The sequence below is a fragment of the Thunnus maccoyii genome, chromosome 10, assembly GCF_910596095.1.
Source record: "Thunnus maccoyii chromosome 10, fThuMac1.1, whole genome shotgun sequence".
In the NCBI taxonomy this organism is placed as follows: domain Eukaryota; kingdom Metazoa; phylum Chordata; class Actinopteri; order Scombriformes; family Scombridae; genus Thunnus; species Thunnus maccoyii.
In genome coordinates, this window is record NC_056542.1 from 9,844,225 (window position 1) to 9,952,312 (window position 108,088).

The 108,088-nt window shown below is 39.2% G+C and overlaps 6 protein-coding genes, 3 long non-coding RNA genes and 1 pseudogene across 15 annotated transcripts; 5 read left to right on the plus strand and 5 right to left on the minus strand.

Moving 5' to 3' along the window:
* The first annotated feature begins 4,423 nt into the window (after positions 1-4,423).
* LOC121905411 lies at positions 4,424-5,204 on the plus strand (annotated as a pseudogene).
* Positions 5,205-13,163: 7,959 nt separating this feature from the next.
* On the plus strand, positions 13,164-14,770 carry LOC121906041 (free fatty acid receptor 2-like). Its single transcript, XM_042424698.1, has 2 exons — positions 13,164-13,217; positions 13,829-14,770. Exon 2 carries the CDS (start codon positions 13,836-13,838, stop codon positions 14,745-14,747), a length of 912 nt encoding a protein of 303 aa, XP_042280632.1. The 5' UTR covers positions 13,164-13,217; positions 13,829-13,835; the 3' UTR covers positions 14,748-14,770.
* A 323-nt stretch (positions 14,771-15,093) lies between these two features.
* Positions 15,094-19,163, minus strand: lim2.5 (lens intrinsic membrane protein 2.5). The gene is made up of 5 exons (XM_042424700.1): positions 19,086-19,163; positions 17,296-17,508; positions 15,856-16,005; positions 15,491-15,625; positions 15,094-15,155 (listed from the first exon to the last, which is right to left on the minus strand). The coding sequence occupies exons 2-5, from the start codon at positions 17,471-17,473 to the stop codon at positions 15,094-15,096; spliced, it is 525 nt and encodes a 174-aa protein (XP_042280634.1). The 5' UTR covers positions 17,474-17,508; positions 19,086-19,163.
* A 1,256-nt stretch (positions 19,164-20,419) lies between these two features.
* Positions 20,420-31,618, minus strand: vsig10l (V-set and immunoglobulin domain containing 10 like). Of its 5 annotated transcripts, XM_042422689.1 has the most exons (16): positions 31,345-31,618; positions 29,122-29,445; positions 28,351-28,623; positions 27,965-28,228; positions 27,429-27,671; positions 27,011-27,289; positions 26,320-26,412; positions 25,696-25,920; positions 25,461-25,580; positions 25,296-25,336; positions 25,013-25,099; positions 24,910-24,923; positions 24,021-24,161; positions 23,821-23,861; positions 21,664-21,879; positions 20,608-20,633 (listed from the first exon to the last, which is right to left on the minus strand). In XM_042422689.1, exons 1-16 carry the CDS (start codon positions 31,472-31,474, stop codon positions 20,623-20,625), a joined length of 2,502 nt encoding a protein of 833 aa, XP_042278623.1. In that variant the 5' UTR covers positions 31,475-31,618; the 3' UTR covers positions 20,608-20,622. The 5 variants fall into 5 exon arrangements, with proteins under 5 accessions (XP_042278627.1, XP_042278623.1, XP_042278624.1 ...); XM_042422690.1 differs by lacking the exons at positions 20,608-20,633; positions 31,345-31,618 and adding an exon at positions 29,686-29,951 and having other exon boundaries at positions 21,390-21,879; XM_042422693.1 differs by lacking the exons at positions 21,664-21,879; positions 24,021-24,161 and having other exon boundaries at positions 20,420-20,633; positions 23,821-23,856.
* A 483-nt stretch (positions 31,619-32,101) lies between these two features.
* Positions 32,102-37,745, minus strand: etfb (electron transfer flavoprotein subunit beta). Its single transcript, XM_042422669.1, has 7 exons — positions 37,600-37,745; positions 35,832-35,990; positions 35,016-35,174; positions 34,816-34,878; positions 33,963-34,121; positions 33,492-33,707; positions 32,102-32,795 (listed from the first exon to the last, which is right to left on the minus strand). Exons 1-6 carry the CDS (start codon positions 37,651-37,653, stop codon positions 33,537-33,539), a joined length of 765 nt encoding a protein of 254 aa, XP_042278603.1. The 5' UTR covers positions 37,654-37,745; the 3' UTR covers positions 32,102-32,795; positions 33,492-33,536.
* Positions 37,746-39,868: 2,123 nt separating this feature from the next.
* Positions 39,869-58,099, plus strand: LOC121906057 (upstream stimulatory factor 2). 3 transcript variants are annotated; one of them, XM_042424727.1, is made up of 11 exons: positions 39,869-40,574; positions 41,047-41,087; positions 41,349-41,455; positions 42,994-43,113; positions 43,833-43,986; positions 49,280-49,367; positions 52,511-52,549; positions 54,522-54,580; positions 54,945-55,039; positions 55,130-55,258; positions 56,211-58,099. In XM_042424727.1, the coding sequence occupies exons 1-11, from the start codon at positions 40,540-40,542 to the stop codon at positions 56,298-56,300; spliced, it is 957 nt and encodes a 318-aa protein (XP_042280661.1). In that variant the 5' UTR covers positions 39,869-40,539; the 3' UTR covers positions 56,301-58,099. The 3 variants fall into 3 exon arrangements, with proteins under 3 accessions (XP_042280661.1, XP_042280662.1, XP_042280663.1); XM_042424728.1 differs by lacking the exon at positions 52,511-52,549; XM_042424729.1 differs by lacking the exons at positions 39,869-40,574; positions 41,047-41,087; positions 41,349-41,455 and adding an exon at positions 42,356-42,862.
* A 5,856-nt stretch (positions 58,100-63,955) lies between these two features.
* Positions 63,956-65,405, plus strand: LOC121905807 (hepcidin antimicrobial peptide). The gene is made up of 3 exons (XM_042424332.1): positions 63,956-64,243; positions 64,344-64,421; positions 64,584-65,405. The coding sequence occupies exons 1-3, from the start codon at positions 64,157-64,159 to the stop codon at positions 64,689-64,691; spliced, it is 273 nt and encodes a 90-aa protein (XP_042280266.1). The 5' UTR covers positions 63,956-64,156; the 3' UTR covers positions 64,692-65,405.
* Positions 65,406-66,561: 1,156 nt separating this feature from the next.
* On the minus strand, positions 66,562-70,266 carry LOC121906040. Its single transcript, XR_006098519.1, has 3 exons — positions 70,179-70,266; positions 67,045-67,208; positions 66,562-66,917 (listed from the first exon to the last, which is right to left on the minus strand). It is a non-coding gene; the product is annotated as an uncharacterized LOC121906040 (long non-coding RNA).
* A 219-nt stretch (positions 70,267-70,485) lies between these two features.
* Positions 70,486-77,338, plus strand: LOC121906039. The gene is made up of 3 exons (XR_006098518.1): positions 70,486-70,550; positions 76,175-76,788; positions 76,892-77,338. It is a non-coding gene; the product is annotated as an uncharacterized LOC121906039 (long non-coding RNA).
* An 18,779-nt stretch (positions 77,339-96,117) lies between these two features.
* On the minus strand, positions 96,118-98,891 carry LOC121906413. Its single transcript, XR_006098624.1, has 3 exons — positions 98,803-98,891; positions 97,199-97,490; positions 96,118-96,761 (listed from the first exon to the last, which is right to left on the minus strand). It is a non-coding gene; the product is annotated as an uncharacterized LOC121906413 (long non-coding RNA).
* Between the last annotated feature and the right edge of the window lie 9,197 nt (positions 98,892-108,088).

A 108,088-nucleotide genomic window follows, 5' to 3' on the forward strand; every position in this document is an offset into this window, starting at 1 on the left:
AGTGTGTAGGACCAAGAGAAGCACCAGTCACCAAAGTGCTTGCCCAGGAAGTTCACTGTCACCCCAGTGTAAAAAGTCATTGCAAGCAAAACAAAGAGAGCTGGCATGGCAGACAGAGAGAAAGTTTCTTTCGAGTTTTTTTGCCACGCCTAGTGGACTTTCTCTGAGATTTACATGATATGCAAATTCACTGCATTCATAGCATGTGTGATGTTAAACACAAAACTGTAACATAATTTGGATAATGTATCCACGTGGTTTATTCAAATCCTATTTGACCCACTTGGAACAAAGAACATGATCCTATCAGCAAATGAGCGGCTGAACCTCTCAAAGGCTGAGAAGTAGGCAAAGGAGAGGATTCCTGTGATGATGCCAGTAAAGCACAACATGGCAGAGAGGATCATTAAAGAGTGGCATTCCAGTAGGCTGAGAAGGAGTAAAACAAAAGAAAGAGAGCATGCTATGAAGATATGTGCATGCTGATAAATGAAAAATGATAAACCTTTATTTGATCTAAAGGGTTTCAGTTCAAAATGTACTTAGCCATTTAACAAAGTCACTAGAAATTAGAAATTTTGTGCATTTACAGTATTTAAGCACAATTTGAATGTACCGGTGCTTTGATTTACATTTTATATGATGTTAAAAACATTTTGTCCACTTAATTTCAGAGGAACTTCTCTAAATTTGACACTTCTGTTTATCTCACAGCAACAGCAACTGTGCCAAATAAGATTTTCCATGCAAAACACGAAGCAGTGCAGTAACTACCAACCACTATATTGAGTGAGTAGGCCTATTGCCAACTAGACCAGCTACCAAATTATTTGCCTTACCAATAAAAAGGTTTTTCCAGGGTGTATTACAGCATGTATTTACTGTGTATTTTGTATTTGTTCCAACACCTCATGACATTTATTCTTTGAGCGAAATAGTCAAACGCAAGATGCCTATTTGGTTGCGCATTATGTCAAAGGCAAATACTTTAAGAAGTGCATAATTTTATGTACATTTACCCATCATTCAGCATGACATATGGCTGGAATTATGGACCAACTAGGCCTTGCTCAATTGGAGAAGATACTATACAGTATGTACAGGTTAACACACTGAGACTCTCTGAGGTACAGATCAGAATCAGGACATTTAATAATCAATCACATAATGTTCTTTTGATTTATACTTACATAAAATGATGTTTTTTTTAACTCTTGAGTGCTTTTACTTTGTAGTATGTCCATTCTCAACTTATTGTTTTTTTGTCACATAGGTTATGTCAGCGTGAAATTTTAGCATTACTATTTTTACCCCTTGTTGTTAATGTGTCTAATATGCATTAATTATTATTTTATATTATTATTTTTTATGCTGCTTAAATAACAAGTTTTCTCTCATTAATTGAGTGAAAAAAAATCTTTTCAGGGCATGGTGAGTATTTTTTCATAACCATGTCTAGATAAGGTGACCCATCAATAGAGACATGTCTTCAATTATTATAAGGTACCAAACTGGGTAATGGTGGGACTACAACAAGAACACAAATCAAAATTGTTGTTTTTAAATATTACAGCCAAAATGTGCTGAGGGATCCAAATTCAAAACGGAATACATATGCTCAAAGCCAAGAGGGTAAATAAACGTGAGGACACAATTCCTATCAAGTATGAAATAAATTAACCATTGTGCCTCACTTTAAAATACTATCACTACAGCATATTAGGGACCTTAAAGGTCCCCATCAAAACTGCCATAAAAATATTATATATTCATATTTTTCCACTTTCATTGAGTTAATTTTTTTAACCAACTTCAGTCCTTATCATAACTACCAAATATTCATTAATTTTCAGAATTTCAACCCGTTAAATGCCAGTTTTTGTAATTATACCACTAATCTTTTACAAATGAAAAACACAAAAATTCAAATACTTTCATTATACTAAAGACAAGTGGAATTTTGTTTTCTTTTCTTTTTTTTTATTATCACAGTCTGGGATATGTCAGTGATCAGCAACAACAATGATATTTATGCATTATTATTTTTTTATGCAGTATAAGATTAAAGTAAAGATGCTGCCCTGTTAACTTGCAGTCTATGTAAAGTGTCCTATTACCCTTCAAATTTTTTACCTTCTAATAGCATATTACCTTATTTTGCTCTAGCAATAAGGCATAAATACAACATTTATCTATTTACAGAAATTAATGAGCAAGTGGGTGAGTGTGTGTGTGTGTGTGTGTGTGTGTGTGTGTGTGTGTGTGTGTGTGTGTGTGTGTCACAGGTAAGAAATGCATAGCTCCAGAGATGGCTGTATTTATGGTTTAGGATGCCTTGTTTGGTATTTGTCTGCAGATTTTATGTCTGTAAGGAGTATGGGTGTGTATGAGCATCTATGTAATCAAGGGGCTTTGAACTTACTTTTATCTCTGTATGTCAAATCATATGAATCAGTATTGAAAAGACATATAAATCAGAGCAAATAAAAAAATGCCATGAGAATCATTCGCCCTCTTCTTTCACACACACATAGAGACACACACACACACACACACATGTAGACACACCTTCAAGGTGTGTGTGTGTGTGTGTGAGAGAGGGGGGGGGGGGGGGGGAGTAATGTGACCTGCAGCCCATATAAATTACATCTCTTTAGCTGTAAACACACACGCACTAGTTTCTCCATACACACACAAACAACACCCTTGGACATCTGTATCAATACAGACACACCATTTTCAGATGAATAAATCTGCTACAATATCCTGCAAATCTCGATAATGCATGAAATGCCCCTGGTAGTATGTATCTGTTCTTCAGGGCAAACAGAAGAAAATTAATCAGTCAGATGGAAAATAGAACTTTGACGCCAGGGCTTCAGTTTGAAAGCCTTATAAAATAGAATGCATGACTTTATGCTCTTATGGCCCTGGGATCAACCATCTACATTGAAATAAAGTTTAATGCTATAGTGAAAGGGAAATAAAGTTAGGCAACACTTATGTGATTAGATTACTTTCAGAAACACATTTAAATATTGAATATTAATAATAATAATAATAACTTTATTTATATAGCACCTTTTAAAAACAAAGTTTACAAAGTGCTTTGACAGACAAAGCAAAAGCAGTACAATGCAAAGCAAAGACATGAGCCAGAAGACAATAACAGATCTGACCTTAAAAAGATGGCAGCCAAAGGCAAAGAAAGACAATAAAGAGATGATAAAAAGTTTAAAAGAAAGATCAAAAGTTAACAAAAAGAAGTTTAAAAGAAAGATGATCTAAAGACAACATTACATAAAAGCAAGTCTGTAAAAATGGGTTTTAAGAAGTGATGTAAAAGAAGTCACTGATTCTGTGAGACTTATCTCCTCAGGCAGGCTGTTCCAAAGTCGAGGGGCCCTGATGGAAAAAGCACGGTCACCTTTAGATTTAAGCCTCGACTTTGGAACAGCCAGAAGGGCCCCACCTGAGGATCTAAGGCTGCGGGCTGGCTCGTACGGGGTCAGCATATCTGTTATGTAGCTTGGAGCCAGACCCAGACATGCTTTAAAACTGATCAGTAAAATCTTAAAATCAATTCTAAAATGAACAGGGAACCAATGGAGAGAAGCCAGAATCGGGGTGATGTGATGTTGTCTGTTAAAACCAGTAAGAAGCCTAGCTGCTGCGTTCTGAACTAGTTGGAGGTGGAACAGGGATTTTTGTGTTATACCGGAAAGGAGGGAGTTGCAGTAATCTAGTCTAGAGAAAATGAAAGTGTGGATGATTTTTTCATTTTTTCTTGGGTCACTGGGTCTCAGGGGAAGGTATATCTGTGTGTCGTCTGCGTAGCAATGAAAAGAAACGTTGTATTGTTGAATGATTTGGCCAAGTGGAAGCATGTAGATGGAAAATAAAATTGGACCTAAAATCGAACCTTGCGGTACACCACTGGTAATGTGGGCTGTGGAAGAAGTGAAATAACCAGTGGTGACTGAGACGGTTCTTTCTAAAAGGTAAGAATAAAACCAATCAGCATGTTTAAAAATAGAAGGAAAAAATAAATTTTTGAGGGAACTGTTGATAATCGATAAAATACTGGGGCCAACTGTGTCAATAGCTTCTTTGAGAAATTTTGTGGGGATAGCATCAAGACTGCACGTGGTGGGCTTCATATGGGCTATGATATCAGATAAAAATGACAGTGATATAGGATTAAATTGACTAAAATGGCAATTAATGTCCCTGCTGGTATGTAAAACATGGGCTGGGGGTGGGATTTGTTGTCTTATTTCCATGACCTTATCACTAAAACTCACAGATTGTTGTCACTGTTGTAAATATAGAAAAGAATCAGTGTTTTTTTAGCATTTGTCTACCACCTGTCTCTTACTTCCTAAATTCTGTTTGTTGTTACTTGCTTTGGTTTAGGGTCATAATGGAGTTAGTGGTGAGGATCGAGGTCATTCTTTCAGTTTACATAATTTCTTGATAGGCCTGCCAGCCAACCTCCTGGCTCTCTATACCTTCAGTGTCGAGATCCACTCCAAGCCACATCCAACAAACATCCTGCTACTCAATCTGATCATCTCTGATCTGCTCCTCTTGATATCCTTACCCTCAAGATGTATGAGGCGGCATCAGACATGATGTGGAATCTACCCAACTTCCTGTGCTCCATCACCTCCTTCACCTTCTTTTCCACAATCTCCACCAGTGTAGTTTGCTACATAGCTGTAGCTTTTCCAGTCACCTATCATCAGCTGCAGAAACCTGTGTACGTGATAGTGATCAGCGCTATTATTTGGATTATCTCAGCAGCACATCGCAGCATCACTTTCATTACCCAACACCACCCTTCCTTGTCCAGTAACAACACCAGTGTGTGTTATGAGAACTTTTCAGAGAAGCAGTTGAAGGTCCTCCTCCCAGTACGTTTGGAGTTTTTCTTTGTGCTCTGCTTTATACTACTTCTAATTTCAAGTTACTGCTACTTGTGCTGCATCTTGATCCTGTACAGTCGCCCCAGGATATACCAGATGCAGAAGCAGAAAGCCATCGGCATGGCCTTGGGGACTCTAGCTGTATTTCTCATTTGTGTGTTGCCATATAACATCTCACATGTACTGGGCTTCTTTCAGGGTGAGAGCCCAAAATGGAAGTACTACACCCTGCTGCTTAGCACCTTCAACACCTGTATGATGATAAATGAAAAATGATAAACCTTTATTTGATCTGAATAGTTTCAATTCAAAATGAACTTAGCCATTTTACAAACTCACTAGAAATGAATCAATCTAATTTAAGCCTTTAAAAATGACCTCTGGTATTTTATTCAACATAACCTTTGTCCCGTACATATATATTGTTCCAGTGCACTGCTGGACAATTGTCATCAACTGGTCGGGTTGCACAGATAGATATTATGTGCATTTACAGTATTTAACCACAATTTTAAGGTACTGGTACTTTGATTTACATTTTGTATGATGTTAAAAACATTTTGTCCACTTATTTTCAGAGGAACTTCTCTAAATTTGACACCACTTCTGCTTATCTGATAACAACAGCAACTGTGCCAAACAAGATTTTCTATGCAAAACATGAAGCATTGCAGTAACTACCAACCACTATATTGAGTGGCTTGGCCTATTGCCAACTGGACCAACTGCCAAATTAGTTGCCTTAGCAATAAAAAAAAATTGTCAGGCTGTATTACAGCAGTGTGCTGTATGTACTGTACATTTTGTATTTGTTCCAAGACTTCATGACATTTATTCTCTGAGTGAAATGGTCAAACACAAGATGCCTTGCATGATGTCAAAGGCAAATAATTTAGGAAGTGTATAATTTTATGTACATTTACCCATCATTCAGCATGACATCCAGTACCATAGGTTAATTTGTGAAACTTTTGAATCGTGACAAGAATTTAAAATAATGTTCTGTGAGTCAGAACAGCCTTTGTCCACACAGTGTTTGTAATTATGGACCGACCAACTAGGCCCTGCTGGATTCAAGAAGATACTATACAGTACATATAGGTTAACACACTGAGACACATAATATTCTTTTATTTATATTGAAGTGAATGTTGTTTTTTTTAACTATTAAGTAATTTTACTTTGTAGTATGTCTGTTCTCAACTTTTATTTTTTTGTTACATAGGTTCTGTCAGCACAAAAGTGAAATTTTAGCATTATTATTTTTATCATACCAGTGTGCCAGTATGCACTACTCATCCTATGACAGTCTCCTCAAGAAGTTCCTGTTTCTGTACTTCAGAAGTAAGGACATTCATAAATGACAATAATGATGTAAAAATTACCATTCCCTCTAATATCGCAAATCATATCGCAATTGCAATATCAGTCAAAATAATCACAATTAGATATTTTTTCAAAATCATTCAGCCCTATATGATACTGTCAAACAAAGGGAAAAAAAGATTATTCTAACAACTTTAAAGGAAAACTAAGTTTGGGGATGAAGCAGTACAACAGTTCACACAGTTTGGTTAAAATGGTTAGATTGTTTTGTAAAGTACTCTTTCAAAGGTCAAAACTAGACTTTCAATCTCACTTTTAAGCCAACTTTGACAAGTCCTTAAACTTTCCAAAAAATGGACGTTAAAATGACAGAGTTGTCCTTCATGTCCTTCAGTTGAAATCTGGAGAACAGCTACAGTTTAGGAACAGAAATAACAAGGTAGCTAGGCAATCGATGGTCTTATCTACTTGTCTAACTCGCAATATTTGTACATCTTGTTTCTTCATTGTGCATGTTGTACAAAATAATTATGTTTCATGATGTGATAATGCTGTGGTTAAGGTCTGGTTAGGTTTTTACCCTATGTCTAGACCACAAGTGTATCAGACTTGGTTTTTAGTCGCATGTCTCACACAACAAACATGTTCTCATGGTAGCCTAACACCTGGGACACACAACCTGCATGAGCGGCACGTGTGCATCACAGAACCAGCCAACTTTTTGTCATATTAGTTCAAATCAGGATGTCTGCCTGTTGTTTTACTTGCTTCCAGATGGAGATTTGGTGTTGTTATTTCCTTATTTGTGGTAAGTTTCCCTCCTGACAGTTAGTTTGTCAGTTTGTTAGTGTGTTTGGCTCATTTGGGGACATTGGTGTCATCTGGATGGACTTTCTTGGAGCAGTGACAGCGAGTGTCTAACTGGCAGAATAATCAATATTATCAAGTTTTGAAGAAAAACATCCTGTGTGACGAATGTATGTGGCTGACACAGAAGTAGCCCCAACCAGACCCCACCATGCCTGTCAGAAAGAAAGCCACTTTCACCTCACATATAATTATTTATTTTTCACACCTTAAGACACGCATCTTAACCTTTTTCTGTCTAAACTACAGAAAAATTAAATTATAATAAATTTATAATAAAATGATATGAAACATTTATCTTCAATCATTATTGATGGCCATTATCAAAGTCAAATTCTATGTAGAAAGATAGGGCTGGCGGTAGCAGTGCCACAGCAGCAATGCTGTCTGTGTGGACAGTGCACATGTATTTGGTGCTGTAACAGTCATAAAATTAAACTGCAGTCATGAGTGATTGTTAATGCATTATTTTATGCAAATTAAGCATGGCTGATGTTTGTGCAGTTTGGACAGGGCAATAATTAAGTGGTGGGGTGGGGTGCCCATAAAAACAAAATGCCCAGCCAGTTCCTTTCCTTATTATTGATGGCCATTATTAAAGTTAAACTCTATGCAGAAAGATAGGGCTGGCAGCAACAGCGCCACAGCAGCAACACTGTTGCAGACACAACATGCGTGCAAGCCACAGGAGTTCAGCGAAGCACACGCTCTGCTCAGGTTAACACTTGGTTATGGGTTAGGAAAAGGTCATGGGGTTTATTCCAATACCCATACTGCCATATTATTTAGTATGCCAAAAAAAGATTTAGTATGTCCCAGTACATAGTATGTCAAATGCAGCATGCATGCTTTTCTGGATATTCTGACCCACAGTCCTCTGTGCAGCTGAAGATATGCACATCAACTGAGCCACCAAGAGTACACAGACCAATGACAGCACATTGCCAGTACAACAACAGAAGCCGTAATGACAGATGGAGGTAGTATGTCCCAATTGTATGCATACTGTATACAACACTACATACTTTGTAAGGGCAGCTGCAGAATGTACTAAAAGAAAAAAGTAGACATATGTAATTCAGAACGTAGCAGTAGTTTGGGTTAAAACAATCACTCTCGCAAGATCTTTCGTGATCTGTGATTACCATAGACACGACTGCAATCAACAGCACTGACACCAAACCACAGCTAACATAACAAAGCTAGCTAAATAAATACACTATGAAATTAAGCACACACAGCAAGAGACCTGTTGCCGTGTGTACCCAATCACAAATATTCATAATATTTGCAAAACGTGGAGAGCAGATAGACACAGATTTGAAGCAAAATAATACCGTAGTAAAAAAATAAAGATGCTTTACTTCCCATTTAAATAAAAACTGGGTGCCAAGTGATGGTGAACTGTCTCAGGAAAATGTTAATAATCGTCAAGTCATTATTCCACCTGTCATTAGTCTGTTGAAGTTTGGGGGTAGCCATGGTGATGCCCAGGTATTTTTTTAATTTCACTTGTTTTTTAATACTTAATAAACAACAGTTTAACATATGTGTTTCAAGTTGGGGTCAAAGAACACATGCAAATACATTACATTACACCACCGTGAGCACACGCAGCACATGCAAATCTAAGATAGACAATTGAGAAAATACAAACAAAATAAAACCTAATACAAATACAGGGGTAATACATTAGCATAGTATTGCCAACCTTTTAAAAATTTATAGATAATCAGCCAAATTATTACCATCAGCCTTATTCTCTCCTTTAAAATAATAAATACTGAGACATAGCCTTAATATGTTTAGATGTTATTTTGTTCTTGTGTGTTGCACATTCAAGTGATTTAAAATAATACAAAATAAATCCTTAACAAAGTAAATGAGGGTTTGATGCCTTTACATTTTGAAGTATGAATATGGTATTTGCCCAAAATTATAATGATATTAACCAAATCAGATTAGATGGCAGATTGTCTAAAAAGACTGTGATGTGGGAAACTCAAACACTGGGACACTATCAGTCTTCACAGATAACCAGACATGGATGTCATTCCAAAATAGTTTCCTCACAGAACATGAAAAAAAAAATGCTCTAATGATTCTTTTTCCAAGGTGCAAAAACAGCACAGTTCACATTCAAATGATGCAGATGTTAAAGTTATATAATGTGTTTCTTTCACTTTAGGCGCAACTAGCAAAGATAAATAATAAGTAAAGGTGTTCTTTAGATATGACAAATTAAACTCATAACAATGAGCTTGAATTCTAGCCTCATAACTAATATGACGGGTAATATGACGTCATATTATCTGTGAAGTGTATGCCGCGGTACAGGCCAGTCTTTGCACCTACTCTTGTATAAATGAACATGGTAACACTGTAAACTTACTTTGTTTAGTTTTGTCCCAAAATAAGTAAATAGTGGTCTTTTGGAAATGGTGGAGCAGGGGTTGGCTGTCCAATCATTATCAGCCGCTTAGACGTTAGCTTCACTGGGACTGATGTCTAGCTGGTAATTCTCACTTGAAACCATTTACCATATAACTTCTGTTTATAATCCATGTTTGGATTATAAACAGTGAAATTCTTCAGTCAAGGGAAAACAAACTGTAGCTGTGGATGCACACTATAGGTTACAGCTCCCATGCTACAAGAGACAACAGTTTAGATAAAACTGATCTAGCAAGAAATACAGTGAACCTGTGACAACTAGGAAGCAGGTTTTCTGGGATGATGTATCCTATTAATATTGAAATAAAGTCATTATCTCTCCAGATCATTTTATGGAGGATGAAATTGTAATGAAAGCATGAAGAAATTACTGTAGCTTCCTGCAAAAGAAACAGGAAACAAACTGAGGATGACAGACAGATTGTATGCAATAAATTACGTTAGATAGTGAGCACATAAATACATCCCTTAATGCCTCTATATACTGGGCTGTTGATGGAAATGACACTTCCCCACAAAAACAAATTGTTTTTTTGTATGTTAAGTACAAGATAATAGCACAATTACAATTGATTGTACGGAATTTACGGAGTTATTGTCTTTTTTTTAGTTCTCTAGTGTAAATAATTCTTACTGATGTGTGAGTTTGAAAATATATAATATGGATTTTAATGAGTGACATTTTCTAAAATTAAAAGTGCAATAAAAACAAAAACAGGATTTTTAAGCCTCTTTCCACTTTTATTCAAATACGAATACAAATACAAATAATATTGCTGCCTCAAAAAATACAGATACAAATACAAATACTGGGCCCTCTGTACATCCCTAGTATCTAATACACATTAATTATATTTTTCATGCTGCTTAAATAACAAGTTTTCTCTCATGAATTGTAAGTGGAAAAATATATCTTTACATTCCTATTACTTCAGAAAATTCACTCTTTCGATACAACTACTTATCTAATTTAACTACTTAAATATGATTGTCTATGAGGTTAATAGATCAAAAGTTAAACACTTAGGTGATTTTACAAAACAAATTCATAGTTACCAAACATTCATGAACTCTTAACATAAGGGAATTTAACTCTTGTCACTAGAGGGTAGTATTGTTACATGTAGTATAAAGTTAATAATAGTTAATACAATCAAGGCTTAATATCTCCTTAGTAGATAGTTGCACAACTATGAAACTTATACCACTCTTCTTGTATTTACATGACAATTAACATTACAAAACTTACATAATGAGGCTTCACAAAGTCCTCAGGAATGTGGGTTAGAATTTATGGCTTTGGCAAGATAAAAGAGTCTGTGTTCCATGTAAGGTGGAAGTTGTTTTTCTCTGGTCCAAGTGGCCTTAAGGTCAGTTTATGCTTTTAGTTCAGGCCATAATTTTTAGCTGTTTGGTCAGAAATGGTCTCTTAGGAGGTTTGTGTGTGTGTGTCTGTGTGTGACACAGGTAAGTAATGCATAGCTCCAGAGCTGGATGTATTTATAAGTTTAGCTATGACTACAGCTACATAAACAAACTGATGGTTTAGGGTGCCGTGTTTGGTTTTTGCCCCACTGTGTCTTTGCAGCGCTGCAGGTTGTTATGGCTTGAAGAAGTGCATGTATGGGTGTTTATGGGCATCTATTTAATCAGGGGGCTTTAAACTTACTATTATCTCTGTATTTCAAAGGCATATGAATCAGTATTTAAAAGACACAGAAATCATAGCAAATGACAAATATGCCATGGTAATCATTTGTCCTCTTCTTTCACACACACATAGACAGAGTGACAGATAGGCACTTGTTCTGTCACTCCAAGCACACACACCTCACAAGTGTGTGTATGTGAGTGTCTGAGAGGGAGAGAGGGAGAAAGGAGTCATTTGAACTGCAGCCCATATAAATTACATCTCTTTAGCTGTGCACACACACACACACACACACACACACACACACACAAAACACGATAATGCCAATCCCCTAATACCAATACATACTTGACTGTTAATGGTAATTACAATCTCCCTTCCTTCTTCACCGCCGTCTCCACAAATATGAAAAATATAGTCTCTGGGAAAATAAGGGATCCAGCTCAAAGCCAGACTAGTGTATCTTGCATAGTCACAAACTCACTGGGCAGTGACACAAAACAACTGTCCTTAGACAACTTCTCAAAAACATGTAAGTTACTCTACAATCTGTATGATGATGTTTTTAGATCACATCAAAGAGCAGAATGACGGTATTTTTGTGTATCATCTTTCCTAATAAAGCTATTTTCCTTTTTCAGCTTTTTTGCTGTGGTTGTTGACTTTAATGCTACTGGGAATTGCTTTGTTGCTTGGATGTGCAATGTTCATTTACAGAAATTATTTCAGAAACAGGTTAGTACACGTCATACCTTGTCACAAATCATGGTTGTGTAGTGATGGTTAATCCTTTTATTGTTATCATTTTTACTCACTGAAAACCACCAAGCTTTATGTGGAACACTAGAAAACTATTTACTATCTCATTCTCAGCACAAGTTCTTGGCCTTATGTATTGAAATGATATTCAGTATTAGTGGAAAAAAAAATATTATGACATGAGTAGCCTTTTTAAATTTTGTCTCTCTTCTAAGACCTTAAATATAGTTATTAACAACATGGGCCGTGTAAAGCCATTTAATTTGCAGGGAAATACACAAGGCGCCTAATTGGCTAATATTCCACTCTCTCTTTTGATATTAGATCACAAGAAGACAACACCCAATCAAGCCTGTGCAGACCTGAGAGAAATGCAGAGGAGGACAGCCTTTCCTGTGTTTATGACAATGATTTTGTGGAAGAAATGCATGGACCAACTTAACAGCACCAGAATAACACAACCCTCCAAAGAGAAGGCAAAATACAGTCACTGGATAAGGTACTGACTGCAGTAGTGACTGAAGAAGAAATTCTGCAGTGCTTCATACTGTTCACATCAAACATTTTCAAGCCACACACAAAGTTTTTTTTTTCTTACTATTGCTTTTGTTCCTCAGTCATTTCAAAATATTGAAATTATACTTATGACTTCATACAGGATAAGCCTTGCAACACGAATCTAAACTGCTGATCAGACGACATCTGCTGCTGCTGCTGCTCTCACAGTAGTAGGCTCCTTACAGTAGTCCCCAATTAACTGCATGGCTTACATCAAATGTATTGGTGCATTATTTATATAATGGAACAGTTTTGTCAGACTTGACAGACTTTTTGTCACTTTTTAGTAGCAGTGCCATATTGGACTTGGAATTAGCATGTCTGTGTGGATGATGACTTATTCTCTAAGCTTGTGGTGTAGGTGTTACTTTAAATAAATGCAGGCTCATGGCCTGATTAAAATTCTAAATCTGATCATGTTCATAGTTTATTTCAGCAGAGATCTAGTGGGAGGAGGTCCTTCACTAAAATGCCCATAGTTTGTTGGCTGCTTATACAACAGGAGGAGCACTGTTGTGTCACAGAAACCCGTGTATATGAAATACTATTTCCGGGTTGCAACAGTTGCAACATATTTAAACCCCCAAGTTATAAAAAGGTTGTCTTTGGTAAAAGGGACAGTCAGGCAAACACAGAGTTGGTTTTCTGACATTTTTGAAAATTTCTTCAGCTACGTAAGTTAATATATTTACCTTATATTAATCAAACTTAATATTGCACATCTATTTTGCTATTGAAGTTCTACATCTGGAGTGATGCTTTTATTTTCATTTTTAAAGCCGTAGATGGTGTCTTGTTTTGAGAGGTGACAATGGTTCATCTCTTTTGGGATTCTGATCATGGACTTGAAAGAACATTTTCCTAACTATTTTCATCTATTTTTATCACATAATTTTATTTATATATGGAAGATCAGCTTTTTCTCAACTGCTCTTTTTTCCCTAATAGTTATAAATGATGTACTTTTTTTGTATCCTTTTGCAATTCTGTTTTTATGTTTTTGATGGTAGGGCTGTAATTTATGTTATTCATGTGTTAATTTCTGGATCTATCAAGTGGTTTGAAATGTTTAAAAAAATTATATTCTCTTATAACCTCTGTTTGTTTAGCATCAGAAACAAAGTAAATGTTTCTCATTAGGGTATTTTCCACATGATGCATATAGACATCAATGACTAATCAAGTCAAATGTCATTCTCACTAAGAGAATCAATGTTTTTGAGCAGTGGTCTACCACCTGTGTCCCTAAATTCTGTTTGTTGTCTGTTTACTTGCTTTGGTTTAGGGTCAGAATGGAGCTGGTGGTGCAGAGCGAAGTCATTCTCTCAGTTTACATAGTTTCCTTCCTGATAGGCCTGCCAGCCAACCTCCTGGCTCTCTATGCCTTCACTGTAAAGATCCACTCCAAGCCACATCCAACAAACATCCTGCTACTCAATCTGATCGTCTCTGATCTGCTCTTCTTGATCATCCTTCCTTTCAAGATGCATGAGGCGGCGTCGGGCATGATGTGGAATCTACCCAACTTCCTGTGCTCCATCACCTCCTTCATCTTCTTTTCCACAATCTACACCAGCTCTTTGTTGCTGATGGCAGTGAGTGTAGTTCGATACATAGCTGTAGCTTTTCCAGTTACCTATCATCAGATGCAGAAACCTGTGTATGCGATAGTGATCAGCGCTATTATTTGGATTATCTCAGCAGCACACAGCAGCATCACTTTCATCGCCCAACACCACCCTTCCCTGTCCAGCAACAACACCAGTGTGTGTTATGAGAACTTTACAGAGAAGCAGTTGAAGGTCCTCCTCCCAGTACGTTTGGAGTTTTTCTTTGTGCTCTGCCTTATACCTCTCCTAATTTGTATTTACTGCTACTTGAGCTGCATCTGGATCCTGTACAGCCGCCCTATGATATCCCGGATGCAGAAGCAGAAGGCCATCGGCATGGCCTTGGGGACTCTTGCTGTGTTTCTCATTTGTGTATTGCCTTATAATGTCTCTCATTTACTGGGATTCTTCCAGGGTGAGAGCCCAAAATGGAGGTACTACACCCTGCTGCTTAGCACCTTCAACACCTGTATTGATCCCATAATCTTCTACTTTTCCACCTCTGCCTTCCGCTGCACTGGTGAAAAGTCAGTTTTCAGGAACTGTAGATTACCTGATTCAGGAACACATAAGCAAGGCACAAGCTCTAGCTAAGAGTAAAACATGTTTTCAAGACTATACAGTATACCCAGCTTCAATGTTTTTATTGTATTGTATACTGTATTAAAGACCGTATATGGCCATATTCAACAGTTAAATTATACAGCAATGTTTCACATCTAGGTTTGTTGGTTATTGGTAACAAAAGATGCTTTTAAGGGTGATTAAAACTTGCTCAAAGGGACTGTGCTGCTTTCTCCCCCAAACCACTGTAGACCATCTTACGACAAAACCACAAGACACATTAGGTGCATATGCAATTCCAAATTTTATTATTGTATATATGTCCTCTATTTTTGGATGGAAATTTGCATCCTTGACATGTTATTTCCTGTTAATTTTAACGTGGGCCAGCCACTCTTCTGCACTCATGCATTCTGTAGGCACACATGTAGAATATACCTGCAAAACAAAGCATAGGTAAACTGTAGAGTGGTATAGCGTTTACTTCAAAGCTGATCTCTACATATAATATGTAAAGTACAAGATAATAACACAATAATAAACAACTGTACTGAATTATTTTCTTTGTTTTTAGTTCTCCAGTGTAAATAATTCTTACTGAAGTGTGAGTTTGAAAAAAACCCCATATATATATATATATATATATAATGGCACCAACTTCAAGAATTACTGTAAATAAAGTTTCAAAAAAAATTAAACTGTATTTAAGAACTACCATCAGCAATATACAATAGTTACACTGAAATCTACCAAACTAATGTTCATGAACTAACCTGCAAAGAAGGTCATGAGCAGTGCCACCCAGCCTAGTATGTAGGACCAAGAGAAGCGCCAGTCACCAAAGCGCTTGCCCAGGAAGTTCACTGTCACCCCAGTGTAAATGGCCATTGCAAGCAAAACAAAGAGAGCTGGCATGGCAGACAGAGAGACACACATATTTAAATGAATATGTGTAATAGTGAAGGTCACCTCAAGCAAAGGTTATAGAGTTTCTTTAGCAGGCCTAGTAGACTTCCTCTGAGATTTACATGATATGCAAATTCACTGAATAATAATACATCATTCATAGCATGTGTGACATAGAAAACAAAACAAAATAATGTATCCATGTGGTTTATTCAAATCTTGTTTGACTCACTTGAAACAAAGAACATGATCCCAGCAGCAAATGAGCGGTTGAACCTCTCAAAGGCCGAGAAGTGGGCAAAGGAGAGGATTCCTGCGATGATGCCAGCAAAGCACGACATGGCAGAGAGGATCATGAAAGCACGAGTGGCATTCCAGTAGGCTGACAAGGAGTAAAACAAGAGAAGGAAAGCATGCTATGAAGATATGTGCATGATGATGAATGAAAAATGATAAAACCTTTATTTGATATGAAGGGTTTCAATACAAAATGAACTTAGCCATTTGACAAGCTCACTAGAAATGAATTAATCTTATTTGAGCCTTTAAAAATGATCTCTGGTATTTTATTAAACATAACTTTTGTCCTTGTTCATGTATATTGTTCCAGTGCACTGCTGGACTACAGCCAACTGTCATCAATTGGTTGGGTTGCACAGATAGATATTATGTGCATTTACAGTATTTAAGCACAATTTTAAGATACTGGTGCTTTGATTTACATTTTGTATGATGTTAAAAACATTGTGCCCACTTAATTTCAGAGGAACTTCTCTAAATTTAACACCACAACTGTTTACCTGACAACAAAAGCAACTGTGCCAAACAAGATTTTTTATGCAAAACATGAAGCAGTGCAGTAACTACCAATCCCTATATTGAGTGGGTAGGCCTATTGCAAACTAGACCAGTTGCCAAATTAGATGCCTTAGCAATAAAAAGGTTGTTTTTTTTTTAATTTTTCCAGGTTGTATTACAGCAGTGTATTTACTGTATATTGTTTATTTGTTCCAACACTTGATAATATTTATTCTCTAAGTGAAAAAGTCAAACATTTTTTTGTTTGACTTTTGGTTTGGTTGTGCATTATGTCAAAGGCAAATGCTTTAGGAAGTGTATCATTTTATGCACATTTACCCATCATTCAGGATGGCATGCAGTACTATAGTTCAACTTTGGAAACTTTTGAATCATGACAAGAATTTAAAATAATGTTCTGTGAGTCTGAACAGCCCTTGTCCACACAGTTATTGTAATTATAGACCAACTAGGCCCTGTTGGATTGAGGAAGAAGATACTATACCTACAGGTTAAAACACTGAAACTCTGTGAGAGACAGATCAGAATCAGGACTTTTGATAATCAATCACAACATTCTTTTACTTAAACTAGTAAAAGAAATAAAATTTTGTTGTTTTTTGACTCTTCAGTACTTTTACTGTTTCGTATTTTTTCTTCCATTAGTTCTGTCACACCAGTGTGCCAGTATGCATTACTCATCCAAAGTCTCCTCAAGAAGTTCCTGTTTCTCTACCTCAAAAGTAAGGACAGTCATATAATCATCAGTGTTAATCAACCAGATAAGTAGACTTGGACTCTGGTTAGCATTGCTGTACCTCAGGGAGACCCAAGACAACTTTTTAAGGGTGCAAGAAGATATTGTCCCACTTACCAATGCTGTCAGTCTGCATGTAGCACTTGCCAGACATGCAGTACCTCCACAGGCCCTGATGGGCAAAGCTGCCTGACAGACGATACTGCATCCAGTAGTCTGTAGCTGTGGAGACCACCAACAGGATGTTCCCCACAATGGCACAAAACAGGCCCCCTCCCATGAAGCTGTACATCATGAGTGACACTATGACAGCAGTTAAGGCTTTATGCACTGGGCAAAGAGAAAAGAAGATGGGAGTCAGTGGTGCAAGTGAGCTTGTAGTAATGAAGTAGTCATTTTCTATAACAGGGTTTGTAAATTTAGTTTTAGTGTTTATTCAGTAGGAAACGGATTAAGGAAACAGATATGGCCTGAAGGAGTAGATGCAGGGCCAGGGAAAAATATAGGAGCTGCCAAAATTTGTCAGTGTGCTGCGGTATTAGCCAGCAACACAACAGGTAGAAATGGAGGTTTATTTAAGAGCTATGGTGAGGACATCATGAAGACATTAGTTCATATTTCCCTTTCAGATTTACTTAAGAGGACAGGGGGCTAAAACCAACATGCTCTCTGGCACGTACCATCTTTGCTAACCATTACTTAACCATGTTAAATTTATACCACTCCATTCCCCAGGAACAGTTATTTTTGTTATATAAACATTGGGCCTACACTATTCTAATAGCAGCAACATAATCAGTTGTTCATTCAGTGAGAAGCTGCCTATATACATGAGGATGTTAGAGTTAGTCAATCCATGTATGCATATTTTGTCTTGACTACACAGTTAGCTGCAACAACAAAGCACAGAAGTCTTCATGAGCACTGCTCACCTGGACAGAGTACTCATACCAACCACAGTACAACCAGCACATAGCAACATGTGCTCTCTCTGTTTGAACACATTTTTTATACTCACTACTGCAAATCTACATCTTTAGTACAACCACACAAAACCCAAATAAGAAAATAGCCTAAGAACACCACAGTCAACTCCTACACAACTCATAATGCTTTGAGAGATCCTTTTATTGTCATTCAGCAAAACATCAGTGATGCAAAGCAGAACGAAATTACGAGCATGGTACCGTTAAAAACACAGATAAATAAAAAGAAAAGCAGTATATAAAACGAGAGCTCTATAAATAAATATGTATAAAAAACTGAATAATAAATAATTTCTGGGCATTGCACAGGTGTGAGGTGTAAGGAATATTGAACCAAAGTTTTAAAATGAGAACAATGACAGCAGATTAAAGCACGTGATCATTTTTCTGTGAATTAGTCTGACTCCTTCAACACAAACAGGTTAAACACTATTCCTATGAACGGCTGTAGGCATAATCTGTTTTAAGTAAGTATCACAACAAATTGATATGAACTGGTCAACACAATCAGCAGGGCAAGTGACACAGCTGTGTCAACTGCTGTGTCAGTTTTGCTCCAAGCTATCAGAGACAGCATACACCACCCACACTCTTGGGTAAAGAAGGTCTGAACACAATAAATGTATCTGTATATATGAAGTAAACCAGAGAAATCTTGAATCTCAGGATTAAGAAATCTCAAGAAATATATCATGTATTAAGTAAAAGCAATGTATGTTACTTAAATGTAGCACATGTTGTCTAAACAGTGAGAGTTAAACCCCTGAAAGCTTGTCACCATCACTTGGTGAAGGCCCTCTTGGCCCACCTGTGAGATATACAGTCATTGGTTAGCATGCCATGATATGCTTTCTATTTTATTTTTCTCCTACTCGTTCCTAGCATCTAAGTGTCATCAGCCATTAACAAAAGATATCTTACCTGAATTCCTCAGGATAAACCAACCCTCTTAAGTATCAGCCTTTCCTCAGGGAAAGAGTGAGAGGGAGTGCAAGCCAGGAGTGAGCAAAACGTCAAAGAGGAAGCCCTAGGCTGAATTCCAAAAAGTTATCCCCTCCACTTTTCTGTCGATGGAGGCAAAATCCTTTAAAACAATCAGCACAGAACAAACGCACTTGAGCTGGTGGGCCAAAACCCACGTGACTCTTTCACAGTGAACTACATGGGTGTATTTGGGGGGTCAGGGGAGTAGGGAGGGGTGATGGTGTTTGGGGATGGGGGAGGGTCTGGGATACGAGGCCGGTGCACCGCAGTCCTTGTCTGTTGTTCTATTAGGCATTCTGGAACTGTGGATGTGCAAAGGCTTGCAGTACTGCTGTGGTCAATGGAACATGCTGAAGCGCACATTTTCTTTCAGTGTGGCTGGGGTGTGGTCATGGGGACAGATACACGCTTAGAACAGACACATGACCAAAGAGTTGCTTAATAAAATGACACACTGCATGCAGCGTGCACTATACATATTCACCCTGAATATGTAATGACATTGTGGTAACATTGCACTGACAGTAAAAGGCTGCCCAATGTCACTAAATGATATCAGTATTAACACTGCAAGCCACAGGACATGCATCAACCTAATTCACATGGCTTGTGAACAGTCACAGCTGCTGATACATTTGCCATATCAGTGGGTTATCTAAAAAGAGAAAAATCAAATATGTGCACACATGATTACATCTCAGATGATCTTTGTTACTGTAATATCCAGTAAGTAAGTAATGATGTCATTTGTGTTTAGCAACCTAATTAAATCTGCATAAGGGCTTCTCATGAGTGATCAGGTTTATTTGACAATCCCAACATATATACAAACTGCCTTGAACACAGAGATTATTTAAGAAAACACAGTGCAGCTAAAAGGTGTATCTCCACTGCAGTTGCAGGCATAAAATGGGTTTCAGTATTCTTTCAAAATATTGTATGACTAAGAAAAAAAATGAGCACTGTCATTCCACACAGCTTCTGGGGAAGTCTCGCCTAATTTGTGTAACCACTGTGTTCATAAGAAGTGAATGATGAATTTTACATCACAGCTGAGGGACAATCAATTATGGTAGATGTGTATTCTCTATACTGTCTGTTCAGGTACAGCTAATGTCTACACATGACTGTTCATTGTGAAAACCTCCCAAAATGCAAATGGGGTGTAGTACTAGTATCGAGGCAAATCCAACTCTTTCATAGAATGCTGATGTCACAGACAAATCACCTGACATAGATTTAAAAATGCCAAAATGAATACTATTTTAAAAAGCAGCTTGTTTAGGTCAAAGTGTGCAGATACATTGTTGCAGACAGCACTTTTGATTTTTGCTCTTTGGTTCAATTAGAACTAATGTCATGATCCTCCAGGTTAATTCAAAAATTACATTGTGAGTGTCCAGTGGTGTCCAGATGACAACAGCCTCACACCTGATGACCTCATTTACCACCAAACATGGTAAGTGTGGTAAGATCATTGGGCATCTAACACAAAGAGAAAGAGATGGACATTGGGGTTAATGGATCATAAATCCAAAATTCCTTGAAAAGAGGCATTAGGTAATTTATTACATTTACCATCTGGTTATTCCTTTGTTTCTTTGCTTGTTTGTATATATGCACAATGTTGAAATAGAAGATAAAATATAAAAAGTCAGAGAAAAACTATTATTGTAAGAGGTTAAAACACAAAGGAATATTCATACAATCACAAAAGATGTGCAGGCAAAGCCAAAAGCCAAAAGTATCTTTTTTTTTTTATTATTTCAGGAGCAAAATATCCACAGTCAACATTCACACATTCATTTGTGTAAACCAGGATCAACAAATTGTTCAAAATAGAAAGGTTCTAAAAGTTAACGATGAGGAATTTCTTAACATTACAAAAAAAATAAAAACCATCTCAAGAAAAGTTTACAAAATTACTGAGAATTGAATTCCAGATTGTAAGACCCCTGTTAGAAATTCCAAATCTGGTAGTTCCCTCAGCTACCAGATGGAAGTGCAACAACCTTGAAAGGACTGTGGATGGTGATCTCTCTTCCCATGATGTGAGCTGGTTACTGGGTAATTATATTGGTTGTTCCATGAATGGTAAGTGTGTGAACAATCGCAAGTTAGCAATCGCACTCTCTCAGCATTAGCCCTGGAAACTATAGCACAGTCAGGAGTTTGGAAAAGAGTGTTACTCAGTCTAAAGTATTCAAAGCTCATTATGATTTGGGACCACAATGCATTGAATGAATTACACATCATGTGATTTTATTCAATGGAAGAGAGATATATAAGGGATTTTAGTACAATTGTGCCAAAGGACAAATCCTGACAGCAACACCTGCACAGCATGTTGGTTGTGCCCAATGGCACCTCACATGGTAGAGGCAGCTGGACATCTGAGTTAAGACACTGAATTGTCATGTGAATTTCAGTCTCTTGGGTCAGTGGTTGAATGTGGAGACAGGCAGTGAGTATTACATGAAATCTAAAATTAAACTGATTTAGGGAGTATACTCACACTCTGAACTGTTGGCCCTGCCTGTGGGGGTGTTGATTGCAGTGTAAAATGTCTGCATGATGCTATGTGCATTCTGAGTCAGAGCTGTGAGAGGTCCACCCTTCATGTCATTACACAGGAAGTATCTCACTGGAGGTTTGCCATCACAGGCACATACATTTGCAAAAAATGGAACTATTGTCTTGTCTGTAGGATACAGACAGACATTGGTGAGTCCTGAGATAAAAGAAAAAAAGACAAGTAGAGTAACATAAATTTAACTGAGGTAAATTATGTTGCACACAAAATCAACATTTCTTTGCAGGCTAGACAAACACTGTGTCTGCAATGTCACACTTTTTTTGATTAGCCCTTCCTCATTTTATGAGGTTTACTTCTTTAAAGTGTAAGCAGCTGAAATGCCTTAAAGGCCTAATACATATTTTTGACTAAACATATTTCAGCATACATACAGTTTCAAAGATTTTAAGCTATAGTCATCAAAATTTTGTGTTGTTCAAGTGATCACAATTTTTTTTGCAGCAATGCGGCAATGTTTACAAATAATGTAAAAAAAAAAATGAATTGAACATCATCAGAAAACATTTTTTAACATTTAGTTGTTGTCTGTGGTTAGTCAATGTGCAATGTCTGTGGTAATTAGATTACCATCCACATTTGGATGATGTGGCTGTAAATGTTGAAAGATGTTTTACAGCACACACCCTTATAACTTCTGTTCATTTAGAATTTGTGGTAAACTAAAGGAAGATCAAATTCAAGGGGGTGAAAAGGCAAGCAGACAAAGAACGTGACTATAGTATAGTCAGCTCTTATTATCACCATTGAAATTTGTCCAATGATTTTCAACCTCTATTGTCCTGAAAAGGTCTTAAAGGATAGATTCATAGTTTTTCAAGTCTGTCTTAAAACAACAGTCAGGTGACCAAATTAACATTGACATCATGTTTTTCTTGCTGTAATAATTCCTCCTGTTCATACTGGCTATTATGAGATCCCTTCATGACACACTTTCAGTGTAAGTGATGGGGAACAAAATCACCTTCCTTCTTCTTTCTGTGCAAAAATGTATTCAAAGTTTGTTTGAAACTAATATGAAGATTCAGACATCCAAGTTAGTCAACTCAAGTCGATATCTCTCAAAGTTACTGTCTTTTTAGTGCCAAATTCCCTCTTTTTGTTACTGTCCTTCCACTGCAGCTAAACAGGAAAACCCCGTTGAGACACAAAGAGGGAATTTTTTTACTAAACGGATTGTAGCTGTGGCACATATCCACTTTATTTGACTAATTCAGACAGCTGAAGTCTCATATTATCTTTGAAACTTTTAAATATATTTTTTCTCAAAATGAATTTTGTCCCCCATCACTTACACTGAAAGCGCCTTCTCATGGTCAGTATGAACAGGAGGAATGATTACAGTGAGCAAAACCTGTTTCAATATTCATATGGGCACCTGACTACTGTTTTAAGACAGACTTGAAAAATTGTGAACCTGTCCTTTAATTGTGTACTTACAGTTCCCCTCCACTCAAAAATATGTTTTTCTTCTTGTTCCTACAGTTGAATGTTTGAGAATGTGCAGAGTTTGACACTAGAAGGCTGTTTTCATGTTTGTCTGCTGAAAGTGGAAAGTTTCTCTGTGCTCATTGAAAATCCAATTTTAAGTGGTGGGACTACAAGCATGACTTGTGACATTACAAATACTTTGGAAGCCAATCCAGGAAGCCAAGTTTTATTGTCAATCCACAGTATGCGCAGGGCATACAGAGGAGTGAAATTTCATTCCTCCAGGGCCACAGTGTAGCATAAAGACAGGTGACAAATTAAAGGAAAAACCTGAACAAATGAGTGGAGAAACATATTGCATGCAGATGCTTCCACACAGGTGCACTGCATGGTACAATTAAGAAATTAACATCTAATCATGCTCAAGCAAATACGATAGAACGATGAGATGTAATGATAAGAAACACAGTATGAGGATTAGCACAGCAGCATATGTCTCTGGAGGAAAACAAAACAGATCCAGCATCATAACAAATGCTTTATATTGTTATCCAACCACTCACAGCCACTACCGAATCCACATACAGCAGCAGATCACTGTCACAAAGTGGTTTGAACACATGAAAAGCTTAAAAATGAAGAGAATACCTTGGATGACAGAGAAGTGAGGTCCTCTGGGAAAGTCTGTTCTATGGGGGAAGCATAAACATAAGCAAACAGATAAAAATATGTTGACAGTGTATGCTAGTACTTACTCTACTATAAGCCTGATATTGTTATGTATTTAAAGCATAAACATGTTTTCCACATTCTTCACATTCAGTCATGACATCAAGAAACTAAATTACCTTGGAGGTTTTTTGAACCTTTGGTTGATACTGGATCCAGTGTTTTCTGCACTGTCACTTCTGTTTTTTCCATGTGAGGCCAGGCCAGTGGTGTGACTTTGTCTTATACAACAAACAATTTCGTATGTAGTCCTAAATGTGCTAGTGTCAGAGATTGAACTAAATAATAATCTTCTGAAAAGGTAAAGGAACAAAACATCTCTTTCAAGTCATGCTCCATGTCCACTGGTATAAAAAAGTAGTATTTTTAATCACTATCAGTGATGACAAATAAAAAATGGCAAAACTACAATTTAACAAAACATGCAAAAAATAGCAAATGGAAATGAGGACACTTAAGTGATTAAATGAATTGGCAGATTATGAAGAGATTCCAATTTTACTTTTTTTTGTAAGTAACATCAACATTTTTTTAAATACATTTCATAAAATAAATGTTTAAATGGTTAATTGCATGCCTAAAAATATAGAAATATAGAAAATGAATTACACTGATCAATATGTTGATCATAACGTAGAGAGGGAGTTTTTGTGCAAGTGCACATTATGTTCCAATAACATACTGTGATGGGGGACATTACATTAGTATAGTTTTAAATTATTTTTTATTATTATTTTTTCCTTGATATTTAAAACTTTGAAAATTTCAGATTATACAGAATAGTGGTACAAAGCTCAATTTCCACAGAAAATAGTTAATAACACTGATCCTTATTTTAGTTAGAATAACAATACAAATATAGAATATCTCATACATTAAAACACAACACATAAAAAATAAAGCACACTATACAAAATCAAAATACATCTCAAGACAAACGTGGGAATTTAGACAGTTGTAGCAACTCTGACAGGCGGTGGAGGGACAAATGTGGGGAGAGCCACTGACCTTTCAGATGGAGTCTGAAAGAAAACAGAAACAAGCCAGATCATTTGCTGTAACCTGACAAAAGAAACAATTTTCGACTTGGATATTTTATTAGAAAGACTACCTGCTGCAATCTATTGTAATCAGGGGGAGACTTCAGCCCTCCTGTCAACAGGTTATGAGGAGTTACATCTGGTTGTGTTGCTATTGACTGTGAGTGAGAAGAAGAGAAGCTGAAAAAACCAACCAAAATAACAGATGCAGAATTCATTGTGCAACACACAAATTAATGAATACATACTCTATCTGATGTAGAATATGGTGTATATTCTACACTCCAAAACTATTTACTAATCTGTTGCCATTGAAGCTACATTTATGCTGTTGACCAGTGAAGTGATTCTAACCTTCTCCACTGCTCTGGACATTGGATATCTTGTCTGCCGATCTGCAAAACACAGAAAAAAAAAGTAAAAAATATTTGATCGCAGAGCGAGAAAGAAAATACTACATGCCACCATGTTGAAATCTTTGAATCAGATTTTGGTGCAAAACAAGCATATTTCACCTACTTTTGTTCTTGGTGCAGTAGACGCAGAGGTAGATTAAGCCGCACAGCAGGAGCAGGAAGAGAAGGCTACAGGGAATTCCAGCTGCAATGCCAGCGATGGCCGGGCCGCTTAGCCCCTCACCTATCACCAGAACACACAGTAACGAATCATTTTTATTACTGAAGTATCATCATCGAACTCGTGATATGAAATGTGCCACTCTAATACACACACAATCACAAACACTTTACCATACCTGGGCCAATTCTTTGGACCTCTGATGGCTCTCCTTCAGTCATACGTGCTCTGGGGATGACCCGAAACCAGTATGTTGATTTAGGATTAAGGACAAAGATGTCCGCACTCCGGGCAGAGCCAGGTTTCTTCTGGATGGTGCGGTATCTGTTTGAGTTGCCTTTAGTTTGGTTGCCATTACGATTTCCACTCAAGAGGTCTGGTCCTTTCATTTGGATGTCAAACCCTGTGTAAAGGCACATGTGAGTAATGTTTACTGTCCCCTTGAATTAAAGCCAGTTTGATGACCAATCAGCCAACTAGATGTCAGAATCTCAACTTTTATGTGCTATTTGATATGGAAAACTCTTGTTGATATTTGATGTACTGTACGTAAAAACAAAAACTGGCATTTGCTTTTCATTGTACATTTGTCCTTAAAACATTTTTTTCCAAAACACAGCATCGCCCTGCTAGTGGCTTCACACATTAGACAATATTTACACCCCTATCTTCTATGTTGAGTTTTTGTTTTCAACACTGTGTTGGCATTCTTCCTGAGTGGTTTCACTGAGATGTGCAAATTCAAAACAAGAAGATTGGGTTTGCTCTGGAGCTGCCTTCCTAGAGTTAATCACTGCTTTACCTGTAACAACAGAGGTAGGCGGGACCTCCCAGGTCAATGTGACAACAGTTCCATCTTGATTAAGGAACAAACTGGAATCTGAGATCGACGGTCCTGGAGAGAGAGGGATTGTGAGCGAGGGGGAGATCAAGAGGGGCCAGGGGGGAGGGATATGTATAACAAGACTGGAGAGCTTTGTTTAAAGGGAAAGAGCAACCTCAGGTATTACTTAGCTCTCTGTCTGAGGCTCCATTGTTTCCTTTCACTCTGGTAATGCTAGTAGTCCAAATTAGAAACAACTGAATCCTTAGTATTTAAAAGACAGCACAAATAATCACTACACTACGTAATGAATTGCAGTGGTGGAAAAAGTAATACAATCAATTGTTACAATAAGTCTTTCAATATTTTGTGATGTGATCTATCATGTATCCTTTAAATGAACTGATATGTTTTTTTATGTAAAGCTGTACAATAACAAGTAACTTCAGCCGTCAGATGATTGTAGTGATGTAAAAAAGTAAAATCATTTCCTCTAAAATGTGGTGGAGTGGAAGTTGCACAACATGATTAGATTCAAGTGAAGTACAAGTACCTAGAAATTGCACATAACTTGAGTAACATACTTTTCTTCCCTGCTGTATAGTGACAGGCAGTCCACAAACCAATAGCAGCAGGCAGGAGGTGTGTATTTCCAAAGGTAATACTATACCTCGTAATTGTATTTCCCTTCTCTGGCTGCCCAATGGGTTGTGGCAGGTGCAGGTGTAGTTTCTGAGGAGAAAGATGCTGACATTATAATGACGAATCATGAGCTGAGTGGTGTTGTTGCTGATCTGGTTTGTCGTCCCATTGATGACATCTTCGCTGCCTTTGGACCATGACACCACAGCCTTAGGCGAGGCCTCACTGACACAATGGATACTGACCACTATTTTGCCCTCAGAGTCAACTGTGGTTCTCACAGCTGGAAGGAACTCCATTGGACTACCTAGAGAGTATCAGGTTCTATTTAGTGATTTTTAGATGCCATCTTTAAAGTCACGGATGCAGAACATAATTTTTTGAAGGATAGGATTTACAATCCATCAGGAGAGATGATCCATAAAAATAAAAAAAGTGAAACTTACTTGCAGTAATGTGGCACTTATTCTGTTCGACTGGGTGGTCTGCTATGCAGGTGACAGTTTTCCCATTCAGGTTGTCCGAAGCGGTGACAGTCAGGTTGAAGCTTCCTGCATCATTGCTGGTGTTACTTAAGGCTGGGAAAGAAAGTTGGGCCTGTGGGGTTCCCCCTGACCACCGACAGTGGTACTGCAAGTTGCTGTTATTCACCGACTGCACAGAGCACACTGGGTTTCCTGGCGGCTTTTCTGTCCAATGAAAATTGATCATGCATCATAAAATGTTTATGAAGCAAGCAGCATTTTCAAATCATGAACAATGTTGAATGAGAGTCCTGTATTTACAAATCACAAAATATCAACTTTTTAAGGGTTAGGGAAAGCAGTCTTACTTTTAGCTTTTGTCTACGTGTTAACCTAGTACTATTCCTAGTACTTATTCTTCTAAAATTCCTCAATACATGGTAATTCAGAAATTTGCAAAAATGTCAAATCCTTTCACATGCAAACATGCTTTAAACATGATATTCATGTTCACATACCATAAATGTTTAAAATAATGTTCTTTTGGCGCTTTTCTTCAGTCTCCTCATTGAGCAGCGTGCAGGTATAAACACCTCCTTGACTGGTCCGTACATTGGTCAGATTGAGAACTCCTTGGGAATCAGAAAGGGTCTGACCACCAAAGACCCACTCAGCAGTCGGCCGGGGGAATCCATCAGCGTGGCAGGAGAGGCTAAGTGAATCATTTGATACATAAAACTGCTTAGCTGGACTGGCTATAAGTATGGGCTCATCTGGTCCATCTATGACACACCACAAAGAATGGAGGGGAGAGTTATGAGAAAATGAGGGGACACCATCAGAAACAGATGTTTTAGATAGATGGATTTGATAAAGAAGAATTTCAGTCAGTTATTAATCTTACACAGCACATTGACATTCATGTGAGTTGTCACATTGCTGAAAGGGTTCGTCAGTGACAGCGTGTACCGTCCTGAGTCACTTCGGTTCGGCCTGAGGATGACAAGGCTCCTTTGCTCCACTGAGTAGTGTGAGTTGGTTTTAATCTCTCTGCCATCGAAGAACCACATCTGTTGCTCAACCACTCCTTGCAGCATGCTGTATTGCAGAATGAACCGGTCAGTTCCTTCTTTGGCAAACGCAGGCTGTGTGCTCAGAGTCACATTCTGGATGTTTTCTGTGAAAGAAAAGGTGAATGGTGGAACAGGTGGATGGCATACTGTACAAATGCACTGTTGTAATCTTATTATACTGGTGAATCTAGATTAAATAATCAGTCGTAAACTTTCTTAAAACCTGCAGGATTACTGCAGTACATTATTGCTTACTTAACCACATTTACTATGCAGAGGCAACAACACAACAGCACCCTTGGAGCTGGCAGAGATCCAATAATCTTGTTCTCAGACTGTATTCAATACAGAAGGTAATCAACTAGACACAAAAATGCTGCATGTGTTACTTGACTTTGTTTTTCTTTCTTTTTCCTTCTCCATTTGCTGTAATAGTGCAACCTTAAAAAAATGGCATGCAGTCATATAAATTGTGGAACAAGAATATACAAAATATGTAGTGAAAATGTTGGTTAATATTATGAACAAGTTTATGCAGCAAGTAAATCCCAATTCCACTTCAGCAGCACATGTCAAAACAACAGCTCTAGTCAGGTACTTACCAAATACTTTCAGAGTGAAATTTGTGGTGGCTGTACCCAGTCCGGACTTTGTCATTTCAATGGTGTAGTCATTGGTATAGTTAAGTGGCACATTTACAAAGGTAAGAGATCCATCTTGCTCAATCCTCAGCACTTTTGTGTTGTCTATGTCTGGGAGACTATCGGAGCCAATAGTCCAGGTGACGACAGGTAAATTACCCATAAACCAGGTAACTGCTGGGTCAGGGGCACCACTGAAGGACACAGTCAGAGTCACATTGGTGCCAGCTACAGCATTCACCAATGCAGGACCAGCCGGAGAAACAACCAATTCACAGTGAGCACCTGTAAGTGTCAAGCCAAGTAATTAGTTTAAAGAGGAAATATGTATTTCTCTATTTTCTAAATGCTTGGTGAGCTTGTGTAGGGATAAAGCCATACATTGGAATGAATATCCTATGCATGCCTGCCCCTATTAAAAAATCTAAACAAATATATTATGAATGTAGTTCAGTGGGATTCAAGAGAACAAGCAAGGGTATTTTTCATGCCCATTTCCCCCTCTGTGAAGAATACAAATCTTACCTTGAGAAGTAAAGATAAGAATAATCATCAGAAATAATGCACTTAATCGCTCAGATTGATCTAGCCTCTTCATTTTCATGAAAATAAAAACACCACAAACAGCCAAGCACAAACTCAAGCGTATCCACCTCTGAGAACCATTAACGAACTAGAAGACTTTGATGAAGAAATGTCCTTGGACAGCAGTGACTGTGTGAGCTGCCTGTGTATACCTCTCCGTGCAGTGCAGAGGGAGCTGTCAGCAGGGCGAGTGAGTAGCTCACCTGTGCTGAGTCAAAGCCTTGATTGTGCAAGTGAGGCCACGCCTCTTATCTAATTACACATAACAGTATCTACTGTGCTTGTGTTTTGTTAGGAATCCAATGTTACTTTGATTTATAATGTATCTCCTTTGAATAGGGCACGTGATGAGTGCCCATTAAGATTTCATTTTTAAATTTAGGTATCTAATAATGGTGTCTCTGTGCTAGGCTCTATCTTGCTGATACCCTCACCAAACCAGTCAACATGACAAACAATGATGTGGGAAAGTGAGGAAAACCTGATGCCGTGAGATGACCCGCATATGTCTTCTGACACATAAGCTATATTTTGAGTATTTGCTGATTGACTCAACATGACATAATGGTGCAGAAACTGGTTTCTGTTCAAATATATTTATAGCACTGTGTTATGTTGAAATGGGCAAAAATCCATAATATGCACTATAATGCAGACTGTTTTTTGCAGACTCTATTACAGTTGAAATTGCAACTCAGTATTTCACAATTTCTGACATTTAACTATGGTAAACACTCCCTATGGGTCAGTTAGAATCACTACTTTATTTTAAGAATGTGAAATGTCAGAATAATAGTAGAGAGAATGATTTATTTCAGCTTTTATTTCTTTCATCACATTCTCAGTGAGTCAAGAGTTTACATACACTTAGTATTTGGTAGCATTGCTTTTAAATTGTTTAACTTGGGTCAAAGGTTTCGAGTAGATTTCACAAGCTTCTCACAATACGTTGCTGGAAATTTGGCCCATTCCTCCTAACAGAACTAGTGTAACTGAGTCAGGTTTGTATGCCTCCTTGCTCACACACAGTTTCAGTTCTGCCCATTGGATTATTGGATTGAGGTCAGGGTTTTGTGATGGCCATTCCAATACCTTGATTTTGTTGTCCTAAAGCCATTTTGCCACAACTCTGGAAGAATGCTTGGGATCATTGCCCGTTTGGAAGACCCATTTGCAACCAAGCTTTAACTTCCTGGCTGATTTCTTCAGACGTTGCTTCAATGTATCCTTATAATTGTTCTTCCTCATATTCCCATCTATTTTGTGAAGTACATCAGTCCCTTCTGCAGCAAAGCACCCCCACAACATGATACTGCCCTCCCCCCCAGTGCTTCATGGTTGGGATGGTGCTCTTCAGCAGGCAAGCCTCCCTCTTTCCTCCAAACATAACAATGGTCATTATGGCCAAACTTCAATTTTTATTTCATCAGATCAGAGGACATTTCTCAAAGTAAGATATTTGTCCCCATTTATAGTTGCAAACTGTAGTCTGGCTTTTTTATGGCAGTTTTGGAGCAGTGGCTTCTTCCTTGCCGAGTGGTCTGGTCAGGTTATGTTGATAAAGGACTCATTTTACTGTGGATATAGATACTTTTGTACCTGTTTCCTCCAGCATCTTCACAAGGTCCTTTGCTGTTGTTCTGGGATTGATTTGCACTTTTCGTGCCAAACTACGTTCATCCCTAGGAGACAGAACACATCTCCTTCCCGGGCGGTATGACAGCTGCATGGTCCCATGGTGTTTATACTTGTGTACTATTAGTTGTGCAGATGAATGTGGTACCTTCAGGTGTTCGGAAATTGCTCCCAGGGATGAACCAGACTTGTGGAGGTCCACAATTTTTTTCTGAGGTCTTGGCTGATTTCTTTTGATCTTCCCATGATGTAAAGCAAAGAGGCACTGAGTCTGAAGGTAGGCCTTTAAATACATCCACAGGCACACCTCCAATTGACTCACATGATGTCAATTAGCCTATCAGAAGCTTCTAAAGTCATGATTGACATCATTTTCTGGAATTTTCCAAGCTGTTTAAAGTCAACTTAGTGTATGTGAACTTCTGAATCACTGGAATTGTGATATAGTGAAATGAAATAAACAAAGATTGTAATATAAATGAAATAATCTGTCTGTAAACAATTGTTGTAAAAAATAGCTTATGTCATGCACAAAGTAAATGTCCTCACCAACTTGCCAAAACTATAGTTTGTTAACATGAAATCTGTGGAGTGGTTAAAAAATGAGTTTTAATGACATAATTGTTAACTTTCAACTTCAACTCTATCTGTGGGGAACTGTTTTTGTGAGACAAGCACTGCATTCAAACAATAAAAAAAATGCCAAAAGAACAGTCACAGGTTGATTTGGATATGAAAAAGACTGGCTGTTTTATTGTTATCGTAATGTTCTGTACAATCAGAGAATTGAGGCGCTTATGGTAAAATTCAGATCATCTTCCCCTACTCATACTGAGAGACACAATCTAGGCAGTCCTGAGACCCAGTTTGAAATCACACAAACTATACAAATTACATCAGCAGACATGGCATTAATCTTGAAGGACATAGTCATCTCAACATGTTTGGGTCCATATTTACAAATATCATTTACAGCAACTGCACACCTGAACATGTGTGACCACAGATTTTCAAGATGAGAACAGCTGAATCAAGTGACTGTTGGTGAAATGCATCGTACTGGTGGCATTAATGTACAGTGCAATACAAACAGCAGCATGAATGATTGGAGGTTTCTGAGTTTAATTATTGCATAAAGACTGTAGGGTAATCCATATCAAGTCATCTAATGGTAGATTAGTAGCCTATGATACAGATGAACCTTCCATGTAAGTTAAAATGCACATAAAAGACAAGATGATCCTTTTGGGGCTGTCTGGGTCTGCTGCAGGACAGTGTTTCTCAGTACTCCTCTCCTGTCAGTACCTCCCTGCATATCCTCAGGAGTCACAGTCTCAAACAGAGGGATTAGACGGATACATAAGCTGGTCCTCTGGATATGCTTATGTAATGTAGTCCATTTATTCATTAGAGTCCTACAATGAGAAAGGAGAATGAAGATATGCAATAACAGACAAGAGTTCCAATTAAAATCTTAAATTAGTTTTGCTTCTGTCATCGCAAGAAACATGATCCTCTTGGTCAAAGCAATGAATTAGTTTTTTTTAAAAAAACAATGAAAAGTTGGTGATAAAGAGGATATAACATTAATATTCCAAGCAAACAATCATATCATTCATCACATGAGACAACTTTGTCGCATGCATGCAGAAGCTTGGAGCGTATCAAGTGTGTAAGTGTAGCTTTGTTCAGAATAATGTCATTTTGATTTATAGGTTTCCTATAAATTATTCAATGATGGTTCATTGCACACTTTCCTAGATAACCTTTCGTTAAAATAAATCTTAGCCTATTGCCTACCTATAAACATACGAGGGAGGACCCTAAAATTCCAGGAAGACATTAGGCTCTTTTATACAGAGATCTTGCATTAAAGCTGTAAAGAAGATCCATCACTAAGCCGCCTTTGCTTTTTTACACTGAAACAAATAATGCCAGCATAACAACGCCCCCGTGTGTGCTTTTATAGGCATGCCGCCAAACTTTTCCGAGAACTGGAATTCAAAGACTGTAAAGGAGAACTCCAGTATCATAATAAAAATCTTTACAAATCATTGTAAATTGGTTGATGCCCGAGTCTAATGGTTCCAAGCAGGTACATTGATGCTTACCCTTCTATTAAGTCCTGTGCTCCCTGGCTTATGCCCTTACAGGCTTTATATCCTCCCTGACTCCTTCAGTTTGCCCACCAGGTCGTCCACTGTCTCCACCTTCACTCCTGCCTGCCTCTGTGGGGGCTCATCCACTCTCACCACCTCCAACCGTGAAGTCAGGTCCACCCCTAAGTCTGCAGGTTTCATGTTAGCTATCTTCTTCTTCTTGGCTTTCTGAAAGAAGGGAAACACAGGAGATGAGTAACATCTATGCTACTTCATGTTTTACTCGAGAGACTTTGTTTTTAAAAAGTACCAATCAATTATGAAAAGACCTGTATAGAACCAAACACTTGTCGAGATTTATTGAACTTGGCTGTATTCCTTTTTTTTTGTTTGTTTCAGAATACAACTCCAAAAAAATTTCTGAAAGGGACAATATGATTTTCTTGCCTCTTGTGTTTCCAAGCACAATTTCGTGCTTCTTACCATGATATTAGGGAGAGTGGCATATCTGGGTGTGTTAAGTCGAAGGTCTGCGGTCACCACTGCTGGTGTCTTGATCTTAATAGTCTCCAGGCCACCATCAATTTCTCTCACCACTTTAATTTTGTCTCCTTCCAGTGATACTTCTGACGCAAAGGTTCCCTGCAGCAAGAAGATACAGCACAAATTGAAAAAAAATTAAATACAGGAACAAAAGTAACTCTTTTCAAAGAAGTTCCTCTGAAATTGTGAGCTAATTTTCTCATGTCATCATTTCTGAACCTGCAATGTTAAGAGGAGACAAAAACAGTGTGCGGTCACTTCAGGTCATGAGGTAGTCGGTGTGCACCATCTGCTGGCTGGCTTATCTAACAACACTTTAACTGTAAATACAGGAATGAACTATCGTTTATAAAAAAGGACAGTAGTAACAGAAGTAATAATATGTGAGTAAAAATGGCATGAAAATGATAGAACAGATATGAAAATGGTAGTAACATTGGACATGAGATTGTTAGATGTCTGGATTTACATGATAATCTGAGCCTCAGACTGCAAGATAACATGTCAAAGTGCTCCATCTATTGGCCAGCCAGTGGAACTTCACCCCAACTACCCAAGCACCTTTGACCTGCTCTGCTGATATGTGCAGGATCACTGTAGTTCTTACTGACACAAACTAGTCTCTGCTAACCTTGATAAGGCACACAGGAACATAGCCTGATATCAGCACTGCTGTGTCACACATTTGACGCTGGTTAAGGATAAACTGTGGTCATGTTAACTTAAAGTAATTACTTAATACTAGTAATGAATATTTTTTTGGGACAGGTGACTATTTTATGGTAGAGCTCACCTGAGGCCAGTCCAGTAAGGCTGCGGTCATCTGGCCAGTCTGATTGCAGTCATCATCGATGGCCTATGAAAGCAACAGAAGAGACATTAAATGGGAGGTCACAGCAGTGCAAGACCTGACTGTTCATCAGAGTATGAGATCAGAAAGTGTGATCTGATTTTAAATGAGTATATTAAGAGAAATTAATCCTGATGTTTCACCTGTTTGCCCAAGATGACAAGTTGAGCGTCCTCCTTCTTGGCCAAAGCAGCCATGATCTTGGAGACCTGCAGGGGTCCGAGGGTGTCATAGTCTTTCCCAGACACTTCGACATGGATGCCACGGTCTGCCCCCATGGCAAGGGCAGTACGGATGGTCTCCTGTGTCAGAGAGAAATGCAGGCCAAAGGAACTGGTATTAGGGGGAAACTGGAATCATTAGGTAACGCAGCTCTCCAATTATACTTTGTGACCAAGCCCAAAAGGTTTACAACACAATATGGTAGGGCTATATGAACTAACATTTATATCACATTTATCTCAATATCGATGACTCTAACAATGACTACTTTTAAATACATCGGTGCACAATACTTTCTAATGCCTCTTAAGTTTGCCCTGATCAATTACTGTATGACTAATTAAACATTCTGGACCTGAAATGCTGGTTAAATGTGACTGAATGTTGTAAATATCCTCAGTTTATACACATGGAATTCCAGCTATTTATTTAAAATGAAATGTGTGATATAAAGTTAAAGTTATATATGTATTATTGTAGAAATGAAAAATAATCCAATTATCCTTATTTTAATAATGATATCTGCAACACAAGCAAAACGACACATTTAAATAAATTAGATCCCATGGAGGTTTACATTGGTATTTGCTACATTATAGTAACTTATAGCAACATAATTTCACTTAAAAAAATATTGCAGATAAAGCTGAAAGTAGGCAACGTGCCACAGTACACTGTACTTCTCCAGGGCATTGGTTAACAAGGCAGGTGTGCACAGACTGGTCCCATCTACCCACCTGTGCTTGCTGTGGCCCGCAGCTGACAGCCACAACCTCCTTAATAAGCTTCTTCTCCTTCAGCTTGACCGCCTCCTCCACAGCGATCTCACAGAAGGGGTTCATTGAGTGCTTAACACCATCCGTCACCACACCGCTGTTATCAGGCTTCACACGAATCTGAGGAGAAAGAAGATGGCAAAACAGAGTCATCGTGGAGGTGCAGGATGATGAACAATCCAGACAGCCTAGATTCTACGGCAAACTGTCAGACAAGATGACAGAGACATAGGCAGTGAGCCAGCAGTGTGTCTTAAGGTGAAAAGGAAAGACGTCTAATGATGCATGATTAAACAAAAGGTATATGTGGGTATCAATATGTTTCTATGACAGCCTCCACTCCTCTTGAAAAGCTTTCCACAGGATTTTGAAGACTGCTGGCTGAAGTAGTTGCTCTCATTCAGCTACAAGTGCATTAGTGAGCTCTGGCACCAATGTTGAATGATAAAGCCTGGCACGCAGTCCAAATTCATAACAAAGGTGTTGGAGGGGGTTGAGGTCAGAGCTCTGTGCGAGCCAGTCGTGTTCTTCCACACCAAAATGGGAAAACAATTTCTTTATGGACCTGGCTTTGTGCTCGGAGGCATCGTCAAGCTGAAACGGTAAAGAGCTATAAAGGAGGAAGCACAACTATTGCCTAAAATATCTGCATCATATAATGCAACGCATACAGCATTCCTCTTAAAAATTCCTTAAAATAATTGTTCTTGCAATAATCGAGCCAGATTCAATTCGATTGGACATAAAAACAAACATAACAAGCAAAAATATGTACTTTCCAAACCACAAGTTAAACAAAAGTTGCTTCTCTTGACACATTAGATTTTGATAGTCTGTCTGATAATGTTGGGAACAGAATGTCAGTAGTAGAGCTGCAATTAACAATTATTTAAAATATCTATTAATCTGCTGATTATCTTCTTGATGAATCAAGTAATCGTACAGTAAAAAGTGGCATTCACAATATCTAAGAGCCTACGGTGATTCTTCAGTTTGCTTGTTTTGTCTAACAGTTCAAACCAACTTTTCTGTTATATATGACAAAGAAAAACAGCAAATTGTCACCTTTGAGAAGCTTGAACCAAAGGACTCCATTAACAAAATAGTTGCAGATTAACTTTCTTTCAATCAGCTGACTGATTAATCGACAAATCGTTGCAGCTCTAGTCAGGATAGAGCACTGATACTGTACGGATCCTGCTGAGAGCAGCTGAGGCAGGAGTGATCTTGCTGCCACAAGAAACAGCTGCAAACACATATTGACTATGGTGTTGTGCTTCATCTTTGAGAAACAGTATCCCTGCTAGAAGTGAAAGCGACACCTTGAGATTACAATTATTGTGTGACAGCAACATACGCCATGGTCTTACAGGCTCGTTTAAAATGTGAAAATGATCCTGGGTTAAGAGAAGAACATGCAAACGGGGCTGCCAGACGTTAGGTTACACAATTTGAAATCATCAACCAGACAGCTGTTCAGGTAACTAGAAAGTAGTCATAGTCTGCAGCGTTGCTTACGGACCACTTTAACTTTTCAACATCCTGCCTTCTGTAATGTGACTAGCTGCAACCTGACAGGTTACCTGTCCAATATATGGTCCTGTGCTACAGCCAGCTGGCCGCAGCAGGCTAACGTTAGCTAGCAGAACACAGAAAGTCAAGAGAGTGAGCAGAGGGGATTTTCTTTCAAGACGAAAGCGACCCAGCTGAAACAGTCGAAGGATATTACCTTAACTGCGTAGTCAATGACACGCTTAACTCCAACGAGAACACGGCCAGACATTATAGCAGAGGCGTTGAACTATTGCACACAGCTAACTTGACACAGTCACCGCAATGAACCTTCAGCAAAGGAGGAGAGGACGGAATTATTTTAGGGTGATTCCAGTGGCGGATGTTGAGGGGACCGCCTACCATTCAAGCCAATGAGAAGCAAGATAAATGAACGCTCTCTACGCTGATTGGCTGAGACGCGGTTAAAGTCGTTGTTAATTTCAACACGAAGTCATCTGCGCTTCGGGTTCTTTGAATGAATGATGACTAAAATTTATGTAGAATTTGGGGAAATTAACCTTAAATCCCTAATCATCGATTACCTTATCGTTTAAACAGCTTAAAATCTATCAATTACGACAAATCACCTGTGAATTATTGTGGTGCTCCTCTGATCTGTGTCGAAAACAAAACCAACAGAAGAAACGTTCCGCTTATGTGGGGCAAAGTTCACAGTAAACAGTAGAATGACATAATGAGGGTCATGTCACTTTAGCTTCAAATAATACATGTCAATTTACACAAAACATGACTTGGTCACCTTTATGATTTAATAATTTACCTTTGAATCAAGTCTGGCTATTCTTAGGATAAAGTTTCTTCTCACATCAGAGAGAAATAGAAAAAAAATAAAAATAAAAACGCTGTATAATGATAAATATCTTCAATCTAATTGTCTCTTGTATAATTGTTTATTGCTTATTTATTTTTTCTATTGTATAAAGAGGTTGTTTTTGGCTAGTGTATTTACACTGAGCCAAAAAGGTTTACCTCAGAAGATGGTTTTCCAAATAAACAACAGACTACTTAGCTGAGGTCTGGTTATGGCAGGCAGTCAGGACAATATGGGGGGCATTTTGTCAATACCTGTGTGATATGAACAGTGCAGAGCTAGTCTAGTAGTTCTGTTTTGAACTAACTGAAACTTTTTTATGTCCATCTTTTTAGGCTGTGGACCAAACACCAGAGCAATACTAAAGGTGGGTTAGAAGAACCAGCGATGATATAACCATATTCATAACATCTGGAGGGATGTAGGTAGAAAACCACTTCCTGCAGATGCTTATTCCTCTCCCCATTTTTATACATTATAAATGTGCTGAAACCAAGAGAGATGGTTGTTGGGATCCGATGGGACACACTTCAATGACAGCTTTAACTGTGGATAGCTGTCTGGCTCTGCATCCAAAAAGTATAGATGTGGATTAGGATATGTTCAGATTGTTTTGTAAGTAATGTGCAAGCATAAGCATAAATAACTATGGATCCATGATTTAAGGGAAATTTTTCCTTGATCCTGTTCATCTTGTTCTTGCTCATATCTTGTGCCTGATTTCTTTATCTTCTGTGGACCTGTGTCAGCTGCTTTTTAAACCACCTACAGTATGACAACATTCACTTAAGATTGTCAAACTAGACCAAAATATCATTGCAAATGTTCCTTTGTGTATTCTGGGCAAGCGATTACACCTTTTCCTCTCCTTTCCATAACAGATAAAATAAAAATCTCACTTGATCATTGTTTGCTTTGATAAGTAGTTTTAAACTATAAGAAGAGGGTTTTGCTGCTGGGTTTGACAAACAGCTCAAATGACATTCATAAAATGATAATTAAATAACCATAAATGATGTGAAATTTATAGGAGACATTGCATTTTGTAAGCCCTTCATTCTCTGGGGATCAATAATAAACATGTATCACAGACTACAAATGTTTCATAGCCTATAATGCTTGTTCATTTCTGAGCCAGATCATTATCCCTTTGTTACATTATAGATGCATTTTGCAACATTTATATTACTTTTAGGATACTAATAAATTAAACAGTTTTTGTTTTTAATTTCAATTGGTCTTGTGTGACCATTTTTCACATTCTCTTAAAGAACAGGGTCACAATTTTTTAAGTCTGTCTTAAAACAAAACTCAGGTCCCATATGAACATTAAACAGGTTTCCCTCATTGTAATTATTCCTCTGTTAGTACTGGCTATCATAAGATCCCCTCCAAATGCGCTTACAATGTAAGTGACAGTGGAAGATAATATGAGGCTTCTGCTGTCCAAATTAGTCGAATTAAGAGGATATCTTCAAGTCTTTTCCCTCTCTGTGTCTCAACAGTGTTTTCCTGTTCAACAGTGGAAGGATAGTAACAATAAGAAGGAATTTAGCACTAGAATGACAGTAACTTTGAAAGATACCTACTTGATTTGACTTATTTGGAGGGCTGAAGCCTCATACGAGCATTTTTGCATATTTTTTGGAAGGAGGTCTGTGGATTTTGTTAATCAGTTACACTGAAAGCGCATTAGGGATCTCTTAATGGTATGACCAGGAGTAAATACAGCAAGAAAAACATGTTTCAGTGTTCATTTGGGCACCTGACTATTATTTTAAGTCAGTCTTGAAACATTGTGAGGCTATCCTTTAAGCCACATTTTACTTCTATGCATCTGGGTCACATTAAAGATGCATTTTACAGCATTTATTTTACTGTTAAGATACAAACAGATGAGACTGTTTTTGTTTTTAATGTTAATTGGTCTGTTTATGACCGTTTTTGTCCTTCCAACATCCTCTTATGGTGTTCAGCATCGCTGATATGAATTCAGCCAGTTATTATTCACAGTGTTTTGGTCATTGGTGGGGGGAACAGTTGAAAGTGTTGACTGTTATGTCGCCGCGCCGGTGTGTTGTAAATCCTCCAGCTCGACAGCTGATCGAGTAGAGTCACCTCGGATCACCCAGCGGCGGCAGCGGCCTCCATTTTAACTTCAACACCGAGCTGTACCTCACGTGTCCTGGGCTGTCTCTCTCACATGACCCGAGTGTTTGTTCCCGTGATCAGCACTTCCATCTCCGTCTGTGACACCGAATATCACTTTTTATTTTAACCCTGATGGATATGCTTGAACAGAGTCTGGACAGCGCAAGGTAACCGAGTCTGTCAAAATGGCTAGCTGACACAAGCTAGCTACGACATGCTATTCGGATAGCTAGTTTACAACGCTAACGAAAGGCCTGATCTAAAAAGACTTTTGTCAATACGAATTCAATATAAAGAAAGTAGATAAGTTAGCAAGAGAAGTGGACGACTTTGCTTAGCCGCATAGCTGCCTATTTGTATCTTATGCGACACGTCCAGCTGTGAAAAACATCACCATAATTAGCTAATAAGAGTATGCCAGCTAGGTTAGCTTAAGCTAGCTATTAAAACACAAACAACTGAGCTGTCAGCCTCTGTAGGTAACCCGAGGACAGTAGCACTGTGTGTTTTACGTTGTGAAGGGTAGGTCGATTGCCTTCTTGCACAAGTTTGTTAAAATAAAGTTACGGGTCATTAATCACCTTGACTTTTTTATCCAGAATACTAACTAACTGAGTTATTTGTGCTTCTGGTCTGCAGCCAAGAAAAGCAAGAAGAAGAGGTCGTCCAGGCATCTGAAGGTAAGAGTTAATAAAATCTACCTTCCACTGACAACATCTGGCACTTGAACTTCAGTGGTGTTTATATTTTGTATGACAGCCAACAGCTGATGTCTGGTGGCTGTCATAGAAAATGTAAATTGCTTTAGCTGGCAAATAACAGGTTTAACAAAATGCAGCATGTACATGAAGCTGCTCATATTAAAGTCAGGGCTTGGTGGCTGTCTTCTATGAGTTTTCCTTTTCTCATAACTGGCTTTTCTTTCTTCTTTTGCCCCTGAGACGGAACAGGAGAAGAGCAGACAGCTGTTACAATCGCCAGTGTTCAGCAGGCTGCAGCATTTGGTGACCATAACATACAATACCAGTTCCGCACTGAGGGTGGGCAGGTAAGGAATTCATGGACGGATTTGTGACACACTATATATTGATTATTGTTTTTTTACTACCAGTTTCAGAAAGATTCTTAAAGGACCAGTGTGTAGGATTTAGTGGCATCTAGCAGTGGCTGCGAAACTCACGAAAAACGTGAAAGGCCCTCTTTAGAGCCTGTGTTTGGTTTGTCCGTTCTGGGCTACTGTAGAAACATGGCGGGCTCTGTAGATGAGGACCCACTACCCACTTAGATACAAAAGGCTCTTTCCAAGGTAACAAAAACACAATTCTTATTTTCAGGTGATAATACACTAATTAAAACACATTTATGAATATTCCATTTCTGCCAAATCCCCTCCGCTAGATGCTACTAAATTCTACATACTGCACCTTTAAGTGCCCCAAATGGCATATGGGCCTAGAGGTTTAGGGTAAGATTACATCTATTCAGCACTTACAACAGAAAACCCTACACTCCAGAATTACTTTGGATGTGAGGTTGAATAAATGTCCAAGGGGTGTTTGTGCAGAGATATAATTAGCTAACTGACAGAGCTCCACATTACATATTGATAAATGTGGTAGGTAGGATTTGGTCACATGCATAGTGCAACGTGACATTGGGAGATAATCAGTAAACAACATTTCTCACCACATGTGTGTGTTCATTATTTGGAGTGCTAATCGAGATTTAGGCTTTGTCATATTCTGTTTTGTGTTGGTGCTGTCACCTCACAGTGAGAAAAAAAACAAAATTCTTCTCACAAACAGTCCTTTCTGTGTAAGGTGTAAGGTCGTGTTATGTTACCATGTGTTTTCTCTGGATGCTTTGGCTCCCTCCCCTTTTCCAAAGACAAGTCAGGAGGATAACAGGCTCTAAATTGCCTGAAGGTATGATTGTGCGTTCATCTTTTTTCTGGTTCAATGATTGACTGGTGATTTTTGTCAAGATTGTCTCCTTTGCTTTCCATTAATGCAGTATTCACTCCAGCGGTGGTCAGCGACGGACAATGAGATGGTGATTTGGTGAAAAGTAGTGTGACATTCAAGTTGGTTTATCCTTATTTGGATGATTTACACTGGAGGGAATTAAGTCAGTGATCCATGTGGCTCATTTGGGGTAAACAGGGCTAGTGTGAGCGATCATGTGATTTCAGTCTGGTCTAGGATTGGCACGGGGCCGCTGTCACATGTCAGTCAGGAGGAGAGTCACATGATGTGGGGATACAAATACTGATTCTTGGAACAAACAAGCTCATTTTCTTGACTTGTTTTTAAAATCGAATCAGGGACATTCTGAAGCATAAGCATATTGTGTGGAATGGTTAAATCGGTGCACTGCTGAAATTAGGACTAGAGTGTCAGATACAAGGCTTGGCTGAACTGAAACATTAGATATGATAAACAAATCTACAAGTCAGGTAAGGTTTTGATTTGTGTGTGTGTGGTACAACCGGGATTGTAGAAACTTACATAAAAGTCGGTCGGTTGTTGTTGTTTTTCACTCATTCTCTCTTTTTTACTTGTGTGTGTGTCTCTCTCCACCATGCAGGTGACGTACCGTGTTGTTCAGGTGACTGACCAGCACCTCGAGGGAAGAGATGATGGGGGAGGAGCAGTGAGCGTCGTCTCTACAGCCGCCTTCACTGGGGCTCCTCAAGCTGTGGCTCAGGTACCACAATCTCCCCCTTTTTATTAATCGAGAACCAACTGGTAGTATGCACTCACTGTTTTTAAAGGGTAACTGATGCTTCAGCCATGTCTTCAAATATTTTAGTATTTCCAACAATATTTCCAGACACAGGCTGATGGTGCTCATGCCATAAAGCTCTAATATTGTCCAAACATTATTATAAACATGTGAAACAGACATACCATTGTACCTAGTGACATATTCCTTGATTGTGGGTAAAGCTGCGTGGGTAGTTAATTCCTTTCAGCTTGTCAAACTAGCAAAGCAGTATATACAGTGAAGCATCTGCCTGAGCATGACATCTGCCTAGCACTTAGCTGCTTACATAGATTGAAAATGCAGAGTCGTTTTAGAATAAGGTACAGTAGCAAATGTGTAATTGCATAATAATCACAGCCAAATTCAAACTGTCCTTTTGATCAAAAAACATGCAATTTCCTGGCAAGAGCACAACAAATAGGTTTTCGTTGGTATTATACTGATGGCTTTACTGACCTTGCTGTTATTTCTGCTAACAAGATCACTGCTGCTGCTTTTCCCCTCTCTTTATCCCAGCTGTCATCCTTTATCCTTGCTTGGGGGTCTAGAGGGGATACCAGTATTTAGTCTGACAGAGACTCAGGTGTGCTTTTACCTGCTGTGACTGCTCCATTGCTACTTGCTGAAGCTTTCCCCTGTCTGTCTCTTATCTGTCACAGGCTGTGATCCAAAACCCTTTCAATAATGGAGGAAGCCCAGCAGGAGAGGCGGTGGGAGGGGAGACGCGCTTCGCTTACTTCCCCGCGACCGCAGTGAGCGACGGGACTGTGTCTCTGCAGGCCGCCACAGACCCCACACTCACACAGGCAGGGGGTGAGTCAGTTCTCACACTTAATTTTGGTTGAAGCTTACCACAGTGCTACAGGGCAAATTCAGCCATTATTTTCTGTGACAAACAGGAGTGTATTGAGGAATACTGCACTGAGAGAACAACAACCCTCTTTTTTTTTTTCAGTAGTTGCAACTGAACTGTGATCACAACATTCGCTGATGTGAAAGAAAGTAGACATTGAAGTTCAGACTTTCCCTAGAAATTTCCATAAATCCAGCGGTGCCTCAGAGGTTTTTTTGAGAGATGATGTAGATGCTTTATATTAAGATTTTGCTCACTTCTGAATAATGAAAGATTTTGTGTCATATACTCAACAACATATTTCTCTCAATATCAAAACGCCTCACTCAGTAATACGCCTGAAACATTTTCACTAATGTTAGACTATGCTTCCTATTACAGTGTGTAAATTATACAAGGCAAATATTATCAGAAGCCTAAATGAAATTAGCTACGCTGATCATATTTACTATTTACTTCATGTCACATGTCCTCCCACTCGACTTGTCTTCCTCTGAACCGCCATATGTTGTCGTCTGGCTGTCCTTGTCGTTTTTATGGTAGCGATCCAGAAGAGGTCCGTCAGGAAATGATTGGCTGAAAGTTTGCTGTCTTCTGCTTTCAGTGAGGGTGGTCAAGGTTTGGTTGACCTGGAGAGTAATGATGTAGGCTTCTGGCTCTGTTGTACACAACCAGCCTCTGCTTGGTCTGTATTACAGAGCCAGATCTAGATTGATCTAGCAGACACACTGTTGCAGATGGTTGGCAGTTAAAGGGGTAGATTGTCAGTGTTGCCTGATGATTTCAGAGGAGCAGAAACTCAGGTCTCTGAGGGTTTTTTGAGAGAAAGTGTCTGGACTAGAGCTGCTGTGGTATTGATTTTTTTCACAAATTAGCAAAGCTATTCAAACCTTTGTGGTAACTGCCATAAAAAATAATTTAGTTACACTTTAGCTACATACTCACAGACTTTCCTACCAGACTCGTGGAAGCGGTCAAAAATTATTTTCTCAAGCAGTTAGCATTAATACGACTGCCTGTTTGTCTTTTTGAGCTCTTTATCATCTGTGACAGACATATTCCGTGTCTGCAGCAGAGACGTTGGAAGACGTTTTGGACTCGTTTTCACTCGTCATGAATATTTCCTCTGTGGCAGAAAAACACGTTACACAAGCCTTCAGAAATTCCTGCAGGTTAAACTGGACTAATGAAACACTTTTAGGGCTGACTGGCTCTAACACGCTCACTATAAATAGACTTTAAGACACTTGCCAGCCTAGCAACATTAAGGCTACAAACAACCACCATTTTATGCCAGTAAGTTACTTTCTCCATTCAAAGAGAATATCTGATGTTGTGAACACGTAATTGTCAAGACTCTGAATGTAAAAGGACCCCACTTATTCAGATGTATTTCCAGGGAAAAAAAATAATCTTATAATTGGACCAATACGGTAAACTTTTCATATGCATTTACTCCTGTAGTAGTCTATTCTTCATAGCCTCTATAGTCTAAATGTCTATCTTTATTGCAGTGTTATTAAGAGGCTGACTTTGCAGCAGGAATATTGGTTGGCATTCGGCAGGCACATCATTCTTTAAAACAAGCCTGAGAGAATAACTTCTGTCCCATCACTTGACCTGCTCACTCAGCGGTGAAGCGGTGATAGGCTTGACTTTGCGGTGGGCGTGACATGATTGCATTACAGCGGTAACTGTGGCAGCTCTAGTCTGGACAGTGCTTATAGGAAGAAGTTGTATTTCATCACTTAGTGTTTCTGTTGGTGTCTGTGCTCTCTTTGCACAGGCATAAAAACTGAAATCCAAATGCAACATGTACCAGCAACTTAAGACCCAGGCTTACTGAACCAATAGTTCTGCCAAATTTGAAACTCAATCCGATCTGATGTTATATTTTACTTAATCCCTATAAAAGAAAGATACATGCTTGCTTCGGACATTCATCAAGGCTTTCTCTGCTATGATATAATACATTTATCTACATAGAATAAAGCAGTGGTGGCCACAAAACAAATGTAGTTTACAAGACCCAATAAAGCATTTCTCTCACTTCTTCAGTGGCAAGAACACGGCACACATTTCACACAACATGGCACTATAGCGTCTCATAGTTATCAGTGTATCCCACAGAATTAGACTCTATCTGTGGCGTTAGCTGACAGCTACTTAATTATTTAATTATTAAATAATACCATATATAAAAGTGCTCCACTGCAAATATTTTACTTGCCAAGTACTTTGTGACAAATAAATAACTGAATGAATGAATTATGTTGCAATTGTATTGTCATTTTATGTAAAGCACATTGTGTTGTCCCTTTTTTTTTTTCAAGTCTTGTCCCAAATTTGTCACAGAATTACTTTAATGTCACATCCTCCCAGGGACAACGGGAGGTCTGCTCGAGCCCTGCATGTTTTCAAATAACTTATTTGAAGAGTTGGGTCTCCGAGATTGTGTTAAGAACATAGATAGACTTAACTTATCAGAGTTAACTCGTGTAACTTTATTATTCGTCTTCATAAGACAAAGGCTTCTCCTTTCTTCTTTTCCATTTCAAGTACATCTCAGCTCCTTCAGGAAAATATGACGCTGCACAGCTGCGTGTCTCCTTTAATATCATCCTCAGCCTGAAAAGGACATCAGACTTTGACAAACTAAATAAGCAAACTTCTTGCTATCATCACACCTAAACCACGCCCATAGCTGCCAGTAGTTCTAGGACGATTATTGGTCCGAACCACTGGTGGTTCAGCCACAAGCGCATAACTTGAAGCCTGACAAGATGGATTCTCGCGTACATTCTAGCCTAGAAAATTAAGTAACAGTTTAAAGTGTTACTTAATTTGTATATTTAATAATTTAAGTTAAAACTTTTGAGTTTAAACTGTTAAAAAATGATGCTGTACTGAGCAAGGACGGCCCATTTGCTGAATAAAATTTCTCCGTCTTCCTGTCCTTGCTGGGAGCAGCTGAGACACAAGGAAGAGACGCGAGTGAGGGAAGTGAGGAGACACGTTAGCTAAATGAAAAGCACATATATATACCCCTCCTCTTCTTCTTCTTTGGTTTTACTGACAGACTACAAACCAATGTTAAAAGGTGCATGATTGAGGGGTGTGCAGCTCCAAACATAGAAAATCAATATATGGCAGGCAATGTTGATATTGTGACGGGCTGCCACAAATAAATGAATGTATGGGGAAACCCTGGTTATAAACCACCTGCCTTACCTGTTACACAATATTAAGCTCATATTCGCTTTTTGCACGATGAACGAGGCTGGTAAACCCGGAACATCTTTCCCAGCAGAATGTTTCAGTTTAGTCATACTCTAATAACAATGTACAGGCACGAACATGGGTCACGCGAGGTCGAAATGAAGAAGTCTTCCCTGAATCTCTGGGGTTTTTGAAAAGCTCTGCTTTTGCGAGGTTTTGCTTTATTTCATCCATTACTGACCCATAGCTTGTCGGGCTAATGCACCACGTCTACACACTGTCTGCCTCTCTCTCAGCATTTCGTGCTGTACTTGCGTCACATGACACACATCCGAGGAAGTCAGATGTGCTTAATGACATCGAGTCATGCGAATTGACAAACCTCAGTTATCACTTCTATGATGGCACTGCAGGTGTCAAATTATGTGACTTGCAGTAGAAGAAAACCACAAAATTCTGCAGTGTTGGGTCCTCAGTTACTTTGGTTTGGTGTAAATGTGTTAAGATAGATTGATGTGGGGAGAAGTGCTTCTGATGTGTGTTGAGCATCCTAAAACATTGAGAAGGGGTATTGCGCAACATCATCTCCTGTAGCAGGTGGTCAAAAAACTCCAAATCCTTGGCCAACAGACCAGACTGACCCTGCTGATTTTATTAGAGAAGTATTGTTTTGTTTTTTCTTGGTGGGTGTTGTGACTGGCTGCCTAGTGATGCCACAGAAGGGGAAGAAGACCATGTGGTTTCTTTTATTGTGGGTAACAGCTCAAACAGGATCCGAAATTAACACCCGCCAAGCACTGTTTTGTTTGGCGAGTAAATCTCAGAAGACTCTCCACCGCACTTGACATCACAGCTCTCTGCTGAACAGTCACTGCTGCTAGTTACCGCTAATTAAATAGCTATTAATACCATATTTTAATGAAATGTACTGAAACGAATGTATATGTGACACAAAAAGGCAATTTATTATTTTGGCCGGTTAAAAAATAGGCTTTGCTGGTGGATGTTTTCATTTACCAGTCCCCTTGGCAGGAGAGTAAAAAAAAAAAAAAGTTAATTTTGGACATGGAGCTCAAACCAGGGGCTTGCAGGAGGAAGTTGGCTGCTGTATATCAGCTCTGTGAGCCTGGGGTAGACGTGACACACTGGCCAAGGAGTGCACTGCAGGGTGTAGGTGGAGAGTGCTTTACAAGCTGCTATCACCTGTGAGGCGAGGGGTAGTAGTGCACGGGGCTCTGGCAATGAACCACATCCTGGCAAGACTCCAGAGGTGAGACGTGCTAGACCTTTCCGTGGGTTATCAGTAAGCCTCATCACTTTAGTTTTTATACTTTTAAACTGTATTTTTTGAACCAAATAATGCCCCCCACCCCCACCCCCTTTTTTAAAATGACTAATTCAATTAAAACTAATTTTCACAGTGCAGTCTCCCTGAGCATAGGTTTTTTTTTAAAATAGGAAAAAACTACAAGCTATTTGGAATGAAAATTGTATTTTTGTAATAAAATTTTATTCTTTTTTTGTTAAATACTAGAGCCCCTTCATGTGTTTTGGCTGTGTCAGTTACATGTCCTGTTACTGTTGTTACTCTGGATGGTTTTTATATGAAGGGACCTTAACACATAGTCTCTGTCTTTAAAATGGCAGTAAATGGTGTTGCTGACTTTTTTTTTTTTTTCTTTTTTCTTTTAATTTTTATTTTATTTGTCTGGCCAGGCAAAGTTAGCCATCTGGCTGACCTGCAGGAACAGGATGAGGTGTTTATATCCTACAGACTTTGTTGCAGTGCCAAAGAGAACAGTGCCTGCATGCCTTACAGCGGAGCATGTGCATCTTTCTGTCAGAAATTATATTTTAGTTATTTGTGAATGTCATGAGGACTGGGAGAAAGAGAGTCTTGACTGTGAGGACTTCCAGTGGTCTAATGTTGGATCAAATGGATTCGGTCACGAGTTTTTACACTAAATATCTTAATGTGGTGTATTTTTCATGCCACGTTGTCCTTCTGACTGATGTCTCCCATGCCTTCCACAGGTCAGTTTTATGTGATGATGACCCCCCCTGATGTCATTCAGACAGGCACGCCACGAACCATCGCCCCACGCACACAGTCCTATCCTGCGTGAGTATCAACTCAATCAGTTGTTATTTGGAAGGAGACATTTGATTTTTGCAGTCTGAGGCACAGCTATTTCTGAAAACAAACTAACTGCTGATCAGTTCTTGTAGAACACTTGTTATTCTCCATGTAAATGCCTCTTGAAATAGGCCGTTTGGTGATTGTAGCAGACAGGTTGTGAATTGCTCAGTTGAAGTTTGAAAGTGAATTTCGGTTGTTGTGTAAAAGTGGAACAGATTGCTTTTTAATGTTCAGCGTTCAGAACCATTCACAGTTATTAATTAAATTTGGAGTTCTTCCAGTTGTACATTTTCATCGAGGTTTTAACTATTTAGAGCAACAATAACACGCATTTGAGTTTGGCAGTGTGGCTCTGCTCCTATGACGCTCCCCAACAAATCTGCACGAAGCTTGACTTCTTTTGAGGTCAAGAAACCCCAACTGTCAGAGCCCGAGATAAACGACATCTCAGTGAACATCAGCTTATAATAAGTGAATAAAACGTGGTGAATTCGCATAAGTCTAAATGCTAATGCAGGTGGAGGCCAGAGACGTGGGAGACATGGAGGATGTGAATTTACATCCAAGCAAGATTGGATGTAATGTAATCTGTTAATATTGATCACCTCGACTACCATGAGGCTCAATTCATGCAACATGAAATGCTGCTGTAGTTGTTGTTCTCTTTAACTTTTACTGCAGACTGTGTTTCTGGCTAGGGAGTCTTCCTCATTAATCTTCTGAATTTGCTGTGAAGGTTGATTTTTATATCAACGATCTCCATCACATCCTGTTTGGCCTGTTTTCTCCTTCTCCAAAATCTTCTTATGTTGTTTATCTCTAAAACTCACCACATGCATCATTATAATCATGCATCAAAAGGGATCTATCTCAGACTCTCTCCAACTGTTAGCCACATGCTGGTGATTGCTGTTATTAAGATAATCAGCAGGCTCACCTGAGCAAAGACAAACTGACTTATGGTTTTAATTGCATGATACCAGCCTGGTTCTGGCTCACTAAGGATATTTATTCAGAGAAGGAATTCCGACATGTTTTATTTTCGATTCAGCCTACACTTTTTCTGCCAGAAACACATTAACAAATGAGCCATATTGCTGTTGGATGCAAGGTTTTTTAATGTCAAGCAACTAAGATTTCTTCATGTTAGGGAAAAAGCCAAAGCACAGCCATTTGCTTGTGTGGTCACCCAAAATGAGCACATGACCCATTGTCAAATTGAGTTAGCACTGACCTAAGTGAATATTCCTCCATTTTCCACCAGGCTTACACTTAACCTTTAACTCGTGAAACTGACTGCATCAAAGTCATTTAACTACTGCTTCAATATGCAGTGACTACTTGGGGTGTAACAGTACACAAAATTCACAGTTTGGTATGTTACCTTGGTTTTGGGGTCAGTACGATTTCGGCACAACAGAAAAAAAAGAATAGTAGAAAATAACATTTTGCTCTTTCATTTTGAAAAATGTAAACATCCAACAATGGCTCATTGGCCAAAACTATTACAGAAACAGTTTAGTTTTGCTGCAGTGGAAAAGGAAAACAACCCTTGTGTTTCCTGCTAGGAGGAGGACACCTGCTGACAGCTGTTTTGTGCTGATTTATGGTCTAACTGTATATAAAGTGGTTCAAACAAGCTCCACCTCCTGCAGCTTCAACAGTAACATGCTGCTTACACACTGATGTCTCAGTATTAATAATCTAATGATGTCATATATATATATATAATATATGGGAAATTTTAAAGCTATGTTAAAAGTCCATGTAACTGAGAACTGAAACTACCTTAATTGAGCTGGATTTAGTATCTTCCTTTTGTGTTTGATGTATATATTTCCTAACTGTTGTGCTGTCTTGGCCAGGTCTCCCTCGGAAAAGAGATTTCAATCTCAAGGGACTTCCTGGTTAAATAAAGGTTAAATAAAAAAAATATCAGTCAGAGGGACCAAACCACTACTTTTACTTTAATACGTTTTAACTACATTTTTCTCTCTCAGAACTGGTGCTGTCTGACCACGTTAGAAATCAAATGTGTTTATTGTTGTTCTGAACGACTTCACTCAAAGGCAGCATGAAAAGCCGACCGCCACAGAGAGGGGAGGGGGACGGGGAGAAGTGGTATCGTTTCACTGCAGAGATAACGAAGTGTACGTTAATAGTAGTGTTGCACTTGGTCAGTGTTATGGGTCTCTTGTTTGTCATTCTGACAGCAGTGATGCTACAGGGTAACCAGGGTAACTAGGCTACCTTGGCTAAGCTGGCTAGCAAACATACAGTACATGAGCATGCTACAGCTAAGTGGTGCGCTGCCGAAATGTTACAGGTGGAACTCGCACCCTAGAATTATTATTCTGCACGTCGGACTAAGTGGATTATCAAACTATTTTGACAGTAATTGTTCGGGTTACGAAGCGTATTCTTCGTACAACTGCATGCACCAAACCGTAACGTCCATACCATTATGGTTCAGGATGAACACTTACTCACCCTCAGTGACTACCAGTTGTTGTTTTACACAAAGACACAATACATTGATGCCAGTTGTTGTAGAGAGCACATAACTTCCCGTTTACCTCCGTTTAACCAAAAAGCACAAATTACATTGCATCCTGTTTCGCGGCTGCTGGCTGAAGTGGTCTCGCTCAATAGTGGACCAATTTCAAAAATTGTTGTCCCCATTAGACACTTAGACCCAAAATGATGGGAAAATAGGGCCTAGGTTGAAAAATACTTTAGTTTCCCTTTAAGCTCCTTTGTTGTGGGCAGCATTATGGGGAGCTCTAGATCTGCCCTAAATTTGGCAGCAGCTCTGCTGCTGTTTTTTCAGTGTTGCTTGATGTTCACAGCCTATAACAGACTGCTTTCCAGTCAAAAGTAAAGAATAAGCTTTGTTGCTGTGTATGTCTGCATTTCTGCGTCTTGAAATGTGGAGTGAAATGTTTTTTCATCTTTCAGAATGCCTGTCTGCAAAATGTTTGTTTCTCTTTATCTCCTCTTGCATGAATTATGTATGATTTGTGACATAAACCTCATAGTTATATTTAAGTGTAATGAACAGTGACATTATGGTTGACGTGTGAGTAAAATGAATGAAAACTTCCAACCCTATCTGCCGTTCGCAGAGATGAAAACGAGGTGCTGCAACATGAAGGTTTAAACTGGTGAGGACAGCTTCCACATTTCTCCTACACTCCTTTTGCAGCAAATGAACTAATCAAATTAGATCACAAGAAGGGAGAAGAAGCACACAAACCTCTGCCCTCCTCTCCTCTCCACCCCTCCCTTCCCACAAGTCCCCGGTGATTCTCCTTGCTCTTGATGTGTGAGACACAGATGTAGCGTTTCTTCAGTGCTGACCCCGATCCATTGTTGTTAGTTGTGCTTGTGGCAACCATATTTTTCCATTAGGACTTAGAAATTAGGTCATTGTTCTCCATCTGGAAACAAATGGCTCTCTCCACACTTTTATTTTATCATATTCAAAGTGTGTTTATTTGTTTTTATGTTTCCTTTTAGTCTATTTTTTAATAAGTTAGTGGTAAAGCTATTTGGACATTATTTGATGATCTTGTAAAAGTTTCATAATTTGTTTATGACAGGGATATTGGGGCAAGTCAAATTAATGAAAACCATACGATGTTACTTTGACAGTATCTCTTGTACATAAGTGTTTAATGATCACTAAAACTCAACATTGTTCATAACACCCATTGACAGAAGCTGCAGCTCCTTGTATTTCAATGAACACTTTTTTTTTTCTAAATATAGATGAATTTGACTCATCGTCCAGGCCTTGGCTCTGTATAATACTGAAGCCTAATGATAGGGGAGGGCAGACGATGTGAAAATCACATTTCTCTTTCAAGGATCAATACAGGACCATACAAACTTAGTTATGCTTCAAGTTGTACGGATAAATCGCCTCGACATTGGGGTTTTGCTCCACTAATTTTCTGGATTTCTATGGGAAAATAACTCTCAGGGGCCTTTAGATGATATGTGCCTCTATAAGTTGTGAAAAGATGGGTGGGGGGGGGGTGTTAAAAGACATTCCTCTAGGACTGTACATTTACGTATTCATACAGTCATCCACATTTTTTTTTCCCACTCTGCCTAAGAGTACTGCTGAATCCATTATACAGCTGAAATCCCATTAAGATGCGTTGAGATACAAGAGAGACTGCAGTTTGGCTTGGCTGACTATCTCCAACGAAGATATCAGCAGTGGAGTTATGTTGATGGGTCACAAATTTAGCGCCGTAGAATAAAGATGTGTCACAGAGGGACAGACGAGGAAAGAGAATGACTTTACATGACATGAATAAGCTAAAATGATCCAGTGGACATTTGTTAAATTAATTTAAAACCTAAAGGTTTCACAACAACATTTTGTTTAGCAATGACGTTATTTTCAACAGTGTCTATTTATTGCATGGATGTTGATTCATTTTAAATAGGGTGAGTGAAGGATTAATTGTCTATTTCGTTAGGAACCATTAGAAAACATGGTTGAGATATAGGCCATGTAATATTTAGATGGGAGTGTGTTACTGGCCTGTTCTTGCTGTAGTGGGTGGTTGGATAAGTCTCCCTGTCACGTCTGAGGGACTTAATTAACAGAATACCTAAGGGAAGACAAAGAGACAAGAGACAGTTGTGTCATTAGCCGTACGCCCAGACTCCAATAGACAGCATCTGGTTTTCTACAGTGTTGTAATTTTACAGCATAATAAAACAGTGAGCTCCCTCTGGGCCACACCTGGGAAGAGGACAGCCAGGAAGAATAAGAAGGTTGTATGGGTCTTGGTATTCCAGTCAAAGCATGCCAGCTCCAGGCCATCAGAGGTGTCAGGACTGCATATGTGGCCTCATATGGCTGTGCATTCATCATTTCTACCAAAGGCACTACGCAGCTTGAGAGGCTCCTTTTTCTATAGCACTTTGGTGGAGGCATGGGCTGTTATTATAAAAAAAAAGGCATGAATTTAAAGATAACAGTGAAGAAGACTTTTAATTGGCACAGGATTAGGTGAATTCAGGGGATTGGATTGGATTTGTGCCCGATTGTATGGTAGTCAGAGATGGGAGATATTATAGCGCATGAAAAGTGTTTTATTTTCTGTCTTTCTGCAGGAAAATGGATGGACCCCGAACACCGAGGGATGAAAGGAGAAGAGCGCAACATAATGAAGGTGGGTAATTAGCTATGATTGTGGCTTTTGATTTCATCAGACAGTGTGACAATGCAGCGCGGTGCCTAAATAGAGTATTTTTTTTGTTGAAAGAAAAATCACCAAGCCCTGTCAAAATACTCTGTTAATAGATAACGTATGTTTTCAAATTGGCCACTAGAGGTTGTTGTTGAGCTGTCAAAGTCTGGCAGTGTTTGGTAGCTGCAGCCACTGAGCTGATAAGGTTGAAGAAAATTTATCTGGTTTTTCAAACTAAAATCACCCCTCATGCCCATCCAATCATGTTGCTAGCATGCTCACATTGATATATGTACTGTATATATTATATTTTTTGACCTGTTGGTATTTCATGACATTCCATCAGTTGAGAGGCGGCGAAGAGACAAAATCAACAACTGGATTGTGACCCTCTCCAAGATCATCCCAGACTGCAATATGGACAGCACCAAGACTGGAGCAGTAAGCAATCTTACTCAACTCTGCACTGCTGATAATCTTTTTACTGTTTTTTTTAAAATCATCTCCTTCCAACCGTGTGTCTCCTTCTAGAGCAAAGGAGGCATCCTGTCCAAAGCTTGCGACTACATCCGTGAGCTCAGGCAAAGCAACCAGCGACTGCAGGAGAGTCTGAAAGAAGTGGAGAGGATACAAGTGGACAACGAGTTGTGCAGGCAGCAGGTATGAATATCTGCAAGCTTTTGAATATTTGCAGGCTAGGTCTTTGCTCTAGCCTGCAAATATTTTGGGTATTTTTATCAATTGGCACTAAGTGAAGTTTCCAGGGCTGGCATAATGGGTAAAGAAGGTATATGAATGTTAATGTCAGAGTCTTCCTTTCAGGTGGTTGGGTGTAGGAGATACATAAACTCACATATAATAAGGCAGCCATAGTGGGCTGCATATGTGACTGCGAAGATTGCCACCGCATTCAGTAGATCACTTTAGAGTGCACTGCAACATCCTTTCACTTAAATCTCAGAAGCATGAAATCCACCTAGCTCCATATGCATCTTCATTTCTCCAAAACAAACCCTTTGAGATTGCAGCCTGTGTAGCTGATCATCACAGCCTGACAAAGAGGATCAAAGAGTTTGCACTCATATAACGAGAAGTGTTACCTGAAATCATCGCTTTGAGAGACTGTGGGAATAAGATACACAGGGGTTGTGTGAGAACTAACTGCATGCTAATGCACTCAAAGTATTGTGAAATCTTGGTGCTCTGAGGCTGCCACGTCGCTCCATTGAATCCCAGGCCTGCAAGGCACTCGGCAATATATTCTTATTCTGATGCTCAAAGCTCAATATGCTTTCCTCAATCCCTCAGTGGGGAGGTATTGAATTCGGGATTCACCCAAGGGAAATGTAGCGGAGATGACATACCTCAAGATTTGATAATCCAGTTGGTTGTGGACAGGGGGTGTCTTTTGAAAAGGGCTGCATACAGTATTCTTTAATCCCAGGGATTGCATAGCCCTGTGTGTACATTACATTCAGCCAGCACTCCCGGTCTTCAAACGAAAAAGTTTGGTCTGTAAACCTGGATCTATATTTAGCTGTCATGGGGATGAAGATGTTGGTAATGAGATTTATAATGAGATTTTTTTTTTTTTCTGTTCTTTGTTCTTAAGATTGAGGAGCTGAAGAATGAGAATGCTTTGCTCCGAGCGCAACTCCAGCAGCATGGCATTGAGATGGTTGGAGAGACACCACCGCAGTGAAAGAGACATAAAGAACAGGGAGGAGCAACACCACTCAGACACATAACTGACACCGTGGAAAAGAAGGCGAGATGAAGGACTTGTGAAGAATCACTTTCTTTTTACTGAATTCCCTGGATTCCCAGGTCGTGAACCCTTCGCTGGCCAATTGTGGCTGTACTTGACTGTTCCAATCCTATTGAGATAACCACCCGATACAACTTGGTAGAAATGTGCTCCAAGAAAATATGCCATGAGAGAGAACCTCTGCTGAACTCCTCCCTTGTTTTGTATTTATGTAGCCTCACTCATGGACTATGATGTTTGTCATTTAATTTTGTTCCCTGTCAGTGTATGTTTTCCCCTTGATTATTAATTTTGATTTAGTTCATGCTTTATTCTGTTTGTGTTTTTGAGTTCGGTATTAATATGTTGTTTTTAGCTGCTTTAATTTATTAGTCTGCTTGCTGACAGAAGCCTTGATGGAGAGCAGTTACATTGAATCTCACATACCCCAGAGAAGCAGATTGAATTTTAAGTGAGAAAACATCAAAGTGTGCAAAAACATTATGATTCTACAGGCAGGAATAATGTGACACACATAGCTTACCTAGATCCAAAGACAAACAAGGAGCTGTGCTGGCCTTTGGTTCTGGATGATTTATGTAAATATGACTTCTCATGTTTTAATTCAGATGTTACAGATTGTTAGAGCAGTTTATCCCAGGAGTAAACAATCAATAACTCATTAACTCTACGCTGGCCCTTTGTCATAATAATTACTATGAAGTGTGTGCAATAGTGAAGCTTGATTTGGAAAAAAAAAAAGAAAAAAAAGTGGTATACTTGAATTGTTGGGCATTTGCTTAACCAGGAAAATAACTCAAAAAGTCAACAAAATCACTTTTAACTGTTCAGTTATTCAATAACAAAATGAAATGTGGAGTATGTAGACTATTGACAAGCCCAGTGCGTATGATTCTGGACTGGAGAGGAGTGTGGTGCAAATTCCAACTTTTGCCAAACTATATATATATATATACATATATATAGGTACTATGGGTTTTTATTTTCATCTTTTGTTCATATGTGATTTACCGGTGTCTTATGTGTAAGAATAATCCCCACGTTTCATTTCAAGCTGTATGCTCTATTTTGGTATTGCAACACTTCAAATGGAGCTCAACGCACAAGGGGGGGAAGGCACCCTGGAGAGCGGCACTCAAAGACTCTCAGCTCACTGTGGAAAAAGGAGTACACAGTAATTCTGTGTTGCACTTCTTAATCGAGCACAACTCGTTCTCCATGAAAAGACGGAATAGTTGGAAAATGGGAAACTTGGAAATGATCTCACATATGTCTCCACCCACTCAGGCGAACAAACAGTAAACAGTAATTGGTTGTACAAACAGCAAAAGCCAATATTAACATTGTTGATGATTTTGTGAATGAATATACATGAAGTATTTTTGTTCTGCTCTGGGCGATGAGAGTGCAAGTGGAAGAAAGACATCAAGCTTCGGAGCTACTTATTCGAGCACGATTGCTTCTCCCTGTGTCAACAGCTCAGGATCCAGCAAAGCAAAACCAACACTCAGACCCCTGGCAAAATCAGGCAGACTATCACATTTTAATATCTGAGACTCTGTAAGTTAACAGCTTGTGCTTTGGAAGTGCTCTTCTGCTACTACTGCTAGATTCAAACCTGATATGGATACTGCAAGTGTCTGATCTATCAAAAGAGGCTCCTAGCCAAAGTTGAGTGATTGATGTTTTGCTGTAGAAATTTTTTTTTTTTTTTTTTTTTTTTTTTTTTTTTTACAACTCAGTAAGAGGAGAGCAGAGAATGTGAAGACATGAATAATGCTTTGGAAAATGGATGTTCACAAATGAAAGGTCATTGGTGGCTAATTCTTTTTTTTTTTTTTGTCGCATTTCTTTTTTGAAATGGCAAAAGGAAGAAAAAAAAGACTCCTTTTTCTCTCTGTAGCAGCCTCACTGTTCTCAGGTTAGATTGTAAGACATCTTTTCTAAGGAAAATGGTGGAAAATAAAATTTCACTAGCTAATAGCCTTAATAGACTTGGTTGTGGCTCATTGTCCTTCCCCAGGTCTTGGACATCTACAGAAATCAATGTTTTACTACTTCTACTGAGGAAGTGATGTTTCAGTCCTGCATGTGTATATGAGTGTCTGTTAGTCAGCAGGATATCTGAAAAACTGTTATATTGAGTGAATTTTTTTGTCATTACATTTTAGGTCACAACTCCTGTACTGTGGGATATAAAAACACATTTTTATTTTGCTGAATTCCACGGTTTTAGATAAATCTCAGTAGGCCACGCCCATTTCTGCCTAAATTTATTGTCGCCCATTTTGAATCTCTCACTTCATTTAGTCTTTGTCAAGTTTTCTACGTAAGATAATGAGTCTAGAAATTCCCAATAAAACACCCAAAAGTTCTTACAGGTTTGGCCTATTTGACATCGATTACCACAATTTGTACGAACATTGTGTAATTGGGACCAAAAATTTACAGAGCAGGTTCACACATTTAGTGGGATTCTGAAAAAAAATTATGGTGATGTCACCTGTAGATGGCTCTACAGCAACATGATAAATCTAAATGGCCACATTTCAGTGGTCCTTAGTTTAATTCAACTGAAAATTCGCACTATTCACTCTTGTAATATTCCTGAAGAGGTATGTTAGTATTCTCTAAAAAATCTCGGGTTTAGGTATTCTTAAACAAACACAGGCACTCAGCATGGTTGCTTATCACTATGTATTTTAGTGTAGAATCTAATCATATGCAGACTAAACTATTTTTATACATTGCTGTTACTAAAATAACAAATTTGAAGGATTGTGCGTCCTAGGAAAAGTATCTGTGTGTTCTCTAGATCATAAAAATCGATTGATCAACAGACTAGTAAAATTGAAACCAGTAAGTAGGTAAAACACACGGAGGGCACCTTGGGTGAGAAAGATCAATGGTGGATAAGAAGCGCATCTAAGCCCTCAGTGAGATTGAGTTTGACATCACAGGTCTAAGGCATTTAAGTATGATTATTAAAGAAGGTGCAGGCGTGATTTGGATGATCTTAAACTGCAGAATGGGATGCAGTACACGTCCAAACAGTAAGACTATTTATAACTTAAAGACTCATTATCTATGAGTACTCATTAGACTGACACTGTGTGTTAAATTTGCCTCGGTTTTGTCTCGTGACCTGCTTGTCAGCTGCCATTCTAACACACAGCTAGTCAGGCAGGCGTCTGTGTGTCCCTGTCTTTGTTTGAAGTGGCTGATCTCTGAACCTAAGTTCCTCTCTGATTGGAACAAATGTACTCTCTGTCTGTCTGTCTGCCTCTTTCACCCCAAACCTGTAAAAGCTCTCTGAAGAGAACCATGCAGATTTTAAATGAAGTCACTTTGGAAAGGAAATCTAAACGACATACAGGCATATTCTCCCAGCAAATGTAATATGAAGCATGTATTGGAGAATGCCACTTCACCTCTCAGTGGAGATAATTCACTTACAATTAATTGATGAATTAATTGAAAGAGGAACGTGTCTCCGCTTTGAGCAGTAAATTGTTATTGCTGAAATTATATTTAATGGGTTTGAAACTCTGGTTTATGTCTTGTCAGTACTGGTCTGTTTCCACATTTGCCTGGAGGGGGTGGACAAAGCCACCTGCAGTAAAATCCTTCATGTGAATTGGAAAAGTCCTGTTTTAATTTTTGTGTTTAGGCACGTTCACCAAAGGCAGCACACGGCTGACTGATTTTCATTGAATTCATGCTGGCCAACAAATTCTGCTGGAAAGCCACAGTTTCATGTCCTGCAGGCTTGTCTTACCTTTGTGCTTTCTGAGCTATAGGAGCGCCCTGTCAGGAGCGTATATTGTCCACTGCCTCAGCCTGTTTCGCAGTCCTTCTCTCTCTCAGAGGTTGTTATTTGTTGAGAATGTCTGACAGAAAGATTCTTATTCCATCTGACATACATAATGCTTCTCATACCTGTGCACCACACTGACTCTCATCTTTCCTGGGCCTACATTAATAACTACACAGCACCTGTCTTGGTTATAATAGTAGTATCAGCACAAAGGTATGTATTCTGCTGCTGTCAGGAAAAAGGGGATAGAAATGATCTAAAATGGTCTCTGCAGTATCAGGCACTGATCAGACTGACAGGAAGATCTATTTTGCAAATGCTGAAAGACCTCTTTGACTCAACCTTAAAGCTCTGGGGCTCACAGATTGGATTGCACCTACAAATAAGAAGAAACAGCTGGGAATGTACTGTCTAAAACTAATGTTTAATATAATATTGCAAGGGATAAACACTGAAAATGTTTCCGATCATTATTGTGTATTTATTTAAAGGCTTCCTGACAACAAAAAAGGAACGTCAGACAACTCACAGTTCAGAATCAGTTCAGTTATGTTCTCTGAAATGGTTTTTTGTATATAATTTATTCATTTAGCTCATGTAATTCATTCAGTAAAGCCTGGTAGTACACAGAATGCTTTATGCCCTGTACAACCACAGTCAAAAACAGGTTATGACAATATAGCACAATTGTTTAACTACCTTTTAAACAGTAAAAGCATCATGCAAAGCATCTAAAATCAAATGGAAAAACACTGATCTAGGAGAGCCTTGGCCTCTGATTCTACAGTATCATAGGCACTGATCAAACTTATCCTCAAGTAAGAATAATATTGCAGGGGATAACCAGCTTACAGTAAACAACTGATTTGACACTTTTTTCAAGCAGCTAAAATCAGATTGTGAAACACTGGACTTGAAGACCATACATTTACATTTATCATAAAAAGACATTTATGTGTGAAGCCTGTCAGCAGATTTAGGCGATTGCAACATTTAGTGCACCACCCTATTACAAAAAAGTTAAGATCTTGTTAATAATTGTATAAAAATCTCTAAGAGGCTTTTTTTTTCTTCCAATTTTTGTCTTTTTTTTTTTTTTTCAAAGAAATCCAATTTTGTTGTGGGAAATGTGTCCCATAGTGTTACAGCCAAAAACATTTAAGTTGTCTTTCAACTAATATTTTACCTAGTAATAATTTTGTATTGTATTTGTATTTGATTGTCTTGTTTCTGTTTTCTTGCCCGTCTTTATTGTAGAGCACTTTCAGCTACATTCTTCTTATAAAGGGTGCTATATAAATATAATTTAATCTACTTCATATTATTTTAGCCTTATTCTTGCATATAATAAAGGCTGACACTGATCAATTATACTTTGGAAGTTCCACTGACATACTGTAACATGCCTGTCATTCCTCACAAGCTGGGGAATTCCTCTCCTCGGTCACCATTCACAAAGTGCAGCAACCCATTAACCTGAGCTCCACACTGCCCCCTCAGTCTGAAGAGTGACATTGGTTTTGTCAAAAGTTGTCAGGAGCAGCACATGGTCAGAGACCATGACTATGAGACATTCTCATATTTATTTACAGATTGACATGTTCATGAATGTACCAACACTGGTTCTTCTGTAGCCCAGTTTGCAGGACAGATGTAAACACCTCGGGCGACAGTCTGTGTTGCCAGACAAGACTGTAGAAGACAAGCTGACATAGATGTCAAGTTTCATGTGTGTAGTAATGTTTTGCAGCTCCATATAAAGGTTGTAGGGACAGAGAGGAGGAGGGAAAAGGGGGTGAGAAATGGCCAGAGAAGAGGACGATGATGAAACAGTGACAGACAGGGACAATGCCCTTGACCAGGGGAAAAAGGTAGAGTGGCGCCTGCTGAAGTGAGTCTGCCCGCCGTGCTGGTGCCTAGCTTTGTTTGGCCAGAAGATTCCTACTGATAGTCTCGGTGGCTGTTTAGAGACACGTATACTCAGGAAAACACAGACCCAAACACGCATGATTGGAAAACCCAGATCTATATGCTCTCTACTTTTTTCTTTTTAACTCTTTTTTTATGTCATCTTCTTTATTTCTTACTCTCACACACTCACAGAGATTCTGTATATAGCCTAATATATTTGTCTTTGCAGAGTCAATCAGTGTCATATTCAGATTTCTCATGAGATGAGTCATACTCAGTGAAACATGGCAAACAAAATGACATGTGTTCATCATGAGTGGACATGGCGTGCTGGTTCCAATACTCTTAGTCATACACACAGATAAGCACACACTTAAAAATGCATAAATAAAAGATAACATAACGTTCTTGCTTCGTATTAGAAAAATATGGGTAGATTCCAACAGATGTGGTGCCATTCATGGTTGTATTTATTGACACTGACGTTGTGGTCACCCAAAGCAAGCACATGGGCCAGCAGGGTTATCAGTGAACGAGACAGACTGACGCAGGGGTCCCGCGACATGTTGTTTCACTAATTGAGTCAGCGCAGGCAATTTGGAAAGACGTTGAAGGTGTAATGAGAATTCAAATGGCCTCTGATTTTATCAGAGTGCACAGCCCAGTTTATCAGTTTATACCTTTTGTACTATTTTGCTTTTTTTGTTATTTCATTCCCACCATTGTTGATTTTTGTATTCATTCACAGCCTGATGTTTTAGAGTAGTTTTTTTTTTTTTAACACAGGTTAATTAAACTTAAAGGTGTCACTCCTTTGGTGATAAGGTGAAAAATAATCCTACATTTTTAGAGTTGTGATTTTTCCAGGCAGTTTTTAAAAATTTGGTTCATTATGATGTCATCGTCAATAAATCCACACTGTTGTCTTTTCACACTGTTGAAAATATTTATGAATCTATCAACGACTAATCTGTGCTTCTTCTTGTCATGGACATTAAGTCATGATATGTTTTGTTGCAGGGTAAATCTCCTGGAGCAATGCAACTCTTTGCCATCCACACATACAGTAATAAACCTCATCAGATTACATTATATTCATCTATAACTGCTGCTTATTGAGACACCTTGACTCTCAAATAGGGGTTTTTAATCCTGGCTACTCTTCCGCTGCTCAAAAGGATTTAATTTGGTTCAACTGCAGGTTCCTGTGTATTATGCAAAAACTGAATGTGTTGAAAATGAGGGGCTAATTATTCCATTTGAGAGGTTGTAATTACATCCTTTAGACTCAGCAATGGATATTCCAAAGTGGCTCCCTCTCCTTAGTAAAGGATTTCGTGGGTCGAAACAAGTGCAGCTCAGTCAGCCATGCAATAGATTGACCAATGCAGCCTTGGCCTTTGCTGTGGGAATCTCCAAAGCTCTCTCCCATTTTTTCTTCAGGAAAAGTCATATTCTTTTCCACGGATCTCTACGAGTATGAAGGAATACATATTCAGAAAACATATTGCCTTCGTATATTGTAAAACTGATGGTCTCCAGCAGCAGCAGCAGCAGCAGCAGCTTGTTCATGTGTGGAATTATGTGTTCTGTCTGCGGAAAGTAATTTAATTTAAAAGTTTATAGTTGATTTGATATTGCTGAACAGACAGTGGGGGCCACAATCAAAAATAGAACGGAGAATTTCCCTCAGTTTTGCAGAACTATGAAGGGGTGAAAAGAGGAGGTCAAAACTTCCCCAGTGGAGTTAGGTAACTGCTGCCAGGAATGGGCAGGGCTTCCCAGAGTGATGAAGCAACACTCGCCCAAGTGTGTATAAATACCAGCACACTCGGTATGCTCAACCATCAGACAGCGGAAGGACTTGAGAAAGAGCTGACAGGGGTCACTGGAAGATCTGAAGAAATCCACTTTCCCAAACAATCGCCATCCATCACTGGAGCTGAAGAATAAATTGAAGATATTGTGGTTCTCTTCGGTGGCCTGACACCCATGAGAGAGAAGATCTATCAGCTCTAATCTTCAAAGGATTTAATAACTAAACCATTTAACCCCCGCTAAAATGAAGGCATTCAGCATTGCAGTTGCAGTGACACTCGTGCTTGCCTTTATTTGCATTCTGGAGAGCTCTGCACTCCCATTCACTGGGGTAAGAATTTGACTTAAACTCACTTCATTTGCTTATTAACTATAAATGTTTTGTCAGGATGCTAAGACGTGGCTCTTAAATGTGCATAATTCATTAACAGGTGCAAGAGCCGGAGGAGGCAGGGAGCAATGACACTCCAGTTGTGGCACATCAAGAGATATCAATGGAATCGTGGATGGTATGTTCAATTGACTGAATGAATTAAGCCAATTACCATGAGCAAATTAAAATGTAAGTGGATGTGTTTTCCCCACGGAGTACCCTGGTGCTCTCTCCACACAAGGAGAGGATGAAATGCTGGTGATGAACACCTTGCTCATGCTTGTTGTCTCTCTCACAGATGCCAAATCACATCAGACAGAAGCGTCAGAGCCACCTCTCCTTGTGCCACTGGTGCTGCAACTGCTGCAAGGGCAACAGGGGCTGCGGTTTCTGCTGCAGGTTCTGAGGATTCGCACAACAACCACTAAATATTAATTTATTGCTTTGCTTTTTGTCTCACACCAAGAATGACCTCTTCTTGACCTCTCTCTCCAATGCATTGCCTGAGCTACATTCTTTAACTTTTTTTTGTAACATATTTTAAAGGAGGTGTGATTCACTGAGCAGCACTGGAAAATAATGAAAAAATGGCTACTCTTTATTCTTTGTATTTATTATTTTTCATACTTTCACCCTGTAAGTCTTTTTGTAAGCTCAATGAATGTAAATTTGTTTCTAGAAATAATTCAGACATGATGGTTTCTTCATCTAAATTAAGTCTATGGAATTAATATTTGTTCTAGAATAAATAATGAACATTTAAAGCAAATGCAAAAATGTTTTGTGTTCTTTACTAAAGGAAATATTGAACAGCAATGAGTCTTAAATGATCCCTATTTGGATATAGATGTAGGTCTACGTCAAATAACACAAGTGTCTTGATCATAAATATTGTACCTTTGCAATATGTGTCACATAAATTATAGTAAGATATCAAGCAATAAAAGGAAATTTATGGCACTTTGAGTTGTAAATATTCTTTTACAATTCTGAAAATATTGTTGGATTTGGTCTCAGTCGGTGATGCAACTGCACTGTTTTTTTAGACCCTACATTTTATTATCACATTAAAATTTATTGGCACTTAAAATTGTTAACACAATGCATAACACAAAATGAATACCAGTATGAATAACTTTTATAAGATCTGTTTTGTTTCCTGTTCTCTGTCACTGACAAATTTAAACAGATATTCATCTCCCGAAATATTAAAATGTCATTCCCAGTTATATGAAGTCGCTATTTATCCTTTTCTTCCTTTTTCCATATTTAAAGTTTTTAGCCTTTTTTTTTTTAATTTTTCATTTTTAAATCACAGCATCGTGTAATGAGTATGATGATCTTCACAAGGTCAATGAGAGTTCTGTCTGGAGAAATCTAGAGCCCAGGAAATTATTAATTTCATGTTTTGGAGTAGTCAGCAGAAGCAATTTTACAGGATGGGTGGGGCAATATTCTGAGCTGATCAACTTGATTATTATTTTCAATAGTATTTGGTAGCAAAATAATTAAAAATAGAAATAAAAAGTCTGGCTACATTGGTGTGTGTACTTCCTGTCTGTATTTGTATTTGTATTTGTGTGAAACATGTTATTGGAAAATTCAAGAAAGCACTGGCATGTTCAGATTACCAATATGCCCTTGTGCTTGCTTAGCCCGTTACTGCAGCTACCACTGGTGAGAAAAAATAAAATCAGTTTACTCAAAGATGTAGCCTTCTCTACTCCACCTCAGTAAGCGTGGTATCTTGCATCAAACCCTGGCGAATCAGGTTAAAAGCCAGAGAAAAAGAAATCATACTGTGTTTTAGATTTCCTGTGGTGTTTTCACCGAAAAAAAAAAAAAAAAAGGGCAGCAGACACTGAATTCCCTCTCTGTATTATCAACTGAAAATTATTTCATTCAAGGACTGTCAGGTTTAACAGCAAGGTTATACTGAAGGTTGCCCTCATGAATAACTGACACGCAACCTCCTTTTCAATATGTCATCAGTGAATAAATATTTTTTTCCTTGCAGAACATTACAGACTATATTTACTGTGGAAAAAAATTACACCTGTTTTCAACTTTCTTCTTTTAGACTAATACCAATTCCTCACAAGGAGTGCACAACATTTTGCAAAAGACAATAAGTGAAAACGAAATAGAGAAGTCACATAATCACCACAGTGCTCCGAAAAGCCCACGACACTCAAATGTACTGTATGTCTTTGCAGAATCACATTCCATAATGTTTTTAATCTATTTCTATATATAAAAATGGGTGACTGTTATGACCCGTCTCTTTAGCTCCAACAAAATAGGAGACTCACCATGATACAGGAGTAACAAGAGATAGATCCACAAATAATTAAATATTTAAAATATGGGGTATGGATGTCAGTATAATCAATAGTGTAATGTGCATGAGTGGAAGATGTGTGTGTGGGGTTGTTGTATGGTGCATAAAAGCCTAGATGAAGAACTAAAGCAACATAACCAAATCAAAAAGGCGTCTGTGGGGAAGAGGGGAAGAACTAGAGCAGCAGCGGCTGAGTGCCAGAGAGTCAGCCAGAGAATGAGCTGTGCTGCAGCCCAGACTTAAATAACCTGGGAACACCTGGGGGGTGTTCCCAGTTGCGCTAATGATCACCTGCAAGAGAAGAGCAAACAGGCAGGTGAATCACACAGCAAAACAAAGATAACACCAGGGGTCATCACAGTGACAAATTAGAGGAAAAGGTAACTTAAAGTGTCTTTGTTAGGTGTTTTGCACTCACAAGCCCTCTTATCACAGATTCTCAAAGTCTGTGGAACTCGTACAGGAGGGATGAACACCGTTCTTCCAAAAGATATTCCCTCATTTGGTGCTTGTTTTGATGATGATGTTTAACACATCGGTCCAAAATCTCTCTGTCTCTCTTGGGGGGTGGGGATCTGGTGTCTGCAAAATGATGAATCACGTCATTTGCATACTCAAACCATTCAGTTTCTACAACCCTTATTTCAAGTTTCTCTTTCAATTTGATATCTGTATAAAGTATATAAAGCAATTTGATTTCCTGCAACTCACCTCCTTTAACATTTACTGAAAACCAAATGCCACTAAAGCTTACTAACAGATAAATGCCATTGACCACCATACATTTATTATATTAAGTTTAGTTCTGTCATACTTAAATGATAAATTATAAACATCATGCATTGTATAGTGCAGGTTTTAAATGGACATACCTGAATTTATACATTAAATGGCATAAAAACAGGCATGCTGACAAACATACTTTACCAGAAAATGTACATATTTTTTGGGTATAAATGAGTCTTGTTACCAGACCTTTAAACAGAATCAAATTTTTAGAACCATCTTTGGGGAGCACTGTGCAACACTGCAGTGATGGGCTCACAGCAACACCATCAAAGACATCGCCAGAATAAACAAGCTCATAATTTGTGATAAGCTGTGACCAGTGTGGGCAGCAAGCTTTCATTCACACACACACAAACACACACACACACACACACACACACACACACACACACGTGCCTGATACATAAATGCATACAGAGAGAATTCAGTGCAATCAGTCAGTTTTGACAATCATTTTCATGATAATCAATGTCTAATGATGGATGCTCATTTTATAAATTGCCATGTCGTCCATGTTTTGTCATCACCACCGTCACACACATTCAAGAGTAAGATTGCAGCTGACATCCTTCAACATTTATTATAATCCAACAGCAGACATTGCTTATGCATTTTCTATGCAGCTGTCACTCTTTTCAATATGGTGGACGCATGGGAATATTAAATATTTTCTTTACATTTTTTGGCCTTACTATTTATTTTTCGGTCTGTCTGTGAGCATATGTATAAATAGGAACAGTTAAATATTCTGATGTGTAAGATCCTTTTGAAAATGTAGGTGATAAATGGTCATCACTGTGATATAAATGTGAAATACATCATTTCCTGAAGCCAGAGCATTTTTTCCGCAGAAAAGCTCTTTCTACCAAGAAATGTTTAAAAGCTTCCATGAATTGATATTACATTTTTTCCAAAAATATATTGTTCTCATTAAAATATTGCCTACTATTACATCAAATAAGGAACCCTATTATATGGCCAGACAAATTTCAATTTCCATTGGAAATAAACAACTTACTTTTAAAATGCCAATTCATTTAAGTGCCTATGGTGAAATGATAATACTAAATATAGCTGCAAGTGCCAATGATCAGGGTCCAAGCAAACTGACAAGAAGCAAAACTCTTTATCTTTAAAGTAATTCATTGTGGTCCATACTATATGCTGATGCTCTGTTCAGAGCATATATAACTCTACTTTCAGAAATATTTGATGTAGCTTATGACCTTCAGTGAAGACGTGTGTCACACAACTACATTTGTTGCTATTTTGATAAAAATGGATTGGCTTGTACAACTGAAATGGATTGATACATCAAAATTTCTTTAACAACTGAAGTCTGTAGATGATCCTGACTATGTTGGATGATTGGACCAGCAGTTTCTGACGAGTTGCCAAAAATAGGATTTTGAGAAAATTGAGAAACATTTTTAGAGCACTTGAGAGACTTGAAAGATTAAAATGATGAAAGTCGTTTTCAAGATAATTGTGAAAACGTAGACTTTGTTACAGCATCACCTTGAGGTCAATGAGTGTCATTATATGTGCATGAGTAGTGGGTAATATTTGAAACCTAGCTGCCAATTTTGGTCTTTCTAGGTCTCACGGTTTTTGCTGCACAAACACTTTTAGCAGAGAAAAATAATAAAAAGAAATTTTCACAGGGTCACAATAGGTAACCTTCAATTTAATATGACCTCAATAAGCACTTGAAAACATACTGCATGCATGAATTGCTACATTGTTGGCAAGTGGGACTTGGCCACCTGGGTATTTGAACCCTGGACCTTTGAATTCCCAGGTGACTTACTGACTGCACCACTGGAGAGACATGGTTTCCACACACCTTCTCACTATTTGAGGCAACAACATCACACGTGCAAAACTGGGGTATTTTTGTCTGTTTAAACTTTAAATGCTTACAACTGTCAAAATGTTGGTGGACAAATTCTGACAGAAAAAAAAAAAATCACACACCATTCTGCTGGTTTTGGGTGTATTGTCAAATATTTTTATGGTTTTGAATTCGACACTGAGCAAAAAAGAAAATGTTGTGCATACAGTAAATTACAGCAACATAGTGAATACAGCTGCAGACTCATAATTTGATCTTTGGATATCTAGTATCCAGAGAATGTCTGAATTTTTGTAGAATTTGTATGAAGACTTGTGGAGATATAGATATATTAAGTGGATGTGCTGAACACAATTTCAGCTCTGTAGGACATACAGGTGACTTATTTTAATTTTTTAAAGTTTGGAATATGAAATGTTTAGAAATTTAAGCAATCGTTACCAAATTTTATGCATTGACTGAGTCATGAGCCCAGATCATGCAAACTGAATTTCGTGCAAATCCGTGCAGCCGATTACGAGATATAAACTTTTCGTATCTGTGGCGCCCCATAGTGGCAGAATATCCCAGGACTGTAAATTGAAGCCTGGACCTTGCATCTGAACACATGCACTAAGTTTGGTTACAATAGCTTAAGTCCATTTTAATTTATGAGCGTTAAAGCCAGGACCTCAGCCTTTAATATGCCAAAGGCCATCTAATGCTAGGTAGGACAAAAAAAGTCATCAAAAGAAAATCAACACTTTTGAGGGCAGATACAACTTCAATAAGAATTTTCAATGACACAACCAGAATGAATGCTATAGGCATAACAAGCGCAATGATCCCTGTGTTGTCTCATCCTTGATAGCTTAGTGATTCCACTTCAGGCAAGTTTGTTTATTGGATTGCATTCAAATTAAAGTTACCTCATTGAGTGTTTGAGGCATTTTATGTGCTGGAGGAAGACATGGTGAATGGTCCAGTCAGGGTACAGACAACGGTCAAAGAGTTCAGAGACAGTTGACTTTGTTAAACATCGGGCAACAAGAAGCCAGGTAGAATCAAACAAACACACATACACATTTGAAAAATCAACAGGCAGACATGAATGGCTCAGAGAACACATACGACAACTACACAAAATGACCTGACAAAAGCGCAGGGGAAAACAATTCCTCACTATATACTGGGGAGTTAATGAGCAAATGAGAAGCAGCTGTGCAGGCAGGTGGTTGATCACAAAGGCAGCCAGGTGACCTACAGAGGAGGGAAACTAACTGAAGGCTTCAATTGAACAGGTATGACATGACAGGAGGATACACACAAGCTGTGTCTCAAATCCATACTACATACTAATACTATGCAGTATATACTTATCGTCATAGTATACTGCACAGTACAGCAACAGTATAGACACTGTCTTGTCACTGACAATTAAACTTCACAAAAAGACATCAAAATGTTTTCCTGAGATCTGATACAGTACTTACTTTTTGTTTTCCGAGATCTCTCTGGCACTGTTTCACCACAACCACCCACAATTAAGAAAACATTTTTCAGCCTTGAGCAGTGAGTACAGTCATACTGTGGAAAGCTGTGTGAAAAAATGAAGAAATGGGGAATCCTTTACAAAGAGCACGTTGGGATCATGTCTCCCCCTTAATGCTGCAGTCAGACCAGATTTTACGTCCAATTCATGTCAATGTGGAACAGGCAATGCACTTCCTGTGAACAGACCTGCCTGTTTAGCTTCACATAGTTCAATCTGATTGAACTTTGACACACAAAATCACCAGGCTCTCCGATGTTCAGCCAGTTTGAGAGAGGAGGTGGGATTGACCTCCCAATCAGGGAATATTATGTGTTTTTATCCTTGTTTTATAACACAACAGCGAAATAATAATAAAAGAAGAGAAGGAAGGTTGACTGCTGTGATTGGCTTGTGGACTGTTGTTGTTAGCCCACTAGATGTGCAAGCTTCTGCAGTTTTTATTTATTTATTTATAAACAACATTACCCATGCTATTTCCTGTCCTACCTGCTCCCACCACACAAATAGATTTCACCAGGTGGATTTTGGTCTGATTGCAGTTTAAAAAGAGGGCAATGCTGCATTTTTAACAGGGGGGTTTAGGGGTCACTTTTTTATCATAGCCTCTTTATAAAGGTACATTTTTTTCCTCAAGGAATTTATTACAATGTGTTGTCTAGCACCGCTCATCATAACTGGTTAAGTCTGGAAACAGATTAATTATTGTAATTATGCAGATTGCAACCACGTAAGTAATGCTCTGCCCTGTGATGTGTACTGGACAAACCTTAACCTGATAATTTTATGTGGAGCTAGTAAAACAATGTGCAGATCTTTTGTCTAGTGAGTCTGAGTTTTTGATTTACTACCATCTGTAAAAATTTTTGGACTGTGTATGCCTTCCACTTTGGTTCTCAACAATTTTATCCCATTCTAAAGGATAGGGTGCAAAAAATGTGTCCAAGAAATGCAGCTTTGTTTTACTGAATTTAGAGTACAAAACCAATGTATCCTTCACAATATCCCATAATCCATTGTGTACCACTGAGTTGTTTCAAGGCACACTCAGGCAGCCCTCACCAACTTGTAAAGCTGAGAAATATTATGTGATTACTTTTAGGGAAATAAAAGTGGAAAGAGGCTTAAAAATCCTGTTTTTGTTTTTATTACACTTTTAATTTTAGAAAATTAAAGTGTTACAATAAGTGTTCATGAATAAACTACCTTACGGAGGAAGTCCACACACCAGGTCTCGAACTGGAGTCTCCCAGATCATAGATGACTGCGCTGATTACTGAGCTAAAACATTTCTCTTCGCCTCATTGCAGACAGACCTCTACCTATTTATACACCCATAACACAGAGACAGCACACTGTGTAACGTATAAGGAAGAACTTCAAAGGTGATTCTGGCTTTGCACTTATCATATATTGCCTATTTTTTACAACCTAACTTTGTGGAAAGGAGAAGGGGAACAACAGGTTATGGAGAGACTCTCGGGAGCACTTTGTGTGTGTCAGTAGCTCAGCTTTATCTCTGGGGAACATCCCCAACTCTGGGAGTGATGTCCAAATTAGGAAATGTGCGTCATGTAGCAGGTGGATGTGATTCCCCTCGTTGAGACCTGCTGATAGACGTAAGAGCGGAGCAGAGGAGAGAGACTGAGATAGCGATGTTACTGACCTGCATGTATTTGACGTTTTTTTTACTTCTCAAAAACAAATAATGTTTACACATATAATGACATGGACCAATGAAAAAGCCACTGACTGCAGTCATGGAAACCAGCTACTAACTCCAGTGTTTTGTCTTCTGAGCAGACTGGATATGTTGTTGCATTACAGATGAAATTAAGTTATATCAGTGTATCATTTAATTATCTGGTACACTGCGTTGCCAATTATCTATCATGTATTGATCTTAGAGATCACAACTCATTCTGCAAACTCAGGGATGATTTTAGGGCAGCATTCTGGTAAAAGTTAGACATATGTGACCTTACAAATTCACTTATATATGCCATTAGTTTTATGAAATGAAAAAGTTTGTATGTGTTCTTTAAAAAGGGATAATCATTCTCAAGAAAGCTGTTTGTTTACACTAATCACTGGCCAGTAGCCACTGTGTCTACAGTATCTTTGACACAGGGGAAACGCTTTGATGTTGCAAAAAGCTCAATACTTTGATGGCAGGAAACACACACAGCCTCTCTTTTTCTATGTCACACAGACAGTGATACAATTTCAATAAGATCATGGTACAGTGAGTGTGCACAAAAATCATATTTTAAATCTTTTAATCTAATCTCGTTTTTTTATATTTCAGCTGAATGTGCCCATCAGAAAAACCATCATCTGCTTCAAACTACCTTTTACTCAGATCCATTTTCCAGAATTAAATTTAGCCATATTTTACACTTGTGATATTGCCGGCAGTATCAAGAAGGTAACTATTTGTCATAATTATGGATCTGTGCAGTGCAGCCTTCGGGTAGAGCCACACTTCACAGTGTGTGTGTGTGTATGTGTGTGTGTGTGTGTGTGTGTGTATGTGTGTGTGTGAGAGGAATGCCGGGATGACCCAAGGGCTATTGAGACCTGGTGTGATTTAAAAAGACAGGGATGGGAACAGACATAGTTGCTCTCTCACTCTCTTCCCGTCTTCCATTGATCACCGGCTTCCTCAAAGGCCGAGGAAAGAACATGTTAATCGACTCCTTAGCTGCTGAGAAACAACCTCCCCTATTCCCAAGCTTTTGGAGAACATTAGAAGGCTGATACCACTATTGACCAGCGGCCATCATTGAGATTCCACCACCTTTACTAAAAGAAAGGATCTTCTTCCTACTGCCCATATCACTTCTCCTCACACCTCGCATAATGCATCACACCATAGCATTTGCATTTAGATCACCCCTTTTTTCTTGCATTGCACATTGTGTGTCGGGATCTGAGTCGATACTGCGGTGGGCTCCTAAGGAGAATGGATGGAGGTGGTAATGAAGGCGAACCACCAACACAAACACGCCGCCCGGCCGTTCCTCTGCCCGGCGCTGTGCAGCACCTGGAGTCGTTAGTTTTAATTAGCGGAGGGGAGTGATAGGAGCTCCTCTCCTCTCCCACCCACCCATCCCCTCTGGTTGGAGAGCAGCAGAATACTGATGCTCCCTCATAGTGCTGCGTATTTGTTCTTTTCTTTTATTATTAGTGTTTAATTTAGAAAAACAGCTCCAAAATGACTCATTCTACCACAACAATTACATGACCTTATATTAAATTCAAAATGGATTGTTTGTTTGGATGAACACATGAATGATCAGGTCAACAGTTGGATTGGTTAATTAAAACAGGCATAGTTGTTTCTCCCTATTTGGTTGTCAATTCTCCTAATATTCTCCTAATATACAGCAGCACTATGTAGTGTGAGAGACTTTGTGGAAATCTGTGTTGGCTGTTTCAAGAGGGAAAAAAAATCAGTTGAAAGAGATTGACATATGGTTTATCAAGTGCTCTCCACAGATATTTCATGGAATTAACCTCCTGACAGTTGCAGAAAGTTGAGCAGTAGATTCCAGCACCCTTAGACATCGCCTCCCCTCTCTAACCCTGCTCTCAACACTGATAAGACCTACAGTCACCTACACTGCCCTGATACTCCACCCACACACTGCTACAGACACCTTGTTAGCTGAAGTAGATGGAAAAGCAAGTGCACCATCCTCTAAATTCAGGCAAAAGCTATACATTAGCCAGTGGGCACTGATAATGTCTTGTGATATTTCAGAAAACAGTATTGCAAATCTCCTGTTTGTCTAATATTACAGTTCCTATGATGGCTCCTCCAAGCTTTATCTGTTTCATTCTTATTCAAAGCTGCATTTGGAGGATTTGGTTCCTGATAGAATCACTCCGCTCTAACCCCCTCCCTCCTCTCCACTGAGGCATATTTCATGATTTACATTACCTATCAAATCTTCCAGTCCCTCGCTGTCAAATACTCAACACAGCCTTCCAGCCTACTGCAATGGCTTAGGCTCTACCTCATCCTCACAATACATGTATGCCAAATTGTGGGGGTTGGGGGGTGTCTGAGGAGGTTTTGAAAGTAAGTCCAGTGTTTTGGAAAACTGAAACACTCTGGCAGTCCCATTGGTATGTTAAGTCCTATCTTGGTTCAGACACATGGAACTTTTTTTTTTTTTTTTTTTAAATATATCAAGGATTTTTGAGTCCCAGCCAAACTGTGGAAATGTATACAGTGCATTGCATAACTATTGTGTGCTCTCACTTCAGCCTGCATTGGGAAATGAAGCAACTCGTGTGGGTAAAGTAATGCATCTGAGGTGAAGCATGGCCATTGGGCCAAAGTGGTCCAATGGCCATGCTTGGGCTGACGCAGTTTGTCTTGGCAAAGCCGAATATACCCCCAAGCAATATCCTCTCTCGGATCGTGAGCATATACACACTGTATACACACACAAGTATGTGCATACTATACATGCACACATCACACAACTGCCTTTAAATATCTCAGTGCTTCCCAAAACATGTAAAAACTGTGTGCCTTCACATGCAATATTGCACATAGCCATGTGTTGAAATCTGCATAAATCATGTCAGTATTACTCAGGCTTATATTACCCTTGGGAGGGCTATGTGTTTGAGTGCTGCGCAGTACCCCCTGGTCCACGCTGATTATATCAAACAATATGGAACACGACTGGAATGCATAAGGAGAGTGGGCGCATCTCCCCCCATGGCTGAACTGTGCAAGAATCTGCTTTATCTCAGGGCTCAGTTTAATACGCCAGACTTCGGAGGAGCCACCCTGGGGTGGATAGATAGGGCTTGTCATTGTTTTACTGGCTCACACTCCACTATGGAGCTGTATAGGCTCCCCTGTGTGCCTCTAGTCAATGTAACAGTGCTACAAAATCATACAGCATAGATTTGTCATTCCAGCTTTCACACATATTCCATTGCTTACCAGCCGATGACTGAGACACTAAAGTGGATGACGTTTCTTGTCACTACATAAATGTAACCAATTCAGATCACTGTGAAAGATTTTAAAAAAAAGATAATGAGGTTCTTTTTCTGCCCCACCCCAAAGAGAAGCATTGTCAATTGGTGTATGTTAATACTCTATTGTGAAGACTTGTATGGAATCACACCTGTAGCAAAGAATCATATTCCTAAACTGTGAGAGCATGGCCAGAATTGAGTGGTCAAATTAGCCCAGGATTTATATAACAAACTAATACATGGAATATACATTGCTATGGGATCATGCTCCAGTGCGTTTTCATGTAATACTTTAATGCCGTAGATGACTTACTTAATCTGCTCTCCCACTGTACAGGTCTCTCTCTTTCTCTGTCTCTCCCTCAGCTTTCATTCACATCCATCACCATGAATGACCGGTGGCCTGAAACAAGCCTGCCCTCATATAATGGATGGGTCCGATTAGCAGCCTCTGTGTATATGCTCGACAGAGGCATGGCGAGTTGAGCGCTGTGAGGTTGGTGATTTGTAAGATCACGTGTGGTGGTACAGTGGGGACGGATATTAACAGGCCATTTGGAGTCCCCGGAGAGCTATGTTTCCTGCTGACACCATCACATCTGTAGGCAAATGTGTGTGTGTGTCTACTGCTCCCCCATCTCCAATGCCACAGCTCTTGCACAAATAACTTCCTCCTGGACTTAAAAATGAGCTGTGGGTTGCCATCGATCCAGTGTTCCGCCTCCCTCTCCCCTCCCCACTGTTGGCAAGGTCCTCTCTCAAGGCACCCCACTCCTTATTCCTCGGCTTGCTTACCTGTTACATAAACTGCCCTATGTTATTTTCTTCTGGTGAAAATGCAATTTCATTTCAGTTCAGTTCAGATAGCGCCAAAAAAGTCTGGATGAGTATGAAAGAAAGAAAAACAAAACATGATGGGGAGTTTCTCTCAAAAGAAGCTGAAGCTGGGAAAAAAAGGAAATTCTTTTATCTGAAAATAGGTCAGTAAACAACATGAAGACGCATGAATATATTTTGGTAAATAGTACATGTGTTGACTTGTGGCCAGCTGAATATCTGCGTAACTCATCTCTTGTGATGCAGGCTCTCCGAGGATGCTCCAGACCGAAGCATTATGGGGAGAGGAGAGGAGGAAAGTGCATTTGAAGTTACTGCTGGAGGAAAATCATCCCTAATTAAGAAAACCCTTGTCTGGTTTCTTTGCTCCGCTGTGCTCTCATATGCATACACCTCCCAAATTCCTTACATCCTCTTATGTAATTCAGAACTGATTCCCTAAGAGAAGGCCTTAGAGGGATTTTCTAAGCACCTCTTGAAAGCAACACGTTAATGATAACAACACAGCATTATTTGTTTTTTCATGTCACCTCGGAGGGATTTCAAGGAGGGTGTTTCTGTTTGTTCCCTGAGCAGCTACTGTGACTTAATCCAAGCTTTGTTCTATGCATATGTGTGTGTGTGTGTGTGTATGTGATGATTCAGCACTTTCATGACAATTTAAAGGATCAATAAACTTGTTACAACAGCTACCTTGACATTCTCAGTCCTAAGGGGAACGTTCTCATCAAAAAATGATCACACAAGATCCAGACAGGGGGCAGAGGCCTCCAAAAGGTTCCTCTTCTCTCCTCTGGGAAGACATTGGGCGAAAACACCGACTTGAAGAGGAGTTATTTATTAGACACACACGCATCTCCCTATCCTGCTGATTCAGCTCTCTAGTGGCAGAGCATAAATCAGCAAACCTAGACCTCATTCCCCAAACATCCATCCATCCATCCCTGCTCCTGGCCCTGCAAGGTGGTGCAGTATGTGCCTGTCATCTGTTGCAACCAAATGCCCCACCCACACCCAGGCTTTTCCAAGCCTGGGAAAAGATGATTGCACTTCATGAGCCAAACGGCCACCGTACAGCACAGCTGGGGGGGTCCCTTTGGTCCTTGAATGTGACTTCCCCTCGAAAAACATTCTGTCTGTGTTTGCCACAGCATGACGAGCTAAATGGAGAGGAACAGAGTTTTAGGAAAGGGAGCAGAGATACACCCAGCTGTTCCCCCAGTCTGAGGAATTGTGCCAATCCTGGCTCTGGTTAGTGTACCTTGTTAATCCACTGCCATCACACCTATCCTCCGTGTGCCCATGCACCGCAGCTCACGTCACATCCTGAACGACCACTCTTCCAGTCAATGATAAGCATTACTGAAGCTGTCTAGGCCAAAACTGGAACACTGACCAAACTCAATGAGGAAAAGCCACCACACTCACAGAGCCTTTTTCATTTTTTCATCTCCTCTTGAAACAGTTTGTGGTAAGATAGGTCCCTGGGGGGAGCTTGTATAAAACCCACTTCCTCTATTCTACCGGAGCTGAAAAACTGAGTTTCAGTGAAGCATTATGACCTTTAGCTGTTTATCACAGCAGAACAAAACAAAGCTACTGACAATTTACCAGTGACTATTTGTTACTATATGTTTTCATACATTATTATTTTTACTTAGAATTCTGAGAATACCACCAGTCACTGATCAAACTTTAATTTCAGCCTTTCTTTTAAATTTATAAAGTTTTGCTATTTTTAAATATTGAGAATCATCAGCCAGCATGGGACAGCAGTAAATGGATTCCTAACCATCCAACTAGTTCTTTGTGAAATATAATTCATCAATGAATCATAAAGAACAGCATTATGACTGAGCCTCTTTATTCTGTCGCATCCTGGGTGCTTGGGGTATTTTTATAGAGCACTTCATTTCTCAAATGTAATATCTCTTTCTTCTCCGCCTTCTGAGCCTCCCTTAAAACATAAATCCACTCTAGACTAGCGTGCTCCGCAGTCCGCAACGATTCCGCCGTCTCGCAGATTAAGGCGGAGTGATCCAAACAACTTGGCAACACTCTCCCTGACACTGCACTGATTTGCAAACTGATTACCATGTAAGAAGAAAAAAAACACAGCAGTGGATCTGAAGAGGTGTCAGGGTTCTTCTTTCTAAAAAAAGAACCAAATAACACAGAAAGAGGCAGAAGTCGGCAGAGGAGAAAAGAACAAAACGAAAGGGAAGAGGAGGGTGAGGAAGCAAAGGAAAGGGGAAAAAAAGGACGCTACAATGGTACTGATTGGGATGGTACATGCCACAAGATGGGGAGAAAATGGGCAGAGACAGAAGATGGGGTTAGCTGCTTTTAGCTAAAAAAGGGTGTGTGTGTGTGTGTGTGTGTGTGTGTGTGTGGAGGAGGGTGTGGGGGGCAGGAGGATGGGGTAGAGCTATAACCCTGCACCTTTCCAAAAAAGAATACAGCTGAGATTTTTGTATGAGTAGCATAAACAAGAAGCATAGGTACATTAGGTGAGACAAGGTCAAAGGAATAAAGGTATCAACAACAGAGGAGACCAGAAATTTACCAAAAATAAATGTCATGGAAAATACTGTGATCCCATGTTGCTGTGGGGGAGTCTGTGTGTGTGTGTGTGTATGTTTGTGTGCTCAGCCATAAGCCTGCAGCCGGCCTCTCGATATGGGGCTGGGCCACAGTCCAGAAAGCTCAGGTAATTTGACGGATCGTGCCACTCAGGCCCGTGATGCTTGCAGCTCTCCCTTGCTAGGGATTGTTTCCCCAAGCTTGTTTGGCCAGGCTGCCATGCCGACATAAGATGAATAGTGGCCCCTTCTCTCGGCCTGTCTGTCTGTGATCCGTCCTCACTGCTCCAAGGTCAGCCAGCCACAGAGTTGTGGAGAATGGGAATGTAGGTTTGGGAGGGCTGCTTGGCTGGCTGGCCGGAGGAGAGGGGAGAAAGAGGTGGATGAGGGCAGAGGCAGAGGCGGGAGGAAAGTATGTATGTGTGTGTGTGTGGGTGAGAGAAGACAGATGTCAGGGAGTCTAGGAGCAAGGTACATGACTTAGGTCTGAGCAGGTCTGCCTGTGCCCTCTGTGTGTCCTATGTGTTTTCTCTGTGCGTGTGTGTGTGTGTGTGTTTTTGTGCATGCCAAACAATAAAAGATGTGAGAAATACATCAACGCCATCAGCATACTGCTGAGACAGAGCCTGCCAACATGCAGTTTGCTTGGCCCACCTACAGTTAAGTGCATTGGTCTCACTTTGGTTTCCACAGACAGAGCCAGGACCAACCTCCTGTGTTTATAAGAGAAATCCTTACCAACCTTGTTGAATAACAGGGTTCATAATGATTGCATGTGCATCTGTGAATACCTATATGTTTCTTTGCTGTTAACCAAGACTATGATCTTTCCATAACCTTAAAAATAAAAATATAACCATAAAAAAATGCTTCTGGCAGGTACTGTGGTGTAAACAAACTGAGCATTATATAAACATGTGCAACTTGGCAAACATGTTTAATAAAATGTTTTCTCAATATGATGATTAAAAAAAAAAAAAAAAACAGAAAATTACTTCTCTGTTGACCACATTTCCTACTAAAAATGAATAGTATATAAACTCAAGCTGTCAAGCGATTAAAAATTAATCTAGTTAATTACATGCTTTGTGATTAATTAATCTAAATTAATCACATATATCAATATTTGCTGTGAGAAGTATTTAAAAATATTTCAATTCAAATGGATTTTGGTAGATGAGTGAATCAATGAATAGACATTAGAAACTTCAAAGGTCAACAGCAATCAAAAATACAATCTAGTGCATTTTACTTGAGGAAATAAAAAGAAAAATCTGAAATGTTTCAGCAAGAACAATGATGAACAATGATTACCCTTGACATTGTAATGATTGTCAATGTGTCACATTTTAGATGCCAAAAGAAAAAAAAATACTAAACTAAAATTACTTAGGTAACATACTGTCCAACAGTAAAATATGGTGCAGTTTAAGACACAAACCATAACATTTTAATTTCACTGAACATACAGAACATCTCAGGCCACAATTATAACCTCACAATAGACTAACAGTCCCTTTGACCTTAATACTATTTCTCCAATATCTTATGTGCTAAAATAAACTTAGGCAACACAGACCAACAGTTTTAACATATAGTGCAATTTCAAATCCAGGGCACAACATTTTTTAATTTCATTGAACATATAGACCATCTACAAATAATAGTCCCAGTGATCTCCTCTTATTTCTCCAATATCTTGTATAGCAAACAAACCCAGCCAAGGAAAAATCTGTGTGGCAAAGCAGGCCATAACAGATACATTTATCAGCATGTAGTGTAGCTTAACAGTAATGGACCTATCGACCTCATAATACATCTTACTTCTCCTTCAGCCAGTCACTGAGACAAACTAGCTTGTTTACATTATTAGAGCTCAAGGTTGCCCTCTTCTTTTGAACTATGTTGCCTGGGAGTGAGAAGAGTCTCTCACAAGGGACATCAGCGGCAGGTGTGGCCAGATATTTGCGAGCCAGGGCAGACAGCTGTAGATGGGCCCCAGAATGAGTTGACCACCACTGCAGTGGGCATTCTTCCATGCTGATGCTAGGCTCTGCTTTAAAGAGGCTCAGATCCCTGTTAGGCCCCATTTTGTTATCTGAATCTGAGTCTGAAGCCATCAGCAGGAGGCCCCTCTTCTTCTTTGCTCGCTCCTCTGAGGAGTAGCTCTGCTGGGTTCTTCTTGCCGCAGTGCCTCAAGGCTTGTCCACACCTCTTCCCTCTCTCTCCTCTTGGTACATACTTTAAGCCCTTGAAACGTGGGTCGAGTGCTGAAGCCATCTTGAGCTATCCATTATTGATGTTAGCTTGCCGTTTGGATAGGTCCTTCTTAAAGGCAGTCTTGAACCTCTCCATCTCTCCAAGACCTTCATGGTGCTTTACAGGTGGCAGAGAGTAGGCAACAACACAGAGCATGAGACATACGTCTCAGCCCCAGGAGCTCAGTGACATATCTGCTGTGGATGATAAGAGATGCATACAGTAAGTTTATTATATTAGAGTGATATCAGTACATCAGTACATTTAATTTAGGAAAAGCAATTTAATTTATATTGCACCAATTCGCAGTCAATTCAAAAAGCTTTGCAAAAAAGAAAAAAGGACAGTAACAAGTTAATCCCATTTTAATAAAACAACTGTTCCTGATGTGGGTATATGGGTGCTTTTACCTGCATGGTTCAAGGAGGGAGTCTCTGCAGCGTGTCCCACTCAGATATGGTCAACATAATTATCTTGTGCTTCTGTCAGCCTTGATTAGCCTTTACAGCCTCCTGGTTCTTTAGGAGACGAGAGATAATGGAGATCATGTTTAAAACATAGTGTATCAGGTGCTCTCTTTGTTGCCCAAGTTCTGTCTGCTGCTGGTGTACTTCCTCCGTATTGGCAGGATTGTGTTTAAAATGCCCCGCTATCTTGCGACACCTTGCCAATGCGTCACCAAACACGCTGTCATCAAGGCAAACAGTGATGGTTCTCTGTAACAATACAAAGCATGTACTTGAAGGGAAGCTTTCTCACTGAAGCTACCATGTTTTGAACGCCGTCTGTTCTGACTGTAGTGACCTTATGTTGAACTCCCCAGGCCTATAGATACCACAGACAGAAACTGTCCAGCACAAACATCAGCAAAGTGCCTGGTGACCATCTTCAGCATGGTTAATGCAAGTGCCTGAAGTTTCCACTCACTGCCAATGATGTGGGCAGTCACACCAAGGTAATTGTGATTGCTTGCCGAGGTCCAATGATCCCCAGTCAGTGCAATATATTCGGCTTCCGCCAATACATCCTCTTTTGTTCTCTTTTTGGTGTCGTAAAGCTGGTGGATTTTAGACACAATTGTATTTCTCTATGGCGGCTTATAAATTGTGTTAGAGGACGCAATCTGTAAAGCCTCCATTAACCCCCGTCCTCTACCACTGAAATTGGCCTGCAGTCCATTGCAGTCCATTGCAATCCATTTAGCGACTGAGTTGGTTAATCTGTCACAGGAAGACTTACTCCGTCTGTATCTGAACGCCTGTTCAAGTGTGGCTTGACAAGATAGGTTGCTCAAGGTAGCATCAGGGGCTGTGCTAGGTCTAACCTCTCAGCTCACTTCTAAGTGCTTCGCGTTAAGGTCATATTTCAGGCTTGAAGTACTCCGATGGTATGAAAATTTGTTACTGCAGAAATTGCACAGAACGGTGCTCCTATCAATAGCTCCATGGACGTTTTTTAAATTAAATTTTCCATTCACTGGGCCAAGCAATGTCTTGTCATCTGCTTCCATCATGTTTACAAAGCTACAGTAATCAGTTGTATTTATGTTCAAATTGCACGTTGCACAGTGATGACAGCATTTTTGAATGTTCAGTAACAATGTTTTTTTGTTTTTTAAAATTACCTACTTCTACAATATCCAAGCATAGCAGCCACAGTGCGGTGAGGATATGGTTAAGGTTAGAGAAAGATTATTGTCATGGTTTAAAAGAGTCTTATTTACAAAAAACAACATTCAGTGTTGATCTGTGACAAGACTCTAACTGAAGTGTTATATACCCATCCACCAAATCAACACTGTGCACCCCTACTTTCCCTCCTTGCTACATAAAAGTTCCAAGTAATTCCTCAAGATATCAAGCTGCTCCAAGCTGAGGTTATTTTAGCTGGTCCTCACCTCAGCATGAGTGCTGATCATATTTAGGAAAAGGATTTGGCTCTGGCTGCTAAAGGTTAGGACCTAAATCTAGAGATAAAGGAAAAACCCAAAGCTTTAAACACACTGGAGCTGTTAAAAACATTTACTGCTAATGTGACATTTTTGGGACAATTTTAATCAGCCCAGCTAACACTGCCTTACTTAGTCACTGCTATTGTTATTCCCTCTTCTGCATCACCTGTGGCTTAAGTCGCCCCCTTCAGATCATCCACTAAAACTATGATTGGACTTTCCACTTTGTGGTCAGAGTCACCTCATTCCTACAGTCTCTATCTGCAGGAGGAGGAAGAATGTGACTTGCAGTGTGAGCAACGTGTCTGGCTTACAAGGTTTTTGTCCAGAATCAAAGACCAAGGACTTCTTTTTAGCCATTTTGCCACCAACAGTAGCTACAAGAAAACAGAATACAATGTTTCAGCACAGAGGCAATTTCTGATGTTTGCTGGCATCATTGTTATCCTCATGATACTTGACATCTTTTTTTTTTTTTCTACATTGTAATAAACTTGCTTTTGGCTATTGCTGTTATTTTCTACACCCACATGTTTAGGTGTGTGAACATGTACAGTATGAGTGCGTATAATATCTGGGTGTGTGTTTACAATTGTGTGTGTGTGTACTTGTGAGTGTTTGTATTGAGTGTCAGTGTGCGTATGTGAGCCTCATGAGTGTACTGTATAAATGTCACTAGATCATCTCTTTGTGGATGCAGCTCAAGTATAGCTCAGAAGATTCAATTTTGTGGCCCATAAGGGTAACATAAAACCACATAACATTTTTTTTATTTCAAAAGGTGTTAGCTAAACTCTATACTTAAAGCTTGGCCTACGAGTCATATGGCTTCTTTTTTTTGACTAATGCAGTTGAAATAAAAATTGCAATGCATGTGTACACAGCTCTTTCTGCTCTACATCATTTATGTTTCAACCACCTGTCCTCTTGGGAAAATGCAGCCTCTTGTAATATAAGGATTGCAGCAACCAATAATGAGATTCTGATGTTTTTACAAATGTGCAGCACAACATAGAGCCTGTACATTCCTCAACTTATTTCATCAGCCCTCACTTCACCCCTGTCCTACTCACTCTTCCTCTTGGCTAGCTTCCTCTGCCTCCCCTCTCCACCCTGCCACCCTCCCTCGCCATCCCCACACCCCCTTGTTCAATCTCTGCACTGTCAGTTTGTGGCTCTCGCTTCTCCTTCAGTCATTGATCACGGTGGCAATAGCGAAGTGTTTGCCGGTCTGGAAATGTGTGTCTCGGCGGGGAGGGAAAGGAGATCAAACACTTTAATTACCGTAGGCTTGTAGGTGGTGCCAGCTACAGGCAGCAGTCATGTAACAAGGACAGGTAGAAGAGAAACGCCCGGGCAAACACGGATGCATCAGAGCAAAAACCTCCTTAATCCAGATGAACTCTCTCTCACGCTCACACACATACATCCAGCAACATCATAAATACCTTGTCGTTCTCACCCTCATATATCCTGCTGACATGGATGGGCCCCGAATGTGTATGCTCTGTGGAAAAAAATGAAACTCTGCCGCATATATTTATAGGGGAGGAAATCAGTTACTCATGCTTCTGTGTGCAAACACCACTAAAGCATTAGCATAGGTAAATAGTTATACACAGCATGTGCATATATGCACACATATACATCATCATAAATCATATTTCCTCTTCTTATCAAACCAACCAGCATGATAAGCCAATCTTTCACTCAAAAATGCAACATCTTGTATGACCTAAAACGTGCATATGTGAACACATATGCATCGTCATAAATCATATTTCCTCTTCTTATCAAACCAACCAGTGTGATAAGCCAGTCTTTCACTCAAAAATGCAACATCTTGTATGACCTAAAACCTATTGTCATTCGGCTTTTATCGCTCTACTGATTCATTTGTGGGACCTGCACTGATCCTGCAGAGAACTACATGGGGAAGAGGAAAAGGCTGACACAGACTAGCACTGTGATTGATGCCCTGTCTCGCTTGTCCCAGTGCTGATTCAGAGCTCTAGGCATTGTGGGAACCAACTCTCTACTTCATTGTTTTTTATTCCTACCAGGTAGTACCTTCCTGTCACTCAGGGCCCAGTCTTGACTGCACAAAGTGTCAACCATCTGATCAGATGTGCGCCTGGATTTATCAGAATTACAGCATAAGACTAGCATAGACAGTCAGGGTTAATAGGTGGTGCAAAGTCAACAGAAAGTTATTTGACTTCTAAAGATCGAGAAATTAATGTAGAATGGCTGTCAACACGGGTAAATGCAATCATCGAATAGTGAGAGGGAAAAATGAGAGATTGTCAAAGTACAACAGATAGGATCAAAGAACAGGTAAATCATAAAAAGTCAATTACTTTAACATTAACACAAAGCTAGCAAGATAAAGTATGAGCATCCTAATTACGCCAGCTACACAAAGCCTTTTGCTGGTGGGACTTTGTTATAATTGTTCAGGCCGCTTTGTTTGTGGGTTTCTGCCTTAATGAGCAAATTATCTCAATACTGAATTTTAGTTTAGTCTGCGATGAAGTGTTTTCATTTTTCCCTGGGAAAATATTGAAGCAAGTGGGCAAAATGTAATCAAGGAGAGCAATTCTGTCTTATTGTTTGTGAACATAATTTATATTTCCATTGAGATCCTCCGCAAGGGGTGCCGTCCCTCAAAGGCCACGATGAAATAGAAGAGATAATTAGAGCGATATTGCATTCTCCTGGTGTTTCATCATTTCTTATTTTTTTCGTTATTTTTTTATCTCTTTAAATGTACTGTTTCTACCAGTCCCACAGGGACTGCCAAAAACATATCAGCTTTATAGTTTTTTGGTCTGACATGCACCACTGAAATGGATTTTTTTTTCATTAAGAGGTGAGGTCTTTGATATGGCGGATCAATTTTTCAGAAGTGTTTTTCTTTGATAAACAAGGGCCTTTTCCTCACCGGGTGAACGCAAGCACAGGCTTGGACCTTACCCAGCGCAGTTTGGAACGAAAGCAGTCAAAGAAATTATGGAGAAAATAAAGAGAGAGGGAGAGAGGGAGAGGGAGGGGATCTTAGGGAGGGACAGATGAAGATGGAGGCAGCAGCAATGAAGAGTAGAGAATAAATATTTATGTCCTGTAATGTTTCTGCTTGACAGATTCTATATTATATTCGAATGTGGTGCTACACCTCAACCATGAAAAATGTGTTGGCAATGAATTGCACACTGCACCAATAAAGCACTTTGGGGAATTTGGAATGAAAGAGGAAGGGTAAACAGATAGGGGGTTGTACAGGAAAGAAGTGAGAAGGCAATGAGAGATGAGAGAGGGAGGAACAGACGGAACAAGAAAGAAAGAAGAAAAGAACTGATATGAAAGGAGGAGCGGAGGGAGGAGATACAAACAAAGCACCAACAGACAGAAATTGACATCACAGGTTCTGCAAATGGTACAGCGTACATCAAGCAGATCGAGATAGTGTACACAGGGAGGGATGGCAAAAGAATGAAAGAGAGAGATTTGTGGCCTGCAGAGTGAAGGGCATGAAATGAACAGAGCCAGGGGGCCCACTGGAGTGTGTCCTGGGGATGTGTGCGGCTGGGTCAGGGAGAGGAGTGGGTTGTGGGAGCAGGAATGAATGCAAGCAGGGTCTATAGAGCCAGCTAAAGGAAAAGAGAAGAGACGGACAAGGCCCATTAACTCAGCGATAGTAGCTAACCAGGATCGCCCAGGGAGGGGCAGTGGTTTGGATCTGCAGTGATGGGAGAGAGGAAGGAGGATGTTATAAGTGCTAATCTGCAAAATTCCCATTTTTCTATGTATGTGGGGTCATCTTAGGTGATGAGTGGTTTTTTCTTGTTTAATACACAGATCACTTCAAAGACCCAGAGTACATTTTTGACAATATACAATCTTAAGTTTTTGAGCGTATAACTGCAGGTATCTTTATTTATGTAGCAGTTTGGCCTATAGATGTGTAAACATTTTGTGGGTTTTTCAAATATTCATAATCGAAAATATAAGCCTGTTGTGTTTACAAATAAGCACAACTTTTAACAGCATCAGAAACCATTAGAATCTATATTTAGTTGTTGTATAGTTTTAGCTTTTGTATGTCAATGAACTTGGGATTGATAAAAGGTTCTAATGCTGCAACTGTGCTCATGAGAATCCCTTTTTTTTTACATCAGAGATTGCTCCAATAAAACCACTGCGGCCAGTGATGATGTATTTTTTATAAACTGGGATTTCTGTTAATTAAGTTCAAGATTCTGTATGGGGTGCTCTTTTCTTTGTCTGCTGCATCTTGTCTTCCTCTATTTATTCTAAATAGCTATGACTTGAAAATGTCCCCAGCATTTCAGCACTTCACCAGATGCCAAAACACATCACCTAGAGGCATTTATAGGTTGAATGTTAAGTAAAATGAATTTGCAGCAAGAGATCAATATGTTTTCTTTTTTTTTTTTTTTTAGAAAAAACATAGAGTCTTACTTTTAGTAATTGATTCTTGGATTTTACTGTTTCTAGCACTGACGAAAAACAGAATGAGAAGTCATGTAGTGTAAAAACTGCTAGAAAAAATAAGAGCATGTTGCAAACTGAGATATAAATGTCATGCAGAATGCATAATGAGAAAAATGAAATATGTAACAAAGATGGATAGAAAGAGGGGGAAAGTCCTATTCACATGGGACAAATTTTACTGGGGCGTATCAAGATTTATAGTAATCGTTGTGCTCGATGGTAGTTTTAATCCATAGGGAATCTGTCATGTCTACTGTTTCAATCTTCCCCATGCCATAAAGCGAGTGCTGGAATCAATGGAGGAAGGCATTTTTGCTTTGCTGAATCAAGTTGTGATAAACAGTAAAATCTCGAAAAGCTGTAGAGCGCAAAGTATTACAGTTACGCTATAATTTTTATATTTAACGTGAAATTAAATTACTCAGTTTAATGTGAAAGGGTTGCAACTGTTGCATATTCTATTGACAGACAAAACACACATGTAGCTCTTTGCTTTTTCAGCCACTTTCACCTCACAGTTTTCGTTTGTGGGTTCATAATGTTGAATCACTCCAGCTCTCACCGTCCCCTACATATTTAACTGTGGGCAACCGCTCCGAGATCTCATGCACACTCACAACTGATTGTCGGCTTCCTGCCCAGCTTTAAATGGTGGAGAGCCAAAGTACCCGAGTGGCTGGTGAACACAGCCACATCCAGGAAGCCAGAGAGAGCCAGATGTTTTTCTCAGGAGTTGGCGGACTAAACCGGGGGGGGAAGCGCCAGTGAATATTGGACTTCATTCAACAGGTGATGAGAAAGAGAACTCCAAGTGAATGCTCATGCTTCGCTGTTTCTTCTGTGTGTAAGTAATGTTTGGCAATTGTTTGCTAACACATTAGCCCTGTGATAAATAATTGATAGTTTATTAAGACTTGTTGCTGTGAGATTTTTTTTGTGTCTACTGTCTACCCACTAGCGATTAAAAAATGTTTTTTACAGATTTAATTGCATTATCCCATGCAAACATTTTCAAGAAAATGCAGAGATTAGGATGCAATTCTTTAGATAATGAAGTTCCTACTAATAGTCACTGAGATTCTTCCTCATTTTGCATGTTTCTACAATAGAACTACAACACCAGGAAAATCTAACTTTTGTCCAAGCCTTTGCCGTTGATGTCCACAATACTGCCTTGGGCTATATGCACGACTGTGCCCATGCACTTTAATGCCATACAGCACTGAGAGGAAGCACTGGGGTGTGACAGAATTGCCTGACGTCTGGCGATGCACTAGCAGGCCATATCAATGGAAGTGTCTTCCTTGCTTCCCCTAAATGCGCTCAGACAGAGACAAAGACGGAGGCTGCCGACTGAATCCCTGAAATGGACAGCACTGGGACGCTGAGTGAAAGTCAAACAGTTTAGTGCAAAGTAGTTAGGGGCTGGAGCTCTGTCTGCCTGGTCTATTAACGGAGAGTCAAGCAGGTGAGTGCTGCAGTGGTGCAGAGGCTGGCATATGCCAAGCTGGAGGAGTGAGACTGGCACGGCAGACCCCCTGCCTTCAGTGTCATCTGTCACGATAGGAAAGTATTTGCTTGCTAGTGTTTGTGTGTGTGTGTGTGTGTGTGTGTGTGTGTATAGGTGATCGGCAGGGTATAAGGAGGGAAAAGAGGATGAGGAAGAAAGAAGAAGGCAGATTAGAGGCAGGAAACTGGCAGGGACTGACCAGGGAGACACAGAGCTGTAATGGCTTACAGCTTTCAGGAAGGTAGACATAACTGATAAACTGGAGCTTCCAAACAGGTGAGTGTAATAGAGAAAGTGAAATAAAAATAAATAATGTGAAATCTGCGTATGGATGAGACTTTTATAGGAGTAACTAGATGAGGTTTTTTTTTTTAGCTGTAAATGAGTATTCAAGTATTTAATCATTTCTGAAACAATGTCCCACAGCAAAAAAAATAGTCCTGTTTGAAATTTCACTTTGCTTCCCACTGTGACACAGTGACATCCCTCTGGCATGGATATCAATTTGATATGAATATATATACCTTCTCCACCCCAACCCTACCTTCTTCACTCTCTTCAGTAGCATTTTGCAAAATTTGTAGTAATTACTGAGACAGGCTGAACATAAAATCTAATTACTTGAACAGCAGCTATGATCGATATTTTTATGTATGACTAGGTGTAATGTGACCCAACATGAAAGGGGTTGTCTGTAGTGACAAACTCACAGAGAATTATCACCCAACACTACAGTTCCCCTCAGCTCGACGGAGCTTTATAGCATCTCTCAGCTTGTTGTTTTGGTTGGTTGTGGTTGTTTTGGCCAAAAACTCTCAGTGCATCGTTTTTAGTGCAGCAGGCAGCTGTTATCAGAAAAAAAGCTCGAAGAACCCACTTTACACTACCTGACCATCAACGAGTTTCAGACAACGTTACTGACCCACTGATGAACATAGCAGAGCATTTCGCAGGAAAAGAGTCAGATATTTTCAGTAGGACTTGGTGGAGTCTGCACAGAGCTAATAGTGAATATTGGACTTACGCAAAATAAATGCTAATGTTGCTTCATGTCCACTTGATGTGTAAATAGTTCATTGTATCAACTTAAAATGTGATAATGTGATATATCGCCATTGTGTGTTGTATGTACAACTTGTTTCTGCTGCACCTAAATCAGTTCAAGAGAGAGATCAATTTGAAGTTTATAACAATATTTATTTGTGTCAGAAAGATTTCTGGCGATTACACTCAATCGATGTGATAGTATCTTCATATTGATAAGCCCATATAAAGATAGGAGATAGGACAGGATCCCTCTGGAATCTAGATGCTGGTGGACAAGTCTCCATCCCTGGATATCAAGGAGGTCATGGTCGTGATGGGGAGGAGGTGGGTTACACAATAGCAGGTCTTAAAAACAGAACGGCAGAATTGCAGCAATATGTAGGACTGATTGGCTCCAGGAACATGGGCAGAAAGATCATTGTTCATGTATGGTGATGTCAGAATTGTGAATGAAGGGATTTTGACAGTGTGGGAAAGCAGAAGAGACAGAAAAAAAACTGAAGGAAATAACAGACATTTACCTACAGAGGAACATGTGGGAAGAAATTTTCCTTTTTGAACTGGGTCAGGTTACAGCTTTGGTTATAGGTTTCAGCAGTTTTTATAGGGAAGTAAGACTGTATAACACCTATCTATCTTAGAATATGTATTTGAATATCAACATTTGCATTTGGATCAAAAATGTTCGACATTATCTGCCAAAGGTCTTTGAATAAATTGGTGCATTAAACTTTTGGAGTTTGCATTAATAAAACTATGTAAATCTTGCAAACGTCATCAGGGTCTCGAAGCAATCTCAGGAGCATATCATTTGGCAGTGTGCAGCTGTTCAGTAGGTTACAAGTCTTACAGTACAAAAGTCATTGGGCCTCATGCATGAATGTGTTCTTATTTTTCTCTTTTATTTGTTCTTGCACAAAGCAATAAGAAAATAAGAAAATTTCCTATGTGGGATTCAACAAACTCCCTTAACTGCCTGAGCTTGTTGTAAATTGCTCGTTTCAGCCTGATGAATGTCATCTGTTCATGAGGAGGTGAGAATTTGTGAGATGTGATCATTAGCATAATTCACGGCCCTAAAATTGTCATGAATGGCTTCATGTTCCACTTGGTTTTTGGGCGAGTTTCATTCACAAAAAGTTCCCAAAGAGTAAAAACACTGCGCAACTTCAAGTCCTGCTTTCAGAAATCAGAAGACAACTGATGATGATGATAATAATGATGATGATGATAATACTTTATTGTCATATCAAGTCTGAAAATTTTCTTGCAGCACAGCAGCTCTATTTGAAACATCACAGAAAAGACAAAAATTAAGACAAGAAACAAAGATTTATAGATTTAACATAACATTACAATCACAAAAGACTATTCAAGTCCATTCAATGTACATTTGCTCTGAGATAAAGCTCATTATTTAATTTTAGCATTGACTGGTGTACAAAAGAGTGCTTCAGTCTAAACTTATTAAATCATGGAACCCTGTATCCCTGGTTTGATGGTAAAAATTTGTATTCACTGCACGACATGGTTGGGGTCAGAGACAATGTTGTTGGCCAGCCTTAATATGTTATTATGATAGGCTGATTCATAGAATTTCTACAATCTTTAAGCAGATTTTCACTTGGTGGAGCAGTTTTTACTTTAAAGTATTGGACAAACATTTGTACCATGTAGTATTACAACACTGTAGAACACTCATAATCCAAGATATGAAAAAACAAAAGAAGAATTTGTCTACTCGCCCCAAAAGAGGCAGCAGAGAAAATAAATTCTTTGTTTTGTCTTTTTGCAGACAAATACAATGTGGTCTTTCCAGGATAACAGATGGTCTATCATTACACCCAAGAATTTGTATGAAAATACCTGCTTGATTATTTAATTATGGATAACAATAGGAACTTTATGAGAGTCAGATGGTGAACCAAATACAATTTCTTCTGTTTTCTTTGTGTTAATCTCTAGAGCATTATTATCACTCCACTCGACCACTTTGTTCACACCATGTTGGTGCAGCCAAGGGCTGCTTGAGTTACTTAACAGAGATATTAGAACTGTATCAAAAGAATACTTTAGAAAATGTTGATTTAGTGTATCTGTACGGCAATCACTGGTATAGAAAGTGACAAGCATGACTGAACTCATGCAACCCTGGGGGGCCCCAACATTGGTTGTGATGGCAGATAAAAGGGTTTTGTTCACCTTTACAGTCTGGACTCTGTTAGTAAGAAAAGAGGCACACCAATGATTCAAATAGGGATTCAGTTCCCGCTGGACCATTTTTGACACCAAAATGTCTGCTTGTATTGTGTTGAAAGCATAGGTGTTGGGTTTTTCTAAATATTTAGAGATGACATGAACCAGAGCGGCAACAGCCTCTTCTGTACCACAATCCTGCTTATAAGCAAACTGATATGGATCAAGTTTGTTTTTTGTTGTACTGACGAGATATTGGAGCAGTATTTATAGATTTTCATAATCACTGAGGCAAAGGCTATTGGTCTAATTCCTCATGTTCTTTTCATGACATGGAATTTTAGATAATGGTTTTACAGTATGTGCAAAGTTTTCCATGACAGAGAGGCAGTGTGTGTGTCTATAGAAGCCTGAAAAATTGGTTGCCACACCGGAGCCAGCTCAGTTGCAGAAAGAAAAGCACTGCACTCACCTTGCCCTGCAGCTTTCTTGCCATTTGCACACTGAAATGTTTTCCTGACATCTTCGAAAGTGATGACAATTCTGTCTGAAGTTAGAAGAATAGTTTTAAGTGTTTTGGGGCACTTCACAGAATTATCTAGTGATTCAAATATGGCAAAGAAAGTCTTTAGGTCATTGGCAAAACAAAATTCATAGTCCGTCACAATAGATTTAGTTGGAGATGACATTCCTGTCATAGTTTTCATGGTATCCCATACCTTTTTGGGGTTATTGGCTTTAAAGGCATCTGTCTGTGTGGCAGTTTTGCTTTCCTCAATCTGATTTTCAGCTCTATTTCTGTCTGTTTGAATGCTCCAGAATCTTTGTTTTGGAAAGCAACTTTCCGTGTATTTCTTCTTTGTCCCTTGTCACATATGATTAATTGTTTGGATAGATTCATATCTCCTTTGTGGGGACAACCAGCTGTATACAAAAATTAATGATCATTTGTAACTGTGGTCATTTCATCTAGTGAATCCTCCTGAAAGATTTCCCAATTTGTCCAATCAAAACAGGCTTGTAATGCTTTACTGCTGGGATACACCAAACAGCAGAATACACCAAAATTCTCCAGGCGAATGAAAAGGTCTTAACGTCATGCTGAGAATTTCTACACTGGATCACAGATCTACAATACCGTGTGTATGTCCACATCCACTTTGTTGCTCAATGAGGGCAGGTTTTTAAGAACGTAGATGGAAGGAGTCGCCGACCAAATCTCCTCCTGTTGGCAGTTTCGAATGCCCACTCTCCTTCCTTATCTCTTCCTCCTTCCTCATTGCTTTGTCCCGTTAGTTTTGAACAGCAGGGGAGCAGCACACCGGAAGAAACCCTTAACAAATTTAGGAGTGACAGTAGGAGACCCAATACAATCAGAAAATATGAATCCAGCTAACATGTCATCATAACAGCTCTGGACTGTGACAGAAATAAAAGGGAATGTTGTGACATTAAGTTAGATGTGTCTTTCTAAAGCAAAGTGCTCCTTGATGGGAGGCAGTCAAGGGATGAGACAGTTGCTGAGATATTAGAGGAGAATATTGTATTCTACAGGTGATCTTACATTGTGAGCTGCAACACGAGATAATACTGGACAGAGACCTGCAGAGACACAGAGGAAGCTGTCGGAGTGAGAAGTTTCCTAGCAACTACTGAAATGTAGAAGTTGCTGCACCAAAATATGTCCATAAAAATTATAAAATCTAAAAAACCTTTTTAAAAAAATTGGCAGCCATGATGATGAAAATATGATAAACAGAATATAAATTTTGCATTAAGTTTATTCTACTTATATATACATTTTTTTTACTCAAAATTATTTCAGATTAGGGCATTATGACTGTAAGTCAAGCAAGTGTTTCTCCTTAGTGCAGAAAGGCAGAAATGATCTATTCATGACACGTACGACAGGTCTGGACCACTCGTAAATTTTGTTCATACTTAAGAGAAAACTCTGAATAGGCTTATGAGAAAATTGATGAATGCCACAAATGTTCTTAAATCACTCGTACATGTACTTTAAGAACAAAATCTGTCCGTACGAGTGCTTCTTGCATGAGGCCCATTGTCACTAAATCTGCATCATTCTGTCATCAGCAAAACCTTCCCTTTCAAGAGGTGAAAAAAAGCTAGCTGATAAAAAGAAAAAGTGCATTCAGCAGAGCAGAACATCAAGAAATCACACGCACTCGAGCACAGAGGTACTAGGCTTTATCATTCAAGTAATGCAAGCAATTTCCCGTTTTATTTGTCCTTCCTTTTTTTTTTTGCCTTTTTGATGACAAGCTGCAAAGCCGGGCACTTACATGACACATATTCTGTTTCAGCATGTAACACCTTATAACCCCCTCTTGAGCACCAATTTATTATCCACTGGCAGAATGAATAGTAGCTGAGGGACTCACAACCTACCATGCTACTTTTCTTCCTTTTGTAATCACAGTGAAGAGGACGAGGCTCGGCAATAAGGTACTAAAACCAATCCCAGCTCAGTGTGAGTCCAGCATACATAGATACATTAATACATTTATTGTGCCATCTGAACTATGTATTTTATAGGTGAATTTGGATATCAAGTTCCCATAATAACACAAATTATAACTTGATTAATCAACTTAATTTTCAAGATAATGCACATGCATCAAAACAAAAAGTGATACAAAGCTGTGTGTTTTAAAATGTGTTCAATCCGATGAGTCACTTCTTAACCACAGTATGTAAGTGTTGGGGAGTTTAGGCTATAAAAGATGCTGCTTAATCTGTCTCCCTCTCAGTTCTATTCACCTCCATCACTGCGCTCTGAGACATTTTGTTCCGACTACAGAGGCCTCTGCCACTCATGTTTGTCTGCCTATTTTTCTTTTTTCATTTAACTTCTTTTCTTCTCTTTCGCCGCAGGCCACAATATGTCATCACGCAGAGCAGGTATTGCTGACAGGGTGTGACGTTTAGGTGAGAATGCACAATGGCCTCGCGGGTCACTTTTATTCATTATCAAGCCGAGATCACGGTGAAATACTCTCGCACAGGTGTTAATATGTGTCACCTGTGTTGTCACTGTTGAGCTTTAGTCAAACCTATTGAGCTTAAGATAAATCAGTCTGCCAATAGCCTGATGAGCTGATCACTTATTCCAAAATGACTTGCTCTGCTTTCCACCTTCCCTAGAGCTCTCCTGTTGTGCTTTTAAATGATCTCACCGGATTTTGATTTGCTGCTTTCAGAGATAATCTGACAATAAAGCAATATTAAATTGCTTTTGCATGAGACTTGTGGCGCTGATTACTAATAATAAATCCACTTTCTTGGTGCCTTAAAGTTGAGCTAATATTATATTGCTTTTAATAAATTGCTAAGATATCAGTATATATAGTATATTGTTAGTGTTTGTTTTGGCTTATATACTTTTTAGTCAAAATTAAAATGATTAAAAAGAAAAGTTTGTTTTTCTGCTGTGGTTAGCACCCCATATATTACTGTTTTTCAGGGCCATGAATTTAGGTTCCTTCCATTGCACAAAAGCGAGGAGAATTCAAATTTAGGTTTTGCTGAAATATTTATAAATGTTTAAAAGTTGAATTTTATGGAAGATCCTTTGAATACGCCGTCCACTTGGTCTTTATTTATTTTTCAGTTCTCAGTAATAACCCACCATAGATGCTAAAATGTGTTTAACATATAATTTGCTACCGAATAAATTCAAAAACTTGAACACCGCATGACTCACCAGCCATCTCTGAGCACACACGCTCTCCATGAAAAGAAGACAGAATTACCAGGGAACTAGGCCTAGCAAAGAAATGCATCCCACTTGGATGGAAGACCAGCAGTGCATCTTGAAGCTAAGCTTTTGGAAGCAGCCACCCAGAAGTGGTGCCCGAAGCTAGAATTATAGTACTCCACTCTCAGAGTCAATCTTAACTGCGGGGAAATGGGCACTTTTGGCCTCCTTAAGCAGGCTCAGCATCCGACACCTGCTGCAGTCTTGGGTTACAGGTGCATGTTGTTCCTTCAGGGCATTAGTTAGCAGCTCAAACCATCTTCCAGAAGTAAAGCCTAAGAGAGACAGGAATGAAGAAAATGGATGTCAGGAGTTATCTGATGGACTCTGGGTAATGGCGGATACATGTCATGAGATTAATGGTTGTTAGGAATTGCATTAGACAGACGATAAACGATAAGTTCTTGGGACTGAGAAATACAAGATATTTTAAAAGATATTTCTCAGTCGTGTTTATTGAGAAATCAAGACTAAAATAGAAAAAAACAATGTTTTTTCAACAGCACTGTAAATGCAATACACCTCTGTTTAGGCTTGATGAGCAATTTGCATCATTATATCCTGGAAGTTAAGCATTTCAGTCTTGAGATTTCTGTCACAATGCAATCAGCAGACTACTGTGATAAATTCAATACATTCAAAAGAACATATCTAACAGCAGAGTCTTAAGAGAAAAAAATTTCAAGGCAGCTTATTCATTGCCTGCATTCACCGTGAGGGGCTTTTCACAGCGAGCGTTAAGTGCTTGGGACTGAACATGAGGGCCATCATTCACTGACGCCTTCTGCCAGAGCCACTTTTCACCAGTGGAGCTTAGCACATCCTCTTTTGGGTACAGTCAAATTCTAAGCAGCGTTTTTAGAATGTCAAGGCCCTGTGTCGTGTTGCTTCAAAGACAAAGGCCCACAGAAGTCCTGGAGAAGTCAGATTCTCCGCTATTATTCAGTCAGTTGGAAGACAGTGCTGTGGAGCGTTTCTGCTGTGGCAGGAGTTTTCTGAAAGCACTGGGGGGAAAAAAAGAGGACACAGAACAAGATCAGTGAACAGCCTCTACTTTCCCAGGGAGGAGTTTTCCAAAGGTCACAGTGCCCATTTACACACCAATTTACATTGATCAGCACTCTCACGAGTTGTTTATGCACCAGGAGTTTTGCCCAAAACCCCGCTATAAATCAACCACGGACTGAATCCAACATCAAGAAAAATCTAAAACCCCTTTTTCATCTTTGCAGTAGCAAGAATAGCTGCAGCAGAGTCTTTTTCCTGTCGTATCTCTTTGTGCTGTTAGAAACCGTTTGGTTTTCCCCTCCCCAAGTTTAGTTCGCATTTGATGTAGATCAAAGCACAGCACATTTCACAAAGAATCAGGCTGTGAATCCCAGTGGTCACTTGAAAGCACTGACAAAATAAATAAAAAAAGAGGGAAGATAAATTCTACTTGACATGTACTCAGTCAGTCTGTGTTTCGACGTTGTAGAGCTATTTGTCTAATTAATATATCAATGTTTAGTTGGGGTAAAGTGCGTAATTAGCCTACAGTAATGACTCAATCACGTTTCACCCTCTGTTTTGCTTGATGAGGCACCAATGTGTCTTATTTTTTGAGCACTCTCGATTGTTTTCCCAGGATACTGGATATTAGACTTTCATGTGCACTGCAGTCAGCTGAATATATACATAACACAAACATAACCTCATGAATATGAAGATTGTGCACATCAGGGGGTGAGTAACTAACAACAAAGTTGGATTTGTCCTGGTAAACCTGTCATGGGAAACCCAGTGCCAGAGATTAAAAGTAGAGTGTGGTAATATTCTATATTTTTCTTTTTGTCAAAAAAATCTAATGAAATGAGAGAATTAATCTTACAAGTAAGTATAGCTTGTGTAGATAAAGCCTGCTAAATCTCATTTCACTATACCGTAGACCTGTTGGCCAAAAACTAGTAAAAATGTGACTAAAATTGAGATTAAATCAATCCTACTGCTGTAAATATTCACTTGCACACCAGATGTGTATTAATCCACAGTTGAGAACAGTCACTAACAAATGCACTGCTTACTCTTTTAGTAACATTTGTTAAAAACTACTGTGCCTAACTGTTTTCAGATATTACTTTGCCTTTTCTAAAAAAGCAAACATATATTATTATCTGTTTTTAAAGATTTACATATACAGTATGAATGAATGGGATTGGGGTTGAGTGCCACAGACAGGTAATATAAGTCAAATACTATTGAGAGAGACTAATTCATTGTTGATTCAGGTTTTTTCATGAGATTTCTTAAACATATGAAAATAAATGCCAGCTTTACCCTTTAAAGCCACAGTTTCCAGACACGGTGGCCTCTTCCTCCAAACAGGTGGCACACTGCCATGGTCATGATGCCATAATAGATTATCCTAAAGGTGATGCAAGTTTGCAAATGCATGATAATGAGATTCACGCTGAGTTGCAAATCTGTTTTCTTCAGAATTGTCAGTGAACTATGTAACAACAGCTGCTGACTTGTCATGACAACTCTATCAAACAAGACAAAGCATCCAGTCTGGGGATCCATTTTCCAACTGTTTTGTATCATTTGAGTGATGATATAACAGTTTTAAGAGTACAACCTAAAACTTGGGACACAGCATCTGATTACACATGATCAATGCATATTTCGAGCAGAGAGATATTGAGGGACATCAAAAGAGATGGAAGAAAGGGCTGGAGGGGCTGAGAGAAAGATGGATATCGGCCGAGTGATTGAGATGCAGAGCAATAGGGACAGACAAGTAGAGAAGCTGGGTGATGCGTCATTGATTGGCACTCTCATACAGACAGGACAGGTTCCACAGCGTTCGATTTAAAGTGTATTGACGAATGTTCCCCAGCGCTTGGAAATAGGAGGATGTGTTTAATTGGGGGATAAGAAAAGGGGTATATTATAGGGGTATTAGAGGATTAAGAAGGGGCAGAGCAGTGGGGTGGGCAATATTCTGACTCTTTTACACAAATTGTAGAAGCTTGGCAGTGTCTACAATCAATACGTTAATTACAGTAGTGTGTGATAATCACACAGAAATGTTGATGACAGTCGTGTTTTGATTAATGATTATACTGGGAATCAGTCCAAGCACAAAGTGAATATGCCAGAACTGTGACATTAACAGCATAGCATTTCCGGTATACGACTGTTTAAATGTGTATTGATGGACCATGGTAAATGGGTTAAGAGACAGACAGTGAAATGAATGGCAGCACCATAAACAATCAAACATTTAATTGTACATTTCTTTCCACTTAGCAACTCGGATAGCTGAAAATAATCAATTTTAAAAGCCACTGAGTTAAGTCTCAGGAGTGCGGAATCTGTTTTTGGATAAATTTAATGTGCTGTAGACTTATCACCATCATGTTTGAAACCCTTAATACTTCAACTGTGTACAAAAATGATTGAATTTCTGAAACTCCGTCTCTGTATCTCCCCTCACCTCTCAATTCCATCTCTCTTTTTCCTTTCTTCCGTTCTCTTTGAGCATTACAAACACAGCAGAAACCTTCTGAGAAAACATAGTATGGCACAGATTGATTATAAGTCTCTGCTAATACATTAGAGACCGAAACATTGTACGGATGTTGGGGAACATTGAGAGGAAATGGATAAATCTAGCAGTATATGCTTGTCTAATTGCACTGCACAAACAGCTGACTGTAGCCTCTTTTTCTGCAGCACTTTTGTGAGAATTTTTTTTTTTTATATATACAAACTGACGAGAAGTTGATCTGTGATGATAAGCGTATATATTTTCGTATACATCCCTGCTTGTCAATCTAAAAACTGCTCATAAATTCCCTTTCATTTTACCATGCAGCAGTCCTTCAGGGGGGAAAAATGTTTCCAAGCAACTGCTGTAACAGCTTACTAAAAGACAACTATCAAAGAGACAGAATGAAATCACAAATCATTCGTGTGCAGGGCCATTTAACTGCTTCTCTAACATGGTTGGAGGGTTAAGTTGGAGGAATCAATATCTGCCCTCTCCCACACTTGTATGGTTGTTGGTTATATAATAGTGAAGTTAATGGTACAAAACAAGTGTAGTATGTATGCTTTTGTGTTGTATGTAGATTAGAGTCTGAGGACTACTAACATTTTCCAGTACCACAAATCATCTCTTTGGTTGGATTAAACAGAGCCAAGACATATTTTTATATAATTTTGTCAGGCCACTTAAAGATAGCCATGTAATGTACAGCTACTGTCTGAATATTATAGATATTATATGAGATTCATACTCCAAAAGAGATTTTTAAAAGGAGAATTTTAAATTAAGCCATGAAAATAAGTCAATATGGTACTTAGATGTTTAGTAAGTTGTCCCTCTGCTTTGAAACTTGCTCCATGTGTTCCTGCTGAGCTCTTGGCAGAACAATAGATTCATTCTTTTTCTCCATTCATGCATCTTTTATTCCAATGTTCAAGGATCATACAGTCTTTCTGCAACCTTCTGCCTGTTTATTACATTTGATCTGAAATGTCTGCTGCAGGGACATGATCACATTTGGGAGCTTGGCCTTCAGATACAGACACTAATCTCTCAGGCCTGGTCAGCTTTCTAGCTTTCTTTACATAGATAACAATGAGCTTGTGTGGCTAGTTTTAATAGTAATGGCTCACTCAACTCTTTGAGTTAAATATTTAATTTTGTGGTACTGAATGCTTAGCATTATAATAGTATTTTCCAATTATGCTTTGTCCAAGACTGATGAAAGAGTTGATATTTCTGCATACACACTCTCCCTAACTGGTTATGATTGTACAATTTTCAGGTAGTTTCAGGACTACAAACTTTATCTTGTTTTTGGTAATAGCACAGTGTTTTCTTTTATATGGGAGACTCTTGACAGACCACTACAGCCTGCCCATGGTCGATGAGTCAGCACTACTGCTAGCAAGCTAATCTGCTAGCGTGTTTACTGAAGGCTAACCACTTTCTGCTAAACAAGTTATTACAATGTTATAAACATTGGCTGTAGGTTTGGCGATGCTGTTTTATGAGTATTAAGTTTTTTGAAAATCTAATAATGGACACATTTCAGTAGGGACTGGTTAATCAAAATTGCATTTGTTGTGTATTTATCATAATGACACTGATTTGTGTTCTGTTCATTATTGATATTTCTCCAGCCAGACATCCTGAACAGAGCTGGTTGGAGTCTTTTGCTAGGCGACAGACCCATATGTTAAGAAATCTTTCATCATTTGTCAAAATTATGTAGAGGTGAAAGAAGTTTTACTAATTTTTCAATGACAGTTGTGTTGTGCTTCTTCACTGATTGCCTTCAGCACAAGTAGACAATGTAGCAAGGGGACAGAAATGCTACTGACACTTCCCGCTGTCTTCATCAGTTAAGTGACCCTCAACGTGCCAGTTGTCCCTGTCCATTGAGTCTCCCTCTTTAGTATTAGTTCCTCAGGGTTCTATTTTAGGCCCATAATTGTTTGTCACAGATTTCCTTTACTTTACTTTTCACATCTTAAATAATTTCAGTCTCAAGATACAAATATCTACATACTGTATATCCATATATGCTTGTTGGTTTAACTGTAGAAAACTGAATTTTAAGCATTTGCTGACTCGATGATGTTATGCTATGTTAAGTTATGTTATGTTAATGCAATCTCAAATGTTTCCAGACTGACTCATTTCCACAGTGGAACTTAACAGAAGAAGCCAGTGTTACATATAGTAACATTTATCAATTATACAACATTATCCTTTCATAAATGTCCTGTTTTACAGTAAGGTACCTGGGTATCTGACAAAGAACAAAATCATCCACATATTGCTCTCGGTGGCTTTTAAAAATTGTTTTGGAACAAGTGGCCCAGGATATAGTTGTCATAGTTTAATAGCTGGTTCTTTTTTGTGGAACAGTTTTATGGAAAGAAATCTCTTTAGACCTCAGGGCATCACATGACTCGCATGTACACCGTGCAACTTTGCCCACTCTGCCAAAATCACCACAGTTCAGCTCTGTCCCTGGGGGCACTGTTTGGCTCTGTCTAGTCGACAAATGTGATTATCCTGCTGCCAGAGCAGCTCTGTCTCTGGGAAGTGTTTGTATAACTAAAATTACAATCTGTATTATATAGACATCTGCATGAATGTTAATGAAGCAGTGAGAATTAATAAATATTGTTGCTTCCGTATCCAAACATACTGTATGTCGTTTAGAGATGTTAATTATAGCACTGCAGCTGTTAAAATACAAGGTATTCAAATGTTTACTTTTATGATAGATGTGATGCTGAATTGAAAAGAAAGAAGGTAAAAAAAATGCAGTGCATCAGTATACTTTGACACAAACAACCTGTGAGACTGGTAATCTATCTTCACAGTACAGTATAGCACTGTGAGCTGCCAACATAATATCTTATGCATGGCACCAATTCTGCAGTACAGAACGCTTAGCAATGCCAGCCACATCCAATAAAGACATTGTTCCACAACTCTGCGGAGGTTACCAAGTAAGGGGACAGAGCAAAGGAGCCACATTTGTAATGAGTTGCAGTGGAACGCAGAGGAGGATAGATAGAGAATGAGATAGAGGAGGAGAAAAAGAGCAAAAGATGGAGCGGGATAGGACTGGATGAGGTAGTGGAGAGCGGATTGCAGGATTGCGTCAATGATAAGAGATGGCGAAATCAATTCTGGACGAAATGAGAAAGATTGATTCGGGAGTGAAACAAAGGAAATAGTGACAAGGGCAGACGTGGGAGGAAGGAGGGAGTGAGAAGGAGGGAAAGATGGACAGATGACAAAAAGAGATGTCACATAGGTGACTGGATTCCACCGGAGGAAGTGACAGGCCGTCAAAATTGTAAAATGACATGAAAACCTCATGTGCAGACATTTAATATGTCATTCAGAGATATCATATTCAAGCTGTATAATTTTCCAAAGTTTGTATTCTTCCAGTGATTTTTTTTCATTTAAGTTTGATGTTGATTTAGTCTTTTTTTTTTTTTTACTCTAGTCTAATTTGTATTTTGAGATCCAAAGCTCTGCATCATTTATTAATTCATGTAATGTCATTTATTTATTCTTTTTTTATTCATCTGTCCATTTCCTTTCTCATTTAACGACTCATAGAAAGATGATCTGTCCCCAGGGGTTGTTTGAATGAGTGAGAATATCCACAGAAGAAGAGGCAGCATCATTCAATCACATCCTCTTGGCAGAGCTGCTGAACTGTGGCTGCTTCATGTCTTTGACAGTGTGTCCTTGTTTGATTTTTAATTTTCTTAACCATAGGAACCTTGGTGGAAAAATTGATGGAATCGTTCTGAAGATCCCAGATGGCTAAATAGTTTATCATACTGAAATTATAAATACATTTTTGAATTATATATGATGAATGATTATAACTGTTGATGTATTGCTATAAATCTTAAAAAAATATTCACATGTATTTCTAAAAAAAAATAATCAATTCATTGCTTCTAGCACAAGCCCACCTTCACTCTTGTGCATACTTTTGACCTGATGGTCACGCTGTTAGACATGAACGCATCAGCTAAATTTATTATTGCAAATGTTTGTACCGTCTGTATGTTTGTCTGTCTGTCTCCCTGTTCCTTGCTCTCTTCCTCCTTCACTCATCCATTTACTCTCTTTTTACACCTCAGGCAAAAAGCGAGGTTGCTATCCTCATTAACCTCCCTGCCTCTCTCCAGCTCACCTCAGGCCAGCCCCACCTTAAGCTTCACTCATTACTGCTGAATCAAGCTGGGGAGACGGAAACTGAAGGTTGGAAGCAGAGAAAGTAAGAAGGCAACAGACAAATAGGCGACTGGGAAGGGAAGACTGTCGTAATGGGTGACAGAGAGGGAAATAAAAAGAGGACAGAGACAACAACTGGAAACAAAAAAATCAAAGAAAGTCAGATAAAAGGAGTGATACGCTTTAGTGTGGTTAAACAAAAAAACAGGACAAAAGAGACACAGAGAGACGGACGACAGGGGCAGAGAATCCATTAGGGAACTCGGAAGTGGCTAAGATGATGTGTGAGCCAGTCATAAGCAGACATGCTCAAAGCTTAAAACTATGGCAGTTGGCATGGTTATCCATGATAGATATCTACCTCCAGAAACCAGTTATTCATCAATGCCACATTTCCGCTGGATGCAAGACTACCAATTCAGGCTCAGAGCAAAAGTGTTTCATGGCGTCTCCTGTCTTTCCTAAACATTCTGACTGGACTGATCTGAGCCAAAATGCTTTTGTGGACCCCTCTGTTGCTGGCTTTTTGCTGAGTCAGAGTTCAATAATCCCTACAAACGCGTCATCGATTAATGAGTTGCTGCTTAAAGTGCAACAGTTATGGATACAAATGGATGCAAAAGTACTCTTGATGATAATGAAGCAAACCATTTCCCCCCCCCGCCTCCATTGAAAAGTTCTGTTTTTTGCTGCCCATTTGTTTCAAGATCTATGGGATATGTGGATGATTAATGGCATAAGGAATACTCTTGAAGTACTATCATTAAGAATTTTTTAATTAGTAGGGGATGGTTTGTGGAGTGAGACACAGCACTTATGCCGGGAATGGAGGAAAAACGACAGAGCTCAGCAGCAAAAGGCCTCCTCATGGCCAGAAGGCAACCAGCGGACGCTAACTAAGGCACTGATGTGACATGAAACATGACCGGCCAAACTCGACATCAGTCTGCGCTAATAAAGTAATTATGCTGATGTTTTTATGTGTCATTGTACTCCAATACCGGATGTCAGTGACTTGCATCTAGAAAGTCAGAGTGTTGCAGTGATGGAAAAAATTTGATGTGGTGGATTAAAATTTACAGAAAATGGTTGTTGCATTTTGAAAGCCATAAAACAGAGAGAGAGAGAGAGAGAGAGAGAGAGAGAGAGAGAGAGTTAGGCAGCAGACATGATTAAATTCCATCATCTATTACAGCTCGGCTTGTGGCTTTGATCTGGCTTCAAGGCCGCAGTCTCTGACGCGTTCGGACTCGCTTCTTAAAAGGTGACTCTCCCTCTGCTGTGTTTCATCATTTATTTACTATCCATCATTCTACGCCTATGGGGAAACACATCTATATATATATGCCCGTGTGCGCCCACATATACTTACCCACACACTCATCCTTTGGTTAAAGCAATTAGTAGCCTTGACCAAGATAGAGTGCAACATTTAGATTTTAAACCCCATAGGAAGAAGCCTTCAGTTTTTTTTCTTTATTTTGGACTTTTTCCTCTCTCCTTTTTCTTTGACATCTCTCCATTTCCTCCATCTCTTGTGCAGGCTTTCTTTGTAGTCTCCTCTTCAGATTCAGATGCAGTTCCTCAATTTCAAGGTACTTTACAAGCGTGGCATGTTGTAGCAGCAGCAATCAGCAGTGAAAACAATTGTGTGCTTAAAGTGGATGTAAAATCATCAACTTGGAGGCGCTGACAGCAAGGGTCCTAATAGCAGTGGAAATGAGCCAAATTACTGTAATAGGTTATGGTTAATAGATTTAGAAATGTGAGGCCTGTTTCCTCCTGACTATTTCACTCAGTTGAGAAAGTTTACAGAGGATGAAAACCAATTAGATGACACCAGGTGGAACTTTAAGTGTCAAACGACCCCAGTCATCTTCCTTTGCCCTACCACTCCCTTCTTTTTCCTTCTCATCTTCTTCATGTCGATCAAACATCCTAACCCATCCTCCTAACCTTTTTCCCACCAATACAACTTTCTCCATCCATAATCCCCTACATGAATCTCCCATCCGGTTCTTCTCTCCTTCCATCTATAGTCCTTCATTTCTCTAGGAGACAGGGAGTTCACATCACAATTTCCTCTCTAGTTCTCTCTCCTTGTTCCATATCTTCCTTTCTTGCTTCCCCCCCCTCGTCTGTCTGCTTCCTTGCACCTCTTGGGATAACATAATTCAGAGGACAAGCCTTTCGAGACCAAAGGCTCTCGCTCGCTCTCCCTCCGTCCCTCTCCCCTTCAATCTTTCTCAGTGGGGTTCTCCGAGGGAAAGTGATTACAACGAAGTGACTGCCGCCTCTGCCATGCCAATTAATACGGGGGGCTTAAAGACGGAGCAAGGGGAAAGAGGGAAAAAGTGCCCGTGCCCGCATCTCCATACATTATCATACTAAAAAGGCTGGTGGGGCGTCTCAGCCCAACTGGTAGCTCTACAGCAGACACTTCAGGGGCAGGTTCCCCCATCCAGACGCTCTCTAAGTCAGACATGTTTGCATAAACTGGCCCGCTCTCCAAACAAGCTCAGCAAGGTGTCCTTCTGTGTTTGTCCTTACAGTCAAGGTGCCAACATCAGACATTATAATATGAGTCTGCTCTCTACTCTATTAATTGGGTGTGAAATTACTGTCATTTCAGCCCAGGCACTCAAGGTGTCTCAGTGACTCTGACTGAAAACGATAGGTGCATAGACTCAGGCATATACCCTTACACATTTAAGTATGCATACATAAAGCCTACACATACATAAGCACACATAAAATATATTAGCTAACTAACAAGATAGCTCACTGTAATATGTGGCTCAGTTAAACGCCATCAAACAAGCCTCACTGTTCCTCCCACTGATGAGTATTGATGCACTCACTGGCATTGTGGCCTGTCAGTCACACTCCAGTATGCATTTTCTGCTCAACAAGAACAAACCCTGACCGCAGCAACTCTAAAATTTCAACTCATACTCAAGGAAGCCAAAAAAAGGAATTAAAGATTTATTCTAGTTTGCTTTAACTGCACCATGGCAGCACTGTGAAGCTTGTTAGCCCAGTACAAGAAGAACTACAAGAAAATGGTCACTCACCTAAGTCATGAAACACGGAGAGGGTGACAGTGTAACATTTTTGCACAAATGACTGGGATTATTAAGTCACAAATGAGTTACAATAACTGGTTTCTGCAGCTATAAGAACTTTCACTTAAAAAGAAATTAAAGACTGAAGTTAAAAACAGAAAATCTACAAAAGGTCAGAGCTTTAAGATGACTACTCTAATTAGTATTGCCTTCACAGAAGATGAGGTCTTTCTCTACATAAAAAAGTCTGCTGCTCTTCTGTGAGTAAGAGGGCCTGGGAGAAGCTCTCAACAAAAGCTCTAAGCCCGAGTTTTCCCTGGCTCATCTTACAATATATTACTTCTTTCTATTACCATCGCGTTCCCCTCCACAGAGCCTTTTGCCTCAACTTGTCTTTTGCATTGCTTCGCCTTCAGCCAACATTTCAAATTGCTGAGCGAGCACACACAGTCTCATTTCTAACCTTAAACATGTACTTTTCTGCTCTTATTGTCTACTCACCTTTACTATCTCTATCTCTAAGTATGATTTTTTTTTAAGTACTTCTTTTTCTATTTGCCCATGCCACTAATAAGTGCCTTTGTCCAGCATATAGTTGGAAATTAAAAGTCCACTATCAGTCTGTAGGTTGTCTTTTCAGCCTCTGTGGGCCCTCCAAGTCTCCAGGAGCCCCTCAAGTCCAGATCAATGCTCATACTAATCCTGCACATTGATGCTCATTGATGTAGGATTAATATGATTGTTCATGTTCCTCTCAGCAATG

What these genes read in the sequence shown, in the direction of transcription:
- LOC121906041 (XM_042424698.1), top strand. Translation starts at nt 13,836, where the DNA reads ATGGAGCTGGTGGTGCAGAGCGAAGTCATTCTCTCAGTTTACATAGTT.
- LOC121905807 (XM_042424332.1), top strand. Translation starts at nt 64,157, where the DNA reads ATGAAGGCATTCAGCATTGCAGTTGCAGTGACACTCGTGCTTGCCTTT. An exon ending in CTGCACTCCCATTCACTGGG is followed by an intron (nt 64,244 to 64,343) that starts GTAAGAATTTGA and finishes ATTCATTAACAG; the next exon opens with GTGCAAGAGCCGGAGGAGGC. An exon ending in TATCAATGGAATCGTGGATG is followed by an intron (nt 64,422 to 64,583) that starts GTATGTTCAATT and finishes TCTCTCTCACAG; the next exon opens with ATGCCAAATCACATCAGACA.
- etfb (XM_042422669.1), bottom strand. Translation starts at nt 37,653, where the DNA reads ATGTCTGGCCGTGTTCTCGTTGGAGTTAAGCGTGTCATTGACTACGCA. An exon ending in GCGGGCCACAGCAAGCACAG is followed by an intron (nt 35,175 to 35,831) that starts GTGGGTAGATGG and finishes TCTCTGACACAG; the next exon opens with GAGACCATCCGTACTGCCCT. An exon ending in TTGTCATCTTGGGCAAACAG is followed by an intron (nt 34,879 to 35,015) that starts GTGAAACATCAG and finishes TTGCTTTCATAG; the next exon opens with GCCATCGATGATGACTGCAA.
- lim2.5 (XM_042424700.1), bottom strand. Translation starts at nt 17,473, where the DNA reads ATGATGTACAGCTTCATGGGAGGGGGCCTGTTTTGTGCCATTGTGGGG. An exon ending in CATGCAGACTGACAGCATTG is followed by an intron (nt 16,006 to 17,295) that starts GTAAGTGGGACA and finishes ACTCCTTGTCAG; the next exon opens with CCTACTGGAATGCCACTCGT. An exon ending in GATCATGTTCTTTGTTTCAA is followed by an intron (nt 15,626 to 15,855) that starts GTGAGTCAAACA and finishes CTGCCATGCCAG; the next exon opens with CTCTCTTTGTTTTGCTTGCA.
- vsig10l (XM_042422689.1), bottom strand. Translation starts at nt 31,474, where the DNA reads ATGCAGCTGTCATACCGCCCGGGAAGGAGATGTGTTCTGTCTCCTAGG. An exon ending in GAAGATGCTGGAGGAAACAG is followed by an intron (nt 29,446 to 31,344) that starts GTACAAAAGTAT and finishes TGACACTTACAG; the next exon opens with GTGCTCACTGTGAATTGGTT. An exon ending in TCACTTCTCTGTCATCCAAG is followed by an intron (nt 21,880 to 23,820) that starts GTATTCTCTTCA and finishes CTTTTATCTCAG; the next exon opens with GACTCACCAATGTCTGTCTG.
- LOC121906057 (XM_042424727.1), top strand. Translation starts at nt 40,540, where the DNA reads ATGGATATGCTTGAACAGAGTCTGGACAGCGCAAG. An exon ending in CAGAGTCTGGACAGCGCAAG is followed by an intron (nt 40,575 to 41,046) that starts GTAACCGAGTCT and finishes TCTGGTCTGCAG; the next exon opens with CCAAGAAAAGCAAGAAGAAG. An exon ending in ACGAGTTGTGCAGGCAGCAG is followed by an intron (nt 55,259 to 56,210) that starts GTATGAATATCT and finishes TTTGTTCTTAAG; the next exon opens with ATTGAGGAGCTGAAGAATGA.